The 132,126-nt window shown below is 44.7% G+C and overlaps 6 protein-coding genes and 1 long non-coding RNA gene across 16 annotated transcripts; 4 read left to right on the plus strand and 3 right to left on the minus strand.

The window, feature by feature from the left end:
• Positions 1–4,420: 4,420 nt before the first annotated feature.
• LOC130121625 (KN motif and ankyrin repeat domain-containing protein 1-like) lies at positions 4,421–16,295 on the minus strand. Its single transcript, XM_056290466.1, has 10 exons — positions 13,757–16,295; positions 13,517–13,657; positions 12,149–12,251; positions 11,797–11,988; positions 10,127–10,214; positions 9,014–9,233; positions 6,919–7,061; positions 5,882–6,082; positions 4,613–4,711; positions 4,421–4,483 (listed from the first exon to the last, which is right to left on the minus strand). Exons 1-10 carry the CDS (start codon positions 16,155–16,157, stop codon positions 4,421–4,423), a joined length of 3,651 nt encoding a protein of 1,216 aa, XP_056146441.1. The 5' UTR covers positions 16,158–16,295.
• Positions 16,296–25,738: 9,443 nt separating this feature from the next.
• On the plus strand, positions 25,739–35,441 carry fbp1b (fructose-1,6-bisphosphatase 1b). Its single transcript, XM_056290728.1, has 8 exons — positions 25,739–25,945; positions 28,832–28,994; positions 29,178–29,270; positions 30,762–30,902; positions 32,396–32,533; positions 34,159–34,278; positions 34,851–35,040; positions 35,160–35,441. The coding sequence occupies exons 1-7, from the start codon at positions 25,776–25,778 to the stop codon at positions 35,037–35,039; spliced, it is 1,014 nt and encodes a 337-aa protein (XP_056146703.1). The 5' UTR covers positions 25,739–25,775; the 3' UTR covers position 35,040; positions 35,160–35,441.
• A 7,594-nt stretch (positions 35,442–43,035) lies between these two features.
• On the minus strand, positions 43,036–54,403 carry c9 (complement component 9). Of its 4 annotated transcripts, none has more exons than XM_056290707.1 (11): positions 54,256–54,403; positions 51,370–51,460; positions 48,440–48,590; positions 48,177–48,318; positions 46,866–47,004; positions 46,513–46,740; positions 46,095–46,335; positions 45,726–45,854; positions 44,787–44,962; positions 43,523–43,760; positions 43,036–43,434 (listed from the first exon to the last, which is right to left on the minus strand). In XM_056290707.1, exons 1-11 carry the CDS (start codon positions 54,324–54,326, stop codon positions 43,277–43,279), a joined length of 1,764 nt encoding a protein of 587 aa, XP_056146682.1. In that variant the 5' UTR covers positions 54,327–54,403; the 3' UTR covers positions 43,036–43,276. The 4 variants fall into 4 exon arrangements, with proteins under 4 accessions (XP_056146682.1, XP_056146681.1, XP_056146684.1 ...); XM_056290706.1 differs by lacking the exon at positions 54,256–54,403 and adding an exon at positions 51,574–51,703; XM_056290709.1 differs by lacking the exon at positions 48,440–48,590.
• A 13,526-nt stretch (positions 54,404–67,929) lies between these two features.
• On the minus strand, positions 67,930–68,663 carry LOC130121521 (uncharacterized). The gene is made up of 3 exons (XR_008811080.1): positions 68,562–68,663; positions 68,114–68,149; positions 67,930–67,941 (listed from the first exon to the last, which is right to left on the minus strand). It is a non-coding gene; the product is annotated as an uncharacterized LOC130121521 (long non-coding RNA).
• Positions 68,664–68,743: 80 nt separating this feature from the next.
• On the plus strand, positions 68,744–81,333 carry dab2 (DAB adaptor protein 2). Of its 5 annotated transcripts, XM_056290346.1 has the most exons (16): positions 68,744–68,998; positions 72,609–72,737; positions 73,495–73,769; positions 74,320–74,459; positions 74,647–74,745; positions 75,386–75,517; positions 75,872–75,955; positions 76,219–76,245; positions 76,342–76,392; positions 77,321–77,383; positions 77,947–78,570; positions 79,152–79,281; positions 79,454–80,113; positions 80,231–80,427; positions 80,532–80,615; positions 80,824–81,333. In XM_056290346.1, exons 3-15 carry the CDS (start codon positions 73,622–73,624, stop codon positions 80,601–80,603), a joined length of 2,427 nt encoding a protein of 808 aa, XP_056146321.1. In that variant the 5' UTR covers positions 68,744–68,998; positions 72,609–72,737; positions 73,495–73,621; the 3' UTR covers positions 80,604–80,615; positions 80,824–81,333. The 5 variants fall into 5 exon arrangements, with proteins under 5 accessions (XP_056146321.1, XP_056146322.1, XP_056146323.1 ...); XM_056290344.1 differs by having other exon boundaries at positions 68,747–68,998; positions 80,532–81,333; XM_056290347.1 differs by lacking the exon at positions 77,321–77,383 and having other exon boundaries at positions 68,745–68,998; positions 80,532–81,333.
• Positions 81,334–92,177: 10,844 nt separating this feature from the next.
• zgc:162472 (uncharacterized protein LOC553495 homolog) lies at positions 92,178–110,426 on the plus strand. The gene is made up of 19 exons (XM_056290467.1): positions 92,178–92,327; positions 94,675–94,848; positions 94,944–95,592; positions 95,715–95,818; positions 96,594–96,659; positions 98,591–98,746; positions 101,872–102,005; positions 102,133–102,227; positions 102,353–102,407; positions 103,903–104,040; positions 104,186–104,419; positions 104,519–104,582; positions 104,670–104,871; positions 104,950–105,059; positions 106,296–106,425; positions 106,686–106,817; positions 109,959–109,995; positions 110,099–110,212; positions 110,389–110,426. The coding sequence occupies exons 2-19, from the start codon at positions 94,676–94,678 to the stop codon at positions 110,424–110,426; spliced, it is 2,631 nt and encodes an 876-aa protein (XP_056146442.1). The 5' UTR covers positions 92,178–92,327; position 94,675.
• Positions 110,427–112,501: 2,075 nt separating this feature from the next.
• On the plus strand, positions 112,502–121,411 carry LOC130122051 (mucin-2-like). Of its 3 annotated transcripts, XM_056291074.1 has the most exons (11): positions 112,502–114,690; positions 114,887–115,047; positions 116,892–117,076; positions 117,182–117,245; positions 117,401–117,554; positions 117,649–117,793; positions 118,375–118,408; positions 118,502–118,606; positions 118,699–119,116; positions 120,457–120,772; positions 120,862–121,411. In XM_056291074.1, exons 1-11 carry the CDS (start codon positions 112,811–112,813, stop codon positions 120,970–120,972), a joined length of 3,573 nt encoding a protein of 1,190 aa, XP_056147049.1. In that variant the 5' UTR covers positions 112,502–112,810; the 3' UTR covers positions 120,973–121,411. The 3 variants fall into 3 exon arrangements, with proteins under 3 accessions (XP_056147049.1, XP_056147050.1, XP_056147051.1); XM_056291076.1 differs by lacking the exons at positions 112,502–114,690; positions 114,887–115,047 and having other exon boundaries at positions 116,602–117,076; XM_056291075.1 differs by lacking the exons at positions 118,375–118,408; positions 120,457–120,772; positions 120,862–121,411 and having other exon boundaries at positions 118,699–118,834.
• The last annotated feature ends 10,715 nt before the right edge of the window (positions 121,412–132,126 follow it).

The following is a 132,126-nucleotide window of genomic DNA, read 5'->3' on the forward strand; positions in this document are numbered from 1 at the left end:
AACCGGCGATCCCGTGCTGGTAGGCAATGGAATAGACTGCTACACTACCCAGATGCCCCGTAAATTCTTTAATTCTTCAGGTGATAGTAGGTTGACTTTGTAATTATCATAATGTGGCTATTAGAATTCAGGTCTGAGTCCGTGACTAACCAAGATTTCTGGCTTGGTTTGGGGTTTTTAGAATCACTGACTGTGGCTGAGCACTGACGTTTAATCATTCTTCCTTGACTCCAAAGAGAATTACTTCAGTTTCATCTTTAACTGAAGAAAATTCTGAGACATTGTGGTGGCAATTATTTAATTCCACTCTGACATTAAACGAGGAGCTAGAAAAAAACAATCTCTCACAGTATTGTCACACTTTTGTTATGTCCAGTGAACAGATGCACAAGCCCAGATGCTTGAACGTGCACCCTGGTCTCAGAGCGCACTCCCTTTAAACCATGCAGCGTGAACATGGCTATTGTTTTGATCATCACGATGTGTACCCAGAGTTTCTCCCTCATCCTGTTCTGGAAGAGGTATATTATCTTGATGGACCATCATCCCAGTGGGTAACAGAACTTGTGTATTGTTCAAAGAGTTCATAGGTCAGGTCTCCCCTCGTCCTTATCTTCTGTCGTGATTCTCCAGGACTGTTCCTTCTGACCTTCTGACACTCAAATTGGCTTCCCAGACATTCCGCTGCTATCAACTATCAACATCACCTTTGTACTACTACACACGAGCCCCGGGCATCCGTTCAAGCAATGCAAACACAGTATAGCTGATTGGTGGTCAAAGATTAAAAGTAAGCAAACATTCATACACGAATTGCCCTCACAATCCCCCCTTTTGATTACTTTTAATCAGCAACAAATCTTAAAAACATCAAGGAAAACATGACACGGGGAACATCTTAGTACCTGACGCAGAATAACTGTGAGGCCTGTCTGTCACTTGTAAAGCAACTGAAATGCATCAGATTTACATCAACACACTCCACAAGCTCTCAGCAGTCAAACAGAAGTCACAATTATCCCATGTCCTCTCGAGCCAAACATCTCACCTCGCTCTTGATGAGAACTGAGTAAAAGACTTGAGAAGTTCCTTCACTAATTTGAGCAATCACATTACACGATAGGGGTCGGAAAGCTATGAGGAGCCCGTTAACATTTTTAAAACCTTTCCGCTGAATGTGAATATGGTATAATTCAGAAACGGTAGGGAGTTCACAGCCAATTATGTTTGAAGCTGTGCACACGGCTCTTGCCAACAGTTCTTTTTTCCCCCCTCATGAGCGGTAGAATTGCCCTACCACAGAGTTACTGAGAAAGTGAGCACACTTCCTATCACAGCTCTGTGGAACTGTAACACTGCAACCCTTGACACACCAAATGTCCTAGGCTGCCTAGAATAGTCTTTGGTGAGCCTCCTTCTGGGTGGTGGTGAAGTTGCCCTCCCATTTCAGGGAGCAGGAGATTGTAGTCCTGAGGAATTTGAAAGGATGCACGCTCTCTACCCCCAGGTTGTTAATGGCAAGTGGTAGTAGCACACCCTGATTTTTACTAATACGTATATATATTCTAGAGACACGTTAGGAGTAAACACAGTTACCAGCTCATGTTTTGGGGCATTTTGGCTCGGCCGTGTGAATTTCATACACTGTTAAAAATAATGTGCTGGTTTAACTTAAAAAAAGTACGGCATCTTATTTACAAGCCCTTTTCTAAGTAATCTCAACACATTCAGTCAGTGCATGAATCGACGAAAGTGAAGCAGATTCATATTATTGTAGAATGTCAAAATTCCATCATTTCCATTAAAAAAGTAATTAACAAAGAATCTTGGGTAACGTTAGCCACAATAGCACGATATACAAATTGTAACTGGTAAATAAATAGCATAGAGTTGAACGAATGGATGAATGATGATTTATTTCGAACATGTAACAAGCAGGATATAACATACAGATAATCCATGGCCAATGATCTGGCGTGATCAATAAATCCACACGTCAAACTGAGCGAACGAATCTCCGTATGCATCAGATTATTTGCTGCATGTTGGAAAAGGAGTAGGAGGAGAAGGTATACTCTTATCTTTTCCTACCCCTTCTCACCTACTCTTAAGTGAATTCAGCTACTATACATTACAACTCCATCCCCACTGCACTGTGTAGTTCACTTTCAATGCAAGTTGTGCAACACAATACAAACTCAACCGCTGTGAACAACAAGGGGGGGAAAATAAAACAAAACACATCAAGAACACACGAAAGAAAGGAAGAAAAAAAAGAAAAAAGAAAAAGCATCCTAATGTCTTGCACCAAGAATAAACAGGTCTCAATGCTACGTCCAACCCAAATATCCCCTCGGTGTCATAGCAAGAAAAATTAAAAAAAAAAAAAAAAGTTTAGAGATAAATACAATTTAGACAGTTAACACAACTGCTCGTCATCTTGACAATCAGTTCTTAGTACTTCTTCATGAACTGCGTAATGGTTGTGCTTTGTTTGAGTTCCATGCTCAGACTGCTCCATAACTTTACCCCACAGATTGAAATGCGCATGCTCTTCAAAGTTGTTCGAACACGCAATTTATTGAAGTTTAATTTCCCTCTCAAATGATATTCCTCTCCTCCATCTGAGAATATTTTTGTATATGCCTTGGGAGTGGATTATTTCTTGCTTTGAAAATGATCTGTGCTGTGTTAAAAATGCTACTAAATCCCTGAACTTCAAGACAAGTGACTTGAAGTTGCTGCTCCACCCACTCTGCCGGTCCCCCTCGGCCTCAGCCTCCCACCCCCACCCACTCTGCCGGTCCCCCTCTGCCTCAGCCTCCCACCCCCACCCCCTTTGCCCATCCGGGGAGGGCTGCAGACTACCACACGCCTCCTCCCATACATGTGGAGTCGCCAGCCGCTTCTTTTCACCTGACAGTGAGGAGTTTCACCAGGGGAACGTAGCGCGTGGGAGGATCACGCTATTCCCCCCAGTTCCCCCTCCCCTCTGAACAGGCGCCTCGACCGACCAGAGGAGGCGCTAGTGCAGCGACCAGGTTACATACCCACATCCGGCTTCCTACCCGCAGACACGGCCAACTGTGTCTGTAGGGACGCCCGACCAAGCCGGAGGCAACACGGGGATTCGAACTGGCGAGCCCCGTGATAGCAGGCAGCGATTGCTGATCCAGAACGCGACTTGCTTTCCTCGTGACCGCAGTGCTGCTTGCCAGCTTTGCTCGCGTGTACGTCAGGTGAGGTCTCCAGCAGCTTGTGGTCTGGTACCGCACCCCAGAGTTCATTTTCGGAAACTCTCTCTAGTTGGACGTTGTCAATCACCGCTTTTACTTTGGTATTTATTTTATCGTTTCAAAACACCATAAACTTTGTTTTGTCCAGATTGAAGTATAATTTGTTTTTGTCATAACACCGTTTTCATTTTTTCCCCCATTTCTATTGTGGACACCTTCCAATAGCCGCTGTAAGTTCCCACCAGAGCGAAATAGAGTCCTGTCATCAGCCAATAGACGCATTTCCACATCGTTGATCTCTTGCATGTATCACTTAAGTACATAAAGAACAGTACTTAAGTGCTTAGTACTTAGTACATAGTTGAATGTATCATGTTCAGCATATCAACGTTACCACCCACTTAGACGAGTCTCACGTTTATCAAACACAGGTAACAACTACAGGCCACGAGCATGACGGCAGATATTCCTCATACTTTACTTTATTTGCCATGCTGTACACGTTACAGTCGTCATATCTTTCTCTGCCACGTAGCAGTCTGAATAAACCCCCCCCAGGAAGAGGCCATACAGCATCTGTTGTGTTTTAACAGAACAGTCTAGGGGTGTAGGTGTATAAATCCCCACCTCCTCGAAGGAAAGAAAAACAAAACACCTCCCTAATCATGCAGCCCTGCAAATCAGGAATTCCTGGAAGGTAACTAGTGACTGCAGGTGGGCGAAAAAAAATATGGCACTGAGTATAGAGGATCTACTGTCACACTTTAATCCATCATTTTAATATGTTTTATTATTGCTATCATGTATATTTACTAATATATTGATATGTTACATAGCATATTGATGATTTGAGTCATTTGGCAGGAGACCAAATGTTAACTACTAATGGTGCATTATTTTGCATTGGCCATTAAATACATACATAAGCAAGGAGCCTACCCAGGAGAAATCCAAACAAGGAACCATCCTGACCAGCCTAACGTGCAGGTATGGCTAAAACAGCAAAACTCTGCATCTTTATACTTTTACTCTTCTTACTATTCGCGACTGCAGCGCCATGCGTCCTTATGTGACCGATGCCGACGACGCCTCTGAATCAGAGCTCTGATAATGAATCTCCTCGTGAATCTAATCAACGCGACTAACAGCAGGGAAGTGAGGCTGGGAGGGCGCGAGACAGAATTTCATTCAACGACGCTTCTTCTACCAGACCAGGAGTGGGACTTGCTGCCGAGATGAGCGGTTCCCTGTAAAGAGAACACACACACGCACACGCGCACACGCACACGCACACACACGCACACACTCAGTGAAAGAACAGCTACCTGAGCATATCCATCTTTGGGCAATTGTTTTTCAAGTGTGCAGCTACATACCCCAGCCTGGCCTTTGGAGAAGTTGGCATGAGCATAAAGAAGCACAGCAATGTCTCTACGACCTACTTCTAGTGCAATGGACAGGGCTGTGCTCTCGTCCTATGTACACGCAAAGACAAAGGGTACAGAGCATGTTGCTTGCTGTACATGACTTATGTTACTCACGCGGGGGCGGGGGGCTGGGGGGGGGGCTGGACCCCGCTAATACCTGCCCGCAGGTCTTGTTCTGATGACTTTTCTTCTTCAGAAATGTTTGCACAAATTCCCACGAGACGGTAAATGTGGAGATATGTGAGATTTCCGCCCGTAGATTGGAAGGTGTGTGCACGTGCTGCCCGAGAAATGTAACCCCGATCGGCCCAATGGGGGCGCTATAGTTGAATGTCAAATTTGAAAAGTCATAACTCCTACGTCACGAGTCCGAATTACACGAAAGTTGGGGGAGACATCCATCTGTCCTCACTCTACAAGTCTGCCCCAAGAACCACCGAAGTCCGCCTGAGGGGGGGGGGATTTTCCGCCATTTTGAATTTTTCTGATGAGCACATTTTTTGACATCTGCTCCTAAACCTTAGGTCCGAGCGCTACCAAATTTTCTGTGTATCATTATCGGTCCAAGCTTAGCAAAAGTGGTCTAAAACTTGTTGATAATTTATTTAGTTTTCAAGATATTGACCAATGAACTACAAAGGGGCGTGACTCAGCACATACATAGACCAAAGTCAACAACCGCCGAGCCAATCAGCACAAAACTTGCAGGATATGTCCACATAATCTGAAATATACCGTGAATGTTTCACTCAAATTGACCACTAAGGGGCGCTGCAAATGCAAAAAGGGGCGTGGCATAAGACAAATCACACTATAGATCAGAAATTGCTTGTCCAATCGTTACAAAACTGGCAGGATATGTTTCACAACAATGTTGAACCAGGTGTGTAAAATCATTTTGAAATCACCCAATAGGGGCGGACCGCCGCTCCCAAAGACGTGGGTGGGCAAATGGGGCAAATTTGGCCATAAATCAATGGCAGTTTGTACAAACATCCCCAAACTTGGTGGATATTTTTAACTAAGCTTTTGATGGTCTGTGTTGGTTTGAACCCTGTTTTTGTAACACGCCTTTCCTTTAACCCTATATTCCCGACTGACAGATCCCCCCCCCCAATCTTTCAGAGCTACGTTAAACATCTACTACGACATTTGACCCTGCAAAGACCGAAGCAACAAGGCCCTACGAGGCTGGAGGGTGTGGCGGTGGTAACTCACGCTGTCACTCAGGGTGGCGTCACAGCCTGGCTGCGCTATTAGCAGTCTGACAATATGCGCGTGCCCGTGCTCGCTTGCACACATCAGCGCCGTAGAGCCCTCGTCATCCTGAAGGTTGACCTGTGCCCCCTGCGCCAGCAGCGCCTGCACCATGTCCATCCGCCCGTGGCTCACCGCCAGCATCAGTGCCGTCTGACCCGCCTAGGAGGAAAAACACGCAGAAACCAAAACCGAAGGCTAGGCTAGCTCTCACGTTAGTATTCTCGAAGACGGACTTGCTGTTTATTCGATAAACAAAACTCTTCCGACGCCACAAACCCCTCTCCTTAAGAAGATACATGCAGGCAACTTGCTGCTGACGCAACACCAATGGGTTCCTACGTCACACTTGCACTCCCCATCTGTTTTCATCAACTTTCTTTGATATTTGTTTTATATATTTTGCTTTTTTGTGTGCTTTTATTTGTATTATTTATTTATTTGACTCCACTCTCCCGAGCCGTCCCGGTCGCTGCTCCGCCCCCTCTGCCGATCCGGGGGGGGGGGGGCTGCAGACTACCACGTGCCTCCTCCGATACATGTGGCGTCGCCAGGCGCTTCTTTTCACCTGACAGTGAGGAGTTTCGCCAGGGGGACGTAGCGCGTGGGAGGATCACGCTATTCTCCCCAGTCCCCCCCCGAACAGGCGCCCCGACTGACCAGAGGAGGCGCTAGTGCAGCGACCAGGACACATCTGGCTTCTCACCCGCAGACCGTGTTTAACTTTGTTTGGGTCTGTACAAATATGCCCCGGAAATATCAGCATTTCTCCTTTCTTCTCTGCAGTTTTGCAGAGAAGCAAACTGAAGTTTCACGTCCGTGCCTCTGACTCCCTCAAAAAATCACAGCATACATGAAAAACTAAATGCAAAACCAAACACAAACACACCCACATTATCTGTCCACAACAAGCTGGGCCTACATCAGGACGAAAATGGGTTATAGAAAATCTGCACGTCATGCACTAATTTACCTAAAGCCCTAGAAATGGGCCTAACCTGGCTGGCCTTGGCGTTTACGTCTCCTTTGGTGAAGAGCTCCTCCACCACCCTCATGTCGTCCGGCGTCTCCACAGCCGCCAGCGCAGCTAGCATGATGGGTGTGTAGCCCGCTTTGTTCTGCTGGTTGACGTTGCACACCCCTGTGGCGATGGCAGGAGGTCATATGAACAGAGAGGGAAGGTGGATGTAAAAAAAAAAGGTCGTTATTGATTTTAAGGTCACGTTCACGGCTAAGAGATGGCTCTTTCAAAACAACAAAATCCTTTCATAATTATTGCTTCAAGTTCTAGATCATCAGGACCAATGGCAGCTCAGTGTTCACCGTGATGGGACACATGGTGCAATATGGCACTGGACTTAAACTTGTGATGCAAACGTTTGGAAAAGGTGTGTTAACGCAACAGTGCTCGTTTATAAAGCTCGCATTGGGAATTGGTATTCAAAACAATTAATTAATTAATTAAGTTTACTTTCTTAATCCGCTTGGGAAAACTCAGTTCCTGCAACTTAACCCATCCTAGCTGTGATCTGTGCAGCTAGCAGCAGCGGGCTGCCCCCTTCAACTCCAGTTCTTTTCCCACTGCCTTGCTCAGGGGCACAGACAGGAGTATAAACCCTAACATGCATGTCTTGTTTATGGTGGGGGAAACCGGAGCACCCGGAGAAAACCCACCGCAGACACGGGGAGAACATGCAAACTCCACACAGAGGCCGACCTGGGATGACCCCGAAGGTTGGACAACCCCGGGGTTCGAACCCAGGGCCTTCCTGCTGTGAGGTGACAGCACTAACCACTGGGCCACCGTGCCACCAAAGCAATGGTAACACCCTCACTCTTTCAGTGAAATGCTTCTGATTGGTTTAATGGGTCATACCCATCCCCAAGAAGAGCCAGATACAGTCCAAGGAGGCCTAGCTAGAGCTCCAAGAGACATAATCCCTCAGCAGTAAGAGAAGAACAAGGCGCTAAAGCTGTCTGATCTGGATCATTTGGAGCCTTGCATGCTGTAATCCTTAAATAAACTGATGAAAGATGAAAAGAGGAGCAGAGGACTAATGTGAGGAGCAGCAGTGACAGATGTAGGCTGCAGTGGTAGTTACAGAGCCAATATCCTGTCATGCAGTATTTTAACTTTAATATAGGCAGCTCGATCTCTCCATCAGCTTGGCAGATCTCCACTGAATAAATTAGCCAGTACAACTCATACCGCAACATCTACTTTTCTACATTTGAGGTGTTGATTGCAACTTATTGCATCATACTTTCATTTTTATTTTATTGTTTCCTTGTGTATATGTTTTATTTATTCGCCTTTTTAACTTTCATCTTTTCTATTTACTCTTAATGTTTCCCTCTCACACCAACATGCCAACACAAATTCCTCGCATGCTCTTGTAATTGGCGATAAATATGATTCTGATTCTGATCTAAGCTTGGCTGACCCAGCAGACCAGTACTTTCTTTATCTGACTCAGTTAATCTACAGTGGTTCCCAGACTGGCTTCCATAATGATTCCACAGGGAAAATTGGAAATATAGCAGATTTCCCTCCAATCCAGCATCTAAAAAAAAAAAAATCTATTTTTTTGTGCAAAATTTCTCTTGGGGGTCAGAATTACATAACCATGAACACAGAAGGCAAATACTTTTATCAGTAAATCTGTGAAAGAAATTAGATAAAATTAAACAAATATTTCAAGTGGGTGAAAAACACAGCAGCTAGCTAGAAATAAGAAGTCAAATTTGACGAAATTTGATATATTTACAGAGTTGATTTTAAAATTGCAGTGCTGCAGTGACATTTGGACAAATCCATGGATTAGTTTCCACCTTAATTTATGTCGCTAATCTACAAATCATGGACATTTTTGCAGTTGCTCATTTTAGTGGGTAATGTCAGGTATGACTTCTCCTGCAAAAATGACGAAATACCATCAAAACCAAGATGCCTGGGACACTTGCCAACATTGGGACACTCGTGAAAAGTGTCTCAATGTTTTGAAAAGTTTAATGTTCTACTAATTTAAGCCTGTGCTTGGCTTAACCATGGGTTAGGTTTAGGGTTAGGGTTAGGATGACGTTCAGGATCACCTGCATCGAGCAGCTGCTTAACAATGCTGAAGTTTGAATGAGACACGCTGTAGTGCAGGGCTGTGTTTCCGTTGTCGTCAGCCATATTTGCAACATATCGTAACACTAAGGGGGATATACCCCTAAACGCAGACAAGTAGTGCTTGACCACGGAAGGAAAGGCTGACTTCCGGCTGGACACACAGAACCACTCCTGCTGCAGGGTGTGGAGGCAGGCGTGCTGGGGGGGGGGGGACAAGAACACAAACACACACACACACGAGTGTGTTAAAATACGTTAATTGTTACAAGTATACACCTAAACATGCATGCACATAGACCCCCCCCCCCACACACACACACAAGTGTGTTAAAATATGTTAATTTTTACATGTATAGACATAAACATGCATGCACATAGACCCCCCCCCCACACACATTCATGATTCTGTTTTGGGATAAAAAAAAAGATAAACAGTGTTTATGTTAAGGTTTCAGTTTATCAAGTTATAATTTACAGCATGCAAAGCCATTTGCACCCCGAATGGCTACAGACATGCCGCAATTACGGGAATGTGACTGAAACGACTGAGGTCAGCAGTTCAGTGTAAAATAGATCCAAAAGATGGCATCACTCCAACCACAAAACAACAAATCATCTTGCTGCACATCTTGATCAGCTTGTTTTGAAACAATTGCAGTGTTTATATATAAATATATATATATATAAATAAACTACATATTGTCTAGATATTGCTATTACATTCTACTGACTTTCCCATAGTCCCTGTTTACCCATTTTTGCCTCTCTGCTTTGTCGCTGTAGGAATCTGACGTGACCACAGAAGGATTTGGTCCTGTGTTTGTTTTGTCAAAGGAATGAGCTGGGTTTTGTTTTTTTTGTTTCTGTTTTTCAGTTCAAGACATATTCCGGGGCAGAAAATTACAGAGGTGGCACATTCTGGCTCTATGTGTGCCTGACCAGACTCTTTTTTAACGCTGGCATTCTTGAACACACCCTGCCCCTGTCGTTTTCCATCTCCCCCCGAAAAAGAGAGCGCGAGAGAGAGAGAGAGAGCGCGAGCAAGTGCGCAAAAGCGCTTCTAGCGTCGAGCTTCTTTCAAGAACACTTACCAGGTCACTGGCAGATACGGACGCGTTACCGCCCAGGCTGGTCCTCAACGTTTCACATGCGGAAATCATCCTGTCACTGAGGCTGAAGCTTAAGAGAACAACGCACTATTAGTTGCTGGGCGCCAGTCAAGACTCCATGACGGCCCTGTAATAAGTTGGCTTGTTCTAAGTGGGCGTTGTGATATGCAGCTATACTGTAATTAGGGTCATAAACCCTGTCTAACAAGCGACGAGATCAAATTAAAAGGCAAGGGGCGTACAGGTAGCGGTCTATTCCGTTGCCTACCACCAGGGGGCTCGCTGCTTCGAATCCCCGCGTCACCTCCCGGCTTGGTCGGGCGTCCCCGGAGACACAATTGACCCTTCGCTAAGCCCCGCCCTAGAACAGCCACTGTCCAATCCTACGTTAGTAACCGTTACTAAGCAGGGGAGGCCTGGCAAGCTATCGAGGAGGGTGGGGTCGTATTTTGGGCTTTTCCTAAGCCTAAAACACAAGAGGAAAAATGTCGAATGTGGATCAAACAGTGTGGAAGACCTCACTCGCAGCTGAATCCATCGAGGATAAACAAAAACACATTTGTTTGCTCCAAGGTAAGCTTGCTAACGTTAGCTAGCCTAGCTAGCTAGGTTAGCTAACGTGACAGTCAACTGGTCTCCGCTTTCGATCCTGTCTGGCCTTTGCGACCAGCACCGATGATACGGGCACAGCCTTCATTTTACCACCTCATGGTTTGTGCCATTGTTGTGGCAAACTTATGCAGGACTTAGCTGACTCTTCTGTTCTTGCCTTTATAAGATCCAGTGTCTGGATCAAGCCCACGATGTGTCAGCAATATCCTGGTGCACTTTAAACAAACGGGAAAGTGCATGTGAGCCCCCCTGATCCAGCTGGCTAGCCTGGCTAGCTAAAACATAACCTAATGTTAGCTAGATCTGAAAGCTAGCTATATGGACTCATAACTAAATGTCAGCTTAAGATACATCTATATTGTCTTACCCTGCTGTACACGAGCATTGTTGTTCATTTATCTCCTTGTCCTTAACGTGAATAGTTAGGACGTGGGGTGCCTGGGTCTTATATTGGGACCTGTAGGCTTTAGCCTCGATTTTAATTTCCCCTTCATTCACACGCTGACAAATTATATCATGGCTGTAGCTTTCAAATGCATATTGCAAGCCTTTCTGTCTACTTCTCTCTGATATCTCCTTGCTTTTCCAGAAATTGGATGTCAATTCACCTGGACGACAGAAAACGCCTTGTTTAAATTTCGCGGACGGACGATAGTTTGCCAGGCGTAGCAACAGTAACCAAGGGGGGCGGGGATTAGCGAAGGGTCAATTGGCCGTGCCTGCGGGTGGGAAGCAGGAAGTGGGTATGTGTCGCTGCACTAGCGCCTCCTCTGGTCGGTCGGGGCGCCTGTTCGGGAGGCGACTGGGGGGAATTGCCTGATCCTCCCACGCGCTACGTCCCCCTGGTGAAACTCCTCACTGTCAGGTGATAAGAAGCGGCTGGCGACTCCACATGTATCGGAGGAGACATGTGACAGTCTGCAGCCCTCCCCGGATTAGCAAAGGGGGCGGAGCAGCGACGGCTCGGAGGAGTGGGGTACAATTGGGGAGAAAAGGGGGGAAAATCCAAGAAAAAAAAAATCAAAAGGCAACAGACTTACCTTTGTTGTGTCTCTGGGGTCACAAAGTCTCCCATGTCCCTGTTGCACATACTTTTGTCATGTCCATCTTGAAACCCAACATGATTACACAAGCCAGAAATCTCCCTCCATTTTCTGTTCCCCTTCACCTCCTCTTCGTCAAAGTAAGCAGCTCGACAAGTAGAAGGCTCGTGACTTGACACGGGTTCTAATCTAAAGACAAACCACAATGATCAAATCCACCGAAACAAAAAACAAACCGAGCGCATACAGTATAAATGGAAACTACATGCAGATAGCAATGCACCAACTGACGGTGCACACCACCACAGCCAGAAGACATGGTGTCCACTGTGACACATGAGAACCTCACCCAGTAGTCAAGCTCAAGAACTTCAGGTTCTGCCTGTTGCTGCTGCTTTGATCGCCATTTTGTTTCTTCATTATAGACCGCAGACTGGCGTTGGTCGACCTGTCTAGAGACAGCATGCAAGACAAGCCTCTGAAAGTTCAACAGATCTAATTTGTGTTAAGGTAAAATGTCTACTTTAGATGTAAAACCTGCTCCGGCCCTGCCTGAAGCAGTGGGGCAGGCTAAGCTAGCTGCTAGCCCATGCAGACCGGCAGTCATCCTGGCTGGCGTTCATTCTCTTGGACAGTGAAGCATTTTTTTTATGGAAATGTTGGCTGTGTTTTTCGAGTTTTATTTTATTTTATTTTATTTTATTTTTTTGTAGTTTGAATATGTGTTTTTGTGTTGCACTGCTGTGGACTGGAGGAAACGACAAATAAACGTTCCTGATTCCTGAAAACCAGGATGTAATCCGGATCTATGGTATGCAGTAATAAACCTACATACATTATACATCCTTTGGATTTTATATTTCATATATTGTAATGTAATTCTTCATAAAGAAGTAGACGTTTAATTATTTTAGACAGGGCATTCTTCTACACTTAGATCTTCATTCAAACTATCTAATTTTAGACCATCTTCAGCCACAAACCACTATGTTGTGAGAGATGTGTCCTTTTCAAAACCCAACATCATTCCAAGCATTGCAAGTCAACGCCTCAACAGCCTCTTGCCAAGCCAAAGGGAACCAGTGGCTTTCGTTCTCTCTCAAGACCATACCAGTTAAAGTTGGATTCGGAAGTACGCTGAAAATAAAATAGCCTTAATGGTAAGTACACTTGAACAGACATCAGTTCTTACTCTTTTTTTGGGAGGGGCGGGGATTTTTTCCCCCTTTTCTCCCCAATTGTACCTGGCCAATCACACCGCCCTCCAAGCCGTTCTTGTCGCTGCTCCACCCCCTCTGCCCATCCGGGGAGGGCTGCAGACTACCACGTGCCTCCTCCCGATACATGTGGAGTCGCCAGCCGCTTCTTTTCACCTGACAGTGAGGAGTTTCACCAGGGGGACGTAGCGCGTGGGAGGATCACGCTATTGTGTCCTCCCCCTCCCAACAGGCACTCCGATTGACCAGAGGAGGCGCTAGTGCAGCGATCAGGACACATACCTACATCCGGCTTCCCACCCGCAGACAAGTGCAATTGTGTCTGTAGGGACGCCCGAACAAGCCAGAGGTAACACAGGGATTCGAACCGGCGACGGAATAGACCGCCATGCCACCCGGATGCCCCAGTTCTTATTCTTTCTCTAAGGATTTGTACAGTATTGGTATGATAAGCATTCGGACATGACATAAGATATGCACACACACACACACAGGTGTACCTTGCAGAACAGAGAGTGCATGTTGTTCGATCATTTGGATCTTTCTTTTGACATCCGAGTCGTTACAATTCACTTGACAGATATCGGGCTTTGCTTTATCGCTGTTAGGGAAGTCGCCCTTCATCTGGAACGGTCTGCTGGCTGCGTCAAAGAGAGCGCAGGTGAGTTAAGCTCGCGAATGTCATTAAGAAAAAAAATGCAATTATAAGTAAGCATGGACAGGGGTGAGTGGCGTGCTACCTGCGAGCTGTGACTCTAAAGAACAGACGTCTCTTCCTCCTGGTGTCATAACTGCACAGGGCAGCTTCGAGCTAGTGTTTCCCAGGCTGCCGTGCTGCTGGTCAAATCCAGCACCAAGGCCACCGCAGATCTCTGTGAGAGGGCCCTGCTGCTGCCCGAGTAGCATCTGCATCTTCTCTATGTAATGATTAAGATCTGGGTCGCCCCGGAACTGGGTTGAATGTTGGGCCGTTGGTCCAGATATTTGGGACGGTGCTGACAAGTTTCGTATTTTGCCCTCACCAACGCCGATGCTCCTGGTTTTGTTGGGGTCAGGTAAATGGGAAGGCCCACAGGCCATATTGCGGGTTTTCAGCCCAACTAGAAAATTCTCATAAATGTTGGCAAATCCAACACCGGTGTCTCGAGTTGTTTTCTTGGGTAATTTAACGGATGTGTTTTTGAAAGTGTTGCCTATGACTGCCGCTGCTCCTGCACCAAATGCATGTATGTCTGAGCCACCCTGAATATCTTGGATCCTGTATCCCGCAGACGTCGTCTTTGTAGCCGTTTGAACTGTATTGGTGTGCTTCTCTTGGGTGTTGAGAACAGTGTTGGTGCTGGAGTTGGTGTTAAAAGCATGTTTGGTATTGGTGAAGCGGGACACTGAACTGGACACTGTGTTGGTGTGCTGTGAGGCTGTTTGGGGTGAGGCCATAATGCCCAGATCAACCCCTCGAATTGGGTCCGTAGCCATACCAAGACACATGACCTCCCTTGCCTCGGTAATAGTCATATCAGCCGAGCAGTCTCCGCAAGCCACTGAGCAATACTCTCTCTTCCCTTCCTCCGACCGCAGAATCTCCATCGTAATGTCGGTGTTGGTCACTGCGTCGGTCATTTTAATCTCTGTCCCGACCGCTTGTGTCTTTGTCATGACTTGTATCCCCACACATTGTTCTCTGCTCTCCACTCGCTCCTTGACCTCCCAGTGGCTCATAGGTAAATCTGGTCCCGTGCTCACACTCCTGACCTCAAGCTCACAAGATACCCCCACAGTGCAACGCTGGACCCCTTCCCTTCCCCATATGCAGGCATCCCGTAGCTCTGTATGGGTACCCACACCCTGACTCCTGGTATGTGTCCTAGCCTCAGTGCCTATGTTCTCAGTGGGGGGCTTAGCAATAGAGGCTTTATTGACTTTGTTCCTAGCCTCTGCAGCCTGGAGCTCAAACTTCAAACGGCTCATCTCTGTCTGGAGGGCTGATTCCTTCAACTCCGACTCTAACTCACAGATTCTTTCCTTCAGCATTACAATGGTTTGCTGTTGGGCTTTAAGTGCGGCTTCTCTTTCTGCAACAATTTCAAAGTCAACTTCAAATTCTTCTTTGGCAGTAGACCTTGTCTCAGTGTCAACACAAGTGTATTCTTCTTTGGCAGTAGACCTTGTCTCAGTGTCAACACAAGCGTATTTGTTTTTCTTTGTGGGTTCAGATAAGATTATCTCTACATCTTCATCAGTGCCAACTGCAACTGACTTAGTGGGTTTGACATGCCGTGTGCTGTTGCGTAGTCCATGCGGTGCTTGCAAACATCCACTTTTAATGGTTCTTTCTAATGCCTGCATTTCTTCAGTCAGTTGCCTGAACTCTCTGAGGCCAGTGCAGTCACTTTTCACTATGCTTTCAAGTCCCCTTTCTATCTTCACCTCCTTCTCAAGTCCGGAGACCTTCCAAGGGTGGTCAGAACTCCCCGTGCTTCGGGTTCTTTTACGAAACACATCATTCAGGTCTTGGTGGCCATTCTGATTTTTGAACTGAGAAACCAGTTGTCTCTTTTCTTCCTGAAGGACTGAAATCTTCACCTGCAGGATAGGGATAGTCTTCACCTGCTCCTCCAGCTCCTTCAGCCTCTGCAGAGCTACCATCATCTGATCGCGAACATGCTGCAGGTGCATGGGGCTCAGACCTGTAACTGGGGTGGACCTACCAGAGTTCTGTGGACTAAGCTTCAGGGACCCTGTGCTGCCTCTAATGCCCAGGGAAGAGCTAAGCCGAACAGATAAATCACCTCCGGCATCAGTGGACTTGTTCCTGTTGTTGTTCTGATTGTATGCACCCAAGCCTGTGAAGGGGGACAGTGAACCTGTGGAACCTAAGCCTCCAAAACTAGCCAGCCGTCGACGAGGCAGGGGCTCAGGCTTAGGCTGGATGGACTTCTCCTGCTCCAAATATCTATGAGCCTCCATAAGGGTCTTTTCCACAAGAGGGTCATGTTTAGGTAATGGCAGAGCTCTTGCTGCTGGCAGAGGCTTTGCCTCTGAAAGTTTCTGAGGTGGTTTGGATCCTTCATTTCTAGAAGTATCTGAGTAGGAACCATGAGGTGGGGGAAGAGGGGGCCGGCCTCTAGTCATAGAAGACATGGACAATAGTCTTGTGTCATCACTGCTGGCCGATGACAGGTACTCTGAGGGAGTCCTTTGGCCAGTGGAAGCATCACACTGTGGTTTTTCCACATTATTTGCTGCCACTCTTGGCCTCCTCTTGAAGTTTAGTCGCTTAATTGTGGGGCCGGTTCAGGATTTGTCTACCCACCAAAAGTAGCCTGGTTCCAGTTGATAATGGCAGGCTAGCTCCAAGTAGTGAGGCACAAACTTTTCAGTGCCCCTTGCTCTGTGACCTATTGGGGTTCAAATTGGCCGAACTGGAATAAGTTATTGTTTTTACAGTAGAACAGATACAAAAATAACAAAAGTATTTGTATTACAGCAGCAAACATGGAAATGACAACATTACTGAGACCTCTCATACCATTTTATATGTATATAGTGTGTATTATATATGTATATACACGCCTATATATGTAAATATGTAAATATTTATAAATATATATGTAATTTCATTCTTTTTTTATTACATTTGATTTTTGATTTTGCAGATTTCAAACCGAGACGTTAAAACTGGCATGCCTAGCAATGGGAGTATAATAAGAAACTCAAAGTAAGAGTTACTGGTCAGACTCCACGGTAATATCCTCAACAACTTTTTAATAATAAAAATCACAATTCAATCTATTAACCGTCTTTGAAAACATGCAAATAAACCATCCGGCAGACACAGGCAACAACGGGCCATGGAGTGTCAAGAGTGTGCAGGGTTTCCTTCCAGCTCATCACTCCACCAGGTTATAAAGCTGACTAGTCTCTGCTGCTCAACTGTTCAATCCTCTCGCTTAATGAATATCTGGTAGGAAAACCTGTATACTCTTTACAGTATCTGGTAGGAAAACCTGTATACTCTTTACAGTATCTGGTAGGAAAACCTGTATACTCTTTACAATATCTGGTTGGAAAACCTGTATACTCTTTACAACATCTGGTAGGAAAACCTGTATACTCTTTACAATATCTGGTAGGAAAACCTGTATACTCTTTACAATATCTGGTAGGAAAACCTGTATACTCTTTACAATATCTGGTAGGAAAACCTGTATACTCTTTACAATATCTGGTAGGAAAACCTGTATACTCTTTACAATATCTGGTAGGAAAACCTGTATACTCTTTACAGTATCTGGTAGGAAAACCTGTATACTCTTTACAGTATCTGGTAGGAAAACCTGTATACTCTTTACAATATCTGGTAGGAAAACCTGTATACTCTTTACATTATCTGGTAGGAAAACCTGTATACTCTTTAAAATATCTGGTAGGAAAACCTGTATACTCTTTACAGTATCTGGTAGGAAAACCTGTATACTCTTTACAGTATCTGGTAGGAAAACCTGTATACTCTACAATATCTGGTAGGAAAACCTGTATACTCTTTACAATATCTGGTAGAAAAAACCTGTATACTCTACAATATCTGGTAGGAAAACCTGTATACTCTTTACAATATCTGGTCGGAAAACCAGTATACTCTTTACAATATCTGGTAGGAAAACCAGTATACTCTTTACAGTATCTGGTAGGAAAACCTGTATACTCTACAATATCTGGTAGGAAAACCTGTATACTCTTTACAGTATCTGGTAGGAAAACCAGTATACTCTTTACAATATCTGGTAGGAAAACCAGTATACTCTTTACAGTATCTGGTAGGAAAACCTGTATACTCTACAATATCTGGTAGGAAAACCTGTATACTCTACAATATCTGGTAGGAAAACCTGTATACTCTACAATATCTGGTAGGAAAACCAGTATACTCTTTACAATATCTGGTAGGAATTCCTGTATACTCTTTACAATATCTGGTAGGAAAACCTGTATACTCTACAATATCTGGTAGGAAAACCTGTATACTCTACAATATCTGGTAGGAAAACCAGTATACTCTTTACAATATCTGGTAGGAAAACCAGTATACTCTTTACAATATCTGGTAGGAAAACCTGTATACTCTACAATATCTGGTAGGAAAACCTGTATACTCTACAATATCTGGTAGGAAAACCAGTATACTCTTTACAATATCTGGTAGGAAAACCAGTATACTCTTTACAATATCTGGTAGGAATTCCTGTATACTCTTTACAATATCTGGTAGGAAAACCTGTATACTCTACAATATCTGGTAGGAAAACCTGTATACTCTTTACAATATCTGGTAGGAATTCCTGTATACTCTTTACAATATCTGGTAGGAAAACCTGTATACTCTACAATATCTGGTAGGAAAACCTGTATACTCTACAATATCTGGTAGGAAAACCAGTATACTCTTTACAATATCTGGTAGGAAAACCAGTATACTCTTTACAATATCTGGTAGGAATTCCTGTATACTCTTTACAATATCTGGTAGGAAAACCTGTATACTCTACAATATCTGGTAGGAAAACCTGTATACTCTACAATATCTGGTAGGAAAACCAGTATACTCTTTACAATATCTGGTAGGAAAACCTGTATACTCTTTACAATATCTGGTAGGAAAACCTGTATACTCTTTACAATATCTGGTAGGAAAACCTGTATGTATACTCTTTACAATATCTGGTAGGAAAACCAGTATACTCTTTACAATATCTGGTAGGAAAACCTGTATACTCTTTGCTGTTCATGGCACATGGTTGAGCATGTCTGCTCTACATTTACACAATACATTTTCAAAATCTTGCAGAATTCTAGAGGTTAGAATTTCATAAAAGTACATGGTTTCCTTACCTCAGTGTCGTAAGCTCATTCTGGCTAAGCCTTCTCAAGCCAGCAGCTTTTCTTTGCTCCTTTCCAAACTTTTCTATCCATTAGAATTTCAGATGCCCGCTGTAGGAGGGGGCAGAAGAGCAGTCACCAGTGAAGTAGACACAGGTTTGAGTCATAATTGGCTCACACTTCCTGCAGAATGATACGTCTTTCTGCACAGAGGGAGCCCACTCTGTAATTACTGTCTATAGAGCCCAGGCAAATTCTTGGCACGTTCGCCCTCAACCACAGACCATTTCCAAGCATTTCATAGCCTGAATAACATATTTTAAAGTATTCGCTTGCATCCGACACTTCACCGAAAAACGGAATTTAATCCAGTAAACCAGAGGACATGTGTTGGAAACGCAAGAATTTAGATTTGTAGGTGATAACATTTATTTTAGTGACGTTCAAGGAAAAACTGGCTTCTTTGCCAAGTGAACACGTGGAGCTGCTGTGATCAATAGACTACAAATAGTTGTGCGTCATATCGAAGAGTTTGGAAAGTGAAAAGTTTAAGTTACCTGCCCCCCCCTTTGCTAAAGATGCATCATGTAGTCCGGAGCCAGGATGCGCCTGACGGTGTGTAATAATGGCACGATCCTTTTCATTTAAGTCCACTTGAGTTTTGTGGTCGATCTGCAGATTATAGATAAAAGAGAAAATACGTCTTTAACACGTCACTGTTAGTAGGTTTCTACCCTGATCTCTCGCCTCTCCTCTCCTCTCTTAATATCGGTCCCCCTGTTCACCCGCACACCGCCTCTCTCTCTCTCTCTCTCTCTCTCTCTCTCTCTCTCTCTCTCTCTCTCTCTCTCTCTCTCTCTCTCACGCACACGCACATTCTCACTCTTTCTCTCTCTCTCTCTCACACACGCACACGCACATTCTCTCTCTCTCTCTCTCTCTCTCTCCCTCTCTCTCTCTCTCTCTCTCTCTCTCTCTCTCTCTCTCTCTCTCTCTCTCTCTCTCTCTCTCTCTCTCTCTCACACACACACACACACCATATCTCTCTCTCTCTCTCTCTCTCTCTCTCTCTCTCTCTCTCTCTCACACACACACACACACACACACACCAACCATCTCTCTCTCTGTCTCTCTCTGTCTCTCTCTCTCTCTCTCTCTCTCTCTCTCTCTCTCTCTCTCTCTCTCTCTCTCTCTCTCTCTCTCTCTCTCTCTCACACACACACACACACGCACACCATCTCTCTCTCTCTCTCTCTCTCTCTCTCACACACACACCACACACACACACACACACGCACACACACACACCATCTCTCTCTCTCTCTCTCTCTCTCTCTCTCTCTCTCTCTCACACACACACACCATCTCTCTCTCTCACTCTCTCTCTCTCTCACACACACACACACACACACACACATTCTCTCTCTCTCTCTCTCTCACACACACACACACGCACACCATCTCTCTCTCTCTCTCTCTCTCTCACACACACACACACACACACACACACACACACACCATCTCTCTCTCTCTCTCTCTCTCTCTCTCTCTCTCTCTCTCTCTCTCTCTCTCTCTCTCTCTCTCTCTCTCTCTCTCTCTCTCTCTCTCTCTCTCACACACACACACACCATCTCTCTCTCTCACTCTCTCTCTCTCTCTCACACACACACACACACATTCTCTCTCTCTCTCACTCTCTCTCTTTCTCTCTCACACACACACACGCACACATTCTCTCTCTCTCTCTCTCTCTCTCTCTCTCTCTCTCTCTCTCTCTCTCTCTCTCTCTCTCTCTCTCTCTCTCTCTCTCTCTCTCCGTTGCCACAGTCGATAACCTCACACTGCTTACATAGAGGAAACGCAATGCCAGGCGAGCCATAATACAGATCAGGCTGCAGAAGTGCACTCAGCAAAAAGCTGCAATACAGTGTCTGCATGGCGATGCTGGATCACTTTCCACATTAGTCAACAACTCCTGTTACCGGCTATTTTTAGGGAGAGTCTCTCAAAACGTGCCGCTGACACTAAGACAGCTTTGAGTTTGAGTTCTGTCGATAGATTACTAATGTTATCGTTATGCTTCCTCTGTCTTCCCTGATCTGAAACCCAACCAGGACACTATGAGTCTAGTTCTGACTTAATGGATCGATCCACGACATTTTGTTTTTGAAACCCTCTAAAAACACAAACAAGAAAAACCTTGCCTATTTTAAGACACTGTTTTTATGGTTAAAGGAAAAAAAAAGCAGCCAGTAAGACTGAAGCAAAACCATACCAGACCCACTATTGCCATCTATAGGAGATGCCTCTCCTCCAGGGGAGGCACGTTTTGGAATGTGATGGAGCACTGGTTCTCCACCCCGGTCTTCAGAAACTCCCCAGAACTGCTGGTTTATTTATTATTAATATTCTTTCAGTTAGGTATCTGGCCAACTGACCAGGAAGGCCTGCTAGGTGAACTAATGAGAAGTGAAAAGTGAATTAAATTAATCAATTAATGTAATTAAAATTCAAGTTAATCAAATTAAAGCTGAATTCAAATAAATTGATTCTGACAAAAAAAATAAAACCAACTAGTTGATTACTATCTTCGATAGTACTTACTTTCTACGACTTTAAAAAGGGCAAACCGTCTTAAAATATAGGGATCGTCTGAAACAATGGTCACAATTAGTGCTGCGCGATTGGGTGGAAAAGTCATATTGCGATTATTGTGGACAATGATGCGATTTGCGATATAATAAACAAATTTATGCTTAAACAAACAAGACAAAATTCTCGTGTTGCCGCGACATGTAGCGACTTTCGTTTTTTTTTTTAATACATTTATTTCTATTTGTTCCCCTTATCCCACCCGATTAACCCAATGGCATGTGGCCGGAACTCTTGTTGAATAGCTCCCCCGGCTCACGTTTCCACAGGAAGGAGATAGTCGTAACACCAGCTTCCTTCAAACTCGTGTCGGCTGCTCGCGCTAATGGACTGCACTACCCTCAGGCCGTGAAGGAGGCGTAGGGAGAATGCTTTCGGTTACTTGGCAACAGGCGCCCGGATGGGCCAGAGGGGTCGCTGGAGAACGACGAGTCCCCCAACACTACAGCGATCTACACCCGCTATGCCTCGGGTAAGGGTGGCCTAATGAAGGCCTCACCCCGTGGACGCTCTGGCCGTGACCGGTTACGGCGAGTCTGGGATACGAACCTCCCAGCCACGTGACGAGCGGACGGCAAGAACGGCGGTTTAGTCCGCTCGGCCACCAGAGCGCCCAGCCACTTTCATTTTGCATGTTTTACACAGTACCGAGTTCACCAGGCTACAATTAACTGAGTGATACTGATCTGTTTAAGGGGCGGCACGGTGGCGCAGTGGTTAGCGCGGTCACCCCACAGCAAGAAGGCCCTGGGTTCGAGCCCTGGGGTAGCCCAACCTTGATGGGTCATCCCGGGTCGTCCTCTGTGTGGAATCAGGAAGTGAGGTATAACTCTACTTACTCGTTGTTACGACTTTACAGGAAGCATTCTTATGAAATCCAATATGATGTCCATGGAGATAACCAATAGGCTCGGGTTAATTAGAGGAGTTAGCCACCTATATATATATTTTTTTCTTGGTGCACAGTTATAAAGCGCTGAAGCAAAAGAAAAACGTCGATTTTTAGTCATGCATCTGAATTTACTACTTTATCTTGACCATTTTCAAGCATACATTTTGCTGAGGTAACACAAAAGGGAACAAACATTTCAGATTGGTTTGGCAAGTTTCAGATGGGAAACCTTGCCCAACCCAAAAGTACAAAAAGTGCACTAAATGAGTTTCCCACAAAATTGTCTATTTATATACAGCACAACCACACATACAGCAGTAAACATTAGTCCCCAACAAGGCATTTGTACATTTGTGTTTGGCCCACTAATTGCTGCTTACACCTTTATTATTATTATTATTATTATTATTATTATTGTTGTTGACCCTTTCAATGTAATTTTTAGGGTTTTACTGGGCTATTATGCTTTTTATTTTAATGGTCAAGAAACAGCTAGCAGTGCTATACAAGTAAATATTTGGTGTATATCAATTCTCCTTAGTATCTCAATATGTGGTTTTTTCTTTTTTTTGCCATCCTACATCATCCAATTTGGCAAACGTGAAAGTTGATCTGATTTTATTTCAAAAGTAAAAACTCCATATTTGATCTCATTTTAGCAATATCTGACTTGCTTGGATGATATCGTTCACCTCCTGGACAGTCATTGCTTAAGTGGTTAAAATAGTAAAATAACTACAACGCTAGATCATGCAGCCAGTCTGTACACAAGGGCGATGCCTTCTCATGGCAAAAGGTGTTCATGAAAGTTAACGAAAATCGTTCTGGCACAGGATACAAATCCTCTACAGCAGACTCGACAAATTAAAACAAACAACTGTACAAAAAAGAACCACAGTATAGTTATTAAAATCACAATAATCTCACAAATAATCACAAATCACATAGATACAAGTCTCTCAAATACATTAGTCTCGCAATAGTCACACAATACTCACAATTAGTCTTGTTCACACCAATCTCCTGCAGATGGCAGCATTGAGCCTATTCAATTATAAACGTAACTGGAAAGGTCAGAATGGGAGATGAGGATCTTTGTCGAAAAAATCTTAAATTCTCCAGTTGAACACACAAATATTTAATCCAGTCAATTCCCTCCTTTTACAGGATCCATTAAAATGATTTCTGTGCATGAAGGTATTGCAGAACTTTATTGTAGAACTATTGTAGAATTATTGTAGAACTATTGTAGAACTATTGCAGAACTATTGTAGAACTATTGTAGAACTATTGGAGAACTATTGCAGAACTATTGCAGAACTATTGCAGAACTATTGTAGAACTATTGTAGAACTATTGTAGAACTATTGTAGAAAGGTGTTGCTGGCAGACTTCATCATTCAAATAACGCTCACATAACGATCAACATCTTTATTTTTCCAAAGGATTCAAATTTACTTTTTTACCATTGAGCAAAATTATTATTATTATCTTTTTTTTGTTGCCATAACAAACTATTAGCTCAGCATATTATCACACAACATTAGGACTAGTAGTTGCGTAATACAGCCCCTTCAAGTTCAAAATTGACATTTAGTTTCCTGCTGTTAGACTGGCTGACATGACTTTTACAAACTTTGTGCAAACATAATTATGTTTGGCCCACATACAGGGACGACCATAGGCCAATTAAACACCTGCAGTTATACAGAGACACAACAATGGTCACCCACACACACACACACACACACACACACACACACACACTACAGTTTGTCCCTTCTTCAAATGGGACCAAGTACCAAGTAAAAGTACCTCAAAACACCAGTAGGGTGGATAAGTGCAATAGGTTGAACTATGATTTAACCTTACACCCAGTTATTCAAGACCATACCTGAGAAGCATGCTCAAATAGTGTGTCTGTGTGTGTGTGTGTGTGTGTGTGGGGGGGGGGGATTTCACAATACAGCTCCTCTTTAGAACGGCAAAAGGGCTTCTCAGCATTCCTTTTATTCTAGTTATACATTAGCAGCTGACGAGTGTGCGACGCATGAAACAAGCTTGTACTGCTATGTATAAAAAAATTCATATATATATATATATATATAAAATACATATATAAAAAATGCATAAATAAATAATATATATATATATAAAATACATATATAAATAAATAATATATATATATATATAATTTATTTATTTACTTACACATGTATTTTATATATATATATATATATATATATATATATATATATATATATATATATATATATATATATATATATATATAAATACAATATTGCCACCCAGAATGACTCTATACTACTTTGGCTACAACTTGGCTTACAGACTGCTGCTCACAATGCAAGCACAGACACAACATTAATAAATAAATAAATAAATACATAAATAAATAGCTAATCATCTTATACATTTATAGTAGTCAGCAGTTGCAGAACTGAGTGTGTGTATACCCACCCTGTCTCAATATGTTTTGTATTCAAGATGGTGTCAATTATTACTATTAGTAATATATTATTATTATTATTATTCAGTGCAAATATATTTCTGCAGCTATGTGAAACAGCAAACTTTTTTTGCGGGAGCTATAGAATAGTCAAAGGGGGTCGGCTGTTGTGGTTGAATGTTATTTTACTTGTACTGAAATCCAAACCGCAGCCTGGCTCTCTAAATATACATCCTGTGTGTTGCACCACCTTCAACCAGAACAAACACTAGGTGCTGGTTTTTTCATGATTTAAGTGTATAGTTATTATCTGCCGTGACTCGTGCATCGCCTAGTCCTGGCATGGCTCGCTTGATTGACAGGCCGTATTAGCTACTAAAGCAAAAAGCTTTTTTGAGTCATAATCCTGATACATTATTTCCTTTTTTTGTGCCTTATGTCGTGCACATTATTTCCCTGGTTGAAACAGCCAGATCTGTTTCTCGTGCGTTTCTTGATTTTTCTCTCTTCTTCTTCTTCTTCTTCTTCTTCTTCTTCTTCTTCTTCTCCTTCTTCTTCTTCAAGACCTTGTGTAAATAATCTAAGCCGCATGAAAAAAAGGAGGTGTTTAATCAAATGAGAACCATTCACACCGCTGCTGAAGAAATGTGTTTGTTATCTTTGAACTTTGCTCTCTCAGCCCCGTACGGCCAGATGTGATCAACCCATCCCCCCCTCCTGCGCCGACGGAGACGCTCTCTGATTGGACAGAAGAGGGGCACGCCCCCCCTCCTTCATGACAAAGTCCTCTTTAACCGGTGTTGTGATATACTCACCTCCTTCACCAGGAGCAGCAGTTACCAATCACAACTCCACGGCTGAAACCACCATGTCTGACAGGGGCGGATTCGACACCAACGTGGTGACCCTCACCAGGTTCGTGCTGGAGGAAGGCAGGAAGGCAAAGGGGACCGGAGAACTGACCACCCTGCTTAACTCCATCTGCACTGCCGTCAAAGCCATCTCCACAGCTGTCAGGAAGGCCGGCATCGCTAACCTGTGAGTTTAGCCTCAGTCAGCATTTTATTTTTTTGGGTTTTCGAGGTAGTGAGATGAGAATACACATGTTGATTCATTTCATACTTTTATGGTCTGTGATGAAGCAGAGGAGCACATGGTATATTGGACCAGGTGTACGTCAGACTAGCACAATAAGCAATTTTATTGATAAGTTAATGGTCAAGGGGCAAACAAACCTTTGAATTCAGCTGAGACAGACATGTAACCTTGGACAAATGTATAAGCCAACAGCATTTTTATGGTGTAATCAAAGATTTTTTAACGTTTTCATATAATTTTGATTGCTGTTTCAGTTTAGACTTGGGGAAAGGGAGGTTGGTTTAGCGGTTTGGATAATGGATGGATGGATGGATGGAATAAAAATTGCTTAACTGGGGTTTCCGGGTAGCATAGCAGTCCATACCATTGCCTACCAGCACGAGGATTGCCAGTTCGAATCCCCGTGTTACCTCCACCTTGGTCGGGCATCCCTATAGGCTCAAGTAGCCGTGTCTATGGGTGGGAAGCCGGATGTGGGTATGTGTCCTGGTCGCTGCAGTAGCACCTCCTCTGGTCGTTCGGGGTCCCTGTTCGGGGGAAGTGGGGGGAATAGCGGGATCCTCCCACGCGCTACGTCCCCCTGGTGAAACTCCTCACTGTCAGGTGAAAAGAAGCGGCTGGCAACTCCGCATATATCGGAGGAGGCATGTGGCACCCCCCCGGATCAGCAGAGGAGGTGGAGCAGCGACCGGGACGGCTCGGAAAATAGGGTAATTGGCCAAGCGCAATTGGGGAGAAAAAGAGGTGTAAAAAGCCCCCCCCCCCCAAAATAATCCTGCTTAATTGGAACTGTTTTAAGTTTAATTTCTGTGTGTGAGAGGGTGTTAGAGTGTATTAACTATTTATTCCACTGAAGAAGAAGAAGAATTCTGGCTTCTGATTGGCTGGAGCATGTGCCGTCGTAGTTCGTAGTTCGGCTCAAGTTTAATCACTTTGCTAAATGCATGCGCTTGGCCTAACGTTGTTATTTAACCATAACAACATGCTGCATTCAAAGGATTAGCTTAGCGGCTAGTTTTGCTTCATAACCTGAAGTCTAAAATGACTAAAATGTTCAACCCAGAGCCAAAAAATATGTGATTTTGTTTATCTTAATTCTTTGCTAAGTGACCATAGTGTGGGTTAAAATCCTTTAACGCACACCTTAATAAATAATAATAATAATCATTACATTTATATAGCGCTTTTCTAGACACTCAAAGCGCTTCACATTGAAGGGGGTAACTCAAGTCAACCACCACCAATGTGTAGCCCCCACTTGGGTGATGCACGGCAGCCATTTTTGTGCCAGAACGCTCACCATACATCAGCTTGAGGTGAAGAGGGAAGAATCATTGAGCCAATTACATGGGGGCATGATTAGATGTCCAGATGGAGAGAGCCATGCTGGGAATTTTGCCAGGACCCCCTACTCTTTGTGACAAGTGCCATGGGATCTTTAATGACCACAGTGAGTCAGGACCTCAGTTTAACGTCTCATCTGAAGGACGGCATCTCCTACTGCGCAGTGTCCCCCTCACTGCACAGGGGCATTGGGATTTGATATTGGTTGTTTTTATTAGGACCAGAGGGAAGACTGCCCCCTACTGGCTCACCAACACCACTTCCGGCAGCAACTCATTTTCCTGGAGGTCTCCCATCCAAGTACTAGCCAAGCCCATACCTGCTTAGCTTCCCTCTGTCATTTGGCAGAGCCAGGGGTACATGTTGGTATGGCTGCCGACAACACCACTTGTCATGGATTATGCCTTAGTGTTCAGTGTTTTGACGTCACAGTGGTAAATGGTCTGGATTACATTTGTTGCTTGAGTATCCGCTGACTCACACTCTGGCAATAGCTGAAAACCAACACAGTTATTTACGGTTAATTTCTTTTTTAATTCACACAAGTTAATTTATTTTTATTTCAGTGACTTCAGTTATTGATTTTAATTTTGTTGATCAGATTTAGTTATTATTCAAAATTGTATTTTGAACAATATGCCATTCTTTATTCAGTCTTGGTTTTAGTTCACTTGAAATCATTGAAAACTTACAGTCTTCGCTCAGGGACTAGCCAAAGACGCACTCCACACAACAGTTCATGTGTTTTTGAGGGGACTCTGCAATTTTATTCCCAGAATCTAAATTAATATGCAAATGACAGCATTCACAACGCAGATATCACAGCTGTCTGAAAGTCTGCCCTGATTACTGCGGTATTTCCTTCAGTGTGTCACGGTGGAAACACCGCCATGTGAAACAGGCAGTATTTCAGCCTACTAAAAAGGGGCAGACAATGCTGTCTTTATACCTTTATTAGATATTGATAGCGGAGGCAGGCAGGAAATAGGGGGAGAGAAAGAAAGGTAAGACATGCAACAAAGATCGCTGGCTGGATTCGTACCGGTGACAGTTGTGGCCATGTGGCCACGTGCTGTAACCATTCAGCTACGGAGGTGCCCCGGGTGGGTCTTTTTTTTTCCCCCCCAAAAAATGATATTTTTACTCCCAGCACAGGATTGGCCTGCTTTGTACAAGCTGGTGTTTGACCTACTATGTACACGAATACACTCCCTTATTAGTATTCTAAAACATGTAATTCAATAGAAGGATCACAAAATAATGGATATTTCAGGCTTAAAAACAACATATGGCAGTGACTATGACCTTATTTTGTGCCTTAGGCAATTACTGCTTACTTCCCTCGAATATACAATTTAGCTGGATTTTCTGGACCTTTTGATTTGAGGCCCAGTGAACCAGCCAACCCTGCGTTGGCTACACCCATGTGAAAGCTGCAGAGGAAGTAGCATGTTTCATTCAGGAATTCTGTCTCTATGAAAGGTATGGCATTGCCGGAAGCACCAACGTGACAGGTGACCAAGTGAAGAAACTGGATGTGCTGTCCAATGACCTGGTTGTCAACATGATCAAGTCCTCCTTCACCTCCTGTGTGTTGGTTTCAGAGGAAGATGAGAAGGCTATTATTGTGGAGCCCGATAAACAGGTGTGTGTGTGTGTGTGTGTGTGTGTGTGTGTGTGTGTGTGTGTGTGTGTGTGTGTGTGTGTGTGTGTGTGTGTGTGTGTGTGTGTGTGTGTGTGTGTTGCATTGTCCCTTATTCCATTAGTCGTCACCTAATATTTATTACACTACTGCATCATTGAAACAATTATTTTTCTGATCCAACAGGGTAAATACGTTGTGTGCTTCGATCCCCTGGATGGCTCCTCTAACATCGACTGTCTTGTTTCAATTGGAACGATCTTTGCCATCTACAGAAAGGTTCGTACTGATGAAATCAGGGAAAAGTAACTAACTGTAAAAAGTAACTGCGAGTGTAACTGTTAAGTAATTCAGGAAGAAGAAAGGAAGAAGAAATGGGACTTCGTCAGTGTGTAGTGAATTCAGGGGGCAGCCGGGAACCGCCGCAGCGGGACGCGAACCCGGGTCACCAGCACCACGGGCAACTACGCTAACCAGTCAACTAAAGGGTCCGACCTGCTAGCCAAGGGCTATTGAGTCTTGTCATCTATGCTCGATACACTACCCCCCCCCCCTTCGGGAAGCTTCAGCATATCAGCTCCCTCAAGCCTATCGGCGCAAATGCTTCCGATGGTCTCACAGTCCACATCCCACTTCTGACACCAATGTAGCGAATTCAGGGGGCAGCCGGGAACCGCCGCAGCCTGGACGCGAACCCGAGTCGCCCACACCACGGGCAACTGCGCTAACCAGTCGACTAAAGGGTCCGACCCGTTAAGCCAAGGGCCAGTGAGTCTAGTCCTCCATGGTTATTCCAAGTACTTATGTAGCAGCAAGAATGAAGGACTTTCAGATATCAACTACTATCAAGGCTAGATTATTTGGGAGCCATATACAAACATGTTAAGTGACATCACACATCTTTTATATTATTCCTACCCCAAGACAGACAGGACAACCTGACTAGAAGTACACCTGCTACCTCGAGAATGTACTCTTAAGTCTTTGTACCTCTTTATAAATACAACAATGAATACTGTGGTGGCACGGTGGCCCACTGGTTAGTGTTGTTGCCTCACAGCAAGAAGGTCCTGGGTTCAAACCCCAGGCCTTCCCAGGTCCTTTCTGTGTGGAGTTTGCATGTTCTCCCCGTTTTTGCATGTGTTTCTTCTGGCTGCTCCGGTTTCCTCCCACCATCAAAAAGATATGCATGTTAGGGTTAATACTCCAGTCTGTGCCCCTGATCAAGGCAATGGAAAGAAGAACTTGGGTTGGTCCCCGAGTGCTGCAGCTGCCCACTGCTCCTGTACAATAGGATGGGTTACATGCAGAGAACACATTCATTTTAAGAATGCAATGTCAAATAAATTGGCTTTCATAAACAGATTCCCTCCCCAGATTGCACTCATTCCTATGAGCAATTATCATTTGCAATTTTACATCTAAATTCCATTTCTCATTGCGTTACATCTGGGGTCCTATCTATCTATCTATCTATCTATCTATCTATCTATCTATCTATCTATCTATCTATCTATCTATCTATCTATCTATCTATCTATCTATCTATCTATCTATCTATCTATCTAGCTAGGTAGCTAGCTAGCCTTTCAGAATCTCTAACAAGGAGCTCTGAAGCTGTTTTGGCGGCTCCTAGTGGCCCCAGCACCTTACCAAGACACTTAATGCTGGTCTTTCTTTTGATATGTCGACCATTTGTATATATACACACACGCGTGTGTGTTTTATTTTTAGCTCAACATATAACCATGTGTCCACGTTGTTTTTCAGAACACAGATGATGAGCCAAGTGAGAAAGATGCTCTGCAGCCTGGGAGGAACATTGTGGCCGCTGGTTATGCCTTGTATGGCAGTGCCACCATGATGGTCCTTTCCACTGGTCAAGGTGTCAACTGCTTCATGCTTGACCCAGTAAGTGTCTGTGCTTTTCTACGCCAGTAAATGTGTAGCCATTCTTAGCTGGTGATAATCCAGATAAATTGGTTATGACCTGTGTTAGCTTGCTTTCTTTGTAACAGTATCTCCTATATCCCAGAATGGTGAATCAGTTCATCTGGACACAACGTTTATTGACAGAAACATTTCAACACTCATCTAAGTGACCTCTTCAGTCTAAACTCACTGCAGGTGTCCCCACCCTTATAAGCAATACAGTTTCACAACAACCAAACCCATCGACTGGTTTTGTATGCAAATTGGCATGACCATTAACTAGAGTTACAATGTCCATGTGTACTCTTCACAGAGGATTGGGGGAATAACCGGCTTGGTCGGGCGTGCCTACAGACACAATTGACCGTGTCCTGGTCGCTGCTGTAGCGCCTCCTCTGGTCGGTCAGGGGGGAGGGGGAACTGGGGGGGAATAGCGTGATCCTCCCACATGCTACGTCCCCCTGGCGAAACTCCTCACTGTCAGGTGAAAAGAAGCGGCTGGTGACACCACATATATCGGAGGAGGCATGTGGTAGTCTCCAGCCCTCCCTGGATACCGCAGAGGGAGTGGAGCAGCGACCGACCCGGAAGAGTGGGGTAATTGGCCGGGTACAATTTACAATTGAAGGAGAAAAACGTGGGTAGGGGTGGGTTGGGCGAATAATTGCAATCACAGCATTGTACGATGGTGACAGATGTACTCTTAGCCCCCACCCCACCCCCTCCCACCCCTTCAGTACAGGAATGGTAGTTCCCTCTTCACATAGAAGGCCTCTTTGACTCCCCGTTCATGCCAGCGTTCCTCCCGATCAAGGATGTGCACATCCTCATCCTGGAAAGAGTGACCACTGGCCTGTAGATGGGTGTAGACTGCAGAGTCCTGCCCTGACACGCCTATACCCATCCACAGGCCAGTGGCCACTCTTTTGAAAAGGGAAAGAGGCCATCTATGTTCAGAGAGAACGACCATTCCTGTGGTTGAAAGTCTAGTTAATGGTCACGACAATTTGCATATGAAACCAGTCGTTGGTTTCGGTCATTATGCCACTGTATTGTTGATAAGGGTGGGGACACCTACAGTCAGTTGAGACTGAGGAGGTCACCTAGATCAGCGTTTCTCAACCCAGTCCTCAAGGACCCCCTATCCTGCAGATTTTCTTTGCAACCCTGAATAGGTACCTGTCTGTAGTTATTCAACCAATCAGCAATGAATGTCTGAGTTTGCACACTTTGCATAATTAAGTGCTATGAGATGACTGGTTGAGTAAGTACAAGCAGGGCTACCTATGCAGGGTTACAATGAAAGTCTGCAGGATAGGGGGTCCTTGAGGACCGGGTTGAGAAACACTGACCTAGATGAGTGATGAAACGGTTCTGTCAATAAACCGATTCGACTTTCTGCGATTTCTTTATCTGGATCAATTTATTGAGCATGCATAAAGATGAGTATCTCATGCAGTTCTCTTTCACAGGCGATTGGCGAGTTCATTTTGGTGGACCGAGATGTGAAAATTAAGAAGAAAGGAAAAATCTACAGTTTGAATGAGGGATACGCCCAGCATTTCTACCCGGATGTAACAGAGTATCTGCAAAGGAAAAAATACCCTGAAGTAAGTGTAATAAGTTCAGAGTTAAAGAAGTTACTTCAGTCCGCATTCACTATCACCTTTCATTTATTTAACCATGAGGGGCGACAGTGGCTCGGGAGGTATAGCAGGTCATCCAGTAATCGGAGGGTTGCCGGTTCGATCCTCGGCTTCTCCTTGCAAAAAATGCCAGGTGTCCTTGAGCAAAACACCTCACCCCTAACTGTCCCCGATGAGCTTATATGCACATTGCATGGCTGACACCGCCGTGTGTGTGTGTGTGTGCTCTAAATATGTAATCTATTGTGTGATAAACCCTATTGTTTTTGTGCTGGTTTATTATTATTATTATTATTATTATTATTATTATTATTATTATCCATCCATCCGTTATCTTAACTGCTTATCCTGCTCTCATTATTATTATGATTATGATTATTATTTTTATTATTATTATTATTTATTTCATTTTCTTCTTCAGAAATGTTAGCGCAAATTCTTGTGAGGTGGTAAATGGTAGAGACACGAGCTCGTGCCCATTGATTGGATGTTATGTGGAAGTTCTGCCCAATAAATATGACCCCAATCGGCATGATGGGGGGGGGCGCTATAATTAAAAGTCAAAATATTGAACTTTGAAAAATCACAACTGTATGCCGTGAGTCCGATTTACACAAAACTCCTTACGGACATCCATCTACAAATTTGCCTCAAGAACCAACAAAGTCTGCCTAACTAGATCTTCTGCCAGTTTGAATTCTTTGAAAAAACACATTTTTTTTTCCAAATTTATTTCTAGTTTTTCCCCTTATCCCACCCGATTAACCCAATGGCATATGGCCGGAACTCTTGTCAAATAACTCCCCTGGCTCACGTTTCCACAGGAAGGAGATAGTCGTAACACCAGCTTCCTTCGAACTCGTGTCGGCTGCTCTCGCTAGTTTACACGCTGAAGCCTCGCATGGATTGCATCACCTTCAGGCCGCGTAGGGAGAACGCTTTCGGTTGTTTGGCTACAGGCGCCCGGATGGGCCAGAGGGGTCGCTGGAGAACGACGAATCCCCGAACACTACACCGATCTACACCCACTATCCCTCGGGTAAAGGTGGCCTAATGAACGTCTTACCCCGTGGACGCTCTGGCCGTGACCGGTTACGGCGAGTCTGGGATACGAACCTCCCAGCCACGTGACGAGCGGGTTGCAAGAACGGCGGTTTAGTCCGCTCGGCCACCAGAGCGGACCCGGAAAAACACGTTTTTGACATCTCCTCTTACACTGTAGGTCCGGCTGCTACCAAATTTGTTGATATCTTACATAGTTTTCAGGATACTGACCAATGAGCTTGGAAGGGGCGTGGCTCAGCACATAAATAGACCCAAGTCGACAACCGGTGGGCCAATCAGCACAAAACCTGGTGGATATTTTTTTAATTAAGCTGTTGAAGCTTTCAGTATTGTAACGGTCTGTGTTGGCTCGAACCCGTGAATCTCCACTTGCGGCTATATTAACTGAATTACGTTTGTGAGTAAGGACAATACCCCCGAGCGTAACGCGAAAGAATGTTGTGATGTGAATATAGTAAAGCCACTCTCCTTTTACCAGTTCAGTTATTCCACTTTTGTCATAACATTGATTTTGTGCATCTCAGGACGGCTCTGCCCCATATGGTGGGCGGTACGTTGGCTCGATGGTGGCTGATGTTCACCGTACATTGGTGTACGGGGGAATCTTCTTATACCCCGCAAATGTCAAGAGCCCTAAAGGCAAGGTGAGTGCTACAGAGTGTTTCTCAAAAACAAAAGAATAAAGCAAAACATTTAACATATCAGTGTAAGTAATTCGGTCATTTTAGATCGTCAGTGTCCTGGTCAGGGGGAGACAAGTTATCTGGCATGTGGGCGTCCGGGTGGCGCGGCGGTCTATCCCGTTGCCTGCCAACACGGGGATCGCCAGTTCAAATCCCCGTGTTACCTCCGGCTTGGTCGGGCGTCCCTACTGACGCAACTGGCCATGTCTGCGGGTAGGAAGCCAGATGTGCGTCCTGGTCGCTGCACTAGCGCCTCCTCTGGTCAGTCAGGGCGCCTATTCGGGGGGGACTGGGGAAAATAGCGTGATCCTCCCACGCGCTACGCCCCCCTGGCGAAACTCCTCACTGTCAGGTGAAAAGAAGCGGGGCGCAACCGCACATGTATCGGAGGAGGCATGTGGTAGTCTGCAGCCCTCCCCGGATCTGCAGAGAGGGTGGAGCAGCAGTGGGGTAATTGGCCAAGTACAGTTGGTGGGAAAAGTTATCTGGCATCTGTCTTATCATCTAGTCACTGCTTTGTCTTTATTCCTCAGCTCAGGCTGTTGTATGAATGCAACCCCATGGCGTTCATCATCGAACAGGCAGGTGGCATGGCCACCACAGGATCGATGAGTGTTCTGGACATCCAGCCAGCCAACATCCACCAGCGAGTCCCTGTGGTCCTGGGCTCCCCTGATGATGTGCAGGAGTACATTTCCATTTACAAAAAGCATTTTAAGTGAGGTATCAAGATTCACTGTACTCTGGACAAGGCCTGGGCAATGTTTCACATATTGAGAAAAAAAATTGATGGTCATCATCTTTACATGTCTTTTTCTTTTTTTTTTTGGCAAATTGAACAGGTCAAGTCTGGTGGTGGGCAAACTAAAGTTGGGCTAACAACACCGAGGAGGGGCTGAGTAGCTTGGCTAAACTGGTACCTCGCCTCCTCATTACCTCCATCTCAACTGCACTGATCCAGAGACAGTTGGAATTCAAGACCAGAGAATAATAAGCCTATATATCTATATCTATAAATATCTATATATATATAGAAAATCTAAACTTATTGGACATATTAGCACAATGTGTTAATGCCAATTATTGTTGCTTCTGTGTTTTGGGCGCATACATTTACATTTTTTTTGAATTAAAATCAAATTAAAAAAATCTCTATGTTGTGCAAAAAAAAAATCAGCATGGATAGTTGTGCTGGACATTTATATGCTGTTTTGTGCGTGTAAATGTAGGTTATAACAACGTTACCGACCACACACAGCGATGGCAGACAAGCAGGTCGCAGGCTCTAGAATGGACGAGGCGCATGCGCCGTGCGGTTCATAGGCGCGCGCTGCGCACTGGTTGAGAGTCAGTGGCAGGCGCTGTCATGCTTATCACTCTGAAGACACATTTGTTCGCCATGGAAGTACGTTTAAGTATCCCTGTGGTTCTGAAGACCTGCCTTAAATTAACACCGTAGTTATTTGCGAAATTAAATACACAAACACCTCTTTTTTTATTTTGTGGTTTTGTTTTCTGTGTTAGCTAGTGTAACCGGTTATTTTCTTGCCCGGTGCGGGATTCGATACGGGGTGTACTGCACCACAAGGCGACGTCACTAATCGCTCGGCTAAAGGGTCAGACCCGTAAGCTAGGGGCTAACGTGTCTTATTAGTAGTTTACACTAGCTTATGAACACACAGACACAGTATGCTAGCAGTAGCACACACCAACGTTTGAGATGGAGAGAGCGCAATATATATTCTTTCGGCGGTGGCGCGGCGCCCTTTGGCGTCCCTAGTGGCGCGGCGCCCTGGGCAGTTGCCCCGTGCACGGGGTTTCGAACCGAGGTCCCTGTCTTGGTAGGCAACATAATAGACCGCCACACTACCCGGACACCCCAAGATACATGTTAATATTTAGTTTTACAGTCTTTTAATTTCAAAGAGATCCATAGGTTAGTGGTGGTTACTGACCTTAACTGGCTTGGAGGGCAGTGGTATATGTGGTAAGAAGGAAAGGAGGGCAGGGGTATATGTGGTAAGAAGGAAAGGAGGGCAGTAGGAGTCAGCAATGGTCTGGCTGGACGTTGAGGCCGCGGCTACCCTCATAAGTGTGAGGGACAAAGTTCAGACACTGTCTAAAAGACATGCTAAGAGCATTAAGTACACAAATATCTAACAGGCCTGGCACTCACTCACTGATTATGTTTTGGGCCGTTCAATAGTCTGTAGTACAAAAGTTCAATTGTTTCCAGCACTTTCTCCTGAGTTATCTCATGCATGATCCAGAGGGCAACACAAATCACAGATTCCTCCTCCTGCCAAATTAAACACACACAAAGACCAGCTCGTTGTTGGCAAAAACATCCCCATGTATGTTCATGAAATGGTTCCAGAAATTCACTTAACAGTGAAAAATGACTTGATATTTGTTAGATACCTCTATTTTGTAAAGCAAATACCCCCCCCCTTTAACTCCCCAATTGCACTTGGCCAATTACCCTATTCGAGCCGTCCCGGTCGCTGCGCCACCCCCTCTGCCGACCGGGGGAGGGCTCCAGAGTACCACATGCCTCCTCCGATACATGTGGCGTCGCCAGCCGCTTCTTTTCACCTGACAGCGAGGAGTTTCGCCAGGGGGGGCGTAGCTCGTGGGAGGATCATGCTATCCCCCCCCCAGTTCCCCCTCCACCCCCAAACAGGTACAGCGACTAGGACACATACCCACATCCGGCTTCCCACCCGAAGAGATGGCCAATTGTGTCTGTAGGGACGCCTAACCAAGCCGGCGGTAGCACGGGGATTCGAACCAGCGATCCCCGTGTTGGTAGGCAACGGAATCGACCGCTACGCTACCCAGATGCTGGCAAATAACTTTTTATTCATAGCATTAACAGATGTGGATAGATTTAAGTGATGTAATCCCTCTCCTGCTGCACTCCTGGTTTACAAGTCACTGGACGCCCACAGAAATGTGATCTGTGGCCATGTCCAGGTTGTGTAAGTCATACACAGTAAATGAATCCATAACCTTTAAAGTTCCCACATTTTAGAGAGAGGGGTTTGCCAGTTGGAATTGATTGAATAGCATGAAGTGAACGCCTTGGGAACCCCCAGGGGGAGCTGGAGGGCGTTACTGTGGAGGGGGATGTCTGGAGTGCCCTACTTAGCTTGCTGCTACCGCGACCCGACCCCGGAGGAGCAGCTGAAGATGAGATGAGCATGAAGTGATATGTATGTGATGGGAAATCATAATCATTAAATTCATGCAAACAGAGATGGGATGCAGCCAAAACTGGAGCAAACTGCCCGTATGCATGGTCAGTAGAGGAGTAGGAGTTAAAAAAAAAAGATCTACTGTGCTCATGGATTCAAAGGCACCCACCAGTAATCCTTCAAACCACAGACTTGCAAACAAATTTAGCCGAGCTTAAACATTTTCCATAATACTCAAAACAAGGAACTGGAACGGAATAGGGTTCCATGGCATTACCTCCTAGGGTCTGACTTTTCTAACACCAGGAACAATTAAACCGAACTGGAATATTTAACTTCTAAATCAAGTTTTTTTCCCACTTTTTGTCAGACAAAATACGACAAAAATGCTGTCGAACAGGCTCAGCATCTCCATTATCAAAGATGGCAACACTGCAAGACCAGCTGTGAGAGCAGGACACAAGGGATCAGACTGTGTAAACCAGCCAGGCTTTCCTGGAAATTGGACAGATGTGGCATGTGCTAAGCAGAAACATCTCACTTTACACATGCAGGGCCAAAAGGAACAATGCTACACCTGACTTGCCATTTTCCAGCCCCGAACTATCAGCCACATTGCAACACCAGTTCTTGTAATTTAAGAGCGCACAAACATTTAAACTATCTGGTCCCCCACAACATTACCCTGGTAAGGCACCCACTTACTTACCAGAAGATCCTTATTGAGGAAGTCCCCTCATGTGGAGCTCTTCATATGGTGAAACAGGCAAGACGGATCAGCATTAGATCAGATCAGCATTCTTCACTGATCAAATCATCACGAGATGCTACAAGGGTCTGCTCAGGAAAAGGGGGGAGGGGGGTCATTCGTTTTGCTGTAATCTGCCAAAATAAGGCTAATGACTCATATCTGAGCACCAGGTGTAACTGCTTCAGGCAAAACCGGTGCACTTTTTGAGGGCTCCATAGAAGGAAAGGGAAGAGGGGGAGCTCGTGAGTAATCACATTGTGGACATCACACCAAGTCAGGCTGCCAAAAATGCCTTAAAAAATGACCTTAAACAGGAAGCTCCTGACAGATGCCAACCAGCCCCTCGTCTGTTGACCAATAGTCGGAGGCCGGGCCAATGATATAACTTCTTACTTCTTTGTCACTGACTGTAAACTATAAAGAACTGACAAGAAATATAACAATTCTATTTATTTCACGTTTGCAAAAAACATACGAGGATGAATTTTTTCAGGATGGAAATGTTACAGGTACCGGCTGGTACCCATGGAGACAGAATATAATCTGTTTTAAACAGATAAAAGTAGAGAGACGGGAGACGCTAGTGTTTGCCTCAATCAGGCTGTTCTCTGTCATTATCAGAAACATTTTTGTTTAATAAATATAAACAACCATTTATAATTATAATGGAACCAGCCTACTGACTTAAAACAACATCAAAACACAATGATAGAAGAATTAAAAGTACGTAAGCACGGGCAAACACTTTAAATTCACACTCTCAGTCCAGACCCAGTACCACCACAAATCACCCTTCTGAACGTGGCTGTTGTGAATCAGCCAAGTGTAAATAAAGGTTGCTGAACTGAATCTGATGACACGTAAGCTAATAAACATTCAAACAACTTTTTTTTAAAAACATTTAAACATTACGTTTTCCAGGTGTATGTAACATAACTTATTTCCCGCTGTTTTCTCAAAATAAAAGGTGTCAAGGAGCCATGAACATAACAAAAGGAAATACAGACGCGACCGCCATTTTCTCGCTGGCCCACTGTCTTTCAGGCTAGCTTCCATCCATATTGGTAGAGGCTAGTTCCCATCTATGCAGAGAACGGAAATGGGAGTAGAGAACGGTCAACTGAGCATGCGCGAAATGCCTCTACCATGCCTCCACAGGCCCCGCGTAGCATCCAGGCGCTAGGATTCGAGGAAGACCCACCCCTACTCTGCGTCTGATTAGCTAACTTTAACCCTAACCCTGCCCTAACCCTAACCTTAACCTACCCAAATAACGGAGGCAACGAGCACTTGCGCATGCTCAGTTGACCGTTCTCTGCATCGACGGGAACTAGCCTCTACCCATCCATATTGGACGGAGGGAAACATCGGTATGTTCGCTACATCAGTAAACACGTATTTTTTTCAACTCAACACGACATCAAATTCGAGATTAATACAGTTAAACATGTTAAATCTACATTTAGTGCACTGCATGAGAGTAATATACACTACTAACCTGTTTTAAACAGACAAAAGAAGAGAGACAGGAGACGTTAGTGTTCGCGTCAATCAGGCTGTTCGCTGTCTGAAGAACGGAAGCCTGGCTGGCCCAACTTTACGAACCAGTGCTCCCGTTTTCTCGGAGCTCCCCCTTGTGGCGGACGTAGAAAGAATAGTTTCACAGTTATACAGTGAATCCGGTGCACACAAACAAAAAGACATCACTAATTTTAAACACAGAATGTTACCGTACATTTGTGTGTGTCCCAGAAAGAGTGGCTGGATTTTGCTGTTGATGTAGGCTATGGCACAACAATCTTATTTGGTGGCACGGTGGCCCAGTGGTTAGCGCTGTCGCCTCACAGCAAATAGGGCCTGGGTTCGAACCCCTGTGTTGTACAACCTTGGGGGTCATCCCAGGTCATCCTCTGTTTTGCATGTTTTCCCCGTGTCTGCGGTGGGTTTTCTCTGGGTGCTCCGGTTTCCCTCACCATAAACAAGACATGCATGTCAGGGTGCCCCTGAGCAAGGCATGGAAAGAAATGACTGGAGTTGGTCCCCGATGCTGCACGGTGGCTGACACTGCTCCTAGCTGCACAGCTCGGATGGGTTAAATGCAGAGCAAGAATTTCCCCACAGGGATTAATAGAGTATATCCATCCATCCATCCATTAACCCGCCAGGGGGCGGGGGGGGGCTGCATCAGTAGAGACTAGCTAGGGGCCTCCGGATCAATAGAGACTAGCTTGGGCCCTACATTGCGACGCAGGGTTGGAACAAACATCCCTTGTAGGGTATGATTGGGGATCCCTACTATATGCAAACACAATACCCCTGACCTTTCGGAGCCCCTCATGGTCCGGTCCCCTGGTGCACTTGCCTGGCATGCCCGGTCCGTAATCCAGCCTTGCGCTTGTGCTGGAGCCTATTCCAGCAGTCACTGGGCAGCAGGCGGGGACACACCCTGGACAGGCCGCCAGGCCATAACAGGGCCGAGAGTTGGTCAGTTTGGAGAGAGGGACTGCATCTTTATACCACTCTATCCTAGGCTGTGGCACACCTATTCACAAATCCATGAACACAAATATGCATAGAGAATGGATGAGGAAAATAAAGTTTTAGTTCTTAAAAACTAATTATCTAGTTGGACTCAATCCTAAGGAAATATTTTAGCTCATAATAAATTAAATTGTTTTTCAACCTCAATTTCTGTCTGCGTGCTGTTTTGGGTCAGCACAATATAGAGATTATTGGATTTTTCTTCAAAGTCATACTCCACGCTGTGACACTGACAAAGAGCATTACTTATCATTTCTACAATGCTGCTTGTTGTCATTTTCTTTTGGATATGTGGTTTTTGTCTTTTGTGTTGCACTGCTGTGGGCTGGGAGAAACGAAACGTCGTCTCTTTTGTGTATGAAAGTACATGACTGAGATGACAGTACATTGTTTCTGGTTCTGATTCGGATGTTGTCCTCTGTTGACCACAAAACCCTGTAGGTCTTTCAAGGTTGCCATTGGATTCTTGGTGTCCTCTCCGGCCAAACGTCTTCTCTTTTGGTCATCTAGTTTCGATAGACGCCCTGGTTTTGGCAGACTGTGGGTGGTGCAATGCACCTCCCACTTTTTAATGGTGGACTCTGAGGTATCTTCCAAGCCTTGGAAGTCTTCTTATATTCCTCATCTGATGTATACCTTTCCACAACTTTGCCAACAACTGGTTTTGGGAGGTCTTTGAAGCCCACGCTGCCATCTCTGTGTGGAACTGCATTGTCAGACTGAATGACCCTCATAAACAGCTGCTTTTAGTCAAGCTACCAAGTTATTTGCTGTCAATTCCACACAATGGACAATGAGTTAGTGTGATCTTGAAGGCAGCTGGTTATTCCTGAGATAGTTTAAGGGATGCTATAGTAAAGGGGGGCACATATTTATCAAACCAACATATTGCAGTTGTTTATTTTTAATTAATGTTAGAAAATTCGGCAACACTTTCTATGAAGCTTGCATCGGTAAGCATCTATAACGCCCTATAAGTGTAGCTATGAGTCATTGTAAGATTCATTATAACCATGTATACGCCCTCACAACACCTCATAACCACCTTTATGATACACTATGTCAATTTCAAACGGATTTATGCATTATAAATATGTCATCATTAGCCTGTTTATCTGTCAAATGTCATAATGCATCATAGCCAACTTGTTTTGCTGAAGTTTTGTAGAGCCAAGGATCAAATGGTGGAAGTTGAAGTAGGAAGGCTGTTGTGTGGAGTTCAGGTGGGAGTTAAGACAGGCATTGGGTGGTAGTGAAGAGTTGCCGGATGGCTGGGCAACCACTGCAGAAATAGTGAGGGAGACAGTTAGGAAGGTACTTGGTGTGTCATCAGGACAGAGGAAGGAAGACAAGGAGACTTGGTGGTGGAATGAGGAAGTACAGCAAAGTATACAGAGGAAGAGGGTGGCAAAGAAGAAGTGGGATTGTCAGAGAGATGAAAAAAAAGTAGACGGGAATACAAGGAGGTGCAGCGTAAAGTGAAGAGAGTGGTGGTGAAGGCAAGGAAAAGGCGTATGGTGAGTTGTACGAGAGGTTGGACACTAAGCAAGGAGAAGAGGACTTGTACTGATGAGCCAGACAGGGACCAGGCTGGGAAGCATTGCAGCAGGTTAGGGTGATGAAGGACAGAGATGGAAATGTGCTGAGAGAGAGTGTGTGTGTTGAGAAGGTGGAAGGAGTACTCTGAGGGGTTGATGAATAAAGAAAATGAGAGAGACGTTTGGATGATGTGGGGATAGTGGATCAGGAAATGCGGCAGATTAGCAAGGAGGAAGTGAGGGCAGCTATGATGAGGATGAGGACTGGAAAGGCGGTTGGTCCAGATGACATATACCTGTGGAGGCATGGAGGTGTTTAGGAGAGATGGCAGAGGAGTTTTTAACTAGATTGTTTAACACAATCTTGGAAAGTGAGAGGATGCCTGATTTGGTGTTCAGCGACAGTGGAGAATCACAAAGTTAATCATTACTTTTTGCAAGTTACACAGTATGTGGGTTGAGAGTACCTTCTTCTCCTATACACTAGAGACCATAATGGTCTTCATACACATGGTGTGTGCAGACAATTTCTTGGACTGATATGGTTGAACTTAGTCATTTAGATTTAAGAGACCAAAAAAAAAATAATGTGAAAATTCTGAGAAGATATTTTTAGGTTTGAAAATTTAGCATCATAAGCTGTATGATCTCAAGGTGGACCTGTTTTCAAATGAAGCCACAGGAGACGATGGCAAGTTTGAACTTTATTCCTCAGCTCCAAAACCAAACTGAAACAGGAACAACCTTGCACCAGAGAGCCCGGGAACGTAGACCACGCCCTCAGCTCACAGCCCTGCTGGGTGAGAGGCATAGCCCCCTAGTGGCCGCCACATTATTGTATTTTCACTTAAACAAGTCATTGTTAATCTCCACACGGACAGAGAGAGATCGTTAATGTGTTTGCATGTTTAGGTTTAATGGCTGTTTCTTTCTCAGCAGTATTCTTCACTGGTGTTTTCTCCTCTACAACTTGCTCCGGTGAGGCCCGCCGTGTTGCAGCCACGACTCCTTGTGCGTTTCCCCCCACTGCAGGCGGACCAACCAGACCAGCAGGACCAGTTACCCTCCTGAGCAACAACATCGCTCGCACCTGCAAATACAGTATCCTTGTTCAAACAATACAAATATCACTCTCAATCTTACTGGGACATATAGCAATTCTTGTCCTTTACCCTTACCTGGAACGTTAGCAACTTTGTCAGCCTTGTAATTCTGGCAGGCTAAGCCTTCATACAAGACGGGGCACAGACAGAGGCACCTGCCATCCAGGAGAGCAACAGTACCTCCATTTTGGCAAGGCTTACACTTGCACACACTGTATTCTGCCACATAGTCTTCTATTGCCCGCTGCATGTTGGTTATCCTCGTGTTGGCGTCGGGCAGAGTCAGGGGAATTAATGTATAGATGGGCTCTGGCTGTTAGAAACAACAGGACAAAACACACAACACAGGACTCAATCAGTTCCCATCCATGCGGGATCCAAACCGCTTATCCTACTCAGGGTTAGGGGGGTTGCTGGAGCCTATCCCAGCAGCCACTGGGCGGCAGGCGGGGAGGCAGCCTGGACGGTTACACCTAGGGACAGTTTAGTAAGGCCGAGTCACCTGACCTACATGTCTTTGGACTGTAGGAGGAAACCGGAGCACCCGGAGGAAACCCACGCAGACACGGGGAGAACACGCTAACTCCTCGCAGAGGACGACCCGGGGCGACCCCCCAAGGTTGGACTACTTTAAGTTTATTGAAGCGAATTCGGGAGGCAACCGCAAGAACTGCCGTGGCCGAGACGCGAACCCGTGTCGCCCGCACCGCGGGAGACAGCGCTAACCGCTGGACCGAAGGGTCAGACCCGCCAGCCAGCGGCCAACGTGTCTACTTATCCATGCACGTTACAGTATTAAGTAAACATAAGTAAGCGTCAAGTAAAGTTCAAGTTCAGGTAAAGTTCAAGTAAATGTACTAGTAGTACACTTGTAAGTATACCTAAGTATAGTTTTGTTTCGTATATCTCTGATAAGTACTTAAAAGGTAAACTGAAATTATACTCTCTGATTTTTAGCTTAAAATAAGGATACTAATAGTACACTTGAGTAAACTATCGTTGCAAGGGGGGGCTCGAAACCAGGACCCTCTTGCTGGGAGGCGACAGCGCTAACCACTGCGCCACCGTGCTTCCTCTCGTTCGTTTTGTTGAGTTTAACACACAAAAAAAGAAAGAAATGACGTCATTAGACGTCATATGTATTTTACAAAAATACATATGACGTCTAACGATGAGATGGGCATTACATCATCTACAAATCTCCACGTTAACCTCAATAAATATCCTGACGTTAATACCGTGAAGCGCGTCTAATGACCCGGTAACATGGCCACTTTCTTCAAACAACACAAGACTGAGGAACAAAGGACACAAGTACGTGATTTGCTTTTGCATCCACCTGACTATGTAGAAGCGCAGGTGCGTCAGCAATTGTCCTGGCCCACCGCTGTAAGGTACTGATGTCCATTACTCCATCCTTATTCAGTTTGGCCCTCATAGCAACAGCACTCTCTAGGTCGCCTCCTTTGACTGACGTCATCACGTTATCCACCATCGCTTTTCCTTCAGATTTGTCTGCGCAGAGGAAAGGGGTAAGGGGCTTTAGGTACTTACTGATGTTGATTTGCAACTTTACTATTGCTATGTAATCTAGCATGGTGCGTTTGTAAATATGTGTAGCTGTCTGTATATCTGTGTCTGGGATGTCCATTCATGGGAAATATGTGTGCCTGTACTACTACAGAGAAATTATTTAATTATATATACGTATATATATATATATAATTACTAAATTATTAAACATTTGGTAACACTTTAGTATGGGGAACATAGTCACCATTAAGTAGGTGCTTATTAGCATGCAAATTAGCAACATATTGGCTCTTAATTGGTCATATTAAGTACTCATTAATGCCTTATTCTGCATGGCCTTATTATACAACCAGTAAGCCATTAACTATGGGTTTTCCCTCTGTAACCTCAGAGTTATTGCTTATTAGTAGTACCATCTCAATATGCTTTGCTTAGTATGGCCTTCATAAGGTGGTAGTACCACAAGAAGAGTTATTCTCCCTTACTAACACTTAATGAATATGGTCTGTTGTTACATAACAACACACAAAACTACAAGTGTTAATAGTGTTAAATTACTCTACATTAAGTTTTTTTTACTTAGAATATGTTCCCCATACTAAAGTGACATCTTGATCATTACTAATTCACTAGTAATTAAGTTTTTTTTACTTAGAATATGTTCCCCATGCTAAAGTGTTACCAAACATTTATATGCGAAGACAGTATTGACATAGAATGTCCCATAAAGCAGAAAAAAACCAACCTGTATCCTTGGTAGTTAAATTGTTACAATTGCTAGGTTTCACATGTGGTTTAATGGTACCGAAATTGCTAGCAATGTTTGCTGAAACGCCCAATTTGATGCACTCTTGAAGCTGTCTCTCTGTCATCACTGCAAAACAAGAACAAAAACACCATAATGAGTTTTCAGAGGTTTAAAGCACAACACATTATTTTTTTTCTGAGATCACGCACAGACTAAACAATTATGCAAATATCCACGCTTTATCATACTGATCACATCTCATAAGCATGAAATGACAGTAACATCTAGCAAATTTAATTCTGGAAAAAAAAAAACCCCAACAACGACAACAACTTTGAAGCATGATAGGGTTTGAAGGACACTTACTACTCTTTTTGATGGAATCCTGGTTGAGAACATAGATCAGCTCATACTCGCCACCAGACTTTCCAGTCTTCGTGTAATGGGTCCCATAGTCCTCCAAGAAGGCAAAATGAACCCCTTTCTCGTACTGTAAAGGCAGACTCCTGATATGTTCCACAAAATCATCGGCTAGACGGAGCTCGCGAGAACGTAACCGGTACGTGCTCAGCTGCACGCTGCCCTTGACTCGCATGTAGCTCTTGTTCTGGATGCAAGAGGGAGTGCAGAATTGGGTTACACACCGAGAGGACGTTTTTGATCAGTCAAACACTGCATGCATGCATTTTCCAATTTGACGAATTTCCCGCGCCACAGGGTATGGCGAAAAGGTTACAACTTGTGCACGGTTGATTGCAGCGAATTGCCAAACAGTAGCCTTTACCGCAACGTTGCCGATACTGGAGACATCCTTGATCAGTTTCTTCTTCTCATACTGAGCTTCGGCTCCAACATCCACCGACGCGTTACATTTGCAGCTGGACACCTCGGTGGGTTGCAGTTTCAAGGAAATCCCCGCGTCCAGTTTAAACGTGCTTTCCCTCAGAATCTCTTTCAGGAGCTCGCTCGTGTGCTCGAAGATTTCTCTCGAAACCGTTTCCTCCGCGCGAGTCTGCCAAAATGGAGTTTGGAAATTAGCCGCGATGCCACAGCATTTCTGATTTCATTGCTTGTTGATAAGCACACAGACAAAAGACATTTCCTCGCACGACATGTTTGCAAATATGAATGTCAAACCTCGTAGTTGAGCACGCCGACGTTCCAGGGCAGCCTGTTCTGCTGCCTGGTGTTGGGATTGGACACTTTGTCACATCTCCCATTGAAGAAGTCGTTGTTAAAGGGGTTCATTCGAGGATCTGCGCCCAAGATGTTTATTCTGAGGCATGACAACATTGGGAGCCTTAATAGTGTAAACTATGATATTAACAAATACTGATAACAGTTACAAAGTACAGGTAGTCCCCCCCCCCCCCGGGGGAGGAGGGCTGGGGAGAATAGCGTGGCGAAACTGCTCACTGTCAGGTGAAAAGAAGCGGCTGGCGACTCCATATGTATCGGAGGAGGCATGTGGTAGTCTGCAGCCTTCCCCGGATCGGCAGAGGGGGTGGAGCAGAACAGTGGGGTAAATGGTCAAGTACAATTGGGGAGAAAAAATGGGGGGTGGGGAATCCAAAAAAAAACAATGTTGACGCTGTGGTGATACACAGTTGAGGGTAGATTCACCAGGAGCAGCTGCTCCTTTAAGGCAGACGTTCAGAGTGCTGACGTAGGCACTGCTTAGAGTTTCCGGGGTGGAGCCATGTTTGCAGCAGCCTAGCGGTTAGCCGGTTGCCACGAGGGATTGTGCTGCGTCGGTGTCGTTTTGTGTGGCGAGTAAACGGAATTGACTCCGCTTGATCTCTCCGTCTCCTCCTTCCTGCACTCCCACAACGCGATCCAGCTTAAAATGGTGACCACGTTGTGGCGTTGTTCCCCCTCGGGCCGACGAACTGCCTAAAACCGTGCAGTGTTTAAAGCGTCCCGTTAAGTAGCCCGTCTGTTCGTTAGTCGGAACCACCGTGTGTAACTCGATTTTTTGAAATCATAGGCTTTACTGGGGTCGGTTCGTAAGTAAGGGCGTTCGTAAATCGGGCGTTCGTAACCCGGGGACTACCTGTAAAATTATACCTTAAATTAAACATTTTGCCCAAATGTGCATTGCTAAATGTTAATGTCTAAGGCTGACAGCTCAAATTTTGTTTTATGAAATCTGAATGGAAATGATGACATTACCTCCAGCATATTTTAGATGGACTTACATTTTATAATCATTCTTTTGAGGAAAACAGTTTACATGGTTAGCAAAGTTGGACCTCACCATTTCAATATTATCTCATTGTGCTGACAGCCTACACCAAGGAGCTCACATTTCTGAGAATGAGCGCTTGCATGGCAAACACTGAAACCATGTGGCGACTGCACTCTAACGTCTCTATGAGCTGAACCTCGGGTTTGTGTCCTGAATGAACACCGAATGAGCACCTACTGAGATGTATAAAAGTAGCTCACCCATATCCTGCCGTCCTGCTTTGCTCGTTGTTATCCAGCGCCTGTGCACCGCAGGGCTTTCGCAGAGGATCACACTCCTCATCGGAACCGTCCTCGCAGTCAAAGTCGCCATTGCACGACAGACTGTTCTTGATGCAAGTACCTGAGCAAAACATGGTGAGAGAGAGGAGCGTTTGACATGAATTCAGGCTGGGGTCTCAATGGGCATTAACACGTGATGTACACAATATATGACAGTAAAAGAAAACAAGAAGGCGCTCTACCTGACAGACACTGGAACTGGGATTCAGAGCAGTTTGGCGGTGGCTGCTTTGCGCACAAAGTCGGTGTTGTGCATGGTGCACTTTGTCCCAGTGCCTCGTTACATGCTTGACCGTCAAACTGACCGAACGTCTCTATTCCTCTCGAGCGCCTCTGCGAAAATGTTCCGATGGGCAAACAGAGAAAGAAAGTCGCAGAAAGTGGCTTCAAGAAATACACACCGACTGTATCTGAACAAAAGCGCTGAACTTGTCTGAACGTAAAGCGTTCACAGTGTCGTAAAAACCAAGTCAAATAATTAATTGGCGGGCGGCCCGGTAGCGTAGCGGTCTATTCCGTTGCCCACTAACACGGGGATCGCCGGTTCGAATCCCTGTGTTGTCTCCGGCTTGGTCGGGCGTCCCTACAGACACAATTGGCCGTATCTGCGGGACTGGGCACCTCACCCTTTTAGTCTAGCGGTTAGCGATGCCTCCTGCGGTGCGGGCGACACGGGTTCGCTTCCCGGCCGCGGCAGTTCCTGTGGTTGCGTGGTCCCCCGAATTCACTACAATACATTACCGAAACCCCCCCAAAAAAGTTACCTGGCTCCCTTTAGAAAGCATTGCAGTGAATTCGGGGGGCAGCCCGGCCGGACCGTCACGGCCGGGACGCGAACTCGTGTGCTCCGCACCGCGGGCGAGTACGTTAACCAGACAACTAAAGGGTCCAACCCGCTGGTTAAGGGCTACCGAGCCTATTCATCCATGATCGTTACAGTATATTTAAAGTATGTTCAGCAAACATGATCAAATAAATGTGAGACAGTTCAGAGGGTTTTCAGTAGGAGGCTGACGTTTTAAAAATGGGCAAGCGTAAGGATCTGAGCGGCTTTGACAAGGGCCAAATTGTGATGGCTAGACGACTGGGTCAGAACATCTCCAAAACGGCACGTCTTGTGGGGAACCGGCGACAGGGTCAATGACGCCCAAGGCTCATCAATACGAATGGGGAGCGAGGCTACGCCTTCTGGTCCGATCCCACAGAAGAGCTGCTGTAGCTCAAATTGCTGAAAGGGTTAATACTGGCTACGATAGACAGGTGTCAGAACATGGTGCATCGCAGTTTGCTGTATATGGGGCTGCATAGCCACAGACTGGTCCAGGTGGGACCTGGCATTCATTAACTAGAACGACTGGTCTAGTTGATGGAGTTACAGCTCTCATTTGCATTTGAAACCGATCGTTGGTTCAGTCGTTATGCCATTGTGCTGTTAATAAGGGTGGGGATGTTAATAAGGGTGGGGTAGCTACAGTCAGTTGAGACTGAAGAAGTCACTTAGATGAGTGATGAAACCTTTCTCCCAATAAACTTGTCCAGAAGAACTGATTCAACATTCTGTGGTTTCCCTACCTGGATTATTGAGCATACATCAAGACATTTTGACAGTGGCAGTGGCGATCAGAATAAAGTCATTTGGCCCGGCAGCCTATTAGAGTTTAAATAAATCATCGAATTAAGCCCTGGTGTAGGTCTTCCTTTGCCACTTAACTCCAACTTTTCATTAAAAGTTAAGCTTGAAAACGGCGTGGATAATGAATTCGCAACGACGTCCTCCTCACTAGTGGTAACATTACTCATGTGAACCAACAGGCTAACTAGCTAGCTAGTTTATTTGTTATTTATTTATTTATTTATTCTAGCTAGCTTGTGATTAATGTGCCCCCGCAGTGGACGCAACTTGTCTTAAGGTTAGTGATAACAAAGCCCGCCCATTTAAAGGGAAGATATGATTGGTCAGATTTACTGTCATTTAAAATTCAGACCTCTGAAAAATTACAGCTGGACCACCAATCACAGAGCAGAAGCATGGCATTTTCTTCCTAGTAACTGCAGCGGCATCACATTCTGATAGGGAGACAAAGGAGCTCCGTTCATAACCCTTCACCTTCTAACACAAACTGAATAGGCAGGTTTGAAGGGTTTATATCCTCAGAAACATTTTGTTTAGATGTTGATTGTCAAATTATGAATTAATGAAATAAAATTAGAACGGGTGGCTTTTCAAATATTTTTTTTTTTTTAGAATATATTAGGCCCTCTCTGAGGGCCTTTATGGCCCATGGTTCCCCTCTGCTTGTTGTGTGGATTACTTAACCTATCATCAAACCCGTCCTGTGCATCATGTACTGTTGTGTATCTCTATGCCCACAAGATGGCATACGTTTTCATGACAGATCGTTGAACTAAAGGAACTGGCGTTACATTTTCTACTCACACAACATGATTTATATAACACGAAATACTACACACATTAATCTAGTTATCAGTCAAGTAATTTTTTTTATATTGAGGGTTTATAATAATAGTATACAGTTGTGAAATTAATTTTTAACACGTCCCAGTGTTACGTTTTGTAATTGCATTTAAGCAGGAATTGCACAATATCCAGGAAGTTTAAGATGTGGGACCCAACAATAGACTGTCTTGTGATTCTGGAGGGTGTGCTGACTCTGCAAAATGACACTGCAATACTCTGGAGAAGGAGGATGTTTTAAAATGAATCATCGGAATGGGGGAATAGAAGAAGATGCTGTGTGGAACGAGAGCATCACTCTGTAGAAAAGCTGATATGATAGATTCACCCCTTTGGAAATAAGTCAGTCAGGACTGATCAAATCACTTCTTACAGCTCCCGAGATGATTTGTGTGACTTTTTTTTGTTTTGTTTTTTTGCCAAGTCTTCAGAAACATGCATTTTCCTGTGATAAGAGCCTTTAAAGTGTGTTAAAAAAAATTTAAACAATTAAAATGGAATTCCGGAGGAGTATGAGACTGACGTTTTAAGACGCCTTCTCTTTTTGTGGATGTGTGTGATCCAGAAAACAAATTTTTTTGTCACGTGCTTTAAGTAGTTAATTTAATACTAGCAATAGTACCTTGACAGACTTACCCGAATTTTGGTGCAAGGATCGCACGGGCTCCATTCTGACCAGCGGCTCCATACACAATCCACTGGTGATGGCTCGGGCAATGGGCTCCCCCTAAACATAAACGTATGACGTGAAACATTGGATATTGTGTTACATACCTTCATCCTTCGTAAGTGACCGAGGTAATAACCCAGTTGTATAAATGAATTTGGCCATATACATACAATCCTTTCCCAAGAAGACTTATGGTTAAACAGAGGCCATAGAAGCCCAGCTGGAGAGCGACCTCCTTCCTCATCATGAAGCAGCTGAATGTAAAGGGATGAATAGGGGAGCATGCTTGGCCCCAGTAACTGTTCTGTGCTTGCACTCTGTTAACGATTATCCAGCCAAAAAAGGACCTTGTTGGCTTAAAAGTCAATAAACTGGATTTCAGATGTTGACAAACCTTGAAAACCCCAAAGCCAGTGCACTGTAAAAAGCAATCTGGTGGTTTAATTTAAAATAGTAAGGCAACCTATTACAAGCTCTAAATTGTTTTATTATAAGTTTAATTAACAGTGTGTTTAATTTAGTGATTTAATTTAGTAATTTATATTAGTAATTTAATTTAATTCGTGACTTAATTTAGTGTTAAATCAGATTTAAAATAGTGTTAAATTAAATTGAAAATACATTTAATTAAATTAGTGAATTCATTTAGCAATTTAAAATATGCAAATTTAAATTTAAATAACAGTGTAAATTGTTAACACTGGTAAGTGTTATTGTTAACACTGTTAAGTTTAATTGTTAACACTGTAAAAATTGCTTTTACAGTGTAATTATTTGTTTAATTAATACATTTTATTGACCCAACAAAACGTTTTTATTTCTCACAGCGCATACAGAGCAAGCCAAATATTAACATTAAAGGCATGGGAAGTTGTAAATGATTCCCTGCAAGCATTTCTATGAATGTTTTTATCTTCATTCCCTCATCCATTCCTGCATCTTATTGGTGCACAACGTGCGCTTACGTCATAAAAACCTCTTACACACCAAGACAGGTAGACTTGTGCAGAGCAAGAAGGAGGTAGACAGCTGGTCAACATAAAGGGCTATACGTCTGTTCAAAGAGTTGAATCAAATTCTACGTTTAACATCAAGCTCACAATGGAATTTTGTGACAGTTGAATCACTTGTTATGGAATGAATCACTGGTTATCATCTAACAACGATAACAAGGTTGTTATCATCTAACAACGATAACAACCACAAGCTCTCTAGCAACAATCACGCGTCTAACAATGCTTGATCAATGCTAGAGGTTGTTGCTTGATCGATACTAACAATGCTTGATCGATGCTAACAATACTTGATCGATGCTAACAATACTTGATCGATGCTAACAATACTTGATCGATGCTAACAATGCTTGATCGATGCTAACAATGCTTGATCGATGCTAACAATACTTGATCGATGCTAACAATTGTTGTTGCTTGATCGATGCTAACAATACTTGATCGATACTAACAATTGTTGTTGCTTGATCGATGCTAACAATACTTGATCGATGCTAACAATTGTTGCTTGATCGATGCTCACAAATAACGATGCTTGATCGATGCTTGAATTTGTTATCATGTAACAATGATAACAACCACAATCTCTCTAGCAACAATCAAGCATCTAACAATGCTTGATCAATGCTAGAGGTTGTTGCTTGATCGATGCTAACAATGCTTGATCGATGCTTGAGGTTGTTACCATGTAACAATGATAACAACCTCAAGCTCACAATGGAATTTTGTGACAGTTGAACCACATGTTGTGGAATGAATCACTTGTTATCATGTAACAATGATAACAAGTGATTCATTCCACATGTAAGTGTTAAATACTTTTAGAGAAAAAGACCCCTAAACTGAACAGCAACGGTGTTCTTTCTTAAGCATTCGAGTGAATACAGACTAGTTTTGGAGGGTTTTGGTCTTAGCCATTCAGAAGCTAAGTGAGTTCTCATAACCAGCTGAAAAAAGATACACATACAATTATCATTATTGTTATTATTATTATTATTATTATTATGTTTTTTTGGGATGTTATCATTGCGCAACAAGTCCCATACCTTGTGCCACACATACTTCGGGCTAACTTTACCATCTTGAATTCGACTCGAAGAACACATCTATTGAATAGAACCCCACTTCCTGTCACGCTTCTCTTTTTTTTAACCTAATAAGCAGATATTTTATTTATTTATTTTTATCCCCCCCCCCTTTTTTTCCCTCCCCAATTGTACCGGGCCAATTACCCCGCTCTCTGAACCGTCCCGGTCACTGCTCCACCCCCTCTGCCGATGCGGGGAGGGCTGCAGACTACCACATGCCTCATTTAAATATTATATATATATATATATATACTCACATGTAATAGCAATTACCTTTATCATTCAATGATTCATACAATGTCAAGGAATTTAACAACAAGTTTTGGGATTTCCAGGTGCCTGATTTCACATCACAAAGAAGAGTGATGAAAACTCCTACTCTGATTCAAATGTTAAGGGATTTTTTTTTTGTATTTTGATTTCTATGAAGTTTTTTTTCATGCCTAAAGAGGAATAAAAACACTAAGGGGGGGGGGGGATCCTGTGATGGCGTGGCCAGGGTGTCTTCCCGCCTGCCGCCCAATGACTGCTGGGAGAGGCTCCAGCATCCCTGCGACCCTGAGAGCAGGATAAGCGGTTAAGATAATGGATGGATATACAGTTAAGGTCAAAATCATTAGCCCCCTTTATGAAATCAAACAAAACCCTTAACTTTTCCATGGACGTGACCATAACCAAAAGCGTTTATAGTTGAATCGCTTCCAAAAGAACAAAGACAAAATCTCCACTAAGCTGGATTTAGATATCTTACGGCCCGTTCGCCGGAGCTGCTCTGCCCTTCGGTCCTGCTTCCTGGTCGCCCTCCAGATCGGTTCCATCCATCGGTCCAGCCCCCAGGCCATCCGCCTGAGATCCCTGGCCCCATTCAGCCTCCCCCAGACCCCCTCCGTCTGTCCTGCTTGGTGGTCATGGTCAGTTTGTTTGGGATTTCTGGAATCTGCCCCTTGAGGGGGTGGGGGGGGGGTTGCCCTGTCATGTGTGTGTGATCTGGGTCATCAGGGCTTTCCCATGCCCTGGTTAGTGATTCAGTTCACCTGCGCCCATGTGCCTGAGTGACCCTGATTGCCCGGCTTCACTCACCTGTTCCCTTCTCTGATTGGCTGTGCGGTTCCTGCGCCCCATCTCCCTCCCCTTTCTCCGATTGGCTGTCCAGTTCCTGCCTTGTCCTGCGCACCTGCGCCCATGTCCCTCCCCTTTCTCCGATTGGCTGTCCAGTTCCTGCCTTGTCCTGCGCACCTGCGCCCATGTCCCTCCCCTTTCTCCGATTGGCTGTCCAGTTCCTGACCTGTCTTTCGCACCTGCGCCCATGTCCCTCCCCTTTCTCCGATTGGCTGTCCAGTTCCTGCCTTGTCCTGCGCCCCTGCGCCCCATCTCCCTCCCCTTTCTCCGATTGGCTGTCCAGTTCCTGCCTTGTCCTTCGCACCTGCGCCCATGTCCCTCCCCTTTCTCCGATTGGCTGTCCGGTTCCTGACCTGTCTTTCGCACCTGCGCCCATGTCCCTCCCCTTTCTCCGATTGGCTGTACGGATCCTGCGCACCTGTGCCCTATCTTCTTGATTGCCCCCCCCCCCCGGGTATATATGCCCCTTGGTTGCGCGGGATCTTTGGCGGTTCGTCTCGCTCACTTCCAGAGACACCCCCAGAGACACTCACGGAGACTCTTGGTCGCCGGATTGCCACGTCCTTTTGTGAGCTTCCCCGCTGTCTGTTCCTGCTGTTTGTGAGTGTTTGTGTCATTAAAGCTTTGTCCGAGCCCAGCCTGTCCTTGCTGTCTGCATTTGGGTCCACTCCTGCTCCCGCCGTGACGTCGGGAGTTAGCCTGAGACTGGGCTGGACTTGACCACTCAGTAGTCCAAAATCTACTTCTCTTTCACCGAATTGTTTTTCCCTGGAGTAATTGATAGGACATGGTTTTATTCTGTGCTCTTTATCAAAGGATTTACTCATGAAGTCGAACGAATTTTAAAGGGACTTAGTAATAAAAAGAAACTATGTTTACACATATAAGTGTGTCCTTCTCACTGTGTTGGTGTGGCCAGGGATCTGAACCAAGAATAAATTAATGTTAGCAGCATTAAACTATCTATATATTTGTAAAACATGTTCTAATATTGTTTTTTGTAGATTGCTATCTAAATTAAGTGTATTATTATTATTATTATTATTATTGTTGTTGTTATTATTAGTATTGCTATTGTTGTTATTATTATTGATATTGTATTGTTATTGTTATATTATCATTATTATCAATATTATTAACATCATTATTTAGTTTATGTATTCATTTCACGGAGGATGTGTTTCTATTTAGGCAAAGCTACTTATACGCTGTTATTCCCTTCCTGTTCTGGTGGCATCTGGATGTTGGGCTATACGAATAAAATTGACTTGACTATATGTAGAAGGCTGTTTGTCTCTGATCATTATTTTATGGTTTCTGATTTTGTCTGAATTCAGTTGAATCAGGTTTCAGCAGAGACAAGTTTTTTTTCTTTTCCTGTATACTCATTATTGTGTAATGCAGGGGCCAGACTTACGGTAAAGAAAAACAAATATTGAGAAAGATGACTTTTTCAGATGTTGTAATATGTTGACCAGGTCGACCATGGACGATTGCTCATCACACAGCTGTGTGAAACTGTGATACTGACCAAGTAGTAGACTAATCAAAATGTGGGGTTACTTGTACATTAAAGCTTTGTCCGAAAAACTCCCTCGTTCCCTCGTGCACCATTCCCTACATGTGAAACACTCATGTTGGACCCCGCTGAACCATCATTTCACAGCTTCTGTTGGTCCCATCAGGCGTTATTTGAACGAATGCATTTGATAATGGAGAAAGTGCAAAGGCAGAATGGTCAAGAGGCGAAGCGTTGCATTGTGGTATTTTTTTTTTAGCATTAAGTAGGGTACATGTGTTGGACACTACGTTTTCAGTTGCATTGTGGGGATTTTTGAGGGTATTCCGTAGGGAATACATTTTACGGTTAGAATTCGGACACTCAAACAAATTGGAGGAAGGTGAATATATAGTGCAATATACACCTTTCAGCCAAAACATTATGACCACTGGCAGGTGAATAACGTTGATTATGTTGTTACTATGGCACCTGTCAAGGGGTGGGATATATTAGGCAGCAAGGGAACAGTCAGTTCTTGATGTTGGTGTGTTGGAAGCAGGAAAAACTGGGCAAGCGTAAGGATCTGAGCGGCTTTGACAAGGGCCAGATTGTGATGGCTAGACGACTGGGTCAGAACATCTCCAAAACGGCAGGTCTTGTGGGGAAGCTGAACCAGTGACAGGGTCATTGACGCCCAAGGCTCACCAATGCCAATTGGGAGCGAGGGCTAACCCTTCTGGTCCGATCCCACAGAAGAGCTACTGTAGCTCAGATTGCTGAAGGGGTTAATGCTGGCTACGATAGACAGGTGTCAGAACATGGTGCATCACAGTTTGCTGTATATGGGGCTGCATAGCCACACGCTGGTCCGGTTGGGTCCTGGTATTCATTAACTAGAATGACTGGTCTACTTAATGGTGTTACAGCTCTAGTTAACGGTCACGGCAATTTGCATTTGACACCGATCGTTGGTTCAGTCGTTATGCCATTGTGCTGTTAATAAGGATGGGGATGTTAATAAGGGTGGGGTACCTACAGTCAGTTGAGACTGAAGAAGTCACTTAGATGAGTGATGAAACCTTTCTCCCAATAAACTTGTCCAGAGGAACTGATTCAACATTCTGTGGTTTCCCTACCTGGATTATTGAGCATACGTCAAGACATTTTGACAGTGGCACTGGCGGTCAGAATAAAGTCATTTGGCCCGGCAGCCTATTAGAGTTTAAATGAATTATCAAATTAAGCCCTGGTGTAGCTCTTCCTTTGCCACTTAACTCCAACTTTTCATTAAAAGCTAATCTTGAAAACGGCGTGGATAATGAATTCGCAACGATGTCCTCCTCACTAGTGGTAACATTACTCATGTGAACCAACAGGCTAACTAGCTAGCTAGTTTATTAATTTTTTTTTTAAATTTTTTTTTTTTAGCTAGCTTGTGATTCACGTGCCCCCGCAGTGGACGCAACTTGTCTTAAGGTTAGTGATAACAAAGCCCGCCCATTGAGAGGGAAGATATGATTGGTCAGATTTACTGTCATTTAAAAGTCAGACCTCTGAAAAATTACAGCTGGACCACCAATCACAAAGCAGAAGCATGGCATTTTCTTCCTAGTAACTGCAGCGGCATCACATTCTGATAGGGAGACAAAGGAGCTCCGTTCATAACCCTTCACCTTCTAACACAAACTGAATAGGCAGGTTTGAATGGTTTATATCCTCAGAAACATTTTGTTTACATTTTGATTGTCATATTATAAATTAATAAAATAAACTTAGAACGGGTGGCTTTTTAAAAATTATTTTTTAGAATATATTAGGCCCTCTCTGAGGGCCTTTATGGCCCATGGTTCCCCTCTGCTTGTTGTGTGGATTACTTAACCTATCATCAAAACCGTCCTGTGCATCATGTACTGTTGTGTATCTCTATGCCCACAAGATGGCATACGTTTTCATGACAGATCGTTGAACTAAAGGAACTGGCGTTACATCTTCTACTCACACAACATAATTTATATAACACGAAATACTACACACATTAATCTAGTTATCAATCAAGTATTTTTTATATTGAGGGTTTATAATAATAGTATATAGTTGTGAAATTAATTTTTAACATGTCCCAGTGTTACATTTTGTAATTGTATTTAAGCAGGAATTGCACAATATCCAGGAAGTTTAAGATGTGGGACCCAACAATAGACTGTCTTGTGATTCTGGAGGGTGTGCTGAGTCTGCAAAACGATACTGCAATACTCTGGAGAAGGAGGATGTTTTAAAATGAATCATCGAAATGGGAGAATAGAAGAAGATGCTGTGTGGAACGAGAGCATCACTCTGTAGAAAAGCTGATATGATAGATTCACCCCTTTGGAAATAAGTCAGTCAGGGCTGATCAAATCACTTCTTACAGCTCCCAAGATGATTTGTGTGTTTTTTTGCCAAGGCTTCAGAAACATATATTTTCCTGTGATAAGAGCCTTTAAAGTGGGTTAATTTTTTTTTAAGCAATAGAAATGGAATCCCGGAAGTATAGCAAATTATTTTCCAATGATTTTAGGATCATGTCTAACAATCCAGGGGTTGCCCCTGTGCTGTGTCTTTTCCTGGCCTTGATAAATGGATTCTAGCTGAATGGGGTAGTCAAGAGGCTATTTGGTCATGGCCCACTTGAGAGGCACAAATATGTGCTGAAGTCACCACTTTTACGAGGTTGTGCAGTTTCCACTCGACTTTCTCAGGAAACCAGAGGGTAGGTGAGGTGCTCGGCTAATATTTCTCCTGACTAGAAAGACTTCCTGTTTTTGGTGGTATGATGGAACTGCACTGCATGCGTACAACTGTGTGTCAGACTGTCGGGACACATATTTACAGTAATTTGCACAGAAAGTGGCAGTTGTCAGTTTGCGTCACTTGGACATGTCACGGTGACATATCTAAAGTTCCTCATGCCATGGAATCCTTTCTCTGAGTGGAATCAAACATGGTGGGATGGACTGCTCTAGTGAAAGTGAGCTACGTTGCATTGTTTTCCATGCAGTACACAAGAAACAAAGGCATTGACTATATTCAAAAATTTAGGGTTAAAGATGCTGAGAGGGCCAGACAAAGACAGAGCGACAGCCTCAATTATGGCCTGGAGATAAGTGGCTGTGGTGGAAACCAGTGCCAAGATTCACACCCCAAATGGTGGCTCTTGGGATTGTGGCCTTCCTGAAAAAACAGAGGAAAGAACACTTCCCTTTAGATTTTCTCTGTCAGCATTACCATCATGAAACAGCTTCTTCTGACGCGTTGCTATCTATGCTGACACATGCCCTCTAATCCAGCACAGTGGGCTTCTTTTCCTGAGTAGTGTTTTAACGCGTATTGCCGGAAATAAGAATCACTCTTCATACTGGTGCTAGCTGGAGAAGTTGTGCGGTTTATCTGTGGTCCAGCGTGTCCTAAAAGGCAAATAATATTTCATTTAGGTGGTGCCATTGAGCTAAGGAGAAAGTGAATCACTTTCAGAAGAAAGGGAACTATATTGGGAACTATAGGGAACTATATTGGTGAGCAAATGTCATCCTACAATGGTCCTGGATTACAGGGGTGCTTCGCACCGGAGGTGAAAAAGTAATTATTCAATTGCTATAACAGCAACATGTGGCCTTCTTTATAGGAAATACACTTAATTGAATGTGGCTTTAATATATATCATACCAATATATCTCGTATGATATGTCATTTGATAAAACACCATTAAAGAAATGATGAAAACGGTATGTACCATCAATATATGGAAATCATCTTACTTAGGCTACTGGGCCATCCAGAACTCATTTTGTGCCTGCACATTTTGTGCATGTCAGCCTAGGTCTCCACAGAAATGACTTTGAAATGAGAATGTTATTAAAATAGAAGGTCACGTGCAGAAAATACGTCTGGCTGTCTCCGCAAGCCAACATTTTTGCACGGGAGAGGGGAAAAGATCTACACTCTCAGCTTGTCAATGATCTATCTTCAGAGGAGCCCATCTCTCTGATAACAAGCTCGGTCAGCAGAACACAGGATACAGAGCCAGGAAGGACGTCCTTCCTTTGTCCCTTTCTCTCATTCGTCGCCATTGGTCAGCTCTTAACTTTGAACATATAGCTCTCTGTCCCCGTGCTGACAAAATCATTGTGCCGCCGACGAGCAGATATTGTCCACGTAGCATGCTTACTGAAAAGCATGTGCATCCTGATAATCACAACCTAGAATAAAATAAGATGTCAGACTGCGCCATACTAATAGTACAGTATTCTCTGACGTTAATCTGAAATGTGATTTTTTTCCATCTATTACGTATTTTTCACCATGTCTTTTGTCAAATATTTCAAGATTCCAGATCAAGATTTAAATGTTAAAGATTGTTCACTGTCCTTCGGTGGCAAGCTAGCAGATTTCTTTTAGATGCACGACAGTGCTCAAATCAGTCTGTTCTGAGCCCAAGAACAACCAGTTGTTGAAAGGGTCTTGTAGAGAAAAAAAAAAAAGAGAGAAAATTTGAGGAACAATGATTATTCCCAAACCAAATTCCTTACACAAGTGTCATCATTTCCCGAGGAAGGGCCTAAAAAAAGACATTAAACTATTCACCGAGCATCCAGTCTACGCTCAATATCCAGTCTACTAAAGTAGCAGTGTACGACCACGGATGTGTAGACTCGCTAGCCCTTGGCTAACGGGTCGGACCCTTTAGCTGACTGGTTATCACACTTGCCAGTGGTGCAGGGAACCCAGGTCTTATTCCTGCCAACCCCCTGAATTCCCAGTGCATGCCACCCCCCTGGTGTTCCCCTAGAGTTGTGAGAGGCCTTCTGTTAATTCTCTACACTAGATTGTTTAACATGTCCCTCACATGTCCCTCACATTGCTTTATTATACTGTACCTACATTTTAGATTTTCATTCTCTTCATCTCAGACTTGTTGTAATAGCTTTAGCTTGATTGGTTTATGTCCCCAACAAAAGAGATCAGAAGATGTGAGACGGTCACAGACTCATCTTTTTTTTTTTTTTTTTTTTTGCTCCCCAATTGTACCCGGCCAATTGCCCAGCCGTCCCGGTTGCTGCTCGACCACCTCTGCCGATCTGGGGAGGGCTGCAGACTACCACATACCTCCTCCGATACATGTGGCATTGCCAGCCACTTTTTTTTTCACCTGACAGTGAGGAGTTTCACCAGGGGGACATAGCACGTGGGAGGATCACGCTATTCCCCCCAGTTCACCCTCCCCCACGAACAGGCGCCCCGACCAACCAGAGGAAGCGCTAGTGCAGCGACCAGGACACATACCCAGGTTCCCACTCACAGACATGGCCAATTGTGTCTGTGGGACGCCCGACCAAGCCGGAGACAACACGGGGAGTCGAACCAGCGACGCCCGTGTTGGTATGCAACGGAATAGACCGCCACGCTACCTGGACGCCCTACTTACACACTCATTCTAAGCTGTAATATCATAATCTTTTCATCGTCATAAATATTACAGGCAGCCCCCGGGTTACGAACGCCCGATTTACGAACCGACCTCCGTAAAGCCTATTAGTTTAAAAATTCGACTTACACACAATGGTTCGTTCTAACAAACGGATGGACTATTTTGTACCAATGAACGGATGGACTACTTTGCGCAATGCTCAAAACACCGCGTTTTAGGTGGCTCGCCGGCCCCAGGAAGAACAACGCCACGCTGACATCGCCATTTTAAGTCGGATTGTGTAAACATTGTTGTGTGCGTTGTGTTTTGACTTAAAACGTTTGTGTGTTTACCCTCATAATCATGACTTCAAAGCTTAAATCTGATGCAGTTGACGGTGACGCATCAAAGAAAATGAAAACTATCACCACTGCAACGAAAGTGGAAATAATAAAGTCTTCAGAGAGGTGAAATGCTCTTATCGTTTTGTTTTTTTCCCCACTTACCCGGTGGGGGTGGGGTGGAGGGGGGTGAGCACCGAGTGGGCTCTCGTTTCTGGCGTCAAACGGCCGACCTCCACTGATCTTGACCTGCTCCGGGGACAGTGGCAGGCGGGGAGTTTGAAATGTGAGAAAGGGTTTTTTTTAACAAATTTTTTTTATACCTATAGACACATTCTCTTTCTCAATTATACGTATAATGTACTGTAGTTACGTTCATTATTATTACTGTATTATTATATGTGCTATGGTTTAGGTAAAATATATACTATAAACTAAGAAAAAACATTTGCGTAATTGACGCTAGATGTGACCTGTAGGTAACGGTTCCGACTTACATACAAATTCGACTTGAGAACAGACTCAAAAACCGAAATCGTTCGTAATCCGGGGACTGCCTGTACAACAAAATTAGATATTTATTCATATTATTAGTACCTAGTCCTTGCTTATATTATAGTTTGAATTTAAATTTAAGCATTCAAAGGCCAATTAGCGAAGCTCCAAGTAGCTTCCGTACTGTTAAAGTGAATTGTCCTAATTGTATTCTTAACTGGAAAACTAATCCCTGACTGGCTCTCTTTCACTATTGAAGTTATTTAGATACACATCCTTCCACTGGCTGCACACTTATGATTAATATGTACTTGTTTCTGGCACACAAGTCTGTCAAGGGAACATGGTCTTTAGTCCCTCCTTGTTTTCAGTTTTTTCTTGAAAACTACCCCCCTCAGGAGATACCTCATGTTCTTCCCTCTACTCCAAAAAGCAGTCCCATTAGTCTCTTCTGCTTATCTAATATGCGCCCATCCTCTTCGGTTAAGATACTAATTTCTAATGTTTTCATGCATTTTTTTGCTGAAGTTACACTTCTTCATCATATACTATGATGTTACACCTGCACAATCAATGTGTCATCCTGTCGGGGTACTTACCCCCCCCCCACACCCTTCCAACGAGCCTTCCAATGGTTTTCAACGATGCTTATCTAAAAATATATGCTCCTCATACCACTGGACTCATTTTGAGACATTGTTTATAAGATCATTGGCTAGTCACATGGTGAAACTATGATATTAAATGTTTAGGGGAAACCCCATTATCTAATAAATAGCATGATAGCCTGGCTGCCTACACTATGAATGACTAAGTCCATGTCTGTTGATATCACTCATTTATAATATACTATTGCATTTCCCCTATCTGGAATTCTTTGACCAGTACGTGACATTTAATAGAGTTTTCCCCCCTTAGATATACTTTACTACCTTCTGCTGACACCCATACATGTCTTTGAGCTGGAGACCTCCTCAGGTATGCCCCTCTATGGCCACATCTCAGGCACTTGTAATTTGAGGGATTACCAGAGAGTAGGATAATCATGAATGAGATAAATTATGAATATAATTTGACCTCAGGATAGAAAGATTTACTTGACACTTACATTTAAAATGGCAGCCTTGCACTAACCCCCCAACTCTGGGGGGTTAGTGCATCTGCATGAAGAGCCCATTCTCACTACCCGCTGGCTGCTTGTTGAGGACGACCTCTTCCTCACTGTTCAACGCACTGGGTACCCCTTTAACGTCAACTTTCAACGTGGAGGGACTGAGATCACTCATAGGCACCCCCAAAAAACCAAACAAACAAACAAACCAACCTTAACCCTAACCCTAACCCTGACCTCATTGCATCAAAATGAGTTATATCTCACACAAATCAGTGTTTTTAGAGAACAAAAAAATAGTTCCTGGTGCTGGCTTGTCATTTTAACACAACGCATTACGTGCCACAACCACATAATGCGAGCGTGAAGAGGTCGTGGTCATTCCGCGTATTTCTGTGGGATCATGTTGACGGATGCCCACAGATACAAGATAGATTTACGCTCTACTTCCATAAGAAAACCAGTCAGGACAATCTCCAATGTGTCTTTTTTTGTATGTGCCTACAACTACCCTCCACGTGGAAAGTTGGCGTTAAAGGGGTACCAAGAGCGTTGAACAGTGACGAAGACGTCGTCCTCAACAAGGGTCCATGTGTGACGAGTTTGGGGGTGAGAATGAGTCGGCGTGAACAGCGAGTATGGTGGGAGGGCGCTCTATCAACCCATTTGATCCGGGTGGAAAATTTGTGAATTATGTATATTCAGGCTTTTATTATTATTATTATTACCCCCCCCCCATTTCTCCCCAATTGTACTTGGCCAACTACCCCACTCTTCCATTCCCTCTGCCAATCCGGGGAGGGCTGCAGCCTACCACATGCCTCCTCCGATACACGTGGAGTCGCCAGCTGCTTCTTTTCACCTGACAGTGAGGAGTTTCGCCAGGAGGACGTAGCATGTGGGAGGATCACGCTATTCCCCCCAGTTCCCCCTCTCTCCTGAACCGGCCAGAGGAGGCGCTAGTGCAGCGACCAGGACACTGCGGCTTCCCACCCGCAGTCACGGCCAATTGTGCCTGTAGGGACACCCGACCAAGCCGGAGGTAACACGTGGATTCGAACTGCCGATCCCGTGTTGGTAGATAAAGGAACAGACCACTTCGCTACCTGGACGCCCTATTTCAGTCTTGAGGAGTAATAGAATAAAGTAACGGGCGTTACGTAATCAGGACACCCAAAAAAAAGAAGAAAAGTAATTGTATTCCAATACAGTTACAGGAAAAAAGACGTAATAACATTACCGATACAATTTTAAAAAAATGATTATTTTTCAGGATTACATTTGGAAAAGGATATAAAATAAATGTTTTTCCAATGGCGTCGCAAATTGTGGTCACTCACTCACTCACTCGTGCATGAACTGAGAGGGACACTGGGCACACACTGTTAGTCTTTGACATATTAACTCTATACACGTCGGAGTTCCTCAGAATAATGATCTAACGGAAATGGAAGGAGTCTCTGTCTGTCCTGTCTTCCTGGCCTTTCCTCGGCCACCGCTCATCCGGTGGATTTCACACTGCGGGTGCACCATGGGTCTGGACCGTCTCGTGCTTGTTTATAGTCAACGGTAAGTTGACTGCAGTGTTTTTGTGGTCTAGCATCATAATGTACCCCTCACATGGATGTGAGGGGTACATTAGGAGCCATGAGCCATGCACGGCACCAACCTGGTCATCAGGAGCAGTTAGGGGTTCAGCGTCTTGCTCAAGCACACTTCTACACACGCTGGGACTCGAACCAGTGACCTTTAGATTACCAGACAACCCATGCTACCCTTATTGTCACCCTCTCTTTAAAATACGACATCATCCTGTATTTCAGAAGGAATTGATCAATGGGGCCTGGCTCCACCAGATGTCGCCAGTGCACGACATGAGCAACAAGTCAGTGTAACAATAAATATATATTTATTTCCTCGTATCTAACATTGTTGCGCATCTATTATTTATGACAACGGTAGGGATGTCCGATACACTCCAAATACCTTGCTATACCTGTAGTGTAAAGGTCAGTACGCCTCCTAGCAGTCTTCGTTTGGGCAACATGGGGCCGGCCCGTCAGCGTTCATTTAACCAAGCGAGCGGCTGACAACACTGCGCATGCTCGACACGCTTCCAATAACGAGCTGCGGGGCCATGTTGGCCCCATGCTGAGAGCAGCCAATTAACGATAATAGAATCAACGACGTACATCAAGATGTTTAGTAAACGTCGTTCACGGCATTTGTACACTGAATGTATTTTGTGTGCTGCTTTTGTTTGCCAGCAAAGCCCCGAAGGGAAACATACAGGTCTGTTTCCTAGAGACGTGTTACCCTGACAGGGCTGCTGACCGTAGGCAGCTGGCTGTCCAGCCTACCGTGTACTTCCCTTGACGTTCCTTTCAAGCCTGGCACTTTCTGAACTAACACCACGCCGTCTGTGCAGCAGCAGAACCAGGGGAAGTGTTGTTTAAGAGGTGGGGGGGTCACGGGGCCTGGGTAGGCAGTGGCGGCAACCGAGGTGGGCCAATCGGCCAATTACCCCACTCTTCCTAGCCGCTTCTTCTCACCCGACAGTAAGGAGTTTCGCCAGGGAGGCATAGTGCGTGGGAGGATCACGCTATTCCCCCCCAGCCCCCCCCCCACCGAACAGGCGCCTTGACCGACCAGAGGAGGCGCTAGTGCAGCGACCAGGACACATACGCACATCCGGCTTTCCACCCCAAAACACAGCCGATTGTGCCTGTAGGGACGCCCGACCAAGCCGGAGGTAACACGGGGATTCGAACCGGCGATCCCCGTGTTGGTAGGCACCTTCTTTTACTCTGACCCGATGCCAACAAAGCAAATGTGGGACACATAGTGTGTTTTTGTGCGTGGGACAATGTGGGACACGTGTGGACATAGCCTATACGTGGATCTAGAATCCATACCCGCAGTTCTTTTGTGATGTTCGTTTTGGCAGTTCAGTAGGTGGACACCTGGTTTGTTGGTCAAAACGCACTGGATGGTCTTATTTCGTGTAGCAGGCCTAAAAGAGAGGGTGGGTGTGGGCACCTTTAATCTCTGTATTAAACTAAAACAGCCTTGTCTGTCTACTTCCCCCTCCCCCCCTTAAAAGCTTGGCGTCCCCGTTGTCCTGTCTGAGGCGGCATCGTTTTGTTGTCTGATACGTTTTCTTTCGGCTCCTTTTCATATTTGGCATCGAGGTAATCCAAAAGTAACGGAAAGTAAACTACTTGAATATTTGGATACTTGCAGTAAGTTACTGAATACATTCTTCCAACGGGTAATTTGTAACTGTAACAGAATACATCTACGAGGTGACTCTCCCAACCCCGTGTTGCATTTTTTCACAGTATTTTTAAAAAAAAATTTTTTTATTTTTTTTACTGCATGCCACAAGTGCAAATTCCAGTTTTAGGATTGGTAGGATTTCCTATCTCCCCCCAACAGGAAGACATTATCCAATCTCTCCTATCCTGCCACTTTAGTTATGGCGTGCCTGACCCAGATAGTTTACCCTTTCTGCGCCGACACCTTTATGAAGGCAAACATGTCTGCCACACTCAAGTATGTTCTCACTACCAACACGGGGGTCGCCGGTTCGAATCCCCGTGTTACCTCCGACTTGGTCGGGCGCCCCCACAGACACAGTTGTCGTGGTCGCTGCACTAGCGCCTCCTCTGGTGGGTCGAGGGGGGGGCTGGGAGGAATAGCGTGATCCTTTCACGCGCTATGTCCCCCTGGTGAAACTCCTCACTGTCAGGTGAAAAGAAGCGGCTGGCGACTCCACGTGTATCGGGGGGAGGCCCTCCCCGGATCGGCGGAGGAGGTGGAGCAGCGACCGGGAGGAGGGGGGGGGGGTTCCCAGAGGCACACTTCTTATTCTGTAAAAGCTGACCTTCTCCTTCTGTCAGACATCCAAGAACAGCGGGAGCAGGGGAGGTGCCAGATATTTGGTTCCAGCCGCCCTGTGGTCACGTGTGCTTCATATTGTTCACCGACGCTGCCATGCCCCCCCCCCAACTCGTCCCACAGGCCTTCCCTTCTGCGCCTGCGTGTTTGTCTAAGCCACTAAATCTATCAGCAGAGTGAGTTTTTCAAGCAACCGCTGGCAAGATAGACTGGCTGTTTAAATATTTGTAATGTATCATATCTTCACTATGAACAAGGGGATCGTCGGTTCGAATCCCCGTGTTACCTCCGGCTTGTTCGGGCGCCCCTACAGACACAGTTGGCCGTGTCTGCGGGTGGGGGGGGGGTAGTGTGAACTTCCCACGTGCTACCTCCCCCTGGTGAAACTCCTCACTGTCAGGTGAAAAAAAAGCGGCTGGCGACTCCACGTGTATCGGAGGAGGCATGTGGTAGTCTGCAGCCCTCCCCGGATTGGCAGTGGGGGTGGAGCAACGGCTCGGAAGAGTGGGGTAATTGGCCGGATACGACTGAGGAGAAAAGGGGGGGGGGATAAATAAATAAATACATATTTAATTATTTCATTTATTTATTTCAATTTAGTTTTTAAAATTAATTATTTAACATGTTTATTTTTTATTTAGTTAAATATATATATATATTATATATATATATTTTTTAATTTTTTTTTAATTTATATACCTGTGATGGCCTGGTGGCCTGTCCAGGTTGTCTCCCCTAGATAGATAGATAGATAGATAGATAGATAGATAGATAGATAGATAGATAGATAGATAGATAGATAGATAGATAGATAGATAGATAGATAGATAGATAGATAGATAGATAGATGGATGGATGGATAGATGGATGGATGGATAGATAGATAGATAGATAGATAGATAGATAGATAGATAGATAGATAGATAGATAGATAGATAGATAGATAGATAGATAGATAGATAGATAGATAGATAGATAGATAGATAGATAGATAGTTAGATAAAAGGTAGGCCCATGTGTGCCACATCAGGGACGTCTTGATGCTGTCACTGAATAAACACGACATGTTAAACCCACTCTATGACCAGCAGTGTTCTTAAGGTGGTGGTTATAACGCATGGGGAGACTCAGCTACACACACGCTCACCCCTGCTCCCCTCGCTATGTCTCCCTTGATCCAGCTCAGCTTGTGTCGCGGTACACGTCTTGTCACCTCCCAGGCAGAGCCGCCCATCCCGAGCTGAGGTGCCTCTTCGCAGAGGTTGGGCAGCGAGGGGTTAAACGGGGAGGTAGCAGTGAGCGTGCTGCCGACTCCCTTCTCTGTGTCCAGGCAGTCCACTCAGCGGAAAACATCCCGATCCGACCTGTTTATCAAAGTCCTGCAAAATTCTGGCCTCTTCCAGGAGAGAGAGAGAGAGAGAGAGAGAGAGAGAGAGAGAGAGAGAGAGAGAGAGAGAGAGAGAGAGAGAGAGAGAGAGAGAGAGAGAGAGAGTTTACGGCCAACGCTGGACTGGATCCCCACCGTTTTTCACACCAAACTCGGATTACGCGGACCGAGCCCGCCCGCCCGGACGCTTCTTAACGGTACGTGACCGCGTTGTTCGCCATCCCCGAACCCAGAAACGGACCCAAGCTGCAGTTTTCAAGTTGCTGAGCCTTCTCTTCTCACATGCTAGCTCTTTATGGGGTAGGCTGCAGAGGTTTCTTTAAGGCTCGAACGAGCTCCAAATTCAGCTGTTTTCTCTCTCCCCCCCCCCCATTAATTCCAGCTGTGCGCGGAGCTCAGCCCACTCGGAGAGGGGGGACTGGGTCAGACTGCTATGTTGGCAAGTCCGGGGCTGCTTTCCTGCGGTGCGTCGTCGTCCGACGTGATCCAGCGGTTGGTTGGTCGCTGAGCACGAGCAGCAGCAGCAGCAGCAGCAGCAGCCCCCCCCCCCGGTCCCGGTCCGTGTGCGGGTCTACCTACAGCGGCTCCCTGGCCGCTGCGCGTCAAACACGAGTCGAGCTATAGCCCCTTACTGTGGTAGACGTGTAGTCCGCAGCCCTGAGCTGATACGTGGGGGGCATTTGTCATGGTGCGGGAGTAATCAGAGGAGAATGCTGTGTGTTTTTTTTTTTGTTTTTTTTTACTGCGATTCTATTTTATTTGCTTAAGAAAAGAAAAGAAAAAAAGAAAAGAAAAAAGAAAAGAAGGATGGCATGCGGGCCAGGGCTGCGGTGTTTCTCCATTTCATTCACTGGCAGACTGAGTCATGCCCTGATTTCCTCCAGATGTGGCGAACTTTACTTTTCCTGACGTCGCAACGGCCGAAGATTTATGGTGTCATCCCTGTTCCCGAACTAGAGGTTGTTTTTTTTTGGGAGGGGGGGGGGTTAAAGCTGACGATGAATTAGCAGTCGTATGCTTCGGCGTGTCTCCGAAGCAGACTACTCAGAGGGGGGGGGGGGGGGAAACTTTGTGCCGTGAATTGTTTGCAGCATAATACGATCTTACCGTGCCGCCTCCCCCGTCCGCCCCCCTCTCCTGTATTAGGCTTTAACGGACCCACGCGAGGCTCCCCTTTCCTCCACTGTTTGTAAAAGAACCGCCGTTTAACAGTTAGTTAAGACGTAACACTTTAACTTAAATGGGTCACGAACTGCTGACTTTTTATTTTTTATTTTTTATTGTTTTTATTGGCTCGTTCTGCAGCTGCTGACACGAGCTTCCACTGGGGGCAAAACCCGCTAGGACTCTGACACCACGGTAGTTACTGGACAACCAAGATCATGTGTGTTGTGAAAACGTAAGGGATTTCAAGGCCCCTCCGCCCATCAAATCCTGCCTTAAGAACTACCTAGGAGTGTGTGTGCATGAGTGTGTGTGTTATTGTGTGGTCGTGGTGGGGTTCTCGCACGCTGATCCTCCTTGCTTGTCTTATCTAACAGTCCTGATACTGGGAAGGTAATTGGTCCCGTGGAGAACAGAGCTCCAATGCATTTCGCGCACTGAAATCGAGACGGGATGAGTTTTAGATTACGGCCGTTTTCCTTTCCGGTCATATTTGTGTGTCTCGAGATGAGATGAGCACTGCCATGTAGACCTTGAGCTCACATGTATTTAAACGTCATACAGGAAGTGTATCAGCACAACATAGAGGCTTTATTGTTTTAGTGCTGCAGGTCCTCCAGTGCAAAAGATATAATACTTGCAGATGTGATTATCACTAGTAACAAACCAGCTGGATTTAGTGCACAACTTCTCTTTACACAGGCTTCTGCATAGACCTCAAGTTAAATATATATCTATTTGCATAATTTCATGCACTTGATGACCACAAAGGTGTCATTTCTGTTGTCTTGTGCAGTATCACTGCTGTGGCTGCAGCTTAATATCCAACTCTGGGTACCGGTGTCCGGGACGTGGCCACGTCTTACACCGATACATTAAGCCGAGGGGTGTTTTTGACATCGGGTGCCTACTTCTCTGGGTGAAAGCGTCATAATTTACTTTATATATGCGTAAAAAACATTAGTTTTACTCTGCCAAACAGCTTAGGTTATAGAAGATTTTTTTGTTTTTTGTTTTTGTATTTTAGGAAATCAGGGCCCCTCCGAAAACACCCATTTCCAAGTTTGAGTCGATCAGCTTTTCATCACGGGGTGTCGCGGGTGGCTAGCACAAGATTAACTTGGGTTGATTGCTCAACCTTTGCCCGCTTCCAACCTTTGGCCTCCCCTGCAGTAATTGCGAGCTCCTCACTGGTGGCTCAGGCAGTGTAGCATCCGGAACCGGTCCGTACGGTACGTCTCACGCAGAATACAACACCGACGGTGTGACATGTTGGAGAGAGCAGAGGCCCTCCGGGATCAGCAGGTCCGGTGGCGTTTCCGTTCTGTAACCGCTCCAGCAGCGCGCGCACGTTGTTTCCGCTGGCCAGGTAGCAACCGAGATGTAGAGCTGAGTAGGACACTGCAGTTTGTGCTGATTTGAGTTGGTTAGGCCGGTGTTTCTCAACCCAGTCCTCAAGGACCCCCTATCCTGCAGATTGTCTTTGCAACCCTGAATAGGTACCTGTTTATAGTTATTCAACCAATCAGCAATGAATGTCAAGAGTTTGCACATCTTGCATAATTGAGTGCATTGAGATGATTGGTTGAGTAAGTACAAGCAGGGCTACTTATGCAGGGTTACAATGAAAATCTGCAGGATAGGGGGTCCTTGAGGACTGGTTTGAGAAACACTGGGTTAGGCGGTACCCAAATAAAAGGACGTGGGCACTGCGCCATGGAAAAATGCCCCAGAAAGTTGAATCGGTGTCCACATGAACTGATTCAACTTTCCTTACCTGGATTATCGAGGCTGCATCGAGAGGTGGAAAAAATGTGTTGCACGTTCAGCTTGACGAGCCAGTGAAGATGACGACCAATGAATCACTGCACAGCAATGTGAGGAAGACTTTCTGTTTTCACACGGTGCTCTGCAGCGTCCATGGTCAGCTCTTCTGTGCGTGGTTTGCAGAGGTGGACATGAGCTGGGTGTAACATGGAGACAGTACGCATTGTTGTGATTATAATGCTAACATGAAAATGGCGCACATAACAGTTTTGTAAAGTGCAAATGCTAGCCCACATTAGCAGCAGCGCCCCTCTCTGGGTCACAGTATCTGGGACAGCTTCGTTGGTTTAACGTGATGATGAGATCAGGATACGAGTGCCTCGGGGCGTCCGCGCGGCGTGGCGTTCTATTCCATTGCACACCCACACGGGGATCGCCGGTTCGAATCCCCGTGCTAGCTTCGGCTTGGTCGGCGTCTGTACAGACACAGTTGCCCGTGTCGGCGGGTGGGAAGCCGGATGTGGTCCTGGTCACTGCACTAGCGCCCCCTCCTCTGGTCGGTAGGGGTGCTTGTTCGGGGGGGGGGAGATAGCGTGATTCTCCCACGCGCTACGCCCCCCTGGTAAAACTCCTCACTCTCAGGTGAAAAGAAGCGGCTGGTGACTCCAAATGCATCGGAGGAGGCATGTGGTAGTCTGCAGCCCTCCCCGGATCGCCAGAGGGTGTTGGAGCAGCGACCGGGACGGCTCGGAAGAGTGGGGCAATTGCCCAAGAACAATTGGGAGGGGGTGGAAAAAGGGGGGGGAGGAGAACATGAGCGCTTCTCCTAGGTCATCCACTAAGCTGTGCTATAATAACTCCAACTACCCCTCACAGATTTGCTGCCTAAATAAACGGAGCTGTGTGGCGGGATCCTCCCTGCGGACGGTACATCTGCGGTGAAGACTGTGTGGGGTCCTCATCTCCATCTTCGTCCTCTGAGGGGCTGCGCAGTCGACGAGGCAAGTGTGGAACGTGGAAAGTCTCTGCAGCATGATGGTTTTTTGTTGTTTTCTTGTTGTTTTGTGTGTCTCCGTCCTCGTCAAGAACATGCCTCACTTGGCTTTTTACGTGGGTGTGAATTCTCACTGAGGATCGTTAAAAAGGAAATGATTTACAACGCACACAAACCCATTGTGTTGCTGTTTACAACACATTTCAACTTTGAGGGTTTATGATAATGGCGTCTTTAAAAAGGGAAATGCTGTTTCCTGCGGCGCAGACTGTGCACGAGCGCCTTATCCCTCCCCTGATTCCACGTGCTCCCACACACCATGACCCGTCTCACTCCACTACCTATTAAATAACCTGTCTCACTCCACTGTCAAATAACCTGTCTCACTCCACTACCAATCAAATAACCTGTCTCACTCCACTGTCAAATAACCTGTCTCACTCCACTATCTATCAAATAACCTGTCTCACTCCACTACCTATCAAATAACCTGTCTCACTCCACTACCAATCAAATAACCTGTCTCACTCCACTGTCAAATAACCTGTCTCACTCCACTGTCAAATAACCTGTCTCACTCCACTGTCTATCAAATAACCCGTCTCACTCCACTACCTATCAAATGACCTGTCTCACTCCACTATCTATCAAATAACCCGTCTGACTCAACTATCTATCAGATAACCTGTCTCACTTCACTATCTATCAAATAACCTGTCTCACTCCACTACCTATCAAATAACCCGTCTCACTCCACCATCTAGACAGCTAGCTAGACGAGGATGTGTAAGTGCTGAGCCAGTCTGCTGAGTCGACCTCCCTGCCCCTGCAACGCGGAGCTGCTGTCTGGTTCGCCTCTGTCTGTCTACTCGTCCGGAGAGGTTCGTCCCGCATCATGTCAACACAAGTGGAGAACAGCGTGCCTGTCCCTGCTGATGACCCCCAGAAAGCCCCCACTTCTCCGACGTCCGCCTCCACCAGCCCTCCCACCTCTCCCACCACAGCCACATCTAAGACCCCCTTCAGGAAAGAGAAGAAAAAAGGTTCACGATGCGAGACGCAGTTATTGTGTTACTGAAACTTGTGCGCCTTGGGTTGAAGACTGTGGACTTGCTAAACCTCTTTCAGGAGTTTGCAAATATCTGAAGGTGGGAGGCCATCTTGTAAGTACTGGGCTGCTCTTGGGACCAAACAGAGCCGTTGTATTAGCTTTGATTTATTTGGTTAGCTGTAGCTGTGTTTGTGCTGCTGTGCTAATGTAACAACCACGGACGCCTAGACTCGCTAGCCCTTGGCTAACAGGTTGGACCCTTTAGTTGACTGGTTAGCGCGGTCGCCCGTGGGCCGGGCTATCTGGGTTCGATTCCCGGCTGCCCCCTGAATTCGCTACACTGACATAGCACAGCATGCACTTGGTCCTGAGATTGTCCCGGCACTTGCAAATGGTTTTCCAACTTCTAGATGGAAGCAAGCTCACGAAAGTGGTAGAAGGTTTAGTTGCCTTTCAACTTTAATAGAAATATATATTTATTTCATTATCATCTGGTATGCAACAGCAAACACTTGGTCATAGTTTTTTTCTTCTCTCTCTAGTTCCAGAGAAGACGGATGAATACCTGCTGGCCAGGTTTCAAGGAGACGGTGTGAGGTACAAGGCCAAGCTCATTGGTATAGATGATGTCCCAGAAGCAAGAGGAGACAAGATGAGCCAGGACTCCATGATGAAACTAAAGGTGCTTCATTTAGGTCTGGCTCTGTGCCATGCTGGAAACAAGAGACATCCAAACAGAGAAGTGATGGATGATGTTCTTGAATCTCTTGTTTCACTCTTCCTTGATCGCACACAAAAATAATCAAGATATTGAATGGTGCAAAGTCATTAATTATTGTCTTTTGTTTTTGTTTTTTTTTGTTTTTCAGGGCATGGCTGTAGCAGCAAGATCCCAAGGTAAACACAAACAGAGGATCTGGGTCAACATTTCCCTGTCAGGCATCAAGATTATTGATGAGAAATCAGGAGTGAGTTCCGCCATTTATTCTCTAGCGTAAATAAAGCTGTAAAGTATATTGTGTATACGTTTTTAAGTCAACTTTTCCCCCTGAAGACATTCGACAAGGTAAGGCGTATTGACGGACTTATTAATATAGACACATTCGCCTTTTGGAAGATGGCGGCGTGAATTCACATTTGCAGCGGCCTCACCCAGTACTGGTGTGGAAAGTTGGCGGTGCAAACTTACGTTTGCTGCGGCCTCACCCAGTACCGTCCATGCAGTGTCTTTGTCCACATCTGTCCACGCCTGTCCACGTCTTCGTTTGATGGCTGGGAGATCTGGCACTGGATCGGCTGGGAGAGCTTGGTCTGCTGCGTCCTGTGGGCCAGTGCTGCAGCTGAAGAGGAAACACTGAGGGTTGTCTGACAGGATGTGGAAGTGGGGCAGGCTAAGCTAACTGCTAGCTCATGCAGACCGGCAGTTCCGACAGTCACCCTGGCCTTCGTTCTCTCGGACAGTGATTTTTTTTTTTGCAGTGTGATATATGTTCTTGTAGTTTTAGATATGTGTTTTTGTTTTTGTGTTGCACTGCTGTGGGCTGGGGGAAACAATATTTCATTAAATAAAATAGTGTTCCTGATTCCTGATTCCTGATTTGTCTGCAGGTGATTGAACATGAACATGTGGTGAATAAGATCTCCTTCATTGCTAGAGACGTGACAGATAACAGGGCGTTTGGTTATGTATGTGGAGCTGAAGGCCAGCATCAGTTCTTTGCCATTAAGACAGCACAACAGGTAACGTGCACGTACATGCACACACACATTATACATACATACATACATACATACATACATACATACATACATACATACATACATACATACACATATATACATATATATGTATATAATCATACACATACATACATACATACACACACACACACACACACACACACAGAGACACATACATATATATATATATATATACATATATGTATATAATCATACACACATAATGCTAAGCTAATGCTAAGTCTATGCATCTTTCTTTTTTCTCTAAACACGCACGTGCATACATTACATACCATGAATTAAAATCGAGTGGACATAATTTACATGTTTGCACTATTTTCTGTCATCGAATAGGCAGAACCAATGGTCATCGATTTAAAAGATCTATTCCATGTCATCTTCAACATGAGGAAGAAAGAGGCCGAGACCTCACAGAAGGTAACTAATGTCCCGGGTTTGCCAAGGAAGATAACGTGAATAAATTATAAATGTTACATGGGATCTTTCCATTGAATAAGATTTTAAACAGTAACTTGCGGAGTGCGGACCGTATGAATACACCATTTGAATGTAGATTTGCCCCCCCCCCCTCCGTGCTGTTACACAGAATCACATATTTGAAATCATGTTGCATTTAATGAATTAATGCTCCAGCAAAGGCAAAACAAAGAAATTCAATAAACGTCAACGTCTGTCTGCAGGGGGAAAATTGCAGCGTTGCAGTGGAGGTAAGGACTTGCACATGGTCCACCTGGATTAGTCATGGCTGACTCGTGGTTTACCATGGCCGTTGTTTCACCCTCTCTTTTGACTTCCTGTTTCAGAATGGAAGTGACAATTTGCTGAGTCTTGACAGTAAAGAAACAACCGCTAAAGTAAGAGCGTCTCATCTTGCACAGACATAATTTGGTAACACTTTAGTATGGGGAACATAAAAAAAACTTAATTACTATTGAATTAGTAATGATCAAGATGTCACTTTAGTATGGGGAACATATTCTAAGTAACAAAAACTTAATTTAGAGTAATTTAACACTATGAACACTTGTAGTTTTGTGTTTTGTTATGTAAGAACAGACCATATTCATTAAGTGTTAGTAAGGGAGAATAACTCTTCTTGTGGTACTACCACCTTATAAAGGCCATACTAAGCAAAGCATATTGAGATGGTACTACTAATAAGCAATACTTCTGAGGTTATAGAGGGAAAACTCATAGTTAATGGCTTACTGGTTGTATAATAAGGCCATGCAGAATAAGGCATTAATGAGTACATAATAATGACCAATTAAGAGCCAATATGTTGCTAATTTGCATGCTAATAAGCACCTAATTAATGGTGACTACGTTCCCCATACTAAAGTGTTACCCATAATTTTAATCAGTTTTTTAAAACTTTACTGCCAGTCATGTAAGGTTACAGGCAATTAACAATGCAAAACACAGTCACCTTGAGATTGGGCTTCACCTGACATACGTGCACGTGTAGATGACATAACACTATACATGGACAGAAAACACACACACACATACCTACATAAATTATGCACCAAAACAACACAGTACAATACAAGCTTCCCAGCTAAGGTAGCTAATAACTGGTGTCCATCTCCTTATAAATTGGGCAATATAAGTTGTAGCTGGGCAGTCATGTGTTCCATCATGTTGGACTTTTTGTAACCATTGAGTCATGGTGTGGTCATTGTGTGAGTCATTGTTTTAATCAGTTTTAAGGATTTATTTTTTTTTTCTTCTAATGATTCATTTTGGTTAAATCTGTTTCCACCTCTTTCTGTTGCCCAGCAAGTAGAGCAATTTGACCTTTTCGGTGACATGTCGACTCCGCCAGACATCCATCATCCGACAGTAAGTGTGCTCCAGGAGAGCTGGGGTAATAGATTTTTCAGTTTCGATGAGGCATGTTTTGAATCATCATGCTCAGCAAATGTGTTGGCAATCACAGGACAGTTAACTGGTCTGGGCAGCAAGCTTTGAGCATACATTTGTAATTATGAGTTAGTTTTATTGGTGATAAATGCACTTCGGCAACTGAAGTTCAAGCAGTACTGATAACAGCAGGTATGCCTTAGCATGATGATTTAAGGTCTTTCTGAAAAACATGACTCTACCGCGTAACTCCAGTTCTCTTGAAATCATCCCATATATGTGTCATCTCAAACTCAAATCTAGGAAGACACCGTTTTGTGTGTAACAATTCCGTTGTAGACTTGAATCTAAAGAAGCTTAAGAATTGAGTTTGTGATCCTCGTTTGCTGTTTCCAGCCCTGTTCATCAGTCTTGCTTGAAATTGACACCCCTTTCCACCCCATGTCATTCATTTTACATTTTCTTAATAATCACTTATTTCCTCATCTCCTGATTTTTAAATCTGTCTCTTTGTTTTTTTCTCCCACTGTTATGTTAACCAGGGGTCTAACGATATTCTCTTGCTGGACTTGTCCGCAGAAGTTGACAGCAATCAGAATTGTATAAAGGGAAACCCATTTGTCTCATCCTGTTCCTGTAACCCCTGGGCATTTCCCCAAACAGAGAACCCCTTTTCCTCAACATTTGGCTTCTTTCCAACCCCAGACAGTGACCCTTTCAGAGATGACCCCCTTTCCAAATCAACTCCGCAGAAAGCATCCCATAATTCACAGATCTCCCCTACGGCCACTAATCAAAGCCCCGAGAGCACTGTGTCCACCGCTAGTAAGACAATGAATGGTGGTCTTAACGGAGACCATGACCACACCAGTCAGCAGATGAATGGGCTATCAAGTAAGACCGTAATCCTAGCCCTTAGTAATGGTCAGTGGCCACTAGGGGGCAGGATTGCTCATGTGAACAAGATAACCATGGGGGAGGAAAACGAATTTGGATCAGTTCTTTCAATCCACAATCCTTTCCTAAACGAATCTATGAAAAACGGTCCCGATTTTAACGGACAGACATGTGACCCACAAGCCTCAGTGACTCATTGCAAGGACTCAGTTCTCATTAGCCCACCTCCGCAGAACTCTAAGGCTGGACGAGGTCGAAGGAGTGCAAAGGTGAAACTCCATAGCATCACAGTTATGCTGCATGTCTTGTGCCTAAGTATGAGTATTTATATGCACATGTCCCAAACTGTAATTGGTATCCTAACAGCTCCTTTTCAAAGTGGTTGGTTGTAAAGCGCTGTCTGAGGGCATATACCAACGTTTGTGTTTGGTTTCCATAGGATACATGACCTGTAACTTGTGAATGTAGCTAAAGGCTTCTTGTGAATTCATCCAGTCTCTAACTATCTCTAATGTTGATTCACTTCTAACTGCTTGCACTGGTGGTTGCATGATTCTCTAACTGGCTTGATGTAGGACAATTTGACTGGCCTGCTCCGCAATGAACTGTATTGCCTTTGTCATCTCTGCTCATAAACTATGTTATAACATTCATGCTTCGGTGAATAAAGAGGTGGTAAGTGATGTTTGCATCTTAATCAGCATTGAAATAAATTATATTCTGATGTACATTATCATGATAAATCTCTATTACAATTTGCAATGTAGTGTGCAGATTATCCTCATGCCTTTTTGTAGCAGGGAGTAATCTTTTTTTCTTCATATTTTTGTTTTATTATTTTCATAAATAGTCTACAACCAATGATCTGTTCGGGGCAGACCTGTTTGCTGCTCCAGGCCAGAATGAAGGATTATCTGATCCAGCTGAACTGTTTACCAATACACCTGCTTGCTCTACTGCCTCCTCCATAGCTGCTCTGGGTAATAATAGTTAACCTAAAAATAAATCTAACCTACTTATCTTCATTCTCATATACGATATCTATACAAAGAGTTTATTCAAATATTCAGATTCAGTCCAAAGGGGATTGAAAATATTTGTCCAAACATAATTTGCTTTTGGATTTCATTGCCTTTCCACTCTCTTCTTCAGATAATCTCCACCTAGGTTCCCAGACTACCTCCACAGTCTCTGGTTCAGGCATGTGGGGAACCCCTGCCCCTGTAAACCCATTGTTCTCGCTGCCAGGAGGCATCAGCCGAATGCCACTCCCGGGTGCTCAGCCCCCTTTTCCCCAGCCATCTGCATTTGGCGCCCTGCCTATACCACCACCAGCATGGAATCAGCAGGTGCCATCTCAGTTTGGTGTACCATCAGTCTCCCAGGCCTGGGGTGTGACTCCACAGACCGGGCCAGTTGGAACTCCAGGCTGGGGTCAACCCCTCATGGCCAACCCTTTCCAATCTGGCCAGTTTCCCGTAATGGGTGACCAGCAGGGTCCTCCAAGACCTCCTCCCAGGCCACCTGTGAAAGAGGCCCCTCAAAAGGTAGAGAACAATGCTTTTACTGCTCTGGACCCCCTTGGGGAGAAGGCGAAGAAGACTGGAAAGGACATGTTCAAAGACTTCCAGATTGCCAAGCCCCCTGCCATACCAGCAAGAAAAGGGGAGCAAGGGACCAACCCTGCTTCAGTTGCCAGCAGCAACGGAGGAGGGGCATTCGACCAGTACTTTTCCAGTAAAGTGGGGTTGCCTCAGGAAGTGGCAGACCATGACGACTTTGACATCAATCAGATCTCTGCTGTTGCCAATGGTAAATTAACGATTAGGCATTGCTGTACTTCCTGTCACACTTTTGGAAATCAGATGTGATACACAGTAAGTGTGAGATTTGTTAATATGAACTACCCCATGTCGTATGCTTATTTAGAGGTTCCCAAACCGGCCCCTGCTCCTGCTGCTGTTCCTTCTCCAAGCCCTAACGCCGGCCTCTTAGATGCTGCCTTCTTCTGCACTCCTGTCACAACCTCAGCTCCAGCCCCAGCACAAGGCCTGAACCAGAACATATTTGATGAGGCATTTGGGGCTCCAATTTCCAATCCATTTGAAACAAAACCCATTGCTATGGTACATAGATCACTGCACAAGAAAGAATCACAAATTTATGTCTGGCATCTGCCCATCTACATAAACCTAATTTGTTTTCTCTCTTTTTTTTCATCTCATGACAGAACACTCCTGTTGGACAGACTTCTGGCTCTGCAGATAATTTTGGAGACATTTTTGGAAATCCTTTTGCTTGATCAAAAGTTTCTGTGAGCGCAGTTGATGGCTACTGATTTATCCACATATCCTTCCATATATCTATATGCTAAACATGTCTAAATCTACATGAATAGTGTTATTTTCATTATTCTTTTTTGGCACGGGATGTTTGAATTGAGTAGCAAAGATCATCGCCATCAAATAACATCTTGGGGACACCCATCCAGCCATTATCCAAACCGCTTATCCTGTTTTCAGGGTTGCGGGGATGCTGGAGCCTATCCCAGCAGTCACTGGGCGGCAGGCGGGGAGACACCTTGGAGGACATGCTACCACAAAATGCACAAGACAATCCAAATGATCAACTTTTCTAACTCTGTCCCTGCACCCTCAAATCCTGCTCTGTAAAACCCTTACTTTAACGACACACTCCTACTATTGCTATAGCATTTTTTCTTCTTCTGTTCAATCAGATGTCTTACTATTTCAGAACACCACTGAATTCGATGTAAAATGAAATTCTATGCCACGATCTGCTGGAGGAATAAATATTGGATCAAGGCAGGATAGTGGACATGTCTTAAGATGTTAAGACTGATATTGTCTAATGAACAGAAAAAAATAAAACCGTACAGTTCTGGAGTTGCAATAGGGTTATAATTTCTGGAAGGCTTTTATGATTGTTATATGCTTTGTGCTTGTAAAACCCTCTGATCTTTTTTTTTTCTTTTCCTGTTTTTGCCTTTGAATAAACAATTGCAATTCAAAGTCCAATTTTCAATTATGAATATGGTTTAGCTATTTTCTTTTTAGGTCTGGGTGATGCTTAATCATTCATTTTTCTAGGGCTAGCAAGAGGTTCTCATGTTAAATTGACAAACCTAAAAGTTTATAAACCTTTACGATTATTCTTATCACCTAAACTGAATTAATATTCAGGTCGCTTACCCCTTCATAAGATTGCCTGGGCGTGTTGATATATGGAATGACTAAAGCAAAACAAAAAAAACACAATTTTGTTGAACAATATATAACTCCTATAATAAAACCCCATAATTTTTTTCACTTCATCATCATCCTCGTCATCCTCATCCTCATCCTCATCAGTTCCGTAACCTATGGAGGTCGTAGGAGCACAGCTGAGGCCTCAACAAGAGGTTGAGTCATCATCGGTCTTTCAGACTTGGGCCGTTTTCAAGGGCAACGTGACGCCGGGCGCCATCTTCCAAGGACCAGAGGCACTGTTTACGAATTAGCTAGCACTTTAGCCATTGACTTAGCCATATATTAGCGCTACATTTGCCTTTAGCCTTACCCTTACCTCACTGAGATGTTTAAAGAACGTGATCAATTTGCTCACTGCTGTGAGCGAACCCGTACCGCCCGCACCGCAGGAGGCATCGCTAACCGCTCGACTAAAGGGCCAGACCCGCCAGGCAGCGGCCAGCGTGTCTTCTTATGGATGCACGTTACACTACCCCCCCCTCCTTCGGGAAGCGCGTCCCCGCGCGTCTTCTTATCCATGCACGTTACAATAGCAACAACAATAACAGAAATTAACCAACCAAAGTGCATTAGAACAATAACATAGCAACAGCGATAACAGCAATTAACCAACCAAAGCGCATTAGAACAATAACATAGCAACAGCAATAACAGAAATTAACCAACCAAAGTGCATTAGAACAATAACATAGCAACAACAATAACAGAAATTAACCAACCAAAGTGCATTAGAACAATATCATAGTGTAAACTACTAATAAGATACGTTAGTCCCTAGCTAACGGGTCTGACCCTTTAGCCGAGCGGTTAGTGATGTCGCCTTGTGGTGCAGTCAACGCCATATCGAATCCCGCACCGGGCAAGAAAATAACCGGTTACAATAGCAACAGCAATAACAGAAATTAACCAATCGAAGTGCATTAGAATGTTGCTAGGCGCTACTGGCGGGTAACATGACGCACACACTCGAGAGGAACAACGACAGCAGCATCCGTCAAGCTCGGTACTGGCCTACTCTATTCTTTTAGCGAGCAACACCAGTTAAGTGGCGATATTTAGAAGGCGCAAAACCACCATCAGAAAGACAACCATGCCCCGAAGAGGAGGAAGAAGCCACCATCACCACCAAACCGAAAAAAAGAAAGTTTAGTGAAAAGTGGAGGTATGACGATTAAGGAGGTGCGAGAGGCTGGCTGGAGGATAACGCACAGGCCGTGATAATGAGTTGCTCCTTCTGTCGCCAGTATGCCAAAAACCGTAGCAATTCATTTGTCATCGGTAACAAGATAACAAAGGTAGAAACCATCAGGGAGCACGAGACCTCCAGATGTCACATCACCTGAATGAAGGCCTCTCGGGCTCAGTCGGAGCCCGTCCTCGCAACATCCTCCGTAAAGGCGCCAATAGCCATGTCCGGGCAGCCCAGCATGAAAATCTCTCCGACTTCCAATGGACGTGCGAGTAAGTGAATTCAGTTGTCATCTCAAAATATCCTCATACAGCGTAAACAAAGTGCTGGCTGTAGCTAACGTTAGCCAGCTAGCAGTAGTATGTGACACCTAGCTTGCACTAACGTTAGCTGTGTGCTAGCTTCAACACCATGAAACAGGTTAAAACTGATCGGCGTGTCCGCGGTGGTGTAGCGGTCTAAGCATCGGCTTTGTGTCGATGCGGTTGCCCACTGGGGATCGGGGGTTCGCGCCCCGGTCTCGTCAGATCCGACTATGGCCGGACCCGATGAAGCAGCAATAATTTGCAACGCTGTCTTCGGGAGGGGGGCGGAGTCGGCTTGTGTTCGTCACATGAATGCGTCTCTGGGTGTGTCGGAAAAAGCAGTGGTTCGGCCTGGAGTCGCCTTGTCACGGAAGTGGCGAGGCGTCTCCTTCCAGACTGCCGGCCGGAGAGGTGCAGTTGGCGAACGCATGCAGTACGAGGGTGGACGTCCGAACTAAAATAGGGATCGACTGGCCACTAAATTGGGAGGAAAAAAAGGGGGAAATCAGAAATAAATTTAAGAAAAAATCGATTGGCGGTCCAACCTCAACTCAGACACACTCTGGGATCTACTGATGGTGCAGCTGTCATTTCCCGAGATCAGGGAGTATGACCCAACCAGTGATGTTGATCTGTGGCACCAAGACTCTGTCAGGAGCAGGAGGCCAGACTTCGTGGACGGTGCAAAGAGAGTGGCTGCTGTAGAGTGAGAAGTAGTCTGGGACTAGGGACGGGCATGTGGGAGCACTCGAGTAGTTACAATAACACTGCAAATAAAACATGAAATCATACTTGTAACATTTTATCATTTAACCATTGACTGATTTTACATAAAAATATTTTTGCTTCAAATCTGCACATTTTTAAAAGCTCTTATTCAACACAATACCTTATTCTCTCATTGATATGTACTGAAAACGTTTGTATGGCACAAAAAAGGCTACTGATTATTGTGGCCGGTAAAAAATATGCTCAGCCGGTAGATTTTTTCATCCACCAGTCCCCATGGCCGGTAAGCCAAAAAGTTAATTTCGGACTCTGCTTGAAGTGATTTCTGGTGTGGCAATGGACGGTGTAAGTGGTGCGGTGTCAGCGCGGACAGCCTCTGTATCAGGTGTTGCTGAAGCGGGAATTTGTGGCAGGTCGTCCTCAGATTTGTCCGGCGGGAGTTCATCAATTCGGATATGTAGTTGGTTCCTTGGAATGTTATTATGTAGCTGTTAGGCAGAGGGCTGGGCCCTCTACGCTTGCTAACCTGTCAAAACCACGTGCAGTCTGCACCCTGATGGTTTGACCTGGACTTAGGCGCCGGGCATTGCGGTCATGATATGCTTTCCCCCTCATCCTCTTTATTTTGTGATAGTGGCTTTCACATTAGTGTGGACGGCTGGCTGGAGCATGGCGTTGGCCACCGGTATGAATGTTCTGGTCCGCCTGGACAGACTGTGCTGAGAAAGAGAGGGGAGTCCATCACGGGGAATGTTGTGAGCATGGAGGAGAGCAGCTTGCATATCATGACCACAATGCCCGGTGCCTCCCAGCATTAAGTCCAGGTCAAAACGTCAGGGTGCAGACTGCACGTGGTTTTGGCAGGTTAGCAAGAGTAGAGGGCCCAGCCCCTTAGCCTAACAGCTATATAATAACATCCCAAGGAACCAACTACGTCAGGAATCGGCGACACCTTCTCCGAGTTGATGAACCCCCACCGGCCATCTCTATGGACGACCTGCCACAAATCCCCGCTTCAGCAGCACCTGATACAGAAGCTGCACCACTCACACCATCCATTGCCTCACCAGAAATCGACTCAAGTGATTCAGGTGGTAGACAAGCTGTGGTGACTCGCTCAGGAGGAGTCAGCCACCCCAACCAGCGTTATTGTCATGACGTAGGCTTTGTCATTCGCAAAGTTGTCATCGAAAATTAAGGGGTCGATGCGACGAAGCCCTTGAGCCATTATCCCACTTCTGACACCATGTAACGTGCCTATAAACTCCACAGAACACCAATTAAGTTTTACACACTCGAACTGCTTTAATCACCCTTCCATGCTAAATTACAACTGAGGTCGCTACTTCCATATGTCATAAGTACTCGCCTGTAATTTAAAGTAACCACACCATAACTCTACAGGTTTATATGCTATATTGAGAGGGAGAGAGTTATTCAAGCATGGTCTGATGCATCCTTTGGGCCCGGGAACCACGGCCCTGCCCGGAGCTGTGCCCGAGAATGAAACACCTAGGGGGCGTTCTGACAGGGCACGGAAGCTGGACAGGCTAAGCTAACTTCTAGCCCATGCAGACCGGCAATTCCGGCAGTCATCCTGGCTGGCGTTTGCTCTCTTGGACAGGGGATTTTTTATTTTTTATTTTTTTTTGATACATTGGACATATGTGTTTTTGTAGTTGGTTTTAGTTTTTGTAGTTTTTTTGTAGTTTGGATATGGGTTTTTGTACGTTTTGGATATGTGTTTTTGTCTTTGTGTTGCACTCCTGTGGACTGGGGGAGACGGTATTTCGTTTCCTTTCATACATGCAAATACATGAAATGAAATGACAAATAAATGTTCCTGATTCCTGAAATGTCCCAGACCTCTAAAACTGTTAATCTTAGTGCTCTGTGGTACACCCTGATCCATCTCATCTCTCATCTCATCTTCAGCCGCTTCTCCGGGGTCGGGCCGCTGTGGCAGCAAGCTAAGTAGGGTACTCCAGACGCCCTCCAGCTTCTCCTGGGGGATCCCAAGGCATTCCCAGGCCAGACTGGACATGTAGGCCCTCCAGCGAGTTCTGGGTCTACCCCGGGGTCTCCTCCCAGTTGGCCATGCCTGGTAAACCTCCATCCATTGTACCATATTATTACATTTTTGTCGATGGCAATTGGTCTTGAATGGGTCTTTTAAATCCTGTTAGCTCTGTCAGTATATGTTAAATGTAAGGTGACATATTGCAGCTGAACAGATTACTAGGTGTTTTTATATTTATTTTTTTGCTACAGCCATTGTGTGGCATCCACTTCTTCTCTGACAGCAGACCTCACCTAGCCTGTAAATAAGCAACCCGGTCTCACCAATCTGCATATAAATAACACGATATTACACTTTGCGTGCGATGCATATGCCAAAATCCAATTTTGCGTGCAGATGATACGCCAGTCCTTTCCTTTCCCTTTTGTGGAGAGCTGATGCTTCCAAATACCACGCATCAGTTTGAACGGTCATGACGTCACCAGCGAGGCTCAGTTCACCAGAAGCGCGAGCATCCACAATCAAGTTAGCGTTAGGGTCAGGGTCAGGGTCAGGGTCAAGGTCAAGGTTAATAAAATAACTAAAATACTACCGTTAATACCATGATTTAATTACAAAAAAAGAAGAAGAAGATTGTTTCCCTTACTTACCTGCTTGTGGATGTCCGCGCATCAGGTGTACTGGGCGAACTGAGCCTCGTGGGCGAACTGAGCCTCGCTGGTGACGTCATGACCGTCCAAGGTGATGCGTGGTATTTGGACGCATCAGCTCTCCACAGAAGCTAATGGAAAGGATTGGCGTATCATCTGACACAAAACTGGATGCATTGCACGCAATGTGAAAGCTCAACATCGTGTTATTTGTACGCAGATTGGTGAGGCCGGGCTCAAATAAGCAGGCAAAACAGCTACACATGCACCCAGATAAGGTTTTCACCCCTAATGTCGGTGAGTGATCGATAGAAGATGGACAGTGGTGAAGGGAAGAGTTGGGTGGGATACTCACAGAAATATTGTGGGCCTCATTCATCAATCGTTCGTTCGTACGTACAAATTTGTTCTTACAAATCCATGGAATTTGTTTAGCTCTCAAGATTGTCTGACAGGTAGAAGCAAAGCCTGATGGTTATTTGTAATTCCTTCCCCCGACATCTATTGTCTACCTCTTGCAACGATCAATCACCCAGGCTTGCACATCAGTGTTAGCCAGTCGGTGTCTAAATTCAGGGGTTACCCAGGTTCTACACTGGCCTCTGACACAGACTTCAGGGCTAAACAATCCCATGGGTGTGTAAGAACAAATTTGTATAGACGGACGATTGATGAATGAGGCCCAATATTGCTAAATTAGGCAGGCAGTGCTAGCAATTTTTGATCAATGGCAACCTCAAAGCCCATAGGAGTCCACCCCAACACTTAAATACATTATGACAACCAATATTCCAACTCACTGGAGAGATACATCTAGAAGATACAAAAAACCCCCCAAAACATTGCCTCTCAATACATCAAGCACTTTAACGTGACTGGTAATACATCAAAGCAGAGTTATTTTTTTTTAAATAACGTAATTTTTATTTTTTGCTTTTGATAATGCACACGTTTCCCTGCCGAGAAAGAGAAGGCACCAATGCAGTGTGAATCGTATTTATATCCATTTCTTATTTTATAGTAAAATAGGACGGAGCATTTGGCTAACGAGACCAAAAAGTATTGGCCATGTTTCTACAGGCAGAAACCCCGACTGGACCCAGTACTATGTCGCTCTAGACATCTCCAGGGAAGGACCAAATGTGTTACACAGTGTTGAGTCATCGTAGTAATGGGGCGTTAAGGAAACTTTTGGTTCTTTATAGTAGTGTCGGAGGAAAGAAGGCTGCCGAAGGCCAGGAAAGGGGCTGTAATAATTCCTATAAGGAAGCCTGGGAAGGGTCCATCTAAGCCCCCTATTTAGGGGCCAATACCCCTTACATCGACTGTTTTACAAGATCATGGAGAGAATGGTTGCTTAGCAGTTGGCATTTTATAGACCACAGAGGAATATTAACGCATTACCAAAGTGGGTTTAGGAAAGGAAGAGGAACTCTGGATCCTATTGTAGGTTTAGCAAATGAGATTAGAAAAGCACAGGTTAATACAGAGTCATAGTGGTATTTCTTGGTGTTCAGAAAGTCTATGATATGATGTGGAAAGATGGACTCACGATAAAGTTAAAGTTGATGGGTCCGGGCATTAACGGTAGCTGACAAACTGCCTTGACATAAATCTGACCAGAGTTGTTCATCATGTTCAGATCTGATTCCCATCTCGCTCTAGATTTGTGCAGACCTGGCTTTGGGCACTCATTCAGCAATGAGGAGTACATTTTAGAAATACATGTTTCCCTCATGAAGCAGTTTCTCCACATCAGTAAGTACAGGTAGTCATTCCCAGGGCCCAGGTTGGTTAAGAAAAAAAAATCTTAACTAAAGATAGCAGAAGAATGTCTTGTTGGACAAGTCATACTTATTCTTCAGTTGTACAAAGGACACGAGAAGTCAAATTTTGTAGTAGTTTTCCAAATGCTCGATCCCTTTGTGATGCCAAGTCTCCAGAATCTTGGGTATGAGTTCATTTTGTCTCAGAGGTGTTTTTGGTGACAGTCCAATTTTCAGTCCAAGACTTCCATGAGTCTCACAGCATATTTTAATCAAATGCTTTAAAATAGGATTGACACACACCATCCACTTTTAATCTGTCTTTGAGGGTGATGACCGACATGGTTTACGGCTTGAGTTTTCATTCCCCAACCCTCCTTATACACTATATCCCCAGCCTCAGTGCATCACATGCAGGGTAGCAAGGTGCTGCTTTGGTCTCGGGCCCTATTCAGGTTTACCGCCTTGCTGGCCAGTTCACTGGATCAGCGCAAATGTGTTTTCAAACTATGACACAGCTAAACAGCTAAACTGCTTGACGAATCAAAGCTGTGTTTCTTATGCAGTAAAAATGTATTTATGGTATTGATGCTGATCTTGAAACTTCTGTAAAATGTCTCTGTACGCACCTACTACACAGTTTGCTGATTACAAATGTTCTTAAACAATTCTGTTGCCCTTTGTCAAGTTAAATTTCAGATCACAAATACGGAGAATACTAAGTCTATCTCGTCCAACAATCCTTGGACAAACCTCAGAACCTCCACCTCAAGTGGTGTCCTGTCTGGTGATAACCTCATCAGAAAATAAACAGTGTCCTAGCACCGCCCACCTCCAGGTCTTCTTGGAACCCATACTTCCACTCTATATGGGTTTTAAAGAGAGGACATGAAGGGTAAATGGTAATAAACATCACGAGGATCTTATGTGGCTCATAATTAAATTCCCATTTTCTTTGTGATCAAACTCATGTGGCCTCTATATTTCCACATCTGTTGATCCATTGCTCACTATACATTTCATATCAGTTAAATTATACTGCTGTGAACACTGACTTGGATTAATTTGCTCAGTTGCTGATAATCCAAAATGCCATGTTTAGTGTTGTAATAACTCTAAATGTTTTCTACCTCTAGATAGTATTTCCACCCATATGCAAATCATATGGGTGGAAATACTATCTATGTGAACTGATGAGCAAATGCTGAGACAGCCATTCACACCATTTAAGAGTGGGTAGCGTGCTTTTCAACAAACAATGGAAACTGTCATTAGTAAGTGACCATATAGTGTCAACTGTGTAGGGATGATATTGAAAACAGTGATATATTGTGGTAACAAATTAATGTAGCTCATGTTGTACATTATGATTAGCGAGCAGCAGTATGGTTTCATGCCACGAGAGAGTATCTGTTTGTATCTGTACTGTACAGATGCGATGTTTGCTTTGAGAATGTTGATGGAGAAGTATGGAGAAGGTCAGAAGGAGTTACATTGTGTCTTTGTGGATTTAGAGAAAGCATACGACAGGGTTCCGAGAGAGGAGGTGTGGTATTGTATGAGGAGGTCAGGAGTTGCAGAGAAGTATGTAGGAGTGGTGCAGGATATGTATGAGGGAAGTGTGACAATGGTGAGGTGTGCGGTTGGAATGACAGATGGGTTCAAGGTGGAGGTGGGATTACATCAAGGATCGGCTCTGAGCCCTTTCTTGTTTGCAATGGTGATGGGCAGGTTGACGGACAAGATCGGTCTGCCGATGACCTTGTCTCCGATTCTGTTTGTGATGTTCATGGACAGGATCTCAAGGCGCAGCCAAGGTGAGGAGTGTGTCCCATTTTGGGAACCTCAGAATTGCATCTCTACTCTTCTCAGGCGATGCGGTTTTGTTGGCTTCATCAGAACACAACCTCCAGCACGCACTGGGGTGGTTTGCAGTGGCGTGTGAAATGGCCAGGATGAGAGTCAGCACCTCCAAGTCTGAGGCTATGGTTCTCTACTGGAAAATGATGGATTGCTCCCTCCAGGTTGGGGATGAGTTGTTTCTTCAAGTGAAGGAGTTCAAGTATCTCGGGGTCTTTTTCACAAGTGAGGGTAGGATGGCCCGTTCAGCTTTGCAGAGAACCTCACTGAGGGATTGCGGCATGGCGAGGCAAACATGCTGGTGCAACCGCTCCGGCATGAGCCCCTGCAGGAAAACATGGAGGGCCAGCTCCTCTTGGACGGCTGTGCTGAACTGCTGGTAACCATGTTGGGCGTGCAGCTGCACATCTATGGCTAAGGTGCCCAGGCTCTCCCCTTGTTAGCGGTGGTGGCTGGCTAGCTGCTCCCTGCTCTAGTCAGTGAAGGGACACTGCCCGGATTGCCTCTCCAGCGCCATGGTCAGGGCCTGGAGGTCCCACTGCTCCACCAGGGCAAGGTCGAGGAGCACCTGCAATCCAACACCAGGGCGAGGTGAATGGCAGCTTCTTCTTTGCTCCATCCACCGTGACATGCCGCTATTTGGACTTGCGAGAGGTTCAGCTCTAGCTGTGTCATCCCGTTGTACTTGGGCAGCTTGGCTGGTGTTCTATGTGCAACTGCGGGGTGTGGCAGGCTGGGCGTGGGGACCAGTTGTGGTGGTTCGTTTGCAGCAGCCCTCCTGGTCGCTAGGGGGTGGCTGGTGGCGGCGGGCAGAAGGCGTTTCCCTCTATTGGCACTTCTGGCCTCTAGTGGGTGGTGGGGCCGCGGTGCACTGGAGCCATCATGGTGGGCTGGAAAACTACCTTTTTTGGTAGGCTCCGTCCTTTACATGCCAAGTTTTCCAAGCGCCAACGGTTCCGCTCAATGTCTCCTTCTAATATCTGGATCGCTTTCTCCATTCTTCAGCCTAAAATGGTCGGATCCACTTCTGACACCAATGTGGTGAGCTAGTGTGGGAGGAGGCGTCATGAGGCAGAGATCTGAGATTTATGCCAATCCCCGTGCTCCATACACTGCTCGGCCCGGGAAATGCTCCCAGCTGCCACACCGCCAGCCCCCTCCCCCCACCCACCCACACACACACACACACACACACACATTGTCCCGGTTACATAAACACAGAGAACCACACAACTCAAATACAACGATCAAAACACGAACACCCCATCACCAAAACAACGATTTCAACTAGAACTAACAGTCCCATGAGCCCTTGCGCTCCAGCAGCGCAGAACTGCAGACAGTCAGAGCGACCACCCCTTCCTATCACTACAATACAATGTTACAATGAGACGCTTTAATCCAAAGCGACGTACATCTGGGAATTAATACAGCACAAGCAATGATGTACTTAGGACTCAAGTAAGTGCCAAAAAAACTAGGTTCAAGTGCGATACAATTTCCATCCATCCGAACCACTTATCCTGCTCTCAGGGATGCTTCAGCCTATCCCAGCAGTCATTGGGCGGCAGGTGGTGAGACACCCTGGACAGGCCACCAGGCCATCACACAGGGCCAACATACACACACATTCTTGACCCACATGTCTTTGGACGGAAACCGGAGCACCCGGCGGAAACCCACGCAGACACGGGGAGAACACGCAAACTACCCCGGGGCTCGAACCCAAACTTTCCTGCTGTGGGGCGACCGCGCTAACCACTGCGCCACCTTGCCGTCCGGAACGACTCAATACGATATTCAGAGCAAATTACCTATATAGTTTATAGTTCCCCTGATTTCTTAAATCGTGTGGTAATGTGTGTGTATATATATATGTTCATTACAATACTGAAAATGTAAACGTAGTTTCAAATCCAGTGTAAAACAAACTACAGAAAATCATTTTCGCTTCTTACACCTACCGGACTACATTTCCCACAACCCCCCGCGAAACTGGAAGCCTACGTCATGACAAAAATGGCGCCTAGGCGTTTGCATGGGCAGCTCGACTATTTGTTTTTCTGACGACTAGTGGGAGAAGCCTCGTTTTAACAGCCGGCGTTGAACGTTTTTGGGAGTTGCGTTGTTTCTGATCGAGGCTCGTTCCTAACCGGTAGAATTCGTCACACGTGTCGGCCCGACTCGTCCCGTTCAACCTAACGCTACGCCGAAACGCCGGCGAGGGAATTCGCACAGGTAGTGTTTCGCATGTGTCTCGTTTCCTCTTTCGCCAAGTTTCATCTCTCATCTTGTTAGCTTCGTGTTAGCTTAGACTGCGCGTTAGCTTTACGAGACGAGGCGCATGTTGATAACGCACACGTGTTGTGAGTGCGTGTGATTTTGTCCGTGGCCAGACGCGGTCCGCGACAACGCTGTGAATGTCAAGCTAACGACATTAAGCTATCAGAAATGTGAACTTCCCGTCATCTAGTCATAGATACGTCTCATCGCCTCAGCATAACTTTGATGTGTGATACATTACGCGATAACTCGTGTGTCGTCAAATCTCACGCAAACTCAGGTAATCGTCAAAACGCGTTTTAGCCGCTCGTTTGAAAACAATCGAGTCTTTCCCTCTGTGACGCGGTATCAACGGGACGCCCCGGTTGCACGCCAGATGACCCGGATGACGCCCCCCTAACCCTTTCTGACCTTATTATTTCTAACTTTAACCCTCCGCCGCCCCAATCCTGGCTCTAACTTTGAAGCTTAGCCGGTTCAAGTCAGGTTTATTTGTATAGCCCGAAATCACAAAGCAGTGCCGAAGGGCTTTACCGTCGCTGCACTATAGGACGATATCCAACGCCCCCTGTCCTCGGACCGTAGACTCTAATGAGGAGAAGCTCCAGGAGAAAAACCTTCTCAGGAAAAATACCATTCTGAGAAACCTCAGGATGAGCTTCAGAGGAGGGATCCCTATTAATGGGGGGGGGGGGTTGTTTATTATTTTGTTTTATTGTTTTTCACACGTGATTCCCAACTTTGTGGGAATAAACATTGTTACTGTTGTTTTCTACTTAACCAGTGGTCATGACCAATTCACTTCTGTAGCCGAACCTAATGTACTAGATTTCTGGCCCATATGATAGCAACTGGGACAGCACGGTGGCACAGTGGCTAGCGCGTTTGACTCCCAGCAAGAAGGTTCTGGGTTCGAGCCCAAGGGTAGTCCAAACCTTCGGGGTCCTTTGTGTGCGGTTTGCATGTTCTCCCCGTGTCTGCGTGGGCTTCCTCTGGGTGCTCCGCTTTCCTCCCACAGTCCAAAGACATGCAGGTCAGGTGAATCGGCTACACTAAATTGTCACTAGGTATGAATGTGTGTGTGTGTGTGTGTGTGTGTGTGTGTGTGTGTGTGTGTGTGTGTGTGTGTCTCTCTCTCTCTCTCTCTCGGCCCTGTGTGATGGCCTGGCGGCCTGTCCAGGGTGTCTCCCGGCCTGTCGCCCAATGACTGCTGGGATAGGCTCCAGCATCCCTGCGACTCTGAGAGCAGGATAAGCGGTTCGGATAATGGAAGGATAATAGCAACCCATGTTACGGCAGTAGTAATGTGGGAATGTGATTGTAACCGTGGTTACACAAGCTGACATTGGAATCACAGAGAACCAGCATTTCCAACACTTCCATACCATCGGTGTATGATGTGTATGTGTATGCATTAATTAATTGTAAAGCGCTTTTGAGTGGCTGTTGCAGCTAGAAAAGCACTATATAAAATGCAACTTGATTGATTGATTGATTGATCCCACTTCCAGGACAGACAGAAATGAAATAGGTGTTGAATACACAAGAGTACTCAAGAGTGACAAACTTGCAGTGTACAACCAGAGATTACACATAAATATATGTAATCTCGAATGTATACAGTTAATGCATAGATTCTAGCGAAGCAAATTTAAAATTTGTTGGGTAAAAGCATTGTAAGGAGCGCATGCAAAGCATTTGGGGGTGAATCTAGGATCATCCAAGACGACCCCACAGAAACAGTCAAGAGCCGGCGAGACCCTGTCCCCCAAAACCAGCTTCACTCAATGGAGAGCGAGTAAACGTCACATGCGCATGGGAGACTTCACATAGACTTCCCATGCACACACTAACCTTAACATTAACTCTGAACCTAACCTTAATCCTTATCTAATGTCAACTCCCGGTTAAAATGGCGTATAAATAGGGAGTTACAGATGTCTATCCTTCAGGATATTATGAACTCGCCCTAAATCCACTGGCCCAAAACAAGATTATGCAGGAGAGCTGTCTGTCATTTTCTTATGGTCTCCTGAATGCCAGTGTCTTTTCTTATGTGAAACTGTCTCTTAAAATATGTGATTTGATATACTTGTCATATTAAATCACCTACAACCAATATGCTTATTTTATGCACTTACAATTGTGGCTACTGTATTTGCAGAGAGACCCTTAGGTTCCCATTGCAAGTTGTGTTTAAACTCTTAAAGAGAACTTTGCAGCTTCAGTTGTGAATAGTTGTCCAATTGTGAGCTCCATAAAAAATTACACGGGATTTACTGGCTATCTCTCCTTATGTTAGAATGATTCGCAGGTCAAGGATAAACGTTCGTCCTTGTGTCAAAGCGCCATTGAGAACTGGAGCTCCATCACTGCCCAAAGACTCCACGAAACCAAATGTCGAGACCGTTGAGGGACAGGGGGATGAAAAGGACAGTACAGCTGTGGCTGCTGTTGTGGCAAACACAGACCAAGGGTGAGTTACGAGCTATAGCACTAGCTCAGAATTAATTCTGAAATTAGTTCATTTTTTGCTTTGAGAAGTTTATATATCTACTTTCACTTGTGCAGGGAACCTAATGACCAAACTGGAGAAGGCCCTGTCATATCAACCGCAGTCCAGAGAAGAAAACGTTTTTCCTTCAAGCCCAGAGTGGCCCCAGGCCTTACCCGCACCTCTGCTCCAGCAACCGCAACCCCTGTTAAAGCTGTGTCAGAGCCTCTCGTTCAAGTCCCTGTTTCAGACATCGATCAACCAGTACCATCCTGCCAATCTGAATCTGTTGTTTCGCTTGGACTACAGTCACCGAGCCGACGGAGGCCCTCTGGAGAAAGCAGACATCCCGAAACACAGCCAAACGCCACCCCCCCTACGCTTACCCCCTCAACCCCTCAAACAGATCCTGAAGCTGAGAATCCACTAGAGCTGGCCCACTTTCCAGATGAACAAGACAAAAATAAAGAGTGCCCGCCAGTAAATCAAACCAAAGAAGTTCCTCCCAAACCACCAGATGAACACTCTCCCTCCCTGCCAGATAAGGAGGCCATAGAGATCTCGGAGAGAGCCAAGACACTGATGTCAAAGTCCACTGGGATGGGACTGTCAAAGCCACCACACACATCTCTGAACAGACTGCTGAATGATCCAGCTGATGTGCAGAGGTTGAAAAAGGCCCGGAAGCTGAGAGAATTGCTAAAACAGGAAATTTGCAAGGAAAAGGTGATCTTACATGAATCGCAGACATCTGTTTATAATCTCCCTTTCTGTTTAATGGTAGCTTTTTGAGGTTCATTGATTCCTCAGGTTTAATCAAGAATTTTCCTTTGTGAAATTATTTGCAGAAACATAAAAAGGATAAGGCACGGGCTAAGGAATATGTCACAGACCCTGCGATAATGACACTGAGAGAGCTCATCTATTATATGCCCATGTCCAACCCCATGACGTAAGTTTGTTTGTCCCACACAGCGTTAAGTTTTCTCCCCTGTCAAAGAAGGTTGAGTCAGTTCATCTGGACACAGCGTTTATTGGCAGAGACATTTAATCTCTCAACTAAGTGACCTCTTTCAGTCCACACTTAGTGCAGGTATCCCCACCCCTTACAAACAATACAGTTGAATAACGACCGAAACCAATGATCGGTTTCATATGCAAATATGGGTGTGACCTTTAATTAGCATTTCGCAGGCCATGTGTGCTATTCACAGAGGCCAAAGAGAGTTGAATCAGTTCATCTGGATACAACGTTTATTGACAGACTTCTTACAATGCTGTGATCGAAACTATTCCCCAACCCTCTGTGAAGAAGGCTGTCAGTAAACGTTGTATCCAGACGAACTGATTAACCTTCTGTGATTTTCTTACCTGGATTATTGAGCCTGCATAAAGATATTCACAGAGGATTAGGGAATGTTGCAATAGTAAACATAGTGAATAGTCACACCCCTATAGGTCACACCCATATTTTCATATGAAACTGTCATTAATTTCGGTCATTATGCCACTGTATTGTATATAAGGGTGGGGATACCTGCAGTCAGTTTAGACTGAAGAAGTCACTTAGTTGAGTGATGAAATGTATCTGTCAATAAACATTGTATCCAGATGAACTGGTTCAACCTTCTTTGATTTTCTTACCTTGATTATTGAGCATGTATCAAGACTTTTCTCCCCTGTGTTTGTTTGACTGATTTTACTGTCATTATTTGCAATTTATCCAGGTCCTATATAGAAGATTCGTTGTGTGCGAATGAGACTGAAGTCCCTCCTGTTTCAGTAAAAGACAAGTAAGAGTTTTCTCATCAGTTTTTTGTTTGCTTACTGGCATTTTGTTGCGGGTCAGTGACTAAATGTTGTAAAGTAGTGCATATTAGTATGATACTGACCATTGGTGTCAACATTAAGGTGGTCAAAAGTTGCAAAAGTTTCTTTTTTGGACAACCTGTATTTAAGAAATCTAAAATTTAAATTTAATCTAATTGATTTAATTTAATTAAAATAATAATAATAATAAATTTAATTTTAATAATAATAATAAATGTAGTTTAATTTAAATAACATTTAAATTAAGTAATTTAGGAAATTAAAAAGACTGGTCTGTTTTTGTTTTGAAAAGACAATATTGCTAGTAGAAAGATTTAAGAGCATATACTTAACTTTGTCACACAGGTATTTCTTGTAAGTAGGATTAAGTACAACTTAAGTGAAGTATTATTTTAGATAAAGTATAATTTTAGTGCCAGTATCTGGCATTGGAATAATTATATTTTTTCCCATTACCAAGCCTGAATGCTATCTCTTTGGGCCTTTTACTTCACCAGACAAAAATATTCCTGTATGCATCCTACTAAACTCAGATAGTCTTGGATTGTACATATAAATGTTTTTTTTTTAATTTGAGAATCCCACAGTCAAATTTCACAGCTAACTTACTTGGCTTTTAATATCATTTAATCTCAGAAAATACATTTTAAAATTTTTAATTGCTGCTGAAACCTCCAAACCATCAGAACCTATTAACATCTATTGCAGAAAGCATCAGGTCAAATTGTTAACTTTTCTAGTGTTTTTTTTTAGCTGTGTTTTTATATGGCTTGTCCCTAATGAAACCTATTACCAGCAGACATAATTTCAAATTTGGCCAAGATAAATTTACCAAACCCCTTTGAATATAAAAAAAAAAGTCATTCTGCACTCAATCTTTGGAGTGAAATATTCACCCCTGCTGTACTGCAGACACCGTCCTGAAAATAAAATGCTCAACTGTAAGACAGATCATCTCCATGCCCCCATTTCGAGAGAAACGCCCCCCAACTCCCACATTGCCCTCGTTGCTCGCCATTCTCCAAATAGACATTTTTCAAAAATATGTACAGGGCCAACTGAAACCATAAACTGCATTTCTTTTTAAGCTCAGTGACTCGACACTGTGTGGTCCCTTATATGAAATGCTTGTAGGCCATCACAGTTTCTTAATTTTAATGGCATCCATTTTTTCTGGAGAACAATAGGGGTCCCGAATAGTTCAGAACGTTTTTCATTTATGGATTCATTTTAGATATTTGTTTTTGCATATTTGTCATTGCCACCGAAAACCTCTTTCACATAATTCATTTTTAAATTTTTTTTAATTTGGATTCACATATTAACATCATTTTGCATAATCATCTTTAGTTACTAGATACTTTTACAAAGCGGTCCATCTTTTCTGCTTTTTACAGAGTAAGTATAGAACATAAAACTAGAACATAGGGTGTTTTTCCATTTGAGATAAAAGAAAAAAGGAAAGAAAAATTGACAAAAACCATACTTACATAAACAAATTTAAACAAAAGAAGGACGTTTTGGGGAAATGTACAATTTCCACTTCTCCCAAATTTCTTCAAGCCTCATGAAGAAGGTGATTGTTTCCATCACAAAAATTCTATAGATGGGGTGTCTGGCTTAAGCCATTTCTTTGTAATTGCTTTTCTAGCTGCTACACTCAATATTCTGAATAAGTAACTTGTATTAATGTTTGTGGGTGTTGCATGTAATAGACCAAAGAGGAGTTCATCTCAATTAAAAGTAATTTATGTCCCACATATAGTCACTAATTCTATATAAAAGGTATTTACTTTTTGGGCACTTTCACATTTCTTTTCAAAAGTAGACTATGAATTGTTCGACCCACCTCTTACTGCCTGATATTTTTAGTGTGATCTCATTGCCTTCACAGAACACCACAGAGGCCTCAAGAACCTGTGATAAACCATGAGATGGAAGATCTGGAGGAGGAGGATGAGATGGAGGCAAACGATGAGCAGGCTGAACCGATGGTTGTTCCTCGGGTGAAAGTGGCAGAAGATGGCTCACTGATCATTGATGAGGAGAGGTCAGTAGAATTACGTCATCCAAGGAATACATTATTGCTGATTAGTCTGATTGCCATCAGTCCATTATTAATTAACTGTTGTCGGTCACCCTTGCTTCATTTTGAGTATATCTTGGAATAAAGCGTAATTGACGTCAACAAGAGGGACTGGGGTGATCCCAGATCTCCCATAAGGGAAAGAAATATAAACTTGGGGAGATCTGTGCCATTTTATCTTATAAAACCTAGACTTTCAGCCAAAATACATCCCGATACAAGACTCTGTATGAGTTACAAATTTCCCCAGAATGCATGCAGCCAAACTGTTGTCAGAATTGTATTAAAAATTCTCAAACTAATGTGCGCGCAGCATGTTTCTTTGGAGTCTTTTCAAGCACTGTTGCCAAATCAGTGGCTTTTCAGATCCTACTAGTGATTTTATTTTCCAAAAAAAGTGACTAGCGACAAATCCGGTGGCTTTTTCTGATGGTAGTTTCTTTTTTTTCCCTGATGTTTATCTTTTGAGCAATGATATGACACATTGATATGGCTGGCTCCAGTTGAAGCAGGTTATATATCCTGATATGTATGCAGCAAGTCACCCTCTCAGTCTCTTAAGCACTCATTAGTACTACTACTACTACTACTGCTACTACTGCTATTAGTACTTTCGGCTGCTCCTGTTAGGGGTTGCCACAGCAGATCATCTGTTTCTATTTCTTCCTGTCCTCTGCATCTTCATCTGTCACGCCAGCCACCTGCATGTCCTCCCTCACCACATCCATAAACCTCCTCTTTGGCCTTCCTCTTTTCCTCTTCCCTGGCAGCTCCATATTCAGCATCCTTCTCCCAATATACCCAGCATCTCTCCCCCACACATGTCCAAACCATCCCAATCTTGCCTCTCTTGCTTTGTTTCCAAACTGTCCAACCTGAGCTGTCCCTCTAATAAGATCGTTCCTAATCCCGTCCTTCTTCGTCACTCCCAATGAAAATCTTAGCCTCTTCGACTCTGCCACCTCCAGCTCCGCCTCCTGTCTTTTGGTCAGTGCCACTGTCTCCAAACCATATAGTTATATATAGATGGTAGTGAGCTGGTCTCACTACCATCTTGTAAACCTTCCCTTTAACTCTTTGCTGGTACCCTTCTGTCGCAAATCACTCCTGACACTCTTCTCCATCCACTGCACCCTGCCTGCACTCTCTTCTTCACCTCTCTTCTGCGCTCCCCGTTACTTTGGACAGTTGATCCCAAGTATTTTAAACTCATACACCTTTGTCGCCTCTACTCCTTTTATCCTCACCATTCCACTGTCCTCCCTCTCATTCACGCATTCCCTTAAGCACTCACATGGTTTGACATCTCATTGGGCAGACACTTTCCAACAAAATTAATGCAGGTCATCAAATGGTAAATACACTACATTTATATAGTGCTTTTCTACTTAGCAGAGTACTCAAAGTGCTTTACAGTGAACTACTTTTCGTCTACATATTCCATCCATCCATCCATCCATCCATCCATCCATTGTCTTAACCGTTTATCCTGCTCTCATGGTCGCAGGGATGCTGGAGCCTATTCCAGCGGTCGTTGGGCAGTAGGCAGGGAGACACCCTGGACAGGCCGCTAGGCCATTATTATTACCAAATTTCTGTTCCCATCTCCTCCAGCAGTTTTTTAGCTATTGACGCCAAACCAGCTGTAAAATGTCTGGCCTGGTATGGTGAAGTGTGCTTGCATATAACTTTTTGATCACTTGATCACTTTTTTTTGTTGTTGAGATATTTAGATTTTGTTGCAAATCATTTTCACATACACATTAGTGGAGTTTTGATTGAGTGAGGCTAGAGTACATGGTGTCACAAAAAATCAGTAGTAGTTGTGTTGCGTTATGCTAAATGCACATCATCTTGCCTCCCATGATCAGCTTTCGTGAATACTTGTTGACTTCCATTGTAATTTCAGGAATCGAGCACAATTTATTTGCCATTTCATCTTATGTACGACGTACACAAAAGTAACGAAATTCCGTTTCCCCCTGCCCTCAGCAGTGCAACACAAAGGACAAAAACAGAGAGAACAAAGCAAAAAAACAACAACACACAAACAGTTAACAATACAGTCCACCCAGTGCAACACAGTCCCAAAAACCCCACTGTCCAGAGAACGAATGCAGCCAGGATGACTGTCGGAACTACCGGTCTGCATGGGCTAGCAGTTAGCCTAGCCTGCCCCTCCTTCGCGTCCCATCAGACCGCCCTCGGTGTTTCCCCCTCAGGCACAGCTCCAGGCAGGGCTGTGGTCCCTTGGCCCATCGGATGCAGCAGACCAGGCTCCCCCAGCCGATCCTACGCCAGTTCTCAAGCCAAACACCCTTGACACACCTCCCCCGCATGCCACACGATGACACAAACGCAGACGCAGACAAAAACACTGCACAGTCGACGCTAGGTGAGGCCACCGCCAGACTGCCTGGGTGTTTCCTCTCAGGCGGGGTCGTGGGGTAGCAATTAGCTTAGCCTGCCCTGCTTCCACATCCTGTCAGACCGCCCTTGGTGTTTCCTCTTCGGGCCCACAGGACGCAGCAGACCAAGCTCTCTCAGTCGATCCGGCGCAAGCTTTCCCAGCCAAGTGAAATCGACAGTCAAAATAAAAACTTCACACGATGACACAAACTTACATGTGGATGTGGACAAAGACACTGCCTAATTGGTACTGGGTGAGGCCATTGCAAACACGAGTCTGTGACGCCATCATTTGAGTTTTGCACTAAGGCCTGTCACAGAAGCAGTGCAGTAGTAGTAGTAGTGCCATATGGATCTGAAATGTGACACTGCTGGTCAGCAGCCACCATTTTCTTTAAGAAACGCACCTTTATGGTTTGACTTGATCTTCCACAACACTCCTCACCCCCAAACACGGGACATCAAGTTTTAGTCATCTCCAGTATGCATACTTTCTTTCTGTTCATGACACATTTTAATCTGTCCTTACACTTTGCTGAAATTGAAATATTGTGGAGCTCCAGATGCCTCAAACATGCATCTTATAGACGTTGCGTCGATGTGTATTTTTACATCTTCTATGTTTTCTACTACTCATACTAGGCTACTTCCTAATCCCGCTGTTTGAACTTGTGTCACAGCTTGACAGTGGAGGTCAAGAGAGCGAAAGGGCCAAATCCAATAGAGGACAGAGACCCCATCTTTGAGCGCGGCTCAACCACCACATATTCAAGTTTCAGAAAAGGGAGCTACGCAAAACCCTGGTCCGATGAAGGTTTAACCGACATACATACTGTATCCAGATAAAATTAATGGCAACAATTTGGTTTAATGCATTGTAATTTACCTTTTATATTTATTTGTCATTGTTGTCGTTTTTTTTTATTTTTATTTTTTATCAGAGACGGACATGTTCTTCCTGGCCGTCAGCATGGTGGGGACAGATTTTTCCATGATCGGTCAGCTGTTTCCCCACAGAACTCGATCCGAGATAAAGGTCTGTGATAATATGAATACATTTAATTTAAATACGTAATAATGCCATGTCAGCAAGTATTTCTCTGACTACATGACAAGTTAGTGAATCCTCAACGTCGTACGTCACTGTTAAACTTCCTTCAGAACAAGTTCAAAAAAGAGGAGCGAGCCAATGCCTGGAGGATTGACAAGGCTTGCAGTAAGTATTTTTGTGTTTCTAAAACAGTCACTAACACTAGTTTGTATTGCATTAATACCGGGTTAAACACTGTGTTTTGAGCTGGTAAGAAATTAGGCATTGCTGACATCAGAAATCAGAATCAGAAACACTTGTCATTTCATTTTTTAATTTCACACGCTTGTGCACGTGAAATGAAATGAAACATCATTCCCCCCCCAGCCCGCAGCAGTGCAGCACAAAGACAAAAACACATCCAAAACCTACAAGAACACACATATCCGAACTAACACATATCCTATTTATTTATTTATTTATTTATTTTTACCCCCCCCCCCCCCCCGTCTCCCAAATTGTACTTGGCCAATTACCCCACTCTTCTGAGCCGTCTCGGTCGCTGCTGCACCCAATTCAGTTCACTTCAATTCAGTGATGCTTTATTGGCATGACTGCATTAATTACAATGTTGCCAAAGCAGGTGACAGCGAAACAGGTCAACAGAGTACCAATCAAATCAATCAATCAATCAATCAATCAATGGAAAAATAAATGTACAAAGGAATAGGTAGAACTGTCTGAAACATAGAACAGCACTTGAACAGCAACTGACAGTAACTGACGGTGTTCTGGTCACTCACTGACCCTTAGGCTATGGCATTCTGACACATATTGTGCCGCAAGGTGTGACCTTTGGCCCGCTCCTAAAATAAGTGGCCATTGCTCTTTCTCAAGCAGCAGTAGAACATTTGAAACCTGGTTTTGTCATTACCATCACGTGTCATACCGTCACATTTTGTTGTTACAACTTTGAAAAAATGCATCATAATATCAACCTTATTTTGTAGGATGATCAAAGCTATGCTAACATATTTGTTCCAGACCACTTAATAGAGCTTTTTGAAAAAGAAATGTATTTATTTTTTCAAAATTTCAAAAGCCAAAAGTGCCCCAAATTGAAGAATCACCCAAGTACTGTTAAAATGTACTTTACATTTTCTATTGCAAAATTCAAATTACTTTTGCCAAATTAATTTGAATAAGAGAATGCATGTGCAAAATTGCAACATAAAAAAATACTTGTTGCATAAAAACTTTGACCCAATTAGTTCAGCATTTTACAACAATTGCATTTTGTAAGGCTAGATATTTTTTGAACTGTAATACAAAAAAGTTGTGTTTTGTAAAACTTTTTGTTATGAAAGCAGCCCTTCTATTTGTGTAATGTTTGTTGTAAACCAAGTAGCCACAGTATAGTCACCATTGATCAAATTAAACCATTTGATCAATTAGGCAGCCACACAACTGAGACTACATTAAAATATACTGCCAACTAATGAGGTCTGTACATCGGCACATAAACCCTGTAGTATTTGACTGTTATTACAGTTGTTGGATATACAACTCAAATGTATTCCTTAATGGGAATCTGCTTTTTCTTGACTTTTTTCATTTATTTAGTACCTCATTGTATCCAAGTGGGGCTTAAATTCAGTACAGTGTGGTAAATGTCTTATAGGACAGAGGTCCAAATTCGATGTAGAGTCCTTCTCCAAACTGCTTCAGAAGATGATGGAAGTAAAAAACAGCAGAACTAAGAAACTTAAATCCCCGAGTGAAACGACGGCCACCAAAAGAACCAGAAGAAAGGCTAAAGGTAACCTAACTGCTTCCTGTCAAAGGTCTTCATCAGATTTGACCCCCAGTAAACTGTCAAAAGGATATTTCATCTCATTAATTTCCCCACGGTTTTCCCTGAGTTGTCGTGATATCTATGTTTGCAATATTTGTCTGTCCTTTAGGGAAGAAAGCTGTAAGGGAGCTCAGTGATTTGGAGGAGGAGGAAAATGGTTCTTCTGATTTGGAAGAGGTGAGCGGAGAGACAGTGAATGAGGACATCTGTAATAAAGAGGGACCCCCTGTTTCCAAATCAAAGAGGAAATCCAGAAGAAAGCCTGAAGACCAGGCATCACCTGAGCAGCCAGAGGAAAAGAAGACAAAAACAGATCACATAACCAGTGAACAAGATACACAAGGTCCGCTCTGTTTCATTACATTTCAGAATGGGTTGTATTGGCTGCAACACAAATGAGTTCAGTGTTGACTTCTGTCATTTATTGCCTGTTCATACTCAGGTGAGGCAAGTTTACCTGAAGATGCAGAGGCAGTATTGCCTGAGGACCACTCAACTCTTGACAGGTATTTTACCTAAGATGTTATATACTTGCTTGTATCCCCTTGTTTGGGATTCAAAATTTCTGAATTTGTTTTTTTCCATATATACAGTCCTGAAAATTCAGAATCTGTGAAGTCTGCAAAGGGCACAATGAACAAACCAGCTCGGCTCTCAAGAACAAAAACGCCCAAATTGCCCTTGCCATTGGGCCGTAAATTGGGGAAGAAAGGCCCGCGACCCTCTATAAAGGTCAAAGATGCCACCCCAGATCCACTAAAAGAGAACACTTGTGAGGAAGCCCCCAAGGAGCCGGTGAGAGATGAAGTTCCAGTTTAAACAAGCAATAAGCTGATGTTTTTCATATGTGCTGAACATTACCTTAACCTTTAGGTTGATGGAAATGCATCGCTTGTGGGGCCAACAAAGCAGAAGAAACCAGATAATGACAATTCTTCGGAATCTGAAGGGGAAACCCTTGTTACGCCACCCAAGCCTACAAGGTACAACAGTTTCACATTCTCACACTGGTTCCTAAACTATTTAAGGTACTATGCGTAGTATTTCAGCTTTCCTGAAGAATAGTATGGCAGCAGGAGTTGCTAAATGGTGCTCGTTGAAACAAAATAATGACGTCGACAACTCACTGCCCTCCCACTCACCAGATTTTTGCACTTAAGAACAGAGTAAAAATGCCTGTTCAATAACATTATTTGTTATTTGACCCCCAAAACTTGTTTTGCCGTCATAGTCTTAAGCAAACCTAACAGCGATAGTAGGCAACAATCGCTAAATAGGGTGTTTGACAATTACTGATGTTGGCAAATGTGCTGCGTATCCACTACCTTCATTTTTTTTGTTTTAATGTTCATTTCTTGCTTTGATATGTTGTTATTTACATCAGTCAATGATAAGTATAAGGATTAAAGTATAAATAAACAAGTCACCTTTAAAAAGTGCTCTAAAGGGGTGTCCAGGTGGTGTGGCGGTCTATTCCGTTTCCTGCCAGCACGGGGATCGGCGGTTCGAATCCCTGTGTTACTTCTGGCTTGGTCGGGTGTTCCTACAGACACAATTGGCCGTGTCTGCAGGTGGGAGGCCGGATGTGGGTATGTGTCCTGGTCGGTCGGGGGCGCCTGTTCGAGGAGGAGGGAGAACTGGGGGGGAATAGCGTGATCCTCCCACGTGCTACGCCCCCCTGGCGAAACTCCTCCCTGTCAGGTGAAAAGAGGCGGCTGGTGACTCCACGTGGAGGAGGCATGTGGTAGTCTGCAGCCCTCCCCGGATCGGCAGAGGGGGTGGAGCAACGACCGGGATGGCTCAGAAGAGTCGGGTGATTGGCCAGGTACAATTGGGGCGAAAAAGGGGGAACCCCCCCCCCCTCAAAAAAAGTGCTCTAAATAGATTTTTTTCCCATCATTGCAAATACATTTGCTAACCATTGTGTGACTTTGTTGTAGGTATGGAAGAATGCCCAAACCCATCCAACCCTTGAATTATTCTCCCAAGGAAGATGCACATTCATCTTTATCTGAAGCCACTTGTGACCCTGCCTCCCCAGTGGCGTCCCCCACCACTGCTGTCAAGCCGAAACCCAGGCAGCCACCTAGAAAAGCCAGGTCTTCAAAAACCCATTCAATACAAGGATCCAAAAAGCCAAAATTGGTAACCCTCAGGTCCTCTCAGTCAGAATATGATGATGATGATAGTCATGATGATGATGATGATGAAACGCAAAGAGAAGCAGAGGAGGTGGAAGAGCAGCGTCATCCTTCAAGCCCAAAGGAAAGCAGTGCTTTTGCATTTGTGCCGGCCAGCCTACGCTCCCCACAACCTGTAGTGTCAGAGGTTGAAGAGACCTTGGCGGAGGTATGCGAGACAACCCTTTATATCTCAAAGATGAATTCCATCTTTTTATTTCAGTGTATAAGATCCTATTCTTCAGTTTTGTCAATATTTCCTTTCTGTAATTATCTTTAGATCTTTATTTCATTTGGTTTGTAGAAAATATTATTTCATTTGGTTTGTAGAAATGACACAATATTTGCCTTTGTTTTTGATTATGCATGGTTTTACATTTCATATTTCATGTCCTCCATCCTGCCCCCCTCCCCACATGTCATGCTTAGCTTGATATTTTAACGCATATCCCTGATGTGCTGGGCATCCCCCAAGATGCCCTTTGTCCTGATGCCTCGTGTGAACAGGCACAAGATGAGTCAGGCACAGCTTCCTGTGAGCATCACTTGGACCTGCATGTTGTAAGTGCTCCAGCCTACTGTGTACATTGAAATATTAACCACTCAGTACAGTTACACTTGTCATTTAAATGCATTGTGGACATTTGATCTAAAGTGATCCGATGTTCTGTGGCTCCATTGTAGCACATGTACTGAAAAGCACGAGAGGTAATTTTACATTGTTGTCCATATTACTTAATTCTGCTTATATTTTCATTTTGTTTGCTTCAACGCAGTTTATAAGCCTCACTATCTTAAAACCAGGCCTGATGGGTCTAAGAAGAAAAACAACTCCTCCCACACTCAGCCCGTTGGTTTGGATTTGCAGTAGTCTTTGTGGCCCGTTGTTCTCTGACGCTGAACCTCTCCGAAGCGATGCTCATAATTAAGGTGTTCATTGTCTGGAGCCTCTGGTCTGCACCACCCTTGGCTGTTGCTTCAAGGGCTGCATCCACATCTTCGTCAAACTGGCACCACTCTCTTTGTTGGCAGCAGGCCACAAAACCTGACAATGTTCTGATGGTCTACTTTGGGGTGTAGCTCATGGTGCTTGGAGGTTCTGGCCACTGTAGGGATTCTCCAGACCTTGCTCCTCCTCTGTCTCACCAGGTGCTGTATCAGGTACTTGCACTGTGCTTTGCACCACTTGCTCCTTCCTCAAGCAGCCCATCTGGGTCTGGTGGATCTTTAGACCTCTTGGGTTTTGCAGACCTTGCCGCATCAACAGACTGCACTCGTAGTCATTTGCTCATTAGCTTAGGTCATTATCAGTATATCCATCCATTTGAAGTGCTCATCCTCCCCCTCTCTTGGGCACCCCTGGGGGTATTTCTCTGAAAGGCTCTTTGTAGCATATTTGTGGGTGCTCCATCTAGAGAGCTTCAGTTTGGGGTGCTAACCCTCCTGCCCTGGTTGCCATCTCTCTGAGCTGTCCAATGCCTCTTCAGTTGTCCCCACACTATTCACAATTGTCATCCAGCCTTTTCCTGGAAGTCACTGGCATCCCATACTGAGTTAGTTCTTTGATACACCATGTAGTGCAACCTGGACACATCGTCAGTAATGAACCCGGGGTCATCAGCCGTTTCATGTCTTAACATCAGACACCCTTGCCCGAGCGACCCAGCCAGGGTGACTTGTCCAGGTAGCGCATAACGCCACGTGTCACCCATCTTCACCCAGAGCCAACGGGAAGCCTTTTCCACAGCTTCCAAGACGTTCCTAATGGCTCTTCTTCTTTGCAGTCCACAAGTCCTCATGTGTCCCAGGACCCAGTGTAGCGACTGGCCTGCAAAGCCCCTGTAGCCCACTTCAACCAGCTAGCCAACAGTGGGCCTTCCAACCATTCCTCTGACGCTCAGCCCATCAGTTTGGATTTGCACTAGTCTTGGTGGCCTGTCGTTCCTTGACGCCGAACCACTCAGAAGCGGTGCTCTTTAGTAAGGTTAAACGTTGTCTAGTCTTAATTCATTCTAGGAATTATATTGTATATAGGGTATGCTGTAATAAGTTGGATGGGGAGTTTTTTTTCACATCAATTTTTAACTTTGTGTGTACATCAAATTATAATTCATACAGATATGAAATGTAATTGGGCCAACTATTACTTTTTTTCCATAAGTGGCGACAGGCATGAGCGGAAGTCCATGAATACTGGGATGACATCCAGCGCTTTACCTGTGTCCCCATCCATAGGGGTAGTGGTTGTGTCAGGAAGGGTATCCGATGTAAAATTTTGCAATATCAATATGCAGATTGACAAGACCATACCGGATCGGTCGAGGCCCAGGTTATCAACGGCCGCCATTGGCGCTGTGCCCTCACAGGGTACCGATGGAAACTATAAAATCCACTGTGGCGACCCCTGAGAAACAGGGAACAAGCCGAACGAAGAAGATTACTTTTTTTCCAAATCACATTTGTTCAAGAAAATTCTATTTCCTTTACAACTTGGGTCTTATTTTCAGTTTCTACCATCATGGGTATTGGTTATGATAACATTTTACTCACTGGCTTTGTTCTTGAGATTTTTGAGACAGGACCACCACTAGATGTAGCTTTACAATGACGTTGTTTGGCATTATATTCTTACGAGGCACTGCAGCATGAACCTTAAAACCGTCCTTTCAATGACGACAAGAAAGCCGTAGTGCCTCAGATAGACTGTGTACATGATTTCCCCTTATCTGTGACTTATCATTTGCGCTGGAAGAGTAGGTGGTCATTGAGTAGTCTAGTACTACCTATGGTAAGAATAGGCTGGTCATTCCTGCAAGTCTAACCAAGAAATAGCTGAACAGTGTAATTGACCAATGATAAAATTGTGCATTTCAGGTAATAACTTAACTTGTACTCTCATTTTCACTTCCAAATACATGGTTTAGATAAGTGGGTTAAATTGGACTATTTGGGGGGCGTCTGGGTGGCGTGGCAGTCTATTCCGTCGCCAACAACACGAGGATCGCCGGATTGAATCCCTGTGTTACCTCCGGCTTGGTCAGGCATCCCTACAGACACAATATGCCGTGTCTGCAGGCAGGAAGCCGGATGTGGGTGTGTCCTGGTCACTGCACTAGCGCCTCTCCTGGTTGGTCGGGGCACCTGTTCGGGGTGGGGAGGGGGAACTGGGGGGAATAGCGTGATCCTCCCACACCTTACGTCCCCCTGGTGAAACTCCTCACTGTCAGGTGAAAAGAAGCGGCTGGTGACTCCACATGTATCGGCGAAGGCATGTGGTAGTCTGCAGCCCTCCCCGGATTGACAGAAGGGGTGGAGCAGTGACCGGACAGCTCAGAAGAGTGGGGTAATTGGCCAAGTACAATTGGGGAGAAAAAGGAAGACACCCCCCCCCCCCAATAAATAAATAAATAAATTGGACTGTTTGAAACATGACTGACAGTCATGCTCCATTGCTTTTTGAGACACTGCTGTGAAGTGGTGTCAAGTAGGTGGTCCCATATCTAGAATCTCTAAAGTAAAGCCAGTGAGAAAAATAATAGCATAACAGATATGTGTGATGTCAAAAGCTATGAAAGTAAGACCCAGGCTGTAAAAAAAAAGGAATTTTCCTTTAACAATTAAACAATGCTATAACTTGTCACAGGTGGTTCATGAAACTTCCTTTTAAAATTACTTAAACTTGTTCATGTGTTTACCTTTCAGGATGTGAAAGATTTCCTGTCTGCTGACCAAATGGAAGGTATACTGGAAAAAGTATCCTAAATAACTCCAATTGTTATAAGTTTTTTTCATAGAAAATAATAATAATAATCAGTTATTGTACTCTTCTGTCTGTGTCTTAGCATCTGAGAAAGACAGCTACAATGAGGCTGCCCAAACCTTGTTGACCATTGGAAACGTTACTCATCTCTCCCAGACATCACAGAATCAGCAGGTCACACAAGATCATGGATCAGGTGAGACACACTGTGACAGAACTGGTGTCACGGGAGGGGTTCGGAAGGAAAGAGGACTCAGTTTAGGTGCTAACACGAGCTTTTTATTTGATGATGTGTCTGACTCCGCATGGGCTGGTGCGCTCTGGCGCTGGAGCCACTGCCTCCCTCTGTCTCTCAGGGTGCTCTCATACTAGAGCTATTGGTGCAGACCCAAGTCTGCTTGAGCCGTTAGTTTGGTTCGTTTTGTTGATATGCATGCTGTTTTCCGAACTCTGGTGCACACCAAGGGACAATACCCAAGTCCTCCAGAAAACAGGGGTCTGGGGGTACGGTTCACCTAAACTCCAGTGTGGTTTGCATTTGGTATAAAAGCTTGTGTCCGGGTAGGTGACGGTCTATTCTGTTGCCTACCAACACGGGGATCGTCGGTTCGAGTCCCCGTGTTGCCTCCGGCTTGGTTGGGCAACCCTACAGACACAACTGGCCGTGTCTGCGGGTGGGAATCTGAATGTGGGTATGTGTCCTGGTCGCTGCACTAGCGCCTCCTCTAGTTGGTCGGGGCGTCTGTTCGGGGGGGAGGGGGAACTGGGGGGAATAGCATGCTCCTCCCACATGCTACATCCCCCTGGCGAAACTCCTCACTGTCAAGTGAAAAGAAGTGGCTGGCGACTCCACATGTATCAGAGGAGACGTGCTAGTCTGCAGCCCTCCCTGGATCGGCAGAGGGGGCAGAGCAGCGACCGGGACAGCTTGGAAGAGTAGGGTAATTGGCTGGATACAATTAGGGAGAAAAGGGGGGGGGGGTATCTCATCTAAAATCAGGAAGTAAACGCTGTTGATGACGTGTAAATCACCGTTAAATGTGAAATTATTATGTGCAATTTTCAAAAATGCTAACAATCTTGAAGATAGTGACTAGAGGTCAGCTACGTGGCAATTCACGCTTGTCGCAACTAAACATTGTTTGGGAAATAATCACTGGTAGCCACAGTGTTCACTCACCGTGAAGGTATGCGTGTGTGCTCTGTAAGCAAAGCTGCAAATTCATTTTGCATTGCCACCTGTCTTCGCAAAAACGTCCTTATCCGAGCAACTCGCATCACTCTCAGACAGTGTGACACATTTATGGCATAGTGAAAATGCTGAACATGGTTATTTTGGTGCTGACACCATATTAACAAAAAGATTAAAAAAAAAATACACTGTGGCTTCCCATTTTGCCTCCCTTTTGCGTTGTTGTCTAGTGACAAAGGTAAATAAAAGCTGCACATTCCTTACGTAATGATGACATAAACGGACCAGGGTTTTGCAACTAAATAATGTAATGTGAAAAGAGACCAGCAGGGGGAGAGGGAATACTTACCGTAGAGTTTGGACCAGCAAAACGGGCCAAGTGTGCAAACAGCCTCAGAATGGCATGTGGCCCCCTTCTCTCATTCTCTCCAGCTCTGTGTCCCGCTTTTGTCAATGTCAGTCCAGGACCCAGCTTCACTGCCATATCTCAGCATAGTCTATTAATTAGGCACACCGGAGGCTGTTCACAGAAATGTGTGCTGTCCTGCCAACCATTGCTGCCTCTCTCTGGTTCCAGCCAACGCTTAACCACACGCCCTGACCACATACACAAAGCTACAAGATTCTATATTGAAATCTTTTTAGCCTTAATCTTGGGCAAGATCAGATATTTAATTAGTTTTTTCTTACCTGCTATAATTTGAATTGAACTGATTAATTTATATGTGATGTTATCATTTTGTTATAGGGTCTTCCTCCGTCAGTGTTCATGAAACTTCAAGCCAGAGAGACAAGATTTTCATAGAGGCTGTGGCCCAATGCAGCCAAACACCTCCCGACACTGTAATTTCTGGCCCTAGTGTCACAGAATCAATGGAAAATGTGGAAACAGGAACTGAATCATTGGAAACAGAATCATTGGAAACTGTTGACACAGCGGGACAAGATAATGCAAAACCCAGTGCACCACAATCTCAAAAAGAAGAAAAAATGGAACCTGCTTCTCAAATAGATTCCACTCCTGAGGTTTTAGAGCAAAGTCATCAACGGGCTAAGAGACCATTTTTATCCAAGGTCAAACCCAAACCCAACATTGGCCGGTCCACTAGGACTGCAAAATCAAAATCACTGCTTAAAACACCAGTTAGCTTAGATGAAAAGAGCAGCAAAGATCTTCCTGAATTTTCTGGAGCCACCCAATCACTATCTAAAGAATCACTTTCATTAACAGACAATATCCCAAAATCTTTAACAGATGACATGGATCGTTCTGACGTCAAAGTTGCTGAAGAATCATCTGGCTGTCAGGACAACATTGCTGATACAAAAATTGCTTCTGACACAGATTTGGGGTCAGAGACGTCACAGCCGAGTGCCCCACAGAATAGGGGGGATTGCTTATCCACATTAGTATCACTTTCCACAGATGAAACATTGACATCATGTCCTGCTACTATTGAAAATCCTGCAAGTTCAACTTCAGAACCATTATCCACTGAGAACACTGTGGCACATTCAGAGCCACAGCCCATTTGTAATACTATTGCCGACAAAAAGTCACCCCTTGATACTAGTTCTGCTTCATCCTCAGTGCCCTTTAAAATGTGTTCTTCCCTTGCATCCACAGAAAATCAGTCAACTTGTGAGAAGGTAGACGTACTTATTTCCTGCTTAAACTCAAGCTCAGAAGGTGCAGAGAGTAATGTATCACCAAAAAGAAGGCGCATTTCCAAGATCAAACCCAATGTAGGATTTCCCAGCAGAAATACACAGTCAAAATCACAACTAACAGAAGATTCCAGTAATCTCTCGAAATCAGAATCAATGAACAGTTCTTCAAGTACAAGCTCAGAACAACATAGTACAAAAGATAACAATACATGTGAACTGAATACGATACAGAAAGCCGACATGCACTTGACGTCACCACATTCTTCTTCTAACACAGAACGTGTTAACTTAGCACAACCCAAAGCTATAGAATCAGAAATCCCATTTGAGGCCAACACCACCCCTGACACGAGGACCTCTGATCCAGTAGTCACAGAAACATGTGCCATTGAAGACTCATTCACAGTTACAAAGTCTGTGCATGAAACTCAGAGCAGTGACACATCCGTAATTGGAGGGACAGTCACTGGGAACACCAGTGCAATTGAGGCGAAAGACACAGAAACTGTTCCTCATTTGCCAGTAGAGTCAAGTGTCATGCAGAAGAATATCCAAACCCAGAGAAGGTGTTTCTCCAAAGTCAAACCAAAACCCAATCTGTGCCAGGCTATACGAAACAAAAAGCCAAATCCATGTCCCACTAAGGATACAATGAGAAAATCAAACCCAGAAGTTCTTGAAAGAACATCAGAAATTTGCCCTGAAAAACAAAAAAATGAAGAACCGGGTGTTCATTCAGATCCACAAATAGGGAAAGATTACAGCATGCCTGCCATTCCAACACAGTCTCCCTCAAGTTCAGAGCAGTCAAGTTCTGTTGTACCAAGTGCTGCCTCAGGATTGCATTCAAGTGAAAGTAACTTTTGTCCATCTATAATGAAAAACTCTGCCATCTCTGAAACATTAATGGCCATTGAGGATCAGTTTGTAATGAGAGACTATGATCTTTTACCTCAGAACAGTAATGAATTTACAGAAATTAAACCCTCAGATAAACCAACTACTATGGAGGATAATATTAAAGGTCTTGAACAACCTGCTCTTCATGTTGTGGAAGTATCAAAGGAGACACTTCCACATCAAACTACATGGGGCCGCTTTTCCAAAGCTAAACCCAGGCTTCAGCACAAACCAGTCATCAGAACTACCCAACCACAACCAATAGAAGATACCCACTTACACGAAGAACCAGAACCCTGTCAAACAGAATCACAGCCTTCTCTTGGTACAGACACAACAGAATCATCGGATAAGAAAGAGCAACATTCAACCGTACGGCCAGTCCCAAGTGCAGAGCATCAGTTTCCAAAGAGTACTGATGAGGTCCATGCCTTATCTGATGATTCAGAAAAACTGAGTGGTGGAATCAGTTGTAGAACTATGAGTTCTGACCATATCAATGAAGTGTCCTGGCTCATTGAAAATCCGTTCTTGATGATCGACACAAATGACAGTCAGATGTCCACTACAGCTCCTGCCCCGGCAGGGCAGCCTTCTTCTACTCAGGACAAAGTGGAAGCTGAATCTACTCCACTGGAGTTGAAATCTCAGGCCACAGATGGTCCAAATCCAATTTCAAAATCCATGTCTTTGATAGGAGACTCCCTGCAGTCAAAACTCCAACCTCTACTTAACACTAATGCATATTCCACAGCAGACCCAAAAGAGAGCAGTCAGCATCTATGTTTAGAGAGTTCAAGTGACATCGTCATGGTTGACATACATGTCAAGGATCATGATGACCTCCAACATCTTCCTGAAAGTAGTGAAACTAACCAGACAGCCACCGACAATTCTCAAGATGCCCACATGTAAGGCATTACATTTGTTATTTTCCAGCCATTTTATTACAAACATTGTGCAACTGCATGTTGCAAAATGATGCTGTAGACAGTATTCACATTTCATGTTTACAACAATACTTTATATTTGTTGACATTTTCTGTCAATTTAGTTATACTAGCTTTAAAACAGCATATTTTTTCTTTTCTTTTCTTCTACTTTCAGTGGTGATGATGCACTTCTACAGCCACTGGACTCTAATCCATCCGCAAAAAAGGCTCCTCCAGCTCGAAGGGCAAGGCTGTCTAGACCCAAACCCAACCTGAGGTGTAGCAGTCAGCTGTCACACAGGAAGCCAGTTCAGACGGCAACACAACCGGAACCAGGTTTGGAGCTACAAATTTTGTTTGTTTCTTTGTGTGTGTGTGTGTGTGTGTGTGTGTGTACTAATTTAGGTTACGTTGGTGGTATGACTGGGCAGCACGGTGGCATGGTGGTTAGCGTGGTTGCCTCACAGCAAGAAGGTCCTGGGTTCGAAACCCAGGGTAGTCCAACCTTGAGGGTCGTCCCAGGTTGTCCTCTGTGTGGAGTTTGCATGTTCTCCCTCTGTCTGCGTGGGTTTCCTCCGGGTGCTCCCGTTTCCTCCCACAGTCCAAAGACATGTAGGTCAGGTTGCATCGGCCGTACTAAATTGTCCCTAGGTGTGAATGTATGTGTGTGTGTGTGTGTGTGTGTGTGTGTGTGTGTGGGGGGGGGGGGGGGGCTGTGATGGACTTGCAGCCTGTCCAGGGTGTTTCCCTGCCTGCCGCCCAATGACTGCTAGGACAGGCTCCAGCATCCCCGCGGCCCTGAGCATGATAAGCGGTTTGGATAATGGATGGATGGATGGATAGTGGTATGACCAACAATGTTTTACTATACTTTATGTATCACTACCAATGTTGAAACCAAACCTACACCCTTATGTGAAAATAGCTTCTATTGAAAAAATAGTATCTGATGCTAATGTAGGTTAAATGATAACATAATCTAGGTGGAATCTTTCAGTGGTTAAAACAAAGCTAAGGCTTATGTGCAATTATTGCAAGTATTGGCGTTTTTAGTGTTTATGTTTTTAAACAGCAAATATAGCTAATAATGATAATGCATTTTATTCTTAAAGCCAGGTAGCTAAGATGTCAGATGAGGGAACTGACAGAGTGCAGTAGCAGCAGCTCCAAAAAAAAAGAAAAGAGGATGCATGCAACCCAGATAGAAGAACTAAATAACTGTGTTGTGTTCTTGATAACTGTGGACTAAATCGGCATGTGACGGAGCCCACATACAACGTGGGGCACACTCTGGACTTAATTACCTTCAATTCCCCCACTCTTCTGAGCCGTCCCTGTCGCTGCTCCACCCCCTCTGCTGATCCGGGGAGGGCTGCAGGCTACCACATGCCTCCTCCAATACATGTGGAGTCGCCAGCCGCTTCTTTTTACCTGACAGTGAGGAGTTTCACCAGGGGGACGTAGCACATCACGCTATTCCCCCCAGTTCCCCCTCCCCCTGGAACAGGCGCCCCGACCGACCAGGGGAGGCGCTAGTGCAGCGACCAGGACACATACCCACATCCAGCTTCCCACCCACAGACACGGCCAGTTGTGTCTGTAGGGACACCTGACCAAGCCGGAGGTAACATGGGGATTCGAACCAGCGAGCCCCGTGTTGGCAGGCATCGGAATAGACCGCCACGCCACCTGGACGCCCCATAGGTCTGAACAGTTCTAAGGTTGTGGTGACTGATGTCGCTCTCTCCGATCATTGCTGTGTTTTCTTTGAGAGTACTATCTCTGTGCAGACAAATGCTCAAACAGAGGTCATCCCAACACGATATGTCACTGAAAGCAGCAGTGAAATATGTATTCAGGCCTTCTCTTCCACACCCGCCCTCTCTCGGGTCTCAGTCACTGATCTTGGAGATCATTTGAATTCTAAAATCACAAATGTTATTGATGCCACTGCACCCGCTAAGGTGAAGGTGGTCTCTGGTAAGAAAAGACCTACATGGAGATGTGCCACGCTGGTCAGAATAGAAAAAGAGAGTGTCGTAAGGCTGAACGCAGGTGGCTAAAAACACTTCTTACTGCTCATTATGACATCTATAGAAACTGCACATTTACGTTTGCATACAACTGTATGCTGCTTACTTATCCTGCTGATGAGTTTTTGCTTTTTCTGCTACTCACAGTTTCTGCGACTTGCTCAGAGGCACAAGAGGAAGCCGCTTCCCAGAGACCTGACTCCACCCCTGACGCTAACAGCCCGGGTCCAGTAAACGCAGCCACCATAGGATGTGTTGAAATCGACAATCCTTCAAATAGTGCTGCCATTGCACTTGACTGCATGATTGAAATGCCCAGTATTTCCATCCAGGTAGGAGCGGTGATCATCATGAGAAAAAAACAAATAAGGAAGTTTTTCGAGTTACCTCATATGGGAATACTATTTCCTCTTGTTTCCTTCCATGTGACATCACAGGACGCTGCAGCTGAAGATTCAGGATGTAGCGAAAGTATCCCAGTCCTCACAGGACACTCTGATGGTAGGTGATCATAGTTGACCCCAGGTTGTTCAACAGTTTTTATACTGTTCATCATCACATTATTTTGTACTGTGTCTATAGGTTTAGCTTATTTTCTTTTCTTACTGTATGTTGCTTTTTATCTCACCTTTAATCAAACACCTTTGTTCTCTCAGTGTTGTCAGAGGAAGTTCCTCCCAACCCAGAGGAACCGTTTTTTATCCTCTCTCTGACGGAGATCCCAGTTTTCCCATCAGGGGAGGAGATGGAAAGTGTGTCTGAGCCCATTCCTTATCTCCCTGCAACAGATGAAACAGTACAGCTCCAGAGGTCAGTACCCACTCAGTATCGTCACACCATTCAAATATGGACCATATTTTGTTAGGGGGGGGATCTAACACAAAACATGGTTATCCCTCAGCAGTGGTCTCGCTACACCTGAAGGCAGTTCAAACGTGGGTGAGGACCAAGCACTCTGTGATGTTCTTGTGCCAATGCCTACAGAGGAAGCTGATGAGAGAGGCTTTAGCAGTGTAAATGAAGTTGAGCCAGCCATCACAACATGTAAAGTAAGTTAATGGACAAGTAATTAAGCCTGGCTGTAAATTAAAAAATGTAAAACAAAAATAATTATATGGGCACTGCACGGTGGCGCAGTGGTTAGCACAGTCACCTCACAGTAATAGGGTCCTGGGTTCAAGCCCCCGGGGTAGTCCAACCTTGGGATGTCTTCTGTGTGGAATTTGCACGTTCTCCCCGTGTCTGCATGGGTTTCCTCCAGGAGCTCCCGTTTCCTCCCACAGTCCAAAGACATGTAGGTCAGGTGACCCGGCCGTACTAAATTGTCCCTAGGTATGAATGTGTGTGTGTGTATGTCGGCCCTGTGTGATGGTCTGACGGCCTGTCCAGGGTGTCTCCCTGCCTGCTGCCCAGTGACTTCTGGAATAGGCTCCAGCATCCCCGCCACACTGAGAGCAGGATAAGCGGTTCGGATAGTAATGGAATTTTATTATCCGTCCATCCATTATCTGAACTGCTTAACCTGCTCTCAGGGTCGCGGGGACGCTGAAGCCTATCCCAGCACTATATCATATATTCATATATATGAAGTTTTTATTCATTATTCGTGAATTTCTCTTGTTCTTACCAGAGTTCAACCTTGACAAAGCCAGAGGATCTAGATGGTAAAATTGTTTAGTTGTCTGTCACTCATTTTCTCTACACTACATTTCTTAGATCAGTTGTTCGCATCTAATGTGTCTTTCACATTGGAACAGAGCGTGTCACACCCCGATCATCCCAGCTATCAGAGGCAGAGGAGGACAGCGCGGAGATTTGCCCGCCCCATAGAAAGAAAGCAAAACTCCAAACAGAAGAAGGAGGTAAGCAGAAGGAAAATGAACACACATCACTTGTGCATTTAATTGTCAAATAAAAATGCTCTATTTTAACCAAGGACCCATTTTTGAAGCAGCCGAATTGCTGGTGAACTGCGAGACGTCACAGGAGAAACAATCTTGTAGGACATTGACCAGTGAGGAATCAAGACCGGGTCCTGCACACACGAACACGACTCTAGAATCAGAGCTTCCCTTGCTCTCAGCTGAACCAGAACCCTGCCCCTCAGCTGAACCAGAACCCTGCCCCTCAGCTGAACCAGAAACCTGCCCCTCAGCTGAACCAGAGACCTGCCCCTCAGCTGAACCAGAGACCTGCCCCTCAGCTGAACCAGAAACCTGCCCCTCAGCTAAACCAGAGACTGGTGCTTCAGCAGCAGAGCATAATGTCCTGCCACCGACTGGAAGGGAGGGCGCTGAAGTCAGCAGCTTAAGGGCAGAATCTCAGACTTCCCATCCTATTACAGCGCCTCCTGTGGCTGTTTCTCTGAACAGGTGAGAGGGTGAAGAAAAGTTTTTTTTTTTCATTTATCCCATTTGTAACAATTCAAGATATCCCTGTTGTTTTCTTCGGTGACTGATTCTTAAAGAGTAACATTACCCCTACAGCATTGTGTCTTCCACCCCCCTCTCATATTTGGAAAATGCTGAGAAATAAATGGCATCACAGCAAGAAGGTCCTGGGTTTGAGCCCCGGCGTAGTCAAACCTTGGGGGTCGTCCCAGGTCATCCTCTGTGTTGAGGTTGCATGTTCTCCCCGTGTTTGCGTGGGTTTCGCTCCGGTTTCCTCCCACAGTCCAAAGACATGCAGGTCAGGTGAATCGACCATACTAAATTGTCCCTAGGTGTGAATGTGTCGGCCCTGTGATGGACTGGTGGCCTGTCCCGGGTGTCTCCCCACCTGCCGCCCAATGACTGTTGGGATAGGCTCCAGCATTCCCGCGACCCTGAGAGCAGGGTAAGCGGTTTGGATAATGGGTCGATGGAAGAATGGGTGAAAAATAAATGGGGGATGGTCTTTGCTACTTGCATGGACAAGACAGAGGGAGTTGTTGGTCTGGATCAGACTGTGCAGACAGTGTCTTTCATCCTTTTTCTAATGTGTGAGCTGGTTGTGGACAAAAGTACTTCGACATGAGCATTTGGAATTAAACACCTATGGCAGAGTATGAACAGCAATGTTGGCAGTTTACTAAATGTGGAAATGCAGATAGTATCATATTTGCACATGTTGAGGCTTCATCTAGGACTGGCGTCTTTCATTGAATGGAACTATATATTTGTTGGCATATATATATATATATATATATATAGTATATTCCATACATAGTTCATATATTCGGTGGCACGGTGGCCCAGTGGTTAGTGCTGTCGGCTCACAGCAAGAAGGTCCTGGGTTCGAACCCCGGGGTTGTGCAACCTTGGGGCTCATCCCAGGTCGTCCTCTGTGTGGAGTTTGCATGTTCTCCCCGTGTCTGCGGTGGGTTTTCTCCGGGTGCTCCGGTTTTCCCCACCATCAAAAAGACATGCATGTTAGGGTTAATACTCCTGTCTGTGCCCCTGACCGAGGCGTGGCAAGACGAACTGGAGTTGGTCCCCGGGCGCTGCACTAGCAGCTGCCCACTGCTCCTAGCTACACAGCTAGGATGGGTTAAATTTAGAGAAAGAATTGCCCCATGAAGATAAATTTAAAAAGTAGTAGTAGTAGTAATTGTTTTTTTTTACCTAAAACATTTAGGTGTGCAGTTACTCATTGAGACAGTCATTTTTTCATTGGTTATTCTGTAAATCCGTTGTAATCAGATGAGATATTATCATTTTCCACGTCTCGGCAGAAAACCGAGAGGGTTCCTTTGCTTCCTCTCTGACAAGTCCAAAGCAGGGCCTCCTGGGGGCTCTCAGCAAGCCAAAACAGCTTCACAGGGGCCTTGTGTCAAAACTGCAAGAAGAAAACGAGCCGTCGTGGGACCTGTCACCTCAAAAACAGCACCACTGGACGCTACTCCCACACCAAGTGCTGCTGCAGTGCTGGAGGACACTCCTTCAACATCCACTACCACAGCACCGCCTGAAGTGGCTGTTACAGAGACCTTAAATGACAGCCCAGTATGCCCAGACCCAGTGTGTAGCACTTCAAACCCTGCAGCTGAGGTAAGTGGCTACAACTTCATCCGAAGTCGCTGAAATCTCATCATACACATGCATAATTTCACATGATACCTTCTCTCCCTATTTTGTAGGTGCCCACTACCGAGCAGAATGAAACACAGACCAGCTCAATAAACGAGGAGCCTACTAATGTATCTCAATACTTCTTAAGTGACATTTTCACCGAAGTAGAGGAAGAATGATGTCACAAGAGAAATGGGAAAAGAGGAAGGAGGAATTGGTGCTCTTGGTTATTTTATTCAAATTAGAGATCACATAAGAAGATGTAGCAGGAATAAATGCACTTTTAAGGTTGTTCATGTTTTTGCATCACTGCATTTTTGGTGTGGCTTGTAAAGCTGATTTCACTTTATGAAAAGGGAGGCCTCTAATTCAGTTAAATCAGTTAGTTTTAAATGGTACAGTTTGGTCGAGGATCGTCAGGCACTGATCCTCGAATGAATTTAACAGTGCATCTGGACTGAGGGGGGATAAAGAGGGATTGAAGGATGATGAATTGAAAGTGTCACAATTTTTTTGTTTGTTTGTTTTTTGGATTTTCCGCCTTCTTCTCCCCAATTGCACTTGGCCAACTACCCTATTTTTTGAGCTGTCCCGGTCGCTGCTCCACCCCCTCTGCTGATCCGGGGAGGGCTGCAGACTACCACATGCTTGCTCCTATACATGTGAAGTCGCCAGCCGCTTCTTTTCACCTGACCAGAGGAGGCGCTAGTGCAGCGACCAGGACACACACCCATATACGGCATCCCACCGCAAAAGCGGCCAATTGTGTCTGTAGACACGCCCCACCAAGCCGGCGGTAACACGGGGATTCGAACCAGCGATCCCAGTGTTGGTGGGCAACAGAATGGACCGCCACACCACCCGGACGCCCTCAGCATCACAGAATTTAACTGCAGAGCCAGCGTTGAGAATGCGAGAGGACCAAGGCGGTCATTTTGACCGTTTGGGATTTTCAAGATTTAATAACCTTGTGGAAAAAAAAGATAACAGACCTGCCGCTTCCCTGAATGCTCCTAAAATCGCCTATATTTGCATTAAAATTAGTTTTAGTTCAGTTGCACACAAAAAAAAGTTACGTTAAGCTCTACCTAAAACGACCAAGAGCGGTCAAAATGACCGCGCGTGATTTTAGCGTCATCATCCCCGCCCCTTTATGACGCGTTTTGATGACGTCATTTCTTTTGCGACGTTGCTCTGTCCTAGAAACACACTAGCGTCCTCCGGTGCAGAGAAATAGTCTACGCCTTATTGTTGATCATTTCCAGCTTGTCCGGTTACAGACGCGCCATGGCTACCACCGAGGCGCTGCAGTATTTACAGGCGTCGGACAGCGGCCATTTTGTTTTATTTATTTTTCTTAAATAGTATTAAAAGTTGTTCATTTTGGTGTCAGGTAGTTTCCTACAGACATACTAACATAGGCAATGCATTGATATCTCAATTGGGTATTTATCTTGACAGAATGTGGAGTTTAAAAACCGGTGGTCATTTTGACCGCCCGGTGTCGTTTTAGGTAGGAGTGAAATCCCGGTCGTTCCAGTGTTAACAGAACGAATGAAGTTGAAAAGAGTATAAGATCCGAAAATGGGAAGTCAGACAATGGGAAGGACAACACACATCAATATTGAAGTCACCAAGAAGAAGCACCCTGTCATATTTTGGCATGACAATAGATAGAATGTCAGAAAACTCAGAAGGGCTTCCGGGTACTGTAGCGGTCTATTCCGTTGCCTACCAACACGGCGGTCGCCGGTTCGAATCCCTGTGTTACCTCTGGCTTGGTCGGCGCCTCTACAGACACAACTGGCCGCGGGAAGCCAAATGTGTGTCCTGGTCGCGGCGCTCGCGCCTCCTCTGGTCGGTCGGGGCGCCTGTTCGCGAGGCGGGGGGGGGGGGTGACTGGTGGAATGGCATGGTCCTCCCACGCGCTACGCCCCCCTGGCGAAACTCCTCACTGTCAGGTGAAAAGAAGCGGCTGGCGACTCCACATGTGTCGGAGGGGGCATGTGGTAGTCTGCAGCCCCTCCGGATCGGCAGAGGGGGCGGAGCGGCGACAGGGATGGCTGGGAAGAGTGGGGTCGTTGGCCGGATACTATTGGGGAGAAAAGGGGGGGGGGTAAAAAAAAACCCTCAGAGATAAAACTACCTGAATCAGGGCCCGATAAATTAAGATGCAGAGTCAATTGGGGGGGGGTGGTGATTAAAAAACAAAACCTCAAATGAGATAAAATCACCACAAGTAACAGGATGGCACTTAAGAAAGAAAGAAAAACATCTAGTCCACCCCTTCTTCCAGAGGTCCTGGGGCTCGCCTCAGTCAGGGGAACGGTGTGCCCTCGGAACAGCCAATGTCTCAGTAATCATCAAGTCCAGATCATTAGAAACAAGGAAAGCATTAATGATGACTTATTACCCAGAAATCTCACATTCAAGAGGCCAAAATAGTTTGGTGTCCAAGCAGAATTAAAACCAGAGCTGTTAGATCTGAGCTGTTAGCTGTCTTCTGTGAAGAGCATGGATGATATAAATAACTTAAATCTGTTTTGTAAACCATTATGTACAGCGCACAACGTATTGCATTGCGGTGAGACAGTTTGTTCTCACAGTCGTTTCATCTGCCCTCAGAGTGCTATAGAATATGCAGTTTTCACAAAAATTCTGTTTACTCAGGGAAGTAGGTTCATTGTGTGTGCTATGTTTTCATTTCAGTTGTAATTACTGTGCTAGTTTTGAATGTCTTGCTCGAGACAGACTTAAATGTTTGCAACAAGTGACTTGAAATTGAGCAGTGCATTGAACCTTTACCTTGCCTATTAAGAAAGGAAGGGCATGACACATCTAGTGGGTTTGCTTAGTGTGTTGGCTTTAAAAATGTATAGTTCTCAGTTAAAGGATACGTGCATTGCTTTTTTTTCACCTGAGAAGGTCATTTTGTGTACCAGTGTTAAGTTGGGCAGAACTCCATTATGCTCAGTTACATGGATACTGATTCCCATAGAGGAAAAGACTGCTGCAAGTGCTGTTCTATGTTTTCACTGAATAGTTATAAATGAATTCTTTTTTTCTGTAAATTGTGAATAAAATTTAGACTTGCTTCAACATGTGTATTCAAAATGTTAAGAATATGGTTGGTACACTACATTCAAGGCTCGGCGTTTTCGGGTTTTTCTTTTCCAAAGCCATCCAGCATGCCGAATTTCGCCACAAGAGGACACTGTTGCATAACCTCACACGAACAGGAACAGCTTTTAGATCCGTGGAAATAAAAATCTGGGTGAAAATCAGTTTAAACCGATCTGCTCCTTTTAGAAAAGCTGGGTGTTTTTCGGTGACAATCGGCAAAAACCGAAAACGCTCTGCCTTGACTACATTTTTATGAATAAGCCACCTTCAGCAAATATTTTGGCTGGGGGGCTCAGTTTGTAACCTATAGGTATGCAGATTAAATTCTACCGAGGGTAGTCACAGACTTAACGACCACACAGTCTGTCGTGGTTATTAGGCCTTGGGCTGAAAGCTACCAATTCATACCACAGCTGTTAAGTCTTAAGGTGGGGTATTTTTTGGGCTCTTATTAAATTTTGGTTTTGGTGTTCAAACATACAGCTTAGGTTTTAAGCAGTGTGTTTCACGCAGACCATTAACATCAGATTTGTGCATTGCCTGACCAAATGACCATTAAGGGTGTATGATTGGTTATTGGAACAAGCTAGTGCAGCTATCCCCAAATTAGAAGAATCCCATGGCCCTCCCAGAAGTCACGAATGAATAATTTGGCCCGTTTCACAGTATTGTAGCGAATTCGGGGGACGACGCAACCACAGGAACTGCCGCGGCCGGGACGCGAACCCGTATCGCCCGCACCGCAGGAGACATCGCTAACCGCTCGACTAAAGGGTCAGACCCGTCATCCGGCGGCCAACGTGTCTACTTATCCATGCACGTGGTGCGGGCGATACGGGTTCGCGTCTCGGCCGCGGTAGTTCTTGTGCTCCCCCCCCCCGAATTCGCTACAGTATTATTCTTATTTTATCAATCGAGGCAAGTATTCAACTGAAAATCAAACACAGCCCAATGCAGTACAAATTAATAATTCATATGTATAATTCAGCAGCCAACAATTGACCACCATTGTACATTAAGTGCAAATCTACTGTTACTTGATTATTTGTGGCACGGTGGTTCAGTGGTTAGCGCTGTCGCCTCACAGCAAGAAGGTCCTGGGTTCAAACCCCAGGGTTGTCCAACCTTTGGGGTCGTCCCAGGTCATCCTCTGTGTGGAGTTTGCATGCTCTCCCCGTGTCTGTGGTGGGCTTTCTCCGGGGGCTCCGGTTTCCCCCACCATCAAAAAATTCATGCACATTAGGATCAATACTCCTATCTGTGCCCCTGACCGAGGCATGGCGAGACGAACTAGCTGCAGCTAGGATGGGTTAAATGTAGAACATAATGTCTCTATGGGGATCAATAGAGTATATCCAACAAAAGAAAAAGAGAAAATCCCTTAGAAGGCCTGTTTCACACTGGATTTCAGTGCTATCGAACACATTTCTTGTGCATTACATCATCACAGGAATCTGGAAGCTTGCCGAGCCTTCCTCGCCTAGTGTTATCGTATTTTCGAGCTCCAGCATTTCCCAAGAATCGTTCTTGCATACCCTTTACTATCACTCAGGGCCATTGCTTGGGCAACGCCAAATTGGGAGCAGCCCAGTGATGTTTGCTTCAGCCTTCCAACGATTCGCTTAAAAAATAAAGAATGGGTTCGACCACCCTGCCCCCAGGGGAGAAGCAGCTATGTGTCTTCTGCAGCTTCGCCAGCAAAGTCATTGTATAGCCAACTACCCTATCAAGATCTGGACCTTGGTGAGGGAGCATGCTTGAAATCAAGCTTTGCTCTTTGATGCCTTCAAACATGGTGACGAGCTCGTTTCCCGAGAAGTCACAGTCCGCCTTGATGCCCTCATCAACCTTGCCAACAATCACTTCTTACCACTGCCGACATCATTCCACCGTCTACCTCGCCTGCCAGGGCCAGTTTCTTCTTTGTAGAAGAGGAAGACAAGTCCTTCTGTCCCTGTATATATTACCATGGCCTGAATGAAATAATCATTAAAAACCACCACCCTCTGCCTCCAACTTCACTGCATTTGATCTACAGGGAGCCAAAGTCTTTGCCAATATGAAATCTGTGCAATGCCATCTATTGTGTATAAGGGAAGGCGATGAATCGAAGACTGTTAACACACCCAGCACCCATTATGAATACCTCGCTATGCCATTTGGGTTAACTAATGCCCCAGCATTGTTCTAGGTGCTGGTCAACAATGTGCTGCTAGAAATGGTTGACTGCTTTATTTTTGTCTACCTGGATGACATCCTGATTTTTTTCCCCCGTTCCTTTCCATAAAACATGTGTTAGGACCTCCAGTGACTCCAGGAAAACCAACTCTATGTCAACTCTGTCTCTTTCCTGGGCTACGTCATCTCTGATGGCTCAATAGAGATGGATCCTGGTAATGTGAGAACGGGGTAGATTGCTTCAGTCTTCTGCTCTGACAGATCTACAACATTTCCTGGGGTTTGCCAATTTGTACCACCGCTTCATCAAGAATTACAGTTCTGTCGTATAGTGAAAATTTTAGATAATAGAATCTGTGCACACTCCAAGACGTACTCTTGCTGCCTATCACCCTTGCCCTGAAAATGTATTTCCTAGTGCCATATTGTTTGGTTTCACACCATTTCCGAAGTGTCCTTTTTTAACTTTCCACTCAAGAGGAATTTGGCCTTAAAGCTCCTAGCTCACTTTTATCTCATCTTTATTTTGTATAAAAGTTAAGCCTGAATGCTTTCTTCTTTCGTAGAACTTGCATCAAACTGCTGCTCTTCTCTCCATGCACATATTAATAAAACTCGTGCTTGTAGAGAGGTGGGAGGTGCCTGGTTTCCTCCAGACGTGACGTTTGGCATTCAGGCCAAAGAGTTCAATCTTGGTTTCATCAGACCAGAGAATCTTGTTTCTCATGGTCCGAGAGTCCTTTAGGTGCTTTCTGGCAAACTCCCAAGTGGGCTGTCATGTGCCTTTGACTGAGCAGAGGCCTCCGTCTGGCCACTCTACCATAAAGGCCTGGTTGGTGGAGTGCTGCAGAGATGGTTGCATTAAACTGCTGCTCTTCTCTCCATGCACATACTAATAAAACTCGTGCTTGTAGTAAGAGCAAATACATTATTTTTCAGTTTTCTTCGATGAGCGGCCCCACTCTTGCTAGAAACTGGTCAAATTGGTTCCAGTCAAGCCCCAAAGTATCTCTAGAAGAGAAAACGGTCAATCTGTCGATCCTGGACAACATGATAAAACTCCCATGATGGCCACGGGCCTGGAATAGGCTTTGGTTTAGAGTAGTGGTGTGCCATGGAGAGCCATGTGTATGCAGCTTTTCATCCCACCCCAGCATCGCACCAGCTGATTTTACTGACTAGTCCTCCCTTGACTTGTTGAGGGTGCGCTCCGTGGTGAAACCAGCCGATACAGGGTTGGATTGAAGATTGCCTGGTCAATTCAGAGCTTGGCCTTCCGGTTCAGCTCCCTCTTCGCCACAGCGGTCCGGTACAACGTCCGCATTACTGCTGATGCTGCACCAACCCACCTGTCAATCTCTCGCTCCATCCTACCCTCCCTCGTGAACAAGACCCCGAGATACATCCCCAACCCGGAGGGAACAATCCACCATTTTTAGGTACAGAACTTAAATTTGTTCATGATAATAATAACAATAATAAGTTGTTCAATTATGTAATTTTTAATGCAACGTTGATGTTGTTAAAGATGTCTTTGTGGTAGTAACCTGAGCAGAAGCGCCCGATTTGATGTATTTCGCGCATCTGTGGCTCCAAAGCAGACATCTCAAATAGTGGCAACTTTGCATTGAAAACGTCACAATCGACCGAATGACACTCAATGACAAAAGTTGTAAACATTCATAAACACTCCTTCCTGTTGATGACGTTTCATGTCAAGCCTTTTTGCACACCCCAAATAGTGTTACAAAGTAACTTTTTATTATTATTATTGTTGTTTTTTTTTTAGTTTTAGGTTTTATCTCTGTATAGATAACCCTATTGTCAATCTCAGCCTATAGCCTTACATCACTAAAGCACAATGATCTAGTATTTTTATAAAACTGAATACTATAATGCATATTTAAACACAGAGAGGGGTCTCTTTCATCACCTCGTCATACGTATCAACAGGTAAGTTAACATTTATTACAGTGTTAATGTATGACAGAATATCATTCATTATGTATATTGTATATATAAATGTTATGTATATATATATATGTATATATATATTAGATAATCCCAGAGGCCCAGAACAGAATAATTACCGTAAATTAGCATGAGAACGCCACTTGTTCTTCAAAGAAAATGGCGGCCCAAAAATGGTCTCTCATCAGTTTGTGTGACGGAAGACCTAAAAGGGACTTAAACCATTTGTTACAGTTTCACACTGGTGAAAGACAGTTTAACCTAATTATGCAGTGACTTCAGTAACGTGTACATCCTCTGTAACGTAACCGTGGTGGTTTCTGTCTAACCACTCACAAACTCTGTGTGTGTGTGCGTGTGTGTGTGTGTGTGTGTGTGTGTGTGTGTGTGTGTGTGTGTGTGTGTGTGTTTGTGCATGCGTGTGTGTTCATGTTTGTGCAAGTCTGTGTGTGTGTGTGTGTATATGTGTGCATGTTTGTGTACGTGTGGATGTTTGTGTATGTGTATTCATGTGTGTGTATGTCTGTGCAAGTTTGTGTGTGTGCATGTGTATGTATGAATGTGTGCATGTGTGTTTGTGTGTATGCATGTGTGCACGTGTGTGCATGTGTATGTATGTGTGTGCATGTTTGCATGTGTTTGTGTATATTTGTGAACGTGTGTGTGCATGTGTGTATACGTGTATGTGTGTGCGTGGTGCGTGTGTGTGCACGTGCGTATGTGTGTGTGCATGGGTGTATGTGTGTGTATGCGTGCATGTGTGCATGTATGTGCACGCGTATGCATGTGTGTGTGCGCGCGTGTGCATACGTGTGTGCGTGCGCGTGTGTATATGTGTGTGTGTGCATGTGTGTGTGCGCAAAACAGCATGTTGGCTACAGAATGGAGCTTCACAGTCGGTTGTGCGTTTGTCGTGCCCTGACAGAAGTTGGGAGGGCAGCCTGGCGCGAGGGCAGCAGAACCAGTTCCGACAAGAATGGAAGGATCTGGAAGAGATAAATAACGATGCCCAACAGTGATCACGAACAACAGCCGAAAGCCTGTTGTTTTGAAAAGGATGTGCGTGGCCACGCACACGCACCCGCCTCGTTAGAAGTATCACTCTGAAATATGCGCGTGACGTTTAAGTACCACGACACGTGTGAGCGCGGGCGCTGTGGGTTGTGCGTGTTTTTACACAAGCTCCTCTCCGGACAGCTTCGCTTCTTTTTTTTTAAAGTCTGAACCATAATTAAAAAGAAACCGTTTCCTCGTGACAAGGAGGAAGCGAGCCGATTGTGGGTTTCCCCTCCCACGTGGCTGTCACTCCAAGATAAACCAAGAACGGTTACTGCGCGTGAACGTGTGTGCTGTGTCTCACCTGTTGCTGTATGCCAGCCTTGTTCCTCTGCACACGTGACCTAAGTATTGCCACCATGGAGGTTTTGTTGTGCTGATCGTGACGTCTATGAACTTGGCCTGTCGTGTCACTGCTGTTCCTTGTTTTTACTTCTCTTTTTTATTTTACCCCCCCTCCCCCTCCCCTAGGGGGCACTGACCCCCCAACATAGGCCGTTATTGTCAATAAGGGTTTGCTCTTAATTAACTTGCCTATTAAAATAAAGGTCGGTGAGGGTTTCAGCAAATGAAAGAGTTTTGAACCCAAGTAACCCAGAAGAGCAAGCGGGATGTTTTAACTGCTGCAGAGTAAAATTTAAATCTCTCGTTTAACCCCCCCCGAACCTCGCCCTCGTCATGCTCCTTCTTTTCCTCTACTGACAGCCGGAAAAAATAAAAAGTATATATACAGCGCATCCGGGAAGTATTCACACCCCTTCACTTTCCCCACATTTTGTTACGTTACAGCCTTATTCCAAAATGGATTAAATTCCTGTTTTTTCTCACCAATCTACACACAATACCCCATAATGACAAAGCGAAAAAGGTTTTGTGGAAATTTTCGCAAATTTATTAAAAATAAAAAACTGAAATATTGCATGTACATAAGTATTCACACCCTTTACTCAGTACTTGGCTGAGGCACCCTTGGCAGCGATTACAGCCTCGAGTCTTCTTGGGTATGAAGCTACAAGCTTGGCCCCCCTATATTTGGGGTATTTCTCCCATTCTTCTCTGCAGATCCTCTCGAGCTCTGTAAGGTTAGATGGGGAGCGTCGCTGCACAGCTATTTTCAGGTCTTTCCAGAGATGTTCAATGGGGTTCAAGTCTGGGCTCTGCCTGAACCACTCAAGGACATTCACAGACTTGTCCCGAAGCCACTCCTTCGTTGTCTTGGCTGTGTGCTTAGGGTCGTTGTCGTGTTGAAAGGTAAACCTTCGCCCCAGTCTGAGGTCCTGAGCGATCTGGAGCAGGTTTTCATCAAGGATCTCTCTGTACTCTGCTCCATTCATCTTTCCCTCGGTCCTGACTAGTCTCCCAGTTCCTGCCGCTGAACAACATCCCCACAGCATGATGCTGCCACCACCATGCTTCACTGTAGGGATGGTATTAGCAAGGTGATGAGAGGTGTCTGGTTTCCTCCAGACGTGACGTTTGGCATTCAGGCCAAAGAGTTCAATCTTGGTTTCATCAGACCAGAGAATCTTGTTTCTCATGGTCTGAGAGTCCTTTAGGTGCTTTCTGGCAAACTCCAAGCGGGCTGTCATGTGCCTTTTACTGAGCAGAGGCTTCCATCTGGCCACTCTACCATAAAGGCCTGATTGGGTGAGTGCTGCAGAGATGGTTGTCCTTCTGGAAGGTTCTCCCATCTCCACAGAGGAACGCTGGAGCTCTGTCAGACTGACCATCGGGTTCTTGGTCACCTCCCTGACCAAGGCCCTTCTCCCCCGATTGCTCAGTTTGGCTGGGCGGCCAGCTCTAAGAGTCCTGGTGGATCCAAACTTCTTCCATTTATGAATGATGGAGACCACTGTGCTCTTCAGGACCTTCAAAGCTGTAGAGATTTTTATGTACCCTTCCCCAGATCTGTGCCTTGATACAATCCTGTCTCGGAGGTCCACAGACAATTCCTTTGACTTCATGGCTTGGTTTCTGCTTGACATGCACTGTCAACAGTGGGACCTTATATAGACAGGTGTGTGCCTTTCCATATCATGTCCAATCAGTTGAATTTACTACGGGTAGACTCCAATCAAGATGTAGAAACATCTCAAGGATGTTCAGTGGAAACAGGATGAACCTGAGCTCAATTTTGAGTGTCATAGCAAAGGGTGTGAATACTTATGTACATGCAATATTTCAGTTTTTTATTTTTAATAAATTGGCAAAAATTTCTACACAACCTTTTTCACTTTGTCATTATGGGGTATTGTGTGTAGATTGATGAGAAAAAAAATGAATTTAATCCATTTTAGGAATAAGGCTGTAACATAACAAAATGTGGGGAAAGTGAAGGGGTGTGAATACTTTCCGGATGCACTGTATATATACACGTATATACAGCGTTTCTTCCGAAATCGTCAGTGGTGTTGTAAATGCTCAACTAATGAGGATTAACACTTTTATTTCCTGTATGCGTGTTGATATGTAGCGAATTCGGGGGGGGGGGCATCACAGAAAACGCTGCAGGAAGGGCGCGAACCTGTATCGTCCGCACCGTAGGAGACATCGCCAACCACTCGACTAAAGGATCCGACCAGTTAATCAATGGCCAACGTGTCAACTTATTCACGCACTTTACAATATATATATACATACATACACACACATATCTCTCTCTATATATATATACACATACATATACACACACACACACCAGCAACTGGGTCACGTCCACAATTATGAGGATGAGTATCCTCATCATGCGTATCCTCATCCTCATAAAGGAATACCAGGAAACTGGTATGACCGCTGCAGTAGAAACCAAAAGTCAGTGGACTACAGTGTCTGTAGGGATGCCCCACCAAACCGGAAGTAACAGGGGGATTCGAACCGGGAATCCCCATGTTGGTAGGCAACGTAACAGACCGCTATGCTACCCGGACGAGCCGGAATGGAATGTGTTGTTATACCACGCGCCATCTCCTGTCATCACATTAATGACAGCAAGTCCTCAATCACTG

Source organism: Lampris incognitus, chromosome 12, assembly GCF_029633865.1.
Source record: "Lampris incognitus isolate fLamInc1 chromosome 12, fLamInc1.hap2, whole genome shotgun sequence".
Classification (NCBI taxonomy): Eukaryota; Metazoa; Chordata; class Actinopteri; order Lampriformes; family Lampridae; genus Lampris; species Lampris incognitus.

Coding starts and splice junctions, on each gene's coding strand:
- c9 (XM_056290706.1), bottom strand. CDS start 51,650: ATGATGAGGAAGGAGGTCGCTCTCCAGCTGGGCTTCTATGGCCTCTGT. Junction 46,336..46,512: donor CCAGTATCGGCAACGTTGCG/GTAAAGGCTACT, acceptor TCTTGCATCCAG/AACAAGAGCTACATGCGAGT. Junction 43,761..44,786: donor CTGCGCTTCTACATAGTCAG/GTGGATGCAAAA, acceptor TGTTTCTAACAG/CCAGAGCCCATCTATACATT.
- LOC130122051 (XM_056291074.1), top strand. CDS start 112,811: ATGTGTTCTTCCCTTGCATCCACAGAAAATCAGTCAACTTGTGAGAAG. Junction 114,691..114,886: donor AATTCTCAAGATGCCCACAT/GTAAGGCATTAC, acceptor TTCTACTTTCAG/TGGTGATGATGCACTTCTAC. Junction 119,117..120,456: donor GTGGCTGTTTCTCTGAACAG/GTGAGAGGGTGA, acceptor ACGTCTCGGCAG/AAAACCGAGAGGGTTCCTTT.
- LOC130121625 (XM_056290466.1), bottom strand. CDS start 16,157: ATGTCTTCTATGACTAGAGGCCGGCCCCCTCTTCCCCCACCTCATGGT. Junction 11,989..12,148: donor TTCTTGAGCTTGACTACTGG/GTGAGGTTCTCA, acceptor GTTTGTCTTTAG/ATTAGAACCCGTGTCAAGTC. Junction 10,215..11,796: donor ACCCCAGAGACACAACAAAG/GTAAGTCTGTTG, acceptor TGTTCTCTTAAG/CTTCAGCCTCAGTGACAGGA.
- dab2 (XM_056290346.1), top strand. CDS start 73,622: ATGTCAACACAAGTGGAGAACAGCGTGCCTGTCCCTGCTGATGACCCC. Junction 74,746..75,385: donor TTATTGATGAGAAATCAGGA/GTGAGTTCCGCC, acceptor ATTTGTCTGCAG/GTGATTGAACATGAACATGT. Junction 76,393..77,320: donor GTAAAGAAACAACCGCTAAA/GTAAGAGCGTCT, acceptor TCTGTTGCCCAG/CAAGTAGAGCAATTTGACCT.
- zgc:162472 (XM_056290467.1), top strand. CDS start 94,676: ATGATTCGCAGGTCAAGGATAAACGTTCGTCCTTGTGTCAAAGCGCCA. Junction 102,228..102,352: donor GAACTCGATCCGAGATAAAG/GTCTGTGATAAT, acceptor AACTTCCTTCAG/AACAAGTTCAAAAAAGAGGA. Junction 104,041..104,185: donor AACCAGAAGAAAGGCTAAAG/GTAACCTAACTG, acceptor TCTGTCCTTTAG/GGAAGAAAGCTGTAAGGGAG.
- fbp1b (XM_056290728.1), top strand. CDS start 25,776: ATGTCTGACAGGGGCGGATTCGACACCAACGTGGTGACCCTCACCAGG. Junction 32,534..34,158: donor AAAGGAAAAAATACCCTGAA/GTAAGTGTAATA, acceptor TGTGCATCTCAG/GACGGCTCTGCCCCATATGG. Junction 34,279..34,850: donor TCAAGAGCCCTAAAGGCAAG/GTGAGTGCTACA, acceptor TTTATTCCTCAG/CTCAGGCTGTTGTATGAATG.